Below are 104,349 nucleotides of genomic sequence, written 5' to 3' on the forward strand. Positions count from 1 at the left end.
TGGTTACTCAAGCCGTATTCTTCAAGTCACCTGCCTTACAGTATATGATGACAAATTTAATACTATTATAACCTTTCTACAGATAGAATAAAGGAAGACAATGCTTGGGTACTTATCATCCGACAACTCTGTTGTTTATCCCACTCTTTAGGTTGTGGTAGCTACGGACATCTATGTTCATGTCATTGTGGTTATTCCTTCAGAACTCGGACCCATCAAGAACCCAGTCTTGACTTAGGCCCACATCTCCATCTTAGTTGAATCCTTCATCATCATAATAACCAGTTTCGTTGTTCTTCCACCCTGAAACTCGTACAAATCAGATTAGTATAGTGCCAAACAGATTTTAAATTCTCAACTTCGTTTACTACACTCGCCTTCGTATATTGACGTGTTTAATTGGTTATTGAACCCTTTAAATCCTAGCGATCTTAAAACTCTTATAATCTCATCAATTCCTTTCAATACGCATCAGAGCCATTCTCAAATCAACCTTCCACAATGTGTTTTCCTCATACATTTTCATAAAACAAAATCCCATTTTAATAACATCACAATAATACTTTGTTTCGCATTTTATGATTCATACTAAAATTACTATACCGTAATCTCCGTTACATCTGTTTTTGACACTTGAGGAACATTTTGCCTAACACAGTCACTCTCTTCATTCATAGAAATGCACAAAGGAACACATTCTGCCATTCATTTATCTTCTCAATGCATACAATCCGTCACTCCGCATACGCCCTCTTGATTATTACATTTGCACTTCTCCAAACTGTTCCATGGCCTCCGCCGCGTGACGTTTCCGGACCTGAATGTTACATATGACGTTTCTCCTTCACAGCTGTTGATGCGATCTTTTATCTGCTGGTCTCCATTTGTATCCCAACTCATGTTCTTAGTTCAATCATCCGAATACCACGGGGTTCTGAGCTTGTGAATTTCCTGATTTCACTCTATTAAATTCCCTTTTAATGAGCGAGTTGTTTCCGTTTACGTACGTAGTTGGACGTTTAGATTGGACGTATTCCGGCTGGATGTGTACTTATGCGCTTCTGTTGATCTACTTTTATTTATAGTTTTCAATGACTCCTTTGTACTTGACCTCGAGACCATTGAAAGGTTATAGTAACTATTATAACTCAGAACATTCAAGGTGATGGAGTCATTGCTCCCATTATGATTCTTATTACATTAAACATCATCACAATTCAACTTCCGATATAACTTTTGTATAGCACCATGCACCATCTGTCAACATGGATACACATGACAATTTATCATACTGATTGAAAACTAGATTTCTTTAATATCATATCACCATTTAAATACCGTCATCGCTGTATAAACCCTGTGCACGGAGGTTTCAATCCGTCTTTAATTTTTATCCATCGGTCAACAGAACAGGCATCATTGACATTGATAAGTGACATGATTTGACCCTATCGTTTTATCTTATAAATTAAATTACAAATTTTCTGTTCAGCAACATGTTTACTGTTGTAGTTGTTCCTTGAGTGTCATCAATGAATCTCAGAAGTTGTTTACCTACTTTTACGTGAGCTGCCATCTTTCCTAACACTAAATGAGATACTATGGGCAACTCTCCCACTTGAAAACGAAACAAACTACATCACACTGAGAATCGCAGTCATACTTCTTCTACACTAGCTACTGAAAATACAAATAAATCACATCAGAAATAAAAGGATATCCTATTTCTAATGCTACGCTATCGTATTTACATACTGACCCACGCACTTGTCTGTACATAAATGCCGTAGTGCCGAATTGTTTATATACCTGATTCTACAACGCTTGTTAATTTCAGTGGCCATGGAGTTCCTACCACGAAAATTAACGCCTGCCATGAAAACAGGAATATCGTTTCATGGCTGTTCTCTGAGGTTGCATAAATGAGATCAAATGTTGCGTTCTTACTTTCAAATGAAATAGACTTACTTACAATACAAAAACCTGCGATGTCAATATAATTATATTTTATGAAATTATTTCAGATCGTAACATAAAACCAATGGCATGGTCATGATTATTATAAAACATCCCTTCTCAAAGTATCCCAGTAAACCCAATTGGGTGTTTGGAGTAACTCAACAATGTTATCGTGATTTTTAATATCTATAGTCCATCTAGGTGTGCGGTCACAATGGTATGTGATGTTGCTTTGCATCGGTTTTGTCTATAACCATATGGTCCTTATACTTATCAGTGATCACTTCCATTATTTTCTTACTTGTATCATTTCATCAGCTTATCCGCTGGCATAGAAATTCACCTTTCTTCTCTCATTTAATTCATTATTTCTATCAGCTTATCCGTTGGCATATAAATTAATCTTTATTCTCTTATTTAACACATTATTACCATCGAGAAGATTTAACTAGAAGGGTTTGTAAATCAACTTCTTTAGACCTCTTCCACATTCACACTAAATCTTCTGCCACTCACCTACCGCACCTATAAGTAAATTAAATGACTCCTCCAGTTCATAAGCGTAAATAAATCCCAACTGGTTTTCCTGCATTTTCCTCAAAGATAATCCCATGAAAATTTTACTAGAGATTCAGTCCTGTCATTATCATGGCTGCTACCGGCGATCCAATATTATTATAACCGTCACTTAGCTACGTTTGCCTACCTACATCGCTTAATTAATCTCCTTGAACACAATGATATGGCTAATTTTTCAATAATTAACTATTTTTTATTTTATATGATGCAGCTCACTTGGTTTAGCGCTCTACAACAAATTTATCATTTAGTTTTAAAGAAAACGTTATTCGTCTCTACAACAATGCCAGTTTAAACATTCACGGCGCATAATTCAGATGTAAATGCAGGCCTATAGATTAACTCCTAAATTTGTGTTATTATTATTATTATTATTATTATTATTATTATTATTATTATTATTATTATTATTATTATTATTATTATTGTGCGTAAGGAGGGAAACATTATTATAAGATGATATGGACTGCGATCCTAACTATGACACGAACAAAAGACTGATTAATCGTTACTACCAACAACTCACAAGGTCATGATGTACATTTAGTGTAAATTACATCTTAGATTTATATTTCTTATTCGTTGATTGCAATCTTGTTTCATCCTTGCTCTGCCGGCTTCTTATTTGGAACATGTTGATCTGGATGCAGGACATTTCAATAATCTTGCTATATCCACAAATGGCCTTCATTGAATTGATTATACACTCGCTACACCTGTCTTGAAGTCTTAATTATAAACACATTCTATGATACACGATACTAATACACATACATTCCCTAATATATTTAAATCTACACTCGGATATCCTTCCGATCCTAAGTTGTTAACTTGAACATGTTCTTTGTGAGCTACTGTTTTGTCAGCTGACGTACAACTATTTCCTCCCAGCGTTGTGAGTCAGAATGGTCTAATCAGCAGGCCCCCACAGCTAAGTCGACACGTAATGTGTGTGTTGGTTGTCTGGTCGTTAACCTCTCGCTTCTGGGAGTCCCTCTACCCGTTGCTAACTTCGGTTCCACTGAGAAATGTTAGAAACAGTTTGTACAATTGTTAGAACAACATTCCTTGCCTCGTTCTTTTCCAAATGAATGAATGAAAAGTCTGTACATACTACAGCCCGGCTAATACTGATCATGTGTCCGGTCTACCGAAAAATGTTTATGAGGCTAGATTATAACATATCTGAATACTGAAATAAGACTTGATGTGTCAATTCCTCCCATAAAATCTCCTATTCAGAATAACTTCGTTGCTAGAAATCTTCCCTTGGGTCCTTAAGATCGTTGGTTTAAAACTGGCAGGGCCGTACCAAAGTCGAAGTTACTTGACATTGCCCTGTGTCTAACCCCACAATATCTTCAAAGTATAAGACAACTCACTCACTGGTGGAGACCGATCACAATTGACGGCTTAACAGTATGACGACTCGGAGCACAAATGAAGTGTCAGGGCGCAGCACTGCTATGTATATTACTGTGGACTTTTGGCGGAAGGATATTACTGTACGTTATGGATTGAGTTTCTCAGAACATTCACTTGCCATACCATAAGTCGTATCACATCACATTTTGCGTTGCCTAACTCACAAAATCACTGCATTTTGATTGATGTATCAACCGGGCGAGTTATCCGTAGGTTTAGGGACGCGCAACTACGAGCTTGCATCCAGGAGATAGTGAGTTCGAACCCCACTATTGGCAGCCCTGAAGATGGTTTTTCGTGATTTCCCATTTTCACACCAGGCAAATGCTGGGGCTGTACCTTAATTAAGGTCACGGCCACTTCCTTTCCAGTTCTAGCATTTCCTATTCCGTCATCGCCATAAGACCTATCTATGTCGGTGCGACGCAAAGCAAATAGCAAAACAAAAATTGATATATATATATCGATTCAGAAATTGATCATCTATTTTTAGATGACTTTGATGGCTGGGGTGGATATAATTTTCTTGGCGCAGTTTTTGATTTCGGGTAACTCGCGCTATCCTCCAACCCATGTGTCGCTACTACATGCTTTCTAATTATTAATTACCTGTTACACAATTAAAGTTTCCACTTGCACATAAATTATCATATTTTAACCTGATGTTAGGACCACACAAATACTTCTTTAATTTCGGTCACATTTCACTGATCAACTGATTATTCCTGCCCGCTAGCTTTAAAACTGTAAAAATGGCGAACTTTCATTGTCTCAAAGGTTTTCGATGTTCCCCTGTCTGGATGATTCCAAGATGAATAAGGGGTGTTGGGTATGCTTGTTTGGACCTTCTTTTTCTGTCCAATTCCTGCGCCTTTGTCAACTGTCTACGGGACTGTTCCAGCGTTTGATTCCTTGTCGTAGCTTTCACCTGCAGGTGCACCGGAAGGGGAGCACTGTCTTTTCAAAGGTAATAATTTTATGATCAAAACAAGCGTGACATTTGGAGACTTGGCTAGCTTAAAAGCTCTACTAGGGAGGTCTTTGAAGTTTGACCGGCGAGTTTGGGCTGAAATCTGCTGTACTTGCTGCAATACCATTTACAATTCATTAAATCAAATGTTGTGTTTTAATCAGACTCGATCAGATGGGTGCAATACAATCAGAGGTTCCAGAAACCGACCGAATGTCACACGGCCAGTAGGGTTTCGAATGATAGCTTATGTCTTGAGTTAGATGTGGCTATCGGTCGTTGTCTTGAGGGGATCTCAAGCGAAGTACGTCCGTTGTTAGTTCCGCAGCCGGATATACGGCTTGATCTACTCCATGGATCCAAGGTTAACACGGATGCCTTTGTTCACCGGTTTCCAGGATTTCGTTCGTCAGTATCCAACCGCGCGACATGCCTTCGCGGATGGTTCGAAGTGCATGTTTATTGCGGAGCTTTTCGCAATATTAGAAGCACTGCAGTTTACACTGGGTGACGAAAGAAACTATTTTCTCGTATGTAGCGACTCAGTAAGTTCCCTCTGCAGTCTATTGGCATGTGTATCCCGCAACACGCACTAGTACAACAGATTCATGACCTTCTAACCAGGTTATATGATGCTGGCACTAGAATCACTTTCGCCCCCAAGCCACGTTGAGATTGCGGGAAATAAACTTGTGGACGAAGCAGAAAAAGAAGAGATACGTTTACTTCCTAGGCCTGTGAATGTACCAGCTGGGGATATTTATTCTCAGCCGCGTCGAGCTATCCTGGCAGCCTGGGAATCGGAGTGGCTAGCTACCGTGTGGCGGTCCACTTTTCGCCCTTCACGGGGAGAGGCCGTAGTTTTGTGGAGACTGAGGATAGGTCATGGCAGATCTACGCAATCTTACCTCCTAAAGAGGGAAAACCTCCCAGAATGTTTTTATGGTAACGACCAGGGGCGAAGCGTCAGGGGAGACAGGGTAGACAGCGTGTACCCTTAAAATTTTGTGAACGAGAAATTGTCTGGCAAATTCAATTATTTTTATAGAACATTAATCATTTCCAAATACAAGACATTATTGTATTCTGCGCTTTACTTATTTTCGACTCACTTCGGCAATGCTCGGGCTCGCGTCAGTTACATGAAGCACATAGACAAAAGTAGACGCTGTCCATTCTGTGTATTTTCCCCTTGATTTTCAAAGCTTTCAGATAGAGCAACACTAACGCTATCTATAGGTGCTGACAGTGGAACTATTACTTTCCTATAGCGAGATTGCTCCGCCCAGTAGACAGACTTACCAGCGTCTCTTCTTGCTCTCATTGGCCATTATTTGGACCTCAGTTATAAAGATGCTCTTTATTGGCTACCATCTCAGGCATGTTAAATATAATTAATTTGAATGTACTTTATTATAAGACACGTCTAAAAATAAAATAATGATATAATAATATTCAAATACGAAACATAGCAAACTTACACCTAATAAATGAATGATAGCACCAAAACCCTTCGTGTACATGCATTTCCTTGCCTGCCAATATTAGTTACGGTACGCCATTATGACGGAAACGAACAGTTACAGTTTCAAAGTTACGAATGTGGTGTGAGGCGTGAGAGCAAGTGGCTAATAGGGTATGCGTGTGCTAGTGTCTTAAAATAAAGTGATAGGCCTAAGTGTTTTTTCATTATAAAGGAATAGTGAATAGTTACTGATGATAAAATATAAAGTGCAATTCTTGTTTTCTCGTGTGGCAGTTTGTGTTTATTGATGATAGGCCTATCATGGCTTCTGAATTTAACAGTCCTGACTTCGATTCAGTTGTGTACTTACTTAACAATGGTATTTCCTCCTTGTCGTTAGAACAAAAGATAACGATATAAACTTTACAGAAACGGCCTGGCCTAACATTATCACACCAGGACGGAAAATTTGTTCGAAAATTTCAGAAAAGCTGGTATGATAAATATCAATGGTTGTGTGGAACTGGTAAAGGTCGTGAACAAAAGTTATTGTGTTTTTATTGCTTGATGTTTGGCGTTGACGGGGAAGATTCTTGGCGCAGAACGGGTGTAAACACCATAAACAATTTCGAGCAAAAAGCTAAAAAACACGCGGCATCTGAGGATCATATAAAGTGCGCCGAGAAATTTCACGTATTGGGTCGGTGCCGTATCGATCATGCCTTTTTAGAGGGGCAGAGACTAGGCCATTAAACACAATGAAATGGTTTCAAAAAATAGGAAAATTGTCAGCAGATTAGGAGACGTTGTTTGCCACTTACGTATGCAGGAATTGACGTTCAGGGGTCATCGATAAAGTCAATGTTCTTCTTTATGTTCATTTAATAAAGGGAATTACTTGGCTACTCTTGACTTACTGGCTTCGGAGGAATCTTTCAAGAAAGACCATTTAGAATCAGAAAATGTCTTCAAAGGTACTTCTAGTGACATACAAAATGATTTTATTAAAGCTGTAACTGTTGCCGTTCAGGAACGTATTCGAAAAGAGATAGAATTAGCTGAATTCGTTCCTGTCCAAGCTGACGAAACTACAGATGTTTCCGTTAAATCACAATTAAATATTATTGTGAGGTATTGTGTTAATGGTGAAGTCGAAGAGCGGTTTCTAGGCTTTTATGACGTGTCTGCTGATAAGACTGCTAGGGTTTTAGCTGATGTCACGATCTCAGTTCTGAAAGAATGAAACATTGATGATACCAGACTCGTATGTCAGACGTATGACGGAGCTACAGTAATATATGGTCATAAAGGAGGTGTCCAGGCAATTGTAAGGCAGTCTTATCCTCATGCCATCTTCGTACATTGTTACGCCCATCAACTCAATTTGGTTCTTCTTCATTCTGCGAAAACTATAAAAGAGGTGAAATTGTTCATATGCAGTTTATCTGTCTTCCACACATTCTTCTCTCGTTCTTCACGTCGTGCAGAATTGCTGAGAGACAGCAAGGTTTTCAGCTTCCTCATCCTTCTCCTACCCGATAGAATTATCATTCTCGGGCTGTTATGACCGTGAAAAAAAATAGTATTCCGAGTTGAAAAGAGCAGTGGATCATATCATAAATTCTGACAACTGGGATCCAGAATCAATCCAGACAGCAATAGGAATAGACAATATATTGAACAATCACAAATTTTTGTTCCTCCTCTGGCTCTTTTCTAGAATTTTTGCCTACACCGACTTCTTGGTTAGCATTCTACAGTCGAAAACGTCTTCTGATATAAATTTGTGTATTAAAGAGGTGAAGGTTGCTACTACTAACATCAGATCTCTCAGAAGTGATAAAGTAATTAAAGAAATTGAAGAAAAATGTTCTGCTTTGTGTTCAAATGTCGTGAATACTAACCAGGGTCAAAGAAGAGTTGCCTACGAGGTTCTTGATTCAGTGTTGCTTCAGTTAGAAACACGTTTCGGTAATTACGAAAGCCTTCGTTCCGTAGAACTACTTGATGAAACTAAATTTAATATTTATCATTCACAATTTCCCCAACAGCATTTAAACGATCTCATGGCCATGTACCCTAAGGTTTTCCACCTAGATCAACTTAAGAACGAACTTATCAACATTTAATCTGATCCCGATGAATATATTCGACCACAGCAACTATTGGCGTACATTCTTAATAATGAACTCCAGAGTGTGTATACGGAAACAACAAAATTCCTTAACTTGATGCTATCTATTCCGTTAACGTCAGTTTCTAGCGAACGTGCTATGAATGCCTTGAAACGAATTAAAACCTATTTAAGGAATTCGATGACCAACCAGAGACTGTCCAACTTGGGAACTCTAGCTATAGAGAAGGAACTGCTGTGACATCTTAGCAAGACACCTAACTTCAAGACGAGAGTAATAGACATACTTGCTGAAATGAAGGACAGGCGGATTGAACTCGTTTGCAGGAATATTGTTTAAAGTGAGTTGTACGAAAATCTGTGATTAACCTCTCATTAAATTTACATAACAATGAATTATATTGCTATTTTTAATTCTAAAAGTATGTTATTATTTGACAGTTCCCGCACCCTATTCATTTATTTATTTATTTATTTATTTATTTATTTATTTATTTATTTATTTATTTATTTATTTATTTATTTATTTATTTATTTATTTATTATCGTCTTGTTTTCTACGGCGTGGCTCAAGCTATAGAGCCTGCTATTATGCCCAACCATAATACACTATTTAATTCATGTTAAATTCTACAACATACCATAACTGTGCAACTTACAGATTAACTGGTAAAGCTCATGGCATAGATCCTACGGTTAATGTTTACAGGAAGAAAGTACATTATCTTAGATATGCTCTATGGATTATGTTCCGGTATATAAGTAATGTTTTGCAACACCTTTTTTAGAACAGCTGAGTACTAGGATTGTTTCTAATTTCAGCCGGCAGGGAATTCCACAGGTGGACAGTAGCGGGGATGAATGAATCACTGTTACCAAATACAGTATTGTATTTGCTGTTACTAGTAGTGCGATGGGTAGGGACACTTAGCAAGGAGTTAGTTAATGACCTTGTTTGGAGATTATTCCTGGATGATAGGTACTGAAGGTCATCTCTCAAGTAAATCGGTATTTTGCTCCGTAGAACACTATGAACAGAAATAAAAGGAGTGCACGCTGGGTTATACAGTAGGTTGTTATAGGACTTGTCTTAGTTTCAGAGTCATTAATATAATATTTATAATACGATTAAAATAACTTTAAAAATATCTGTCTACCCCCTCATTTAGCTCACGCTTCGCCACTGGTAACGACTTCACCGTGACCCACATCCTCACAGAGTACGCCGATCTCTTTGGCATAAGACGGAATCTCGGATGCAGGAGACACTCGAACTCATACCAGCAGATGACGCCATTACAGGCGATCTCGTAATTCGCATTATGTGTGAGAGTGGATTAATCAATGGGGCGTGTATTTCAAGTGTTCTGTTACTCAGGGAACCTACGTTCCCTTTTGATGCGTTTGTGACAGTTTCGGCTAAATACAATAATTTTTGTTTTTGTTTTTTAAATTAATTTTCAAATTCCTCTATACAATAAATATATTTAATTTAAACTTTTGTTTCTACTTAATTTGCTCAGAGAGGTTGATTACTTAGTTCTACTTCCTCTTAAAACAAAAGTTCCTACCACCACCACTACAGCTAAATGTCACAATGCCGGGCTGAGTGGCTCAGATGGTTAAAGCCCTGGCTTTCTGAGTCCAAGTTGGCTGGTTCGATCTAGGTTCTATCCGGTGGTATTTGAAGTTGCTCAAATACGTCAGCCCGGTGCAGGTAGATTTACAGGCACGTAAAAGGAACTCCTGTGGGACAAACTTCTCGCAGCTCGGCATCTCCGAAAATCGTAAAAGTAGTTAGGAGGACTTAAAACTACTGTTATTATTATTAACAAATGTCCAAATTATAAATTTAAAGCAAGGATGCAACCTCTCCCCACGGGGCCCCCGAAAAGAGTAAATTCTGTCATTCAACAACAAACACGGAAATGTCATCCTGACTATAAAGTCAACGGCATTTTCCGTCAATGATATTTTTCTTATCATCAACTGACTTGCTAACACACCTCCAGTATGATAAGGAGGAACATGAGTGTTTTTTCACACTCAAATGCTGAAACACAATGAGTCTTCAGATTATTCCAAAATACTGTAGGATGTGTCCTTTCTTTTCTTCTGATAGGTCAAAGTCAAGTTGATTGTTGTTTTGAACAATAGAATATCTAATCTACTTAACGAGTTCAACGAATGTGGTGGGTCAAGTCAGATGACGAAGCTCCGATTAGCGCCAAGGTAGAGGAACATAGGAACTAGTGATGTACGTTGCACACATCCCCAGCTTTAAAAAATTAAACTGTGATTCAGGATGGTCTGGACAGACAAATGTTCACTTGTAAAAGTGGTCTGCTCCCTTAAGATTGCCAGTTTCTAAAATTGAACATGAATAGCAAAATTTATGACCTGCTTCAAAAGTGAACAACAATCTGGTAATAACAAACATTTTATGTATTATTATTATTATTATTATTATTATTATTATTGGTTGGTAATAAAAATACCGAAAATAATAGTATATTAAAATATAAATACAGATATAATCTAAAAATGAATATAGGAGCCCGCAGCTGTGAGCACGCATACTGGAGATAGTGGGTTCGAAACACACTGTCAGCAGCCCTGAAGATGGTTTTCCGTGGTTTCCCATTTTCAAACCAGGCAAATACTGCGCTGTTCCTTAATTAAGGCCACGGCCGCTTCCTTCCCATTCCTAGGCCTTTCCTGTCCCATCGTCGCCATAAGACCTATCTGTGTCGGTGCGACGTAAAGCAACTAGCAAAAAATAAAAATTAATAAGTGGTTTCATAGAAGACACTTAGGATTTAAGAAAGTTTATTCCAATGAGGTCGATCCTGGGTTGAGAATTTTTAATTCATGAAAAGTGGGCTCAGTGAAATTTCCGCTCGAATGGAAGGTTGTGAATATTCCGCTCAAATGGAATGTTGCCTATAGCGCACCTGCATATGACTCACCGCTCTGGAAGTAAATTCTAAATTCTTCGTTATCAAATATTTGCTTTATTTCATTTCTGCTGTGAATTCTGTGTAGTGCGCTGTGGAGTTTCTTACAACGACCAAGGGTAAGCCTCGCATAAACTATGAAGGCTACGCAAGGGCATACCCAGGAAATGTTTTCTGAGGGGGTTAGGATATATCGTGGAGGGGGGATGGTTTCGTAAACAAAAACTGTAATAACAGATATTTTTACTTTCAAATATTTTTTAAATAAAGAAAAGTTTGAAACCGTTTTAGAGCAGCACATTGTACAGCTCAATAGGTTAAGTCGAAAGGTAAATTCATAGCGGTCTGTTGGGTGGCGCACGCTTTAACACGTGCTTGCAGCGCGAGACAATGATTTCTGTCGTTTTTTTTAAATGGAGATAACAATTTCTTTCACTATAAGTATTCAAATACTACAGGTTTGATACTTTTTTCTTAAATTCTAGCTCCATAACATGAAAATATGTCTATATACACCTTATTCTGGTTATACCAGTTATTTCTGGGGTCGCTGGAGTCATCCAGGCTCATTTTGATGATGGCCGGGGATTTAAAACCGGATCTCTAAGCCTAGGGTAGAGAAAGTGAAATATGTCTGCAAACGAATAAGGGTAGAAAATCTCCAGGACCAGGAAATTAGACAGAAGTACATGGATATGATCAGTGAGAAGTTTCAAACAGTAGACAGTAAGCAGGTTCAGGATATAGAAAGTGAATGGGTGGCATACAGGGATACTGTAGTAACAACAGCAAGGGAATGCCTAGGAACAACTGTGTGTAAAGATGGGAAAAGTCAAACATTTTGGTGGAATGATGAAGTGAGAACAGCTTGTAAACGTAAAAAGAAGGCTTATCAGAAATGGCTCCAAACAAGGGCCGAGGCAGACAGGGATTTGTATGTAGATGAAAGGAACAGAGCGAAACAAATAGTTGTTGAATCCAAAAAGAAGTCGTAGGAAGATTTTGGTAATAACCTGGAAAGGCTAGGTCAAGCAGCAGGGAAACCATTCTAGAATGTAATAAAGACTCTTAGGAAGGGAGGGAAAGAGGAAATGAACATTGCTTTGAGTAATTCAGGTGATCTCATATTAGATCCCAGGGAATCATTGGAGAGGTGGAGGGAATATTTTGAACATCTTCTCAATGTAAAAGGAAATCATCCTGGTGGTGTTGCGAACAGCCAAGCTCATGGGGAGGAGGAAAATGATGTTGGTGAAATTACGCTTGAGGAAGTGGTAAGGATGGTAAATAAACTCCATTGTCATAAAGCAGCAGGAATAGATGAAATTATACCTGAAATGGCGAAGTATAGTGGGAAGGCAGGGATGAAATTGCTTCGTAGAGTAGTAGAATTAGCATGGAGTGTTGGTAAGGTACCTTCAGATTGAACAAAAGCAGTAATTGCACCTATCTATAAGCAAGGGAACAGGAAGTATTGCAACAACTATCGAGGTATCTCATTGATTAGTATACCAGGCAAAGTATTCACTGGCATCTTGGAAGGGAGAGTGCGATCAGTCGTTGAGAGGAAGTTGGATGAAAACCAGTGTGGTTTCAGACCACAGAGAGGCTGTCAGGATCAGGTTTCCAGTATGCGCCAGGTAATTGAAAAATGCTATGAGAGGAATAGGCAGTTGTGTTTATGTTTCGTAGATCTAGAGAAAGCATATGACAGGGTACCGAGGGAAGAGATGTTCGCTATACTGGGGGACCACGAAATTAAAGGTAGATTATTAAAATCAATAAATGGCATTTATGTTGACAATTGGGCTTCAGTGAGAATTGATGGTAGAATGAGTTCTTGGTTCAGGGTACTTACAGGGGTTAGACAAGGCTGTAATCTTTCACCATTGCTGTTCGTAGTTTACATGGATCATCTGCTGAAAGGTATAAAATGGCAGGGAGGGATTCAGTTAGGTGGAAATATAGTAAGCAGTCTGGCCTATGCTGACGACATGGTCTTAATGGAAGATTGTGCCGAAAGCCTGCAGTCTAATATCTCGGAACTTGAAAATAGGTGCAATGAATATGGTATGAAAATTAGCCTCTCGAAGACTAAATTGATGTCAGTAGGTAAGAAATTCAACAGAATTGAATGTCAGATTGGTGATACAAAGCTAGAACAGGTCGATAATTTCAAGTTTTTAGGTTGTGTGTTCTCCCAGGATGGAAATATAGTAAGTGAGATTGAATCACTTACTATATTGGAAGGTAAGACTGCTAATGCAGTGAGCTCGCAGTTGCGATCAACAGCATTCTGTAAGAAGGAAGTCAGCTCAGAGACGAAACTATCTTTACATCGGTCTGTTTTCAGACCAACTTTGCTTTACGGGAGCGAAAGCTGGGTGGACTCAGGATATCGTATTCATAAGTTAGAAGTAACAGACATGAAAGTAGCAAGAATGATTTTTGGTACAAACAAGTGGGAACAATGGCAGAAGGGTACTCGGAATGAGGAGTTCAAGGCTAATTTAGGAATGAACTCGATGAAAGAAGCTGTACGCATAAACCGGCTTCGGTGGTGGGATCATGTGAGGCGAATGGAGGAGGATAGGTTACCTAGGAGAATAATGGACTCTGTTATGGAGGGTGAGAGAAGTAGAGGTAGACCAAGATGACGATGGTTAGACTCGGTTTCTAACGATTTAAAGAGGTATATGACTAAATGAGGCCACAACACTAGTTGCAAATCGAGGATTGTGGCGACGTTTAGTAAATTCACAGAGGCTTTCAGACCGAACGCTGAAAGGCATAACAGTCTATAATGAAAATGTATGCATGTATGCCCTTCCTGACACCACGTGATTCTTGGGATGAACATCTTGACACAGGATCGACCGCGATTCGAGCCTCAGTCTTTCAGGTCGGAAACCAGCAGCTCAACCACTGAGCTAACCACGCCCCACATTTCTATATGTTAACTTAAATTGATTTTTTAATATATCATCTGAGTGTCATATATAAAAGTTTGTACTCGTGTATATAAACGTAAGAAAATGGAAATTGCAACACCATGAAGGCATTGGTCGTTTGTGTTGATTTTCAAGTTATGGAACGATGCCATGTAGATACGTAAACGATCAAAGTTTCAGACCCATTGGATTGTTGCTACAGGTCTCTCCACGTGATTGGTCGCGGAGGAATCAACTCCAGTATACGGACTCTGGTGATGCGTAGTTGACTTGCAGTCTGTGCAGTGAAGTGTACCCCGTCTAACATGCCTCGACGACAGAGAAGAGTACGCTATCAACAACTGTCGCCGTTTGAGAGGGCTCGGATAATTGGGCTGTGTGAGACTGGATTATCGCTAAGGACTGTCGCTGCACGTGTTGGCCGACAGGCATCTACGGTACAACGTGTATGGCAGCAGTGGTCAAATGAAGGTACCCACACTCGTACACCTGGCACAGGCCCAGCGCGACAGACAACTGTGAGAGAGGATCGCCGCATCTTTCGGATGGGGCGGATGGAACCCCATGCAACAGCAGCGCAGTTTCGAGCAGCTGTGACACCCCACGTTTCACAAGAAACAGTTGGTAATCGCCTGAATGCAGCTGGCTTACGAGCCCGTGTCCCTGCAGAAGGTGTTCCATTGACCCCACAACACCGACGTGTAAGGCTGGCCTGGTGTCGAGAAAGATCGACGCGGGGTCGACGAATGGCATTGGGTCGTCTTTAGTGATTAATCGCGCTTCTGTCTTGCCCGCAGTGATCGCCGGAATCGTGTGCGCCGGCGTACTGGGGAGAGGGGCCGCCCAGATCTTATTGTCGAGAAGCACACAGGGCCATCACCAAGCATTATGGTCTGTGGAGCTATTGGCTTTAATGTGAAATCGCAATTAGTGCTTGCTGGGGGCACTATGACTGCTCGACAGTACGTTGATAGGGTACTCAATCAAGTGGTTTTCCCTATGATGGCGAACATTGCTAATGGGATGTTTCAGCAGGACACTGCCCGGGTTCACACTGCACGCATCTCCAGAGAAGCTCTCCACGACATCACAACCTTAGAATGGCCCACCAGATCCCCGGACCTCAGTACTATTGAGCATGTGTGGGACATGATGGGTCGACAACTGGCCAACCGTCCTCAGCCACCCAAAACTCTGGAACAACTGACCCGTGCAGTGCAGCAAGCATGGGCCACAATTCCTCAGAAAGCGATCTAGGGCCTTACTGACTCCATGCCTCGACGAATTCATCAATGTATTGCAGCTCGTGGTGGGCACATCCTGTATTGATTGTTGTCCAAACTTGCGGTCAGAGGGACCTGAAAGTGCAATCATCGAATCAAAACCGCACACTCGTCCTGCATGTTCAATTGCAGCGATGTAGCACCACTCCTTCTGGGTGTTGCAATTTCCTTTTTCTTCAATGTTTTATACGTGACTTTCAGTAATTTACAACTTACATTATTATAGACAAGTTAATTTTTTTAATTGCATAAAAGATCATCTTCTTTATTCATTCGAATAGACCTATGCCTAGCTACTTGGAACCACGCTTGTTCAATCATTCGGCTTTAATCTTCGCCAGTGGCGTATGCTGGGATTAAGACGTGGGCCACCACTAGACATGTTACCATTTTTCGATACTTGGTTTCGTGAACGTCAAAGCCTTAAGCGTTTTGAGCTGCAGCCGATAGCCACTGCAGTAGCTACCTGTGTTGTCAAGGATGTTTCACGAGCTATTGCCCCGGCCTCTGCTACCGTCAATACTCAACACCTCATCAGTGGAGATGATAGCCTACCGTTCAGCATTTTAAACTCCGGCTTGTAGCTTTGCTTTGGTCCGATGGCCCGGATCAATTCTCAGAATCAATCCCTCATACTATTAGTTCCCCTGGCTTGTGGAATGGGTGTTTATGACGTCTTCGCCATTCATTTTATCCTCATTAAGTCACCACCAAATCTATATAGGTGCCATTTATTATTGTTATTATTATTCCGGGGATTCTGTGGACGCAGAGGTCAAAGAAGGGGGGGGGGGGCATGAGTGAGTGGATATAGAAAATATTAAATAGTAATTTAAGGCTTTGAAATTCTGAATATTTTTCCTTCCTAGGATTTTTCTTTTCTTTTCAGTTTTCACACTTTGCTAAGCAACAACAAATATTCAGGTACAAAAGTTTAGCTCATGGTTCAAACGTCCCAGCTTTTATAGCCGAGGGGAAGGTTCCAGATTTCTCTGGGCCGAAGGCCTGACACACCCACAATTTCCATTGGGCAATCAAATAAATATCAAAAACCCTGATTGGTTACTAATAACAGTACAAATTTCCTATCGGCTACAATGTTAAGCTGGCGGGAAGAGGTAGAGGTGCTGATAACCTTAGAACACTAAAAACAAGGAGCTAGTAACGCGCGCTGCGCACATCCTCAGCTTTAACAAAATCTGTGGTTCATGATGGTCTGGACAGACAATTATTCAGTTGTAAGAGTGGTCTACTCTCTTACGATTGCCAGTTTCTAAAAATGAAAATAACTTATGACGTGCTTCATAGGTGAACGACAATCTGGTAATCAAAAACACTTTATGAATTATTATTATTATTATTATTATTATTATTATTATTATTATTATTATTATTATTATTATTATTATTATTATTATTATTATTATTATTTATGTACGTTCGTTGTCTCCACATTTTTACAAATGCACAAGAATTATGAACTGTTGGGTATATGGTGGAGTAAATCAATCGTTATACACTGACTGAGCAAATGTCATGGGATAGCGGAGCACTGATGCGCAGGTGTGTTGTCTGCGCACCACAAGCCCCCCGTGCCAGCGGCACGTGTATAGGAGACCTTGTGAGCAGTGGCTGTGCTTGTGACAGGTGTAACATGGAACGTCGTCGTGAGCTGACACCGTTCGAACGGGGTATGGTGGTCGATGCCCGACGGATGGGAAGTGCGATTTCGGAAGTGGTGCGGGAATTCGGCTTCACACGATCAACCGTGTCCAGGGTGTATCGTGAATGGTTGAATGCGGGTGTCACCGTTCACAACAGACGAACGACTGGCCGTCCAGCCACCCTCGATGACCGTGATCGGCGACAACTGAGACGGATTGTCAATAGTGACAGACGGTCAACCGTGCAACAAATCACGGCTCAATTCAACACAGGCCGTGCTAGACACGTCTCCCAGTGGACAATCCGTAGGAACATGGGTTCTATGGGGTATGGGAGCCAGCGCCGCACACGGCTGCCATTGTTAACCCAACGTCATCGGACACAACGACGCGCATTTGTCGCCAGTCACCAGGGATGGACACTGGAACAATGGCATAACGTGATATGGTTCGACAAATCACGATTTCAACTGCACCATGCCGATGGGAGGCACCGTGTATGGTGCAGACCACATGAAGCGATGGATCCCGCCTGCCTCGAGGGTGTGGTCCAGGGCGCTGGTATCTCTGTTATGGTCTGGGGTGCATTTTCCTGGTATGGAATGGGCCCCCTAGTTGTCCTGGAAGAGACTTTGAATGGTACGCGGTATGTTGAGCTGCTCGGAAACCATCTCCACCCAGTTTTGACCTTCCAGCGCCCAGACGGTTCTGCGGTGTTACAAGATGATAACGCGCCGCCACATCGCTCCCACGTCGCCGGGGAATGGCTCCAGGAACACGCAGCTGAGGTCCAACGACTGCCATGGCCCCCAGGAGCCCCGATATGAACCCATCCGATCATATCTGTGATGTCCCGGAACGCAGGCTCCGTGCCATTGATCCTGCACCCACGAACAGACCAGCATCGGCGGCCGCTCTGCAAACGATTTGGTGTCAGCTGCGTCCAGAGGACTACCAGGGACTTGTCGACTCACTTCCACGGCGTCTCACTGCAGTTCGCAGGGCCAGAGGAGGCCCCACACGCTATTAGGTGTGACTATCCCATGATATTTGCTAAGTCAGTGTACAGTGTAAAGATAAGCACGCAAAAAATCTACAATGAAATCCAGGAAAAGGAAAGAATGGAGATTATGATCATGGGCGTAAGTGAAATGCGGTGGCCAGTTTCACGTTCTTGTGACATCAACGAACACAGCGTTTACTTCTCAGGGACATCAAACAGACGGTTTCACTCTGGGGTAGTATTTATAGTATGCAAAACAATTGCAGAGTGTATCACAAATTTTGTACCTGAGTCGGAAAGAGGTTTGTTGCTTCAAATAAATGCTAGACCTGCACAACTGAACATTATCCAGATGTATGCCCCAAAGACAGATCTTAGTGATGAAGAAGTCACAGAGTTTTACTCAGAAATCGGGTATTTTGAAACAGTTATCAAAGAAGGATCTTACAATAAGCATGGGAGATTTTAACGCAAAAGGAGATATTATAGGTCACTATGGACTTGGTGAAAGGAAAGAGAGAGGCGAATAACTTAATGCATTAGCAGGAGAATGGAAAATTGTTATAATCAACACATTTTTCATACTGCGAATTAGACGTTTGTACACCTGGAAGTCCTCGAGAATTTTTTTTTTTTTTTTGCTAGTGGCTTTACGTCGCACCGACACAGATAGGTCTTACGTTGACGATGGGAGAGGAAAGAGCTAGGAGGGGGAAGGAAGCGACCGTGGCATTAATCAAGGTATATGCCCAGCATTTGTCTGGTGTGAAAATGGGAAACTACGGAAATCGTCTTCAGAGCTGCCGGCAGTCGGATTCGAACCCACAATCTCCTGAATGCAAACTCAAAGCTGTGCGACCCTAATCGTATTGCGAACTCGTTCTGTCACTCAGATCATGTTCCTCTATTTGGTGCTTTTAAAATCAGAATGAAAAAAGTAAGAGTCGTGCAGTATAATTGACGTACCGTAAATTAAAACAATCTTCGGCAAGAGAAAAGGTACATCACAGCAGTGAATTCAGGTCCCTGTGTGAGGCCTTATGCACTGAAGAAAAAAATGGGAAAACTAACTTCTGCCTTGGAATCAATTAAAGAGTAAAATTTGAAACAAGATTCCACCAAAAGGAGGCATGGATGACTGAAGAGGTCCTTGAAAATATGAACAAGGGGAAGAAAGCAACACAAAAAATATCACCCTGATGAATATAGGAGCATCTAGAAGGAGATCAGAAAAGAGATATGAGCAGGTAAGGAAAGAGAAATACACGAAAAATATAAACAAGTAGTGACTTTCCATTTGAAATGTGACAGTTTTCATGTTCATCAGAAAGTTAAGGAGGTAAATGAAATGTAATGGCGTATGGCTTTTAGTGCCGGAAGTGTCCGAGAACAAGTTCGGCTTGCCAGATGCAGGTCTTTTGATTTGACTCCCGTAGACGACCCACAGGTCATGATGAAGATGAAATAATGATGAAGACGACATATACACCCAAACCCAGTGCCAGTGATTTAAATTCCGACCCTCCCGGAAATCGAACCCGGGAGCCCTGTGACCGAAGATCAGCACGCTGACCATTTAGCCATGGAACCTGACAGTTAAGGAGATGACAGGGTTGTACAGAACTATGACAGGGTACAGGAAACATAATAATTGTTGGACAGGAAGAAATTAAATGTACATGAAAAATATATATATTTTTGCTAGTGGCTTTACGTCGAACTGACACAGACAGGTCTTATGGCGACGATGGGATAGGAAAGGGATAGCAGTGGGAAGGAAGTGGCCGTGGCCGTAATTAAGGTACAAGCCCAGCATTTTCCTGTTGTGAAAATGGGAAACCACGGAAAACCATCCTCAGGGCTGCCGACAGTGGGATTCGAACCCAGTATCTCCCGGATGCAAGCTTACAGTTGCGCGTCTCCAACTACACGGCCAACTCGCTCGATAAAAATATATATTGAACAGCTGTTTTATGATAATCGCCCAGAACCTTCTGTAACATTTGGCGAAACAGGACCAAGAATTCTGATGGAAGAAGTACAAGGTGTGATAACAGCAATGAAAGATGGTAAACCCCTGGCCCTGATAATGTGAACGAATTTTTAAAGCTTCTCAGTGAAGACAATGTGAAATGGTTGAGTGCAGTATTCAACGACATCTACAACTCTAGCAACATTCCTCGGGTATGGCTTAAAACCGAATTTATCACACTGTCCAAAAACGGCGGGACCGAGCTCGATAACTGCAGTCGCTTAAGTGCGGCCAGTATCCAGTATTTAAAACTACCTGCTCAAACAAATGGACACGTTTCAACCTCTGTAGATTTCACCCACTCAACTATGACCTGTGAGACCTTCACTTTCTCGCATTCCTTCTGGCTCTGGACGCTCCATTATTTCATTTCGCTGTATCTGCGATCACACGATATAACTGCACCCTGCAGTAATATGACTACTGTCTGCTCGCTCGAACATTTTTTTTCCATTTTATAAGCATTTCATAATAACTCTAATGAATTTCCTACATCTTGGCCTCAGCGTTTATCCTCTAACCCCACGTTCGATTCCAGGCCAGATAAATGAACCAACCAACCCTTCGTTTGTTTCAAAGATTCCCACTAAACAACGCTGGAATAATACGTCCCACTAATCTCCGCTTCAATCATCTATAACTTCAAGCATTACGGAAGTTAACAACTACAGTACATGCCTCGCCTCATTTTACTTTTACTTGAATGCCTTCTAAATCCTGAGTTCCCAGTTCAAGACTCTACATGGTTGCTATTGTCCCTTCACACAGATGACCATATGGCAAACAAAACTAAATATTTCTCACGGATATCTCAATATACACTGACTGACAGAGCAAATGCAACACCAAGGAGGAGTGGTTCGAAAGGGATGAAAGTTGGGGAAAAAACAGAGTCGGCACGGAAGAATAATTGATGTTTATTTCAAACCGATATGCAGGTTACACAATGCGCACGGCATCGACTCAGTAGGATGTAGGACCACCGCGAGCGGCGATGCACGCAGAAACACGTCGAGGTACAGGTCAATAAGAGTGCGGATGGTGTCCTGAGGGATGGTTCTCCATTCTCTGTCAACCATTTGCCACAGGTGGTCGTCCGTACGAGGCTGGGACAGAGTTTGCAAACGGCGTCCAATGAGATCCCACACGTGTTCGATTGGTGAGAGATCCGGAGAGTACGCTGGCCACGGAAGCATCTGTACACCTCGTAGAGCCTGTTGGGAGATGCGAGCAATGTGTGTGCGGGCATTATCCTGCTGAAACAGAGCATTGGGCAGCCCCTGAAGGTACGGGAGTGCCACCGGCCGCAGCACATGCTGCACTTAGCGGTGGGCATTTAGCGTGCCTTGAATACGCACTAGAGGTGACGTGGAATCATACGCAATAGCGCCCCAAACCATGATGCCGCGTTGTCTAGCGGTAGGGCGCTCCACAGTTACTGCCGGATTTGACCTTTCTCCACGCCGACGCCACACTCGTCTGCGGTGACTATCACTGACAGAACAGAAGCGTGACTCATCGGAGAACACGACGTTGCGCCATTCCCTCATCCAAGTCGCTCTAGCCCGGCACCATGCCAGGTGTGCACGTCTATGCTGTGGAGTCAATGGTAGTCTTCTGAGCGGACGCCGGGAGTGCAGGCCTCCTTCAACCAATCGACGGGAAATTGTTCTGGTCGATATTGGAACAGCCAGGGTGTCTTGCACATGCTGAAGAATGGCGGTTGACGTGGCGTGCGGGGCTGCCACCGCTTGGCGGCGGATGCGCCGATCCTCGCGTGCTGACGTCACTCGGGCTGCGCCTGGACCCCTCGCACGTGCCACATGTCCCTGCGCAACCATCTTCGCCACAGGCGCTGCACCGTGGACACATACCTATGGGTATAGGCTGCGATTTGACGAAGCGACCAACCTGCCCTTCTCAACCCGATCACCATACCCCTCGTAAAGTCGTCTGTCTGCTGGAAATGCCTCCGTTGACGGCGGCCTGGCATTCTTAGCTATACACGTGTCCTGTGGCACACGACAACACGTTTTACAATGACTATCGGCTGAGAAATCATGGTACGAAGTGGGCCATTCGCCAACGCCGTGTCCCATTTATCGTTCGTTACGTGCGCAGCACAGCGGCGCATTTCACATCATGAGCATACCTCAGTGACGTCAGTCTACCCTGCAATTGGCATAAAGTTCTGACCACTCCTTCTTGGTGTTGCATTTGCTCTGTCAGTCAGTGTATAATTAACACTAAAACAAGAATATTGTTATTCTAATCATATCAAAATATTATCAAATAATGTACAAATGTTAAAAATGTATAAACATCAAGAAAAGAACTTAACTGGCTTCCGGCGTAGCATATCTATCTCTTCATGTGCGTCAGATGCCCACTTAATAGCGTGAATTACTGCTTGAAAATCTTCACTCTTTCGAATAGTATCTAAAAAGACTTTCGAAGTATGCCATATTGTCCTGGATAACTTCCTGCAAATGCAAGATTATTCCAGGCTTAAAAACATCGAAATTACTTTTCCTTACGATAATCACCGACGAAGACAAAACCTGAAGAAATCCCAACAGTGATCTGGGGCACGTGGCAAATATTCTATACAATGATAGCTGGCCCTAAACAATGAAGGTACGCCTGCTCCAAAACCTCCGCACTCCCCTCGTAGGAGGACATCCCGCACCCCGAAAGCGTCGAAGTTCTGGGCACCAGTCTCACCGTCTGTCGACGACGGGACAGACGTCAAGCTGTCATCTACATCTATGGATGTAGATGTTGATATTGATAGTATTTAGGTTTAAGAGCATCTTGTCGCTCAAAACCTAACACTCTCTCGTTTAGCCCACACTATGGCAATTTTACCGTGGAATTGTAAAGGTTATGACAGGCATCTTGCTGAGATGCGCCAGCTCATTATTGAGTTCAATATAATCAATACAATACTAATCTGCATTTAGGGCAGTCGCTCAGGTGGCAGATTCCCTATCTGTTGTTTTCCTAGCTTCTTCTTAAATGATTTCAAAGAAATTGGAAATTTAGGGAACCTCTCCCTGGGTAAGTTATTCCAATTCCTAACTCCCCTTCCTATAAACGAATATTTTCCCCAATTTGTCCTCTTGAATTCCAACTTTATCTTCATATTGTGATCTTTCCTACTTTTAAAGACACCACTCAAACTTATTCGTCTACTAATGTCATTCCACGCCATCCCTCCGCTGACAACTCGGAACATACCACTTAGTCGAGCAGCTCGCCTTCTTTCTCCCAATTCTTCCAGCCTAAACTTCGCAACATTTTTGTAACGCTACTCTGTTGTCGGAAATCACCCAGAACAAATCGAGCTGATTTCTTTGGATTTTTTCCAGTTCTTGAATCAAGTAATCCTGGTGAGGGTCCCATACACTGGAACCATACTCTAGTTGGTGTCTTACCCTCTCCTTTACATCCTTACTACAACCCCTAAACACCCTCATAACCATGTGCAGAGATCTGTACCCCTCATGTACAATCCCATTTATGTTATTACTCCAATGAAGATCTTTCCTTATATTAACACCTATGTACTTACAATGATCCCCAAAAGGAGCTTTCACCCATCAACGCAGTAATTAAAACTGAGAGAACTTTTCCTATTTGTGAAACTCACAACCTGACTTCTAACCCCGTTTATCATCATATCATTGCATACTGTCCATCTCACAGTATTATCGAGGTCTTTTTGCAGTTGCTCACAATCTTTTAACTTATTTATTACTCTATACAGCATATTCCACAAAAAACCTTACCTCTGCTTCCACTTCTTTACTCATATCATTATATATATATATCTAATAAAACATAAAGGTCCAATAATACTGCCTTCAGGAATTCCCCTCTTAATTATTACAGGGTCAGATAAAGCTTCCCCTACTCTACTTTCTGAGATCTATTTTCTAGAAATATAGGAACCCATTCAGTCAATCGTTTGTCTAGTCCAATCGTTCTAAGTTTTGCCAGTAGTCTACCATGATCCACCCTATCAAATGCTTTAGACAGGTCAATCACGATACAGTCCATTTGACCTCCTGAATCCAAGATATCTGCTATATCTTGCTGGAATCCTACAAGTTGAGCTTCAAAGGAATAACCTTTCCTAGAACCGAACTGCCTTCTATCAAACCAGTTATTAATTTCGCAAACATGTCTAATATAATCAGAAAGAATGCCTTTCCAAAGCTTACATGTCAAACTTACTGGCCTGTAATTTTCATCTTTATGTCTATCACTCTTTCCTTGTCCGACTCGTTGGCTGAATGGTCAGCGTACTGGCCTTCGGTTCAGAGGGTCCCGGATTCGATTCCCAACTGGGTCGGGGACTTTAAGCTTCATTGGTTAATTCCAATGGCCCGGGGGCTGGGTCTTTGTGCTGTCCTCAACATCCCTGCAACTCACACAACACACACAACACCATCCTCCACCACAATAACACGCAGTTACCTACAAATGGCAGATGCCGCCCACCCTCATTGGAAGGTCCGCCTTACAAGGGCTGCACTCGGCTAGAAACAGCCACACAAAATTTATTTTCAGGGGCTACTATCGCAACTCTCCATTAATTTGGTATAGATCCTTTATGGAAACAATAATCAAGTAAGTATTTCAGTTTCGGTACTATATCCCAACCCATTGTCTTACGAATCTCCACAGAAATCTTATCAATTCCAACCGCTTTTCTAGATTTCAAATATTGTATCTTATTGTAAATGTCATTGTTATCGTAGGTAAATGTTAATACTTCTTTAGCATTAGTCACCTCCTCTACCTGGACATTATCCTTGTAACCAACAATCTCTACATACTGGTGAAGAAATACTTCTGCCTTTTGAAGATCCTCACATACACACTCCCCTTGTCCATTAATGATTCCTGCAGTGTCCTCCTTGGAACCTCTTTTTGCCTTAAAGTACCTATACATACCCTTCCATTTTTCACTAAATATTGTATGACTGTCAATTATGCTTGCCATCACGTTAACCTTAGCTGTCTTCTTTGCTAGATTCAATTTCCCAGTAAGTTCCTTCAATTTCTCCTTACTTCCACAGCCATTTCTAACTCTGTTTCCTCCAATCTGCACCTCCTTCTTAGTCTCTTTATTTTTCTATTATAATAAGTTGGGTCTATACCATTCCTTACCAACTTTAAAGGTACAAACCTGTTTTCAAATTCCTCAACAATTGCTTTAAACCCATCCCAAAGTCTGTTCGCGGCGAGTATAGTCTGTATTCAGGAGACAAACCTCAGACCAGGTCATCATACGGTCTTTAGAAATTTCAGACTATACTCGACAGAACGATATTATGCTCACCGGGCGTCCGGTGGCGTGGTTTTTTTTTTTTTTTTTTTCGTTCTGATACCTATACCGAAGAGATTCCTCTAAGAACCTCATTGGAAGCAGTTGCAGTGCGGGTACCGCTGCCTGTCATAGCAACAGTGTGTAATGTTTATTTTCCACCAGGCCAGCCTCTTAATATAAATTATTTCACTGATCTTATCGATCTGTTTCCACCTCCCTTCCTCTTATTGGGCGATTTTAACGCCCATCACCCCATATGGGGCTCTGAAACGCCTTTCCCTAGGGGAAGGGACTTAGAAACATTAGTAACAGCTGGATTTATGTACTTTGAACACATGTGAACCAACTCATTTCAGTGTACGTTACGGCACATACTCTCGCATAGACGTAAGTCTATGCAGCCTAACGTTGGTTCTTAAGGCGCTGGCTTTATGACCCCAACTTAGCAGGTTCGGTCCTGGCTCAGTCCGGTGCTATTTGAAGGTGCTCAAATACGTCAGCCTCGTGTCGGTAGATTTACTGGCACGTAAAAGAACTCCTGCGGGACTAAATTCCGACACCTCGGCGTCTCCGAAAACCGTGAAGGAGTAGTTAGTGGGACGTAAATCAAATAAAATTATTATTATCGTACGTTGGTTCCACTGTTTCGGTGGAATTTACGCGATGATCTCTGTGACAGTGACCATTTTCCCATTGGTCTTACTTTGTTGAAACAAAAATACGTCGAGGTTCTTTCTCGATGGATTCTTAAACTTGCTGGTTGGCCAGAGTTCACATCACTAGCTGTATTTAGCGACGTGACCAGGCGGACCATAGACGGCGATATAACTTACATAACACAAGTTATTCTTGCTGCTGCTGAAGAGTCCATTCCATCATTTTCAGGGACTCCTCGCAGAAAACTCATTCCTTGGTCGAACGAAGAAATTGCAGCAGCTATCAAAGAACACCGTCGCACTCATAAACGCTATCGTAGGCAGCCTAATGTGGCCAACTTGGTAACATTTAAAAAACTCCGCGCTAAGGTCCGAGTTCTTATTCGACAGAGTAAGAAAGCTTCGTGGGAGATATATGTGTAGTCTATGACGTCACATACTCCGTCATCTCAAGTGTGGATTAAACTTCGACGTATTTCGCGTATCCAAGGATCATCTTCTGTCCGGGAATTTCCATTGCAGGCAGTATCGTCACTGAACAGCTCTCGATTGCTAACCATCTAACCAGTCTTTCGCGGATGTGTCTGACTCCTAGAATTACCATCGTGTTTTCCTATCTCTGAAGCGGGAGACAGAACGTTATCACCTTAGTTTTGCCACTCAAGCTTCAGAGGACTAAAACGTGCCCTTTATGCAGCGGGAACTCCACAGCGCCTTGACGCTTTGTAAGGACACGTCTCCTGGATCAGAAAATGTCCATAACCAGATGTTGGAACACCTTAGTGACGATAGTCTGTTATATCTCCTTCGTGTGTTCAGCCGAATCTGGATAGAATGTGAGTTTCATTCTCAGTGGCGACAGGGCATAGTCATTCCCGTCCTCGGGCCTGACAAAAATCCTAAGTACAATGTCGGCACAACAGTGACAATTTGTGTTGGGATCGTAGCGAGCGAAATAATACCGCCGGCGAATTGTTGAGTCTCGCGATAAGGAAGCTTCTTAGAAGAAGATGGAAGCTGAATAACGATGGAGCAGATGCCCAGAATGCTCTGGAAGTGGAAACTACGAGGATCTTCCGCGGGCCTCATATAAAAAGCGCGGAGTCTTGAGTGAGTCAATCGCGACTCGATGGGGAGTGAGCAAGTAACAAGGGCGGTGATTTTTGAAGTGAACTGCTCTATGAACAAGACTGCGCTATCAGAGGCCTGTTGGAGAGCAGGGACTTGAAGCGCCGGAGTGCTGTGTGTTCGTTTCCGTCAGTGATATCTTGACGAATGGAGAACTTAATCGTGGAGTATACTTAAAAATACCAGTAAATAGTATTTTAACAAATCTAGTCGATAGTAAAAATATGCTACAATAGTTTTAAGGTATCCGATAACCCAAAACAATATCAGCATTGTCATTGAAAGTTCCTACACACATCCACAGTATTCCGCGCCTGTTGTAAAAGGTTATTAAAAGCAGGGGCCTCACGACTTGGGATGGTACAGGTGGGTTGGTGATCAGGAGGCCCCTAACTTTTGACGTTGCCTCCATGTACTTGTGCCAGACTGCACTCTTTCACGTCTCCAGTCCAACTTCCCTTGGGTAACGCGTATTCCTTTCGGATTCCGATGGTTTTAGGTGTACGAAGACTAGGGAGTCCATCATTCGCTTCCTTTTGCTGATACTTTCATTCCTTAAAGGGTCAGAAGTCTTCAGTATTTTATTCTAGTAATTTTAAGAGGGGATAGTTGGCCCTTCTCTTCACACATTAATTAGCACCACTAGAATGTAAGGAAGTCGAGGATTCATAATTATAATGAGTGGTAAATAGGGATGTACTACCACAAACAAGGATCTTTAACAAATAAAATGTTTATTTTAATGTACATATGTACAAGAAATCATGTACAATGCATAGAGAAAACATCGTCTTTAAATGTAGACGTCCACCAGCTAGTCCTGTGGTATTTCACGAGTCTGGATGATCTCCTTTAGAAATTGAGATGATGCCTTGGGAATCCTGGGTCGCGCAGGATCGGTGAAGTTCACGTAATACACACCGAACTTCTCCCTGAAAAAAATTAGATTCACATGAATGACTTCCAATTTTAATCCAATAACACTGGTATGAATAACAGATATAAGACAATTAAAATGAAGACTGGAAGAAAACTGTTTGAGGTTTGAACCGAAGTCTAAACTGAGAGTAAGTACCATGAGAGTCCGGCCGCGCGGTGTAGGGGGCAACGCGTCCGCCTGTCACCCGGCGGCCCCGGTTTCGATTCCCGTCCAGGTCAGGGTCTTTTAATTGTAATGGTTAATATCCCTGGCATGGGGACTGGGTGTTTTGTGACGTCCTTAATCTTCCTTTCCTCACACACAACATTCCACACTACCGCCATTCCAATTACACGCAGGTTCATACAATATGGTCCCAGTAGGGGCAAAAGATCCACATGGGTCGACGCCCCTGTCAAATAGCATTTTTTTTTAAATGTACAATGAGATGTTTGAACAGTTTATCATTCCTTTTCTTCCAAATCAATAGGGTAGAAATGTTCCCGACAATAGATAAAAACCGGTATTTTATGATATGTCTAAAATTGTCTAGTATCTTAAAAACAAGGAGAATGTACGAAATGCAAATTATTTCACATTCTTCCTAAGCATTTTATAAGAATCAACAAATCAAAGCAGGTAAAGTGCAAACACTATGCCTGAGGATCTTTCTGCTATAGCTGGTATCGTACTGGCCCGTCTCGCTACAAAGAAGATCAGTCCACCATATTCCTCACTGTTGTTCAAGATGACAAAAAGAATTGATCAGACGTGAGTCGGAAACTCCATAAAATCTTATTTATTCAATTAAGTATTGCCTTCGTGATGAACTCTCTTGGATTAGAAGTAACTCTGGTAAAATTTAAGTTTTCCCCATAAAACAAGGTTATCAAAAGTTGGTGTGTTAAAGGCTACAGCGACCACGAAGAAGGAACCTCGAGACTATTTGTTGCTGAAGAGGCGTGAGGTTTCTCGAGAATGAAAGTAAATGAATTTATCCAATTCAGGATGGAACTAGTAATTTTAAGTTCTATGTTAAAAGCCCTGACCTATCTCACGTTGTTCATGAGTTTCATTTGGCAATAGCTATGTGTTACGAGGTGTTGTAATGGAGTCATGACGAGGCTTGATATCCCACTCAGTATCACACGAAGAAAACCTCCGATGCAAAGATGGTGCAGACATTCAGAACTCCTCGACCATCAGCGTCATGTGTACATCAGGAAAACCTCGACCCACAGTCGACATTATTATTATTATTATTATTATTATTATTATTATTATTATTATTATTATTATTATTATTATTATGCCGTGTATTTACTTCTCCCCCTGATTATCTCACGCCTCTTGTAGCGGTCTGTTGATATCCATGTTTTGGTGCCATATTCGGCACCAGCAATTACCCGCGGCTTCGCTCGCATAGATTTCGTAATTTGATCAAAGTAATCGTTCCTCGGCATTGTACTAAGACATTATTTGAAAAATTATCTGAACATTTCTAAAGTATAAAAACTCACCCAAAAACTGATTTTCATTTACCCCAGAAATTCTTTGTAAGCCATGTTTGTGGTATTACCTTTTGGGGCTAAGACGATCATGCGACATAGAACTGTACATGTGAGAAACAGTCTTCTCTCAAGTCGAAAAAATAAATACATCTCTCTTTATTTTAAAAGGAGATTTCAAATACCTATTAACACATCTGTAACATCTTCAGTTTTTGAGATATATATGAGTATCCCCATAAAAAGAAATCAACCCCTTGATCAGTCCTTCCCTCACCTTCACCCCCATCTAAGTGTATTTTCCGAAAACAAAAATACATGTTTCTTTATTTTTAAAGGAGTTTCCGAATACCAATTTTCACGTCTGTAACATCATCAGTTTCTAAGATATATGTATCCTCATAAAAAATAATTCAACTATTTTTCACTTCCTTTCACCCCCTGTTAAGTGTCTTCTCCGAAAACAAAAAGGTAGGCCTACAGGTTCCTGTATTTTTAAAGGACTTTCCAAATACCAAGTTTCTTGTCTCTAACATGTTAAGTTTTTGACAAATAATGTAGATATACCGGTACTCATTTTAAAATTTCACCCGCTTTTCCAATTCTTTTCAGCCCCTTAACTGGATTATCCGAAAACGAAAAAAATACGTATGTCATTATTCTTAAAGGAAATTCCAAATACCAGTTTTCTTGCCTGTACGTCTGTAACACCTTCAGTTTTTGAGATAAATATAAACTCATAAGAATAATTCAACTTCTTCTTCTTCTTCACTTCTTTCCACCCCTCTCCCGCCTTAAGTGGATTTTCCAAAAACAAAAAATACGTGTTTCTTTATTTTGAAAGGAAAATCAAAACACCAACTTTCACGTCTGTAAGAGCTTCAGTTTTTAAGATTATTCCTATAAACAAATTTCAACTCTTTATTTATTTACTTTCAACCCCACACCCCTTACGTCGATTTTTCGAAAAAAAAAACAAATGCGTGTTTCTTCATTTTTAAAGGAAATTCCAAATATTAATTTTCACGTCTGTAACATTTTCAGTTTTCGAGATATAAGTATACTCAAAAAAGTAATTCAACTCCTTTTTCACCCCCGCCCTACCCGTTAAGTTGATCCCCCTCCTCAAAAGTGCGTGTTTCTTTATTTTGTTAAGGTGATTCCAAATACAAATTTTTACGTATGTAACCTTAAGTTTCTGAGATATAAGTTTCTCCATAACAATAATGAAATTTTTCACTTCCTTCCCCCCCCCCCCCCCCTTAAGTGAATTTTCCGTAAACCAAAAAAACTTGTTTCTTTATTTATACAGGAGCTTCCAAATGCCAAATATCACTACTGTAACATCTTCAGTTTTGAGATATATGTATCCTCATAAAAAGGAATTAAACTCATTTTTCACTGCCCCTGCCTCCACCCTCAAGTTGATTCCTCCCCGCCCAAAATGCGTGTTTCTTTATTTTTAAAGGATATTCCAAATACTAATTTTCACGTCTGTAACATCTTTAGTTTTTGAGATATAAGTATCCTCATACAAAGTGTTCAATTAAATTTTTCAATTAATTCACCCCCCTTAAGTGGATTTTCCAGAGACAAAAAATTACGTGTTTCTTTACTTTGAAAGAAAATTCCGAATACAAATTTCCATATCTGTAACATCTTCAGTTTTTGAGATATAAGTATCCTCATGAAAATAATTCAACTCCTTTTTCACTCCACCCCCGCCCGTTAAGTTGGTTTCCCCACCCAAAAAATGCGAGAATCTTTATTTTTAAAGGAGATTCCAAATACCAATTTCCATGTCTATAACCTTCAGTTTTGAGATACAGAAAAATAATTCAACATTTTTTTACATTCTTTCACACTCCCCACACAAGTGAATTTTCCAACAGCAAACAGTACCCGATTCTTTAAAAGAGCTTCCAAATACCAATTAACACGACTGTAACATCTTCAGTTTTCGGGATATCACGTAAGCTCGTAAAAGGAATTCATCTCCGGTTTCATCACCTCTCCCCCCCCCCCTAGGGAGTTTATTCCCCCACCAAATGCGTGTTTCTTTATTTTTAAAGGAGATTCCAAATACCAGTTTTTACGTTTGTAACATCTTTAGATTTTTTGGTATATATATATATATATATATATATATATATATATATACACACATTCTCATACAAATAATTCAACTAATTTTTCAATTCTTTCACACACACACCCACCGCACCGTTAAGGGTTTTTTCTGGAAACCAAAGAATACGTGTTTCCTTATTTTTAAAAGAGATTACAAATACCAATTTTCACGTCTACAACACGTTAAGTTTTTGAGATATACTGTAGATACGCTAATTTTAAAAATTCACACCCTTTTTCAGTTCCCCTTCAGTGGATTTTCCGAAAAAATATTTACATTTACAGGAAATTCCAAGTACCAGTTTTCAAATCTGTAATATGTTACGTGTCTGAGATATTTAGCAGATATAGTCTTGTTTTAAATTCACCCCGTTTGTCACACTTATTTACCCCCTATGCAACGGATTATCCAAAAACGCAAAAATACGTGTTTCTTTATTTTCAAAGGAGATTCATAATTTCAATTTTCATGTCTGTAACATCTTCAGTTTTTGAGATATAAGTATCCTCATAAAAGGTGTTCAACATCTTTTCCCCATTTTCACACCTCTTAATGAGATTTTCCGAAAACAAAAAATGACGTGTTTCTTTATTTTTAAAGGAGATTCCAAATACCAATCTTAACATCCGTAATTTAAGTTTTTGAGGTATAGATATCCTCATTTAAAATTTCACCCCCCTTTTCATCCCCTTAGCGAAGGGATATCCAAAAATCCTCCCTTAGCGAGCACCTACATGTTAATATGAATGTATCTCCAAAATTTCATTTCTTTATGTCCAGTAGTTTTGGCTCGGCGATGATGAATCAGTCAGTCAGTCAGTCAGTCAGGACAAGTTATTTTATATATGTATATAGATAGATATTTAAGACGGCCAGTATCCAGTAATCGGGAGATCGTGGGTTCGAGCCCCACTGTCGGCAGCCCTGAAGATGGTTTTCCGTGGTTTCCTATTTTCACACCAGGCAAATGCCGGGGCTGTACCTTAATTAAGGCCACGGCCGCTTCCTTCCACTTCCTAGGCCTTTTCCATCCCATCGTCGCCATAAGACATCTGTGTCGGTGCGACGTAAAGCAAATAGCAAAAAAAAAAAAGATATTTAAGACATGTAATTTAGCTGTGTTTATTAATATATTGCTTGTTAATTATGCGGAAAATAAATTCTGCCACATCCCCTATGAAAGCGATTTCAACGAGATATTTGTTTTAAACTGCGGCCTTCTGCTGCGCTTGTTTATTCTCCTTGCCTCCATGGTAACGTGCCTGCCCCTTTTCTTGGCCTATTGTCAGCTGTTTCCCCCTCCCTTGACGCCCGGTTCCCCTCGCCTTGCGGAGCGCTAGTCGTGATGGGAGCTTTGACTTGGCTTGGGACGTGGCTGGGTATACCGCTCCCAAGAGAAGCCCATTAAATAACCAAGACAAGACAAGACAAGACAAGACTTGGCTTGGGAACAGCGAGCTGGCTGGTTACTAGCGTTTTGTACGAGCGGGCCGGATCTGCTCGGGTCTCAAACTTTCCGAACGCCCATGGAAATAAGGTGTTCAAAGGGATGACTTTTCACTTACCTAGGGGATGACGGGAGGACTTTAAATATTTCCTGGTGAAGTGGATTGTACTATGTTTCAAATTACTTCAGATTAGTCGTTACTTTTGATAGGTAAATGGGAAAATGTAATTGTAATACGGTCCTCTTACTGTTGATCTGGCCTTTCGCCAAGTGGATATTATGTACTCTGTAATCTTATATGGTCGCAGTTTCGCGACATCTGGGTGTTATAAATTATACGCAAGTAAGGATATCTTTATGACTTGAATTGTAACCTTGTCCAGAATCATGTTATTGAAATGTTAGAGGCGCGTCTTATGAAATACAAATTATTATTATTATTAACTTCAATGTAAAGTTTTATGCTGGTTTCGCTTGGGCACAACCCCTTAGTTTATGTGACCTTTTTCTTACTGCTGAAGGCTGTTAAAGGTTTTGTAGAACGTTCTCTCCACCAAAATTGTATATCCTATAAAGAGAAAGAAAACCCAAGAAGGGATTCAAAGTTTCAATAAATATGTTATATATCTTTGAATATGTGCTCTCATTGACCAGGTCCGGGGCCGTACGCTTTTCTTTCTCGTCCAATTGGCTAGCGGGGCATAACTTGGTACCTAGTGGTGTAATTATTATTATTATTATTATTATTATTATTATTATTATTATTATTATTATTATTATTATTATTATTATTATTATTATTATTATTATTATTATTATTATTATACAATTTTGCTTTACGTTACACTGACACAGATAGGTCGTATGGCAACGCTGGGATACGTGGGATAGGAAAGGGCTAGGAGTGGAAAGGAAGGGACCGTGGCCTTAATTAAGGCACAGCCCCAGCATTTGCCTGGTGTGAAAATCAGGAATTACGGAAAAACCATCTTCAGGGCTGCCAACTGTGGGGTTCGAACCACTTTAATAATAATAATAATAATAATAATAATAATAATAATAATAATCATCATCATCATCATCATCGAAGCTATAATAATTTTTCACACAGAATTTCACTGACTTCACTACTCATTCCTAACAACAGCATGTCGTCTCAATATATTTTTTTGACCGGGCGAGTTGGCCGTGCGCTTAGGAGCACGCAACTGTGAGCTCGCATCCGGGAGATAGTGGGTTCGAACCCCACTGTCGGCAGCCCTGAAAATGGTTTTCCGTGGTTTCCCATTTTCACACCAGTCAAATGCTGGGGCTGTACCTTAATTAAGGCCACGGCCGCTTCCTTCCCATTCCTAGGCCTTTCTTATCCCATTGTCGCCATAAGACCTATCTGTGTCGGTGCGACGTAAAGCAAATAGCAAAAATATATATAAATACTGAAAAAAATGGCGTTCATTTTTAAATTATCATGCACAGTGTTGTCTCCAATTTGCTATGGACAAAATTATATAATACAAAATTTGTTTACAAAACTCACTTGAATTAAACTCTGGGAAATTTGTACAGTATTACTTACGTGTAACCACTAGTCCATTCCATATTGTCAATTACACTCCAGGCTGTGTGACCAATGACATTAGCTCCATCCTCATACACTGCCTTCAACAACTCCGTGAAGTGACTCTGTAAAGGAAAGACATTTGCAATTCAGTGATAAATCAGCTTGTTGTACATTTCAGGATGAAGTGATTTTCCGTAGCCATATAATTAGAGCTGCAAAATTTATGTATAGAGAATCTGGAGCTCCAGCTTATTTTGACTTTGTAGCGAACTGCTACTAAATTAAATAATGAAAATAAAAATGCATAAATAAACAACAAATCAATGGTACATAGGTATTCTAAGCCTGTGCAGAGAACAAAACTACCGTTAGATTATTGCTATTAAACTCTTTGGACTGCACTCCCCCAGTATGTCGACTATCAGCTCCATCAGAATAACACACTTACCACTTACATCGTGTTTATTGTGTGGCCCGTGGTCAAATGTTTTAGTGAAGATGCTTCGATGCGGTATAATGATGAATTTATATGAACACAAGTGAACGTAGGTGTGACAAACTGAATGTGGTAACTAGACATCGGATTTTGAGCAAAAACCTATTTTGTTCCTGAAAAGATGAAGTTGTATTTACAAGTTTCACTGATTTATAAGGTTAAAAATGCACAGTTTTAGTCCTTCGGGCAAGCTACTCATTGCTGAAAACATATATGAGCTACGAATTTGAGGTAAATAAACTATACTAAAGTATGAGAATATATTCTTTATTTATTCCTAAAAATTACAATACTTTTCTTTCTCATCGTTATCCGGTCGATTAGATTATCAGTTAGCCTTTTTCTACCACTACGAGCGCTAATGTGAGTCAATGCCGAGTTTCACTTAAGCCTTTATAACTACATTCGGTGCGGCCATTTTTCAAAAAATCAAGAAATGCCTGAGGGTGTTGAACCAAGAAACACATTACAAAAAGAATTATGGAAATAATTTAATTTGGCTAGGATCTGAATCAAAAATAATACGAGTAATGAAACACACGATTTTAGGCAGGTTTTTTGGAACTGCATTCAGGCCGGAAGTGATTTTCGAAATTTCTTTTTTTTTTTAGATTGATAGACCTATCCTTTCTTTTCTTCCTTTCTTAATCAGCGTACCCTCCAGGGTTGGTTTTTCCCTCGGACTCAGTGAGGGATTCCACCTCTACCAGCTCAAGGGCAGTGTCCTGGAGTTTCAGACTCTGGGTCGGGGGATACAACTGGGTAGGATGACCAGTACCTCACCCAGGCGGCCTCACCTGCTATGCTGAACAGGGGCCTTCTGGGAGGATGGGAAGTTTGGATGGGATAGACAAGGAAGAGGGAAGGAAGCGGCCGTGGCCTTACGTTAGGTACTATCCCGGCATTTGCCTGGAGGAGAAGTGGAAAATCACGGAAAACCACTTCCAGGATGGCTGAGGAGGGAATCGAATCCACCTCTACTCAGTTGACCTCCCGAGGCTGAGTGGACCACATTCCAGTCCTCATAACACTTTTCAATTTTTTGTGACAGAGCCGGGAATCGAACCTGGGCCTCCGGGGGTGGCAGCTAATCACGCTAACCACTACACCACAGAGGCGGTGCGTACCCATTTCGACATTCCCATTGTGCTGCTATCTGGCAACGAATTCTACTGGAAGAGATACTGAAGCTGAATTAATTTAAGGTTGTCAGGTGACACTGACTACCGCATTTACCAACAAGAATAACATGGTGTGCTAAATATGTTTGACCCTCCTTCAAAAATCGACTACCTCAACCGGTATCGAACCCGCAAACTTAGGATCCCGAGTCGGACACTCTACCACTCATCCACCAAGGCTAAGCAATGTCGGTAAGGAAGAAACCTAAGAGGAATTAATGTCAGGTCGGGAATACAAACCTGAAGCAGGCGAATAATTTCAAGGGATGGGTATTTTCCCCAGGGTCCGCCTCTGTGGTGTAGTGGTTAGCGTGATTAGCTGCCACCCCCAGACGCCTAGGTTCGATTCCCGGTTCTGCCGCGAAATTTGAAAAGTGGTACGTGAGCTGGAACGGGATCCACTCAGCCTCGGGAGGTCAACTAAGTAGAGGGGGTTCGATTCCCACCTCAGCCAACCTCGAAGGGGTTTTCCGTGGTTTCCCGCTTCTTCTGCAGGTAAATGCCGGGATGGTACCTAACTTAAGGCCACGGCCGCTTCCTCCCCTCTTCCTTACCTATCCCTTTCAATCTTCCCATCCCCCACAAGGGCCCTGTTCAGCATAGCAGGTGAGGCCGCCTGCGCAAGGTACTGGTCGTACTTCCCAGTTGTATCCCCCCACATAAAGTCTCACGCTCTAGGACACTACCCTTGAGGCAGTAGAGGTGAGATCTCTCGCTGAGCCCGAGGGAAAAACCAACCCTGGAGGGTAAAGGGATGAAGAAAGAAAGAAGAAATGAAATTAATCAAGGTGCAGCTAACGTAATGCAGCGAGATCTATGTATTATGTAAGAGTACAGATCTGTTCTCAGACGGAACTGAATGCTCGGTGGACTCAGGATGTAAGTTAAAAGTAATAGACATGAAAGTTGCAATATTTAATACTGATATAAACAGGTTTACATCTAGACCTCTTATCTTTAAATCATTACAGATTGAGTCTAACCACCGTTGTCTTGTTCTCTCTATATTACCAAGCGAGGTGCTGTGGAGTTTGCGTCTCGTAGCTGTCAGCTTGCATTCGGGGTAGTTAGTTGAGACCCCACTCTCGGCAGCCCTAAAGATGGTATTCCATGTTTTCCCACATTCACATGAGGCAAATTCTGGGGCTGTACCTTAACTGTCTGATGTTTGGAACTATTTACTAATCATATCCATGTACTTCTGTCTAATTTTCTCGTCCTGGAGATTTTCTAGCCTCATTCGTCTGCAGACAGATTTCACTTAATCTCTGTCCTAGACCGAGAGATTCTTAAGTTCACTACATATCAGACAGTGAACTGTTTCGTCGAACAATCCCCGGAATACCAAATCATACTTAACAAATTTCCTGAATTCATAGACGGTAATTATACAGGCTATTATGGATCTGGTGCCCCTTCCCTCCCATATATAGCAGTGTATAGCCTTATTCTTGAAGAATGTATTCCTAATTGGTAATCCCATACATGCACAGAAGTCCAGTAAACGCTGCTTCCCATTCCTATTAGCTTCCATATCTTCCCCACATTTACCCATCAATTTCTCACAACCCACAGTTCTATTTCTAATTCTCGCATTTAAATCGCCCTATCCTTGCTTTTGACTCTGAATATGATAAGGACGAGCTGACAGTCGTAGTGAAAGGGCGTACGTTCTTCTCGCTGCGCTTTCTCTCTCCTTGCCAGGCGCTCTGTACTTTTCAAGTATCAGCCAGGCACTTGTACTTATTAGTACATCTTCGAAGGAGCATTGTCTGAGCTGTAGCACTTTTCAGTGCTCGCTCTTTCTCTTCTACTGTTTCAGGAGGACCAGGATGGCGGCGATAACCGTCAACATGAGACCGGCCGACTTCGACTGCAAGGAAGCCTACCGAGAACTTCAAGCTAGGCTGAGCTTGGCGCCCGCTCCCGACTCCAGGCTCCCGTCGCTGCTGGTGTACAACCTGCGGGGGAAGGACGTGTACCGGGAGACGATTTTTATAGTCGATCTCCTAACAGCGATTGTGGAGCTCGACGGAGAGGATCCAATCGAACATCTCATCGGCGCGGTAATCCCCGGCTGGGCAGTCGTGATCTACGCCAAGGACGCAAGCCGCCTCCGACACTACGAGAAGATGATGACCCAGCACTTCCAGGTCACCCGGCTACCAGGACTCAGGGAGCACCCGGACGTCTCAGGCTACCACGAGGCAGCCACGCAGACGGAGTCCGGGACCGAGGACGACGGCGGCGCTCACGAGCGCCGCGAGGGCGCGACCCCAGTTGGAAAGCGGTACTTTACAAAGTACACCCAGACCAACAAGGCAGCCAACCAGGAACGACGACCACCTACCATGGCGAAGTGGTCGCAGACGCAGGCCTACCAGGAAGGGCCTGTTACCCGGGCGCAAACCAGGAAAGCGCCCGTGATGTTGGAGAGCAGCACAGCAGTGGAGAAGGACGCCCCCTGCCGTTCTGAGGCTGCTGCACAGGCCCAGCCTGCCTGCAAGTCTGTCGAGCTGCAGACCTCGATGTGCGCCCCACAAGACCGGGAACGCAGTCGAGAGCTAGCACCGACCGACGACGCCGCCGCCGCAAGCCAGGAGAAGGAAGAAGACGGCGACGCAGCGGAGCCACCAGCTACCCCGGGGTCACCAGGCCGGGAGGAGGGCCACCAGGACGAGGCCTCTTCCCCTGCCAAGAAGAAACCCCCGGGAAGAAGAAGACGACGCCGGACCAGGAAGCAGAACGCGACGCCGGCCCATCAGGAGAGGGCCGCCCAGCCGCAACCCAAGACTGCTCCCAGGACAGCAGTCAACCGATGAGCCAATCAGGAGAGGACCTCAGCGGGTAGCGGCAGTCAGGTGAGAGTAAAACGTCCCCCTCAGCAGCTCTTGCAGTGTTTCCGCTGTCTGAGGTGGGACCACCGTCAGGTCAGCTGTGGGCTCGAGGTGAGGTGCATCCGCTGTGGTGGTGATCACCACTACACGGCCAGCGCAGCACTTAGGGAGGCGCCGGTGTGCGCCAACTGCTCGGGGGGCCACCCGGCCTCCCATCGCAGTTGCCCTGTCTACCGGGCCATGGCGCGGGCAGAGAGGAAAGAGGCCCGGCGTCATGACCCACCCCCTTCCAGGAGGCCCCCGCCTCGGCGGGCTTGGCCTCATTCTCTGGGATCGGAGACTGGGTACGAGGTACCCCAAGGAGGTGGAGCCGTGCGGCAGGCCCTAGTGGTACTCGACGCATGGCTCCGCAGCCGGCAAGGACCGCGCTAGTCACAGCAGTGCCCAGACGGACTGATCCCCAGGCGATGGAATGGCGAGGAATGGGTTTATGTTTTGTGCATGTTATCTGTTTCTAACTAACACAACCTCTGGTCTTTTTCCAGCCCACATCCTTGCATGTGCTATCCATAATATGTCAGGTTTTACATGTAGGCTCTTTCTTCTTTCTGCCTATGTGGTTTTTCCCTGACCCTTCAATACCATACTTCAACACCATATACCTAACACAATCTCGCCTGGTAACGTGTTTGACATGTAAACAGGCAGATACTCCTTGTATCACTTCCCACTCTACCCAGCTATCTCTTTTCTTCTTAGAAATTAATAGCATGTCGGAGGCCATGCAGATTGAGTCGATGGTCACGGCGGGGGAGCGGGCTACGGGGGCCACCCGTATTAAAAAAAACCTGAATATGATGTCACTCAGTGCTTCACGAAGCTTGTCAACTTCATCCTCATCTGCACCCTCCCATGGTCAAGAGAATGAGGCAATTATCTTCCTAATATCTCCAACTGCTAAATCTATCCACATCATTCGCGTATTTATGTGCGTAACATAAACTGTGTTGCATGAAATAGTATTCCTGATGAACAGACCTACCCCACACTCTGCCCTTACTTTTTATCACCTGTTATGTTCACTTTACAATATCTTCTTCGTTATCTCCCCTTAACCGAATATCTTTAACTCCTAACGCATCCAGACGCATCCTCTTTCTTTCTTTCTTTCCTTCTATCCTTCTTTCTTTCTTTCTTTCTTTCTCTCTTTCATAAGTCCCATTAATATTGATAGCTCCCCATTCAATTCAATTTCGTTCGCCAACTTGTTTCCAAAGAGTTCCCCGCCTTTCAAAAGGTGGGTCTCCCTTACTTCTATAGGTCCAAGACTTGCTTTAAACGTTCTGAGCGGGTTCGGTCAAACTTCTATGAAGCAGGAATGGCCCCCTACTCAGACTTAGTTCCAGTGAGTATCTCTCCTGTAATGGGTGGTTTGTATAGTCCTAGCCACCTGAACACAAGTAGGCTATGATTCAGAATATGTCTGAGATGCCTACTCTAATCCCACAGTAACCGATTTCAGGACCACTTATTAGTCCACTCTGCTGTTGCCCATGGTTCACGAACGAGGACGTGAATACAGTAACCCATACCACAAACAACCACTGTCACCGAGCGAGTTGGCCGTGCGGTTAGGAGCGCGCAGCTGTGAGCTCGCATCCGGGAGATAGTGGGTTCGAACCCCACTGTCGGCAGCCCTGAAGATGGTTTTCCGTGGTTTCCCATTTTCACACCAGGCAAATGCTGGGGATGTACCTTCATTAATTCCACGGCCGATTCCTTCCCATTCCTGGGCCTTTCCTCTCCCATCGTCGCCATAAGACCAATCTGTGTCGGTGCGAAGTAAAGCAAATAGCAAAAAAAAAAAAACCACTGTCCCTTTTGTACAACAAAAATAATGCAATTAACCTTACCTTGAAGTAGTTAATTCGGTCTGTATCTTCAAGACTTCCATCGTCTGAATAGCCATTTTCTGTGATGAGGATAGCAGGAGCGTTGTAATTCTCATGGACCCAAGTGATCAACTTGCGGAACCCCCAGGGCACAACCTGAAAACAGAAATAGAACGTCTACACTTAACTTCGAAACGTCTCAGTATCTATTATAAAGTTCACTTGGGGAGATTACATTCAGAATTATCGATTGCGACCACAAGGAGCATCGTAGCTTCACTGAGTGAAAGGTTCCAAACAACAGAAATCGATAACAAAATTTTGGCGAGACACACTTCGTCTTGCACGAAACATCACAATTACTGGGCGAGTTGGCCGTGCGTGTAGAGGCACGCGGCTGTGAGCTTGCATCCGGGAGATAGTGGGTTCGAATCCCACTGTCGGCAGCCCTGCAGATGGTTTTCCGTGGTTTCCCATTTCACACCAGGCAAATGCTGGAGCTGCACCCTAATTAAGGCCACGGCCGCTTCCTTCCAACTCCTACGCCTTTCCTATCCCATCGTCGCCATAAGACCTATCTGCGTCGGTGCGACCTAAAGCCCCTAGCAAAAAACACATCACAATCCTATCTTTTTAATCATGTGGTATAATTCACTTTTGATGTGAACGATAGTTTCTGAACTGCATTGCAAAGCTCTATCCCTCTGATCTCGTTATAATTGGGTTTTCTGTAATGCCCAAGTATAAGAGAAAATTTAAATATGTATTCACTTCAAAATAGATCATTTTGTCAGAATATTCCTAGGAGAACAATGGACTTGGCCATGAAGGGTAAAAGAAGCAGAAGATAGTGAGCACATGCAAAAAGACCTCGGCAATGCTGTGAGATGAAGAGCAGGCAATGGTATGATGATAAGCGTGGTTTAAAAGTAAGGTTGTGAGTTTCACTAATAGGAAAAGTCCTCTCACTTTTCATTACTGCGTTGATGGGCTGAAAGTTCCTTATGGGGATCACTGTAAGTACCTAGGTGTCAATGGGATAATCACATAAACGGTTTTGTAAATAAAGGTTACAGATCTCTGCATACGGTTATAACTAGAGCCCGGATTTCCATGCAAATGCATGTTTTTCAATAAGCTAGCTACATTTCTCAAACTTTGCAAATATTCGTTTTACGACTTAACAATTCGAAATAACCGTCCTTTTTCCGTGCATGTTTGCATGTTTTGGCCATTTTAGGAGAAAATTCACGCATAATGCATATTTGGAAGATTTTGGATTTAATAACGAATATTTGGACGTTTAATATTGCGTAATATGACTTTTATTCTGACTTTGACGCATATAAATTGTTAACATGATGATAGTGCCATTTCTAAATGTTAGTGTGCAGAATTTAGGACAATTTTTCCACGTTATAGGCTATAGTATGCCTATTACTGAGAGACGGAGAGAATGTATTCCTGGCATCCTATGTGACAATAAAAGTTTTTAGCCTACATACGGTACAAGTCCTATAATCCAATTAACCAAACACTTTCTTATCTGTTGCATGAGTAAATAATGACGTATTTCAGAAGTCCCTACGTCGATATCTAATGCTTACGAATAAGGTGTCCCAGTTTTACAGTTGTACATTGCTATAAATTGAACCGTAAATTGCGCATTAATCATTGACAGCTCATTTTTCGTCTGTTAGACGAACAAAAGAAAACTTGTATCGCACTTCTGTGGCGCCGCGTTACTGGGATAGCAGCTTACAAACTCTGGTTTTTCATTGAATCATCTTCCGTTGTTATCCTGGAATGTCCTACCCGGAACTCGCGCACGTCACACGTCTTTGTTATCGCAGCAGGCAATCGTTGCCAGTTATTGAGGACATTCAAATGTGTCCGCAATCATCGCATGGAGAAGTAGCTGCCGCAGCTAGAGATAAGTTGAACAAATCAATTAATTCAAATCCTGATTTTGAATTCGTCAAGCTTACAGAACACGTATTGTGGTGAAAATGCAAAAGTTGTACAATTTGACCTCATTTTGTCAAATGTCTTCATTGAAGTATGCATCTCTCACTTCCTGTGATGCAAAAAGATCATTTCCTGTACTTAAGAATGTGCTGACAGATAAACGGATGGGCTTAAATCAAGACAATTTGGAGAAATTTAGGGTAGTTTCTGTACAATGTTTCCAAAGGAACTGAATTTTGATGGTGCATATTTTCCAGTTTATTGTGCATGTTTTTCCATATGATAGTGCATGAATGCATGCATATTTTGAGATTTGATAGTGCATGGAAATCCGGGCTCTAGTTATAACAGTATTTGGGAGGTTGTAGTAATAAAGTAAAGGAGAAGGCATGTAAGTCTCTGGTAAGACTCCAACTGGAGTATGGTTCCAGTGTATGGGACCTGGATTACTTGATCTGAGAACTGAAAAAAATCCATAGAAAAGCAGCTCGATTTGTTCTGGGTGATTTCCGACAAAACAGTAGCGCTATAAAAAATAGTTCAACGTTTGGGCTGGAAAGACTTGGGAGAAAGGAGACGAGCTGTTCGACTATTAAGTGGTGTGTTCCGAGCTATTAGTGGAGAAATGGCGCAGAATGACATTAGTAGAGGAATAAGTTTGAGTGGTGTTTTTTAAAAAGGAAATATTACAATATGAAGTTGGAATTCAAGAGGACAAATTGGGGCAAATATTCGTTGATAGGAAGAGGAGTTAGGGATTGAAATAATTTACCGATGGAGTTTTTCAATAAATTTCCAAATTTTGTGCCATTATTTAAGAAAAGACAAGGTAAACAACATACGTGGAATCCGCCACCTGGGCAACTACCCTAAATGCAAATCAGTGGTGATTAATATGAATGTTATTAGAGAATTAAATGAGGGACAGGAATATCGTTAAAAAATTGAAGATTTTCCTGATAAGGATACCTGCAGCCAGGATGTAACAGGTGAGGAGGGCCAGGACGGATCGATAGAGATCACCACCTCAGCATCCCTTTCCCTGGATGGATTTTCACCAGTCACTCCGGAGGTGACGAGTTTACTGGAGTAGTAGTTCAGACCAAAGTAGTCGTAAGTGCCTGAAAAATATAGAAGTCACTCATCAGATATACGTGAAACTAAATAACTATGGAATGCTTCCAACATGAAAATTTTAGAGATTTACTCCATGTCAAAATTGATCAAACTGAATCACAGAAATCACTGCGATTTATTTATATTGTATTTGTATTTATCGCATTGAAAGGATCACAGTGATGCATAGATATTGAACAAAAAATACGGCAATTTACAGAAACAAATAATATAGAACAGAGGTCAGATACAAGTCTTGAGATATGGTAATTTATAGAAAAAATGGCTTAAGTAAAATATTTACAAAAAATAAAGAAAACACAACAATTAAGACAACCTTCAGCAAATTCACACTTTATAATTGCATATCTTGTGAACCCATCCATATTAGACCCCATGACCAAGTTACACCGCATAATATGTTCGGAGTGTATTCACAAGGGCGCAAACAATAGGTCAGAGCTTAGACAAGCTCGGATCCAAGTAAGCAACTCCCAGATTGTGAGACAAAGCGGAGGACGGAAGATATTTCAAATTTTCCAGCAAGAGAAGTTCGTTAGAGGAATCCCAGGGCTTGCCAGTGCGAGCAATATAAAAACACACATTCCTGGGCCAGAAACTGTTGTAAATTAAATTACAGATAACTGGCAATTCGCCATAAATAAAGAGGAATAAAAGGGCAGTACGGACAGGTGTTAATTAATTAAGATATACCGGACCATAATGTGTGCTAATTGACAATAAGCTCACTCGATCCATTGGACTTATCTAGGTCCGGCTCCACGGCTAAATGCTTAGCGTGCTGGCCTTTGGTAACAGGGGGCCCGGATTCGATTCCCGGCCGGGTAGGGAATTTTAACCATAATTGGTTAATTTCAATGGCACGGGGGCTGGGTGTATGTGTCCTCTTCATCATCATTTCATCCTCATCACGATGCGCAGGTCGCCTACGGGAGTCAAATCAAAAGACCTGCACCTGGCGAGCCGAACTTGTCCTCGGATACTCCCGGCACTAAAAGCCATACGCCATTTCATTTCATCTAGGTCATGGAGGACAAAGCAGTTTCAGTGGTTACCAGTCAATCCCCGCTGGTATGTTTATAGTTTCTGGCAATAAAAGTCAGACCTACCCCAGACAAGTCAACTTGTCGTTTGTACTGGAGAGCTAAGATGACATGTCGCAGGTGTGAACATAACCCGCAGTTACGGACTATAGATTCCTTATTAGACTTTATTTAAACATGGGACGTTGTAACACAGCATTTTTTTAAAATAAATATTTGGAAACTTAAGACATGGGAACAGTAGATCGTTCTACAAACTGTTTTACATTAACAGTATCGAATTACTTTGGACACTATACATTTAAATAATACGTGCCAGTAGTTTCAGCCACAATTGAACGGACTAATGTTTTGAGAAGTTCGTGGGCAGAATATCAATTTCATCCGTGTGTAACGAGTTGGGAATTCTATGATCGAGAACTGTTGTCGATGTTTTACTTGGTGCGGGATACACAGAGTTGTATGGGTAGAATAACCGTGGGTAATCAAGTTCCCCTGTGCAGCAGAAACTGTGTAGTAGCGCTGGGTGAGGAAAGAAATCATGTATCACAGGAAGAGAAAGTTTGGAAGGGAATTCCACAGGGTAGTATAATCGGCCCCTTACTATTCTTAATATATGCAAATGATTTAGGGAACAATATACATCAAAAATAAGGTGGTATGCAGATGCCATAATTGTTTATAGGGAAATAAATAACGTAGAGGATTGTACAGAATTACAAAGGGACCTTGACAGTCTCCAACAATGGCCTGAAGAGAATAATATAAATATTAACGGATTCAAATAAGTTGTCACAACATGTACAAAAAGGAGCTTAAAATTTAATTTAAATATACTTTGGATGGGGTAATAGTCCCAAAAGATGGCAAGTGCAAATACTTAGGTGAGATATTTGAAAGTAATTTGCACTGGAAGGGTCATGTTGATGACATAGTTGGGAAAGCATACAGATCGTTACATGTCATAATCAGGCTACAAGGATGCAACAAAGAATTAAAAGATAAATATTACTTAAGTACGGTTCGTCCATTATTGGAACATGCAAACAGTGTTTGGGATCCTCATCAGGAATATCTAATAAAAGAAATAGATGGTGTGCAGAGGAATGCAGCAAGATTTGTAACAGGGGATTTCAGGAGAAAAAGTAGTGTATCGTAAATGTTAGAGAAACTTGGGTGGGAAGCTTTAAGTAAGAGAAGGGAGAAAAGTAGACTTGCAAGATTATATAGAGCCTATACAGGATAGGAAGCATGGGGGGAAATCCGTGAGAGGCTTCAGTTGGAAAATTATTATATCGGCAGGGATTTTAGCAGAAATTATTGGGGTAAATTTTTGTTCATTGGGAACGGTGTGAAGGAGTCCAACAGTTTACCTGGGGAAGTGTTAGATCCTTTTCCAAAATCTGAACAGATATTCAAGGAAAGAATAAACAGCAACAGAGAAAAGAAATGTTAGAGGGCATTCGAGCTGTTTAGTTATTGTAAATAAAGATTTTTTGTGAATTAATTAATTCCATCCCATTTTCTATGAAGACTGGGCATTTCCCGTTCGTGACTTCACTTGGACTTAAATGACACGCGCGTTCCGGACGAGAGACTTCCTTGGCACGCCAGCGAGAATGAGCGATAGAGAAAAAGAGGAAGGTTGCACTGCTGTAGTACGTAGCCTGATTTTACAGACGTTGCCACTTCAAAAATAAAATATCTATGGCATTCATAGCAATTCACACATTTCTCACCTCTGATGTACTCGACCATCTCCTTGCTGAAGACAGGCAGACGGGAGCGAGTCCTTCCTTCAGCCTTGCTCTTCTTGTCCACAAGCTCCCGAACTATAGCTGGATAGTCACCCTCGGTACTGAAGATGGGATGTGCGAACATTCCAAACTGTGACGATAAGAAAAAAATGCCTATTATAGGAACAGTAATACCGAAAAGAATTTATTGGTGCATGAGTAAATGTCGGAATGCATGACTAGAAAGTGTTGTCTTACTTCGACAATAAAACGGGGTATCTTACAGAGCATAGAAAATACAGTAATAATTCGTGGTTGTTTTGCAATATCTTCATATTGTTCGTTTTCTAGACTTAGTTATTTAACTGATACACCACAATTATTTCACAGTTTATGCATTCTAAAAATAAGAACTAGGAATGCTACGATGAAGAATGCTTTCAGGGTAATGAAGTCTGCTTACAAACTACAAAATCAGCTTAGCATTACGAAATTGACTGGCTGACGTATGGAGCATCCTATTTTAGGGATCTGAACCTGGATCACCAGCAAGAGTAGCAAGTTTTAAGAAGCTTTTGACACGTGAATACAAGGAAAACTGTTAAAAGCAAAATATTACAAATGTGGAAGTTCTAGCTTGGGTAGGAGAAGGCAGACCTTTAATTAAACCAGTGATCGGAAAGAAGATGCCCTGAATTGGATGTCTATTAAAAAGAGACAGTTTTCAGAAGGACGATCTGAAAGGAGCAGTTGAAGGAGGAAATAATAGAGTACGAAAATGTATAAAATTTATAGACGACAGAAAGAATAGAAGCTAGTAGTAGTAGTAGTAGTAGTAGTAGTAGTAATTTTCTGCTCAGTACATAATATTTTCCACTTAACTTTACAGTATTTACTTCAGTTATTTCACATTTTATTGATCAAACGTTATGTTAATTGATGGATGGCACAGAGCTGGATTCGAGACTTACTCCAGGTACAATACTTTTCTGACTGTGTGATAACATGATCAAATTAATTCTAAAAAGCTATAATCCTAGACGCGTTTTAATTTGCCGCTTTCTCTTTTTTCCCGTTTAGTGATCTTTTTTCTAGGGTTGTTTTGGGGCAGTAATCTTACAGCAAATGCCAGAGACTGCACTCCAGCAATGGCCTATCCACCGACATTCGAAATCCGATAGCGGCATTTCTCTTTCCAAAATGTAGTTTAGAAAATGACTTATCGTCATAAATGTAGAATACGTCCGTAACATGGTTATGTTTTTGGGCTGGGGGTCTGTCTGTAATTAGGGCCATCAATTTCCCAACACGTTAACTATGGCAACCAGTGTTTGGCCTTGTGCAGTAGATGGTGGCGTCATATTCCCACTGTGTTCTTTCTTCTTGAAACTAAGAGCTTGAGGAAATATTGTATAAAGTGAACCCTATTCTAGTCCTCAGTCCAGAATAAATATATTTGAACTTGCCGGAAAACACAAACTTCTATAACACAAGGCGGGCTTCAGCGAGCACAAAACTCATGCATACGATATGCCTTCCAACTGCGACATGCCGCTCATGTTACACCATATTTCAAAACATTGGGATGGCTACGCATAAATAAACGAAGGAATTTTCACCTAATGACACTTGTTTACCAAGTGCTCTCGACGAACACTACTTACCTCTCTTCTAATTTTCGTTTCCTTTCCTCATTCCATGAAATTAGTAGCCGTTTTGGTTCCCTACTTGAAATTCCACTAAGTTGAATGAATTCCTACAATCATCCCTTTTTAGTTACTGCATCGAGACTCTGGAACACACGTTCGGCACCTTACTTCCTCTCATAAATGCAAATCTGCCTGCAGAAAGTTTTTCCTGGTAACAAAAAACTGAGTTGTGTGAGTCATTGTGTGTATGTTGTGTGAATGGGTTTTCTTCATTTTTATTATTATTATTATTATTATTATTATTATTATTATTATTATTATTATTATTATTATTATTATTATGTCACATTAATTGCTGTACTGATATGTAGACCTAACTTACCGGTAGTCTTAGAATTATCTGTCTGTAGTATTATTTCTTTTTAGAAATTCTATGTCTTACTTTTATGTTTACATTTTTAAATTCTGTTTATAGTGGTTAAGTGTAAGACAGGGCCGTGAGCCCTAACTTTGCCACAAATGTAAGTCAGGAATAAATAAATAAATAAATAAATAAATAAATAAATAAATAAATAAATAAATAAATAAATAAATAAATAAATAAATAAATAAATTATAATTATAAGGGGAAGAAGAAGAATTAGATTAGTATTTTATTTACGAATTCTAGCATGTCCCATTTTCTCACAATGCATGAGCCTTTGTGGATACACTCATCTTTCTTTCGTATATCGGAACTCCTTATCTCCCCTGCGATTGGAGTCAAAGGATGCATTATCTGTACACCATGCATGTCGAAAGAGGCTACTAAGAGGGGAGCTACCAACGAATAGCACTCGATCTCTCGTCTTCTAACCCCAAGATCATACCCATGATTCTCTACTTTTCCGTGTAGCGGTAAAAATGCACGAGTGCGAATGTTATAAGATTATTATTATTATTATTATTATTATTATTATTATTATTATTATTATTATTATTATTATTATTATTATTATTATTATTATTATTATTATTATTATTATTATTATTATTATTATTATTATTATTATTATTCCTCCCCTGCGAACCATGTGACCTTGCCGCGGTGGGGAGGCTTGCGTGTCCCAATGAAGCAGATAGCCGAGCCGCAGGTGCAACCATATCGGATGGGTATCTGTTGAGAGGCCAGACTAAGGAATGGTTCATCGAAAGGAGGGTAGCAGCCTTTCGGAAGTTGGAAGGGCGGCAGTCTGGATGATTGACTGATATGGCCTTGTAATAATACTCAACATGGCTTAGCTGTGTTGATACTGCTACACGGCTGAAAGCAACGGGAAACTACAGCCGTAACTAACTCCCGAGGACATGCAGCTCTCGCTGTATGAATGATGTACTGATGATGGCTTCCTACCGGGTAAAATATTCCGGAGGAAAACTAGTCCCCCTTTCGGATCTCCGGGTGGGGACTACACGAGAGGGGGCGATCATCAGGAAGATGGATACTGACATTCTGCGAGTCGAAGCGTGGAATGTTAGAAGTTTGAATCGTTGTGGTAGGTTAGAGAATCTGAAAAGGGTAATGGATAGACTAAAGTTAGGTGTAGTTGGTATAAGTGAAGTACTTTGGCAGGAAGAACAGGATTTTTGGTCAGGCTACTACCGAATTATCAACACAAAATCAAACAGAGGAAATGCAGGAGTTGGTTAATAATGAATAAGAAAATAGGGCAGCGGGTAAGCTACTACGACCAGCATAGTGAAAGAATTATTGTCGTCAAGATAGACACCAAACCAATGCCTACCACAATAGTGCAGGTCTATATGCCTACTAGCTCAGCAGATGATGAGGAAATCGAAAGAACATATGAAGAGATAGAAGATTTAATACAATATGTAAAAGGTGACGAGAATTTAATTGCGATGGAGACTGGAATGCAGTGGTAGGCCAAGGAAGAGAAGGTAATACAGTAGGAGAATTTGTATTGGAACAAAGGAACGAAAGAGGAAGTCGGCTGGTTGAATTCTGCACTGATCATAATTTAGTCCTTGCCAATACTTGGTTCAAACACCACAAACGACGGCTTTATACGTGGACGAGACCTGGAGACACTGTAAGGTATCAAATAGACTTGATTATGATTAGGCAGAGATTCAGAAACCAGGTGTTGGATTGCGAAACCTTCCCAGGAGCAGACGTGGACTCTGACCACAACTTGCTGTTCATGAAATGCCACCTGAAGCTAAAGAAATTGAAGAAAGGAAAAAATGCAAAAAGATGGCATATAGACAAGTTGAGCGTGGGGGATTGTTTCAAGGAACATGTTGCAAAAGGACTAAATTAAAAGGCTGAAGGAAACACAATAGAGAAAGAGTGGATAGTCATGAAAAATGAAGTCAGTAGGGCTGCTAAAGAAAAGTTAGGAAGGAATAAAAGATCAACTAAGAATCAGTGAATAACTCAGGAAATACTAGACCTGATTGATGAACGACGAAAATACAAGAATGCTAGAAATGACGAGGGCATAAAAGAATACAGGCGATTAAAGAATGAAGTGGATAGAAAGTGCAAGGTAGCTAAGGAAGACTGGCTGAAGGAGAAGTGCAAGGATGTCGAAGGTTGTAGGAAAGGTAGATGCTGCATACAGGAAAATCATGGAAACCTTTGGAGAAAGGAAATCTAGGTGTATGAATATTAAGAGCTCAGATGGAAAGCCACTTCTAGAGAAAGAAGACAAAGCAGAAAGATGGCAGGAGCATATCCAACAGTTGTATCAAGGTGAAGATGTAGATAATTTGGTTCTGGAACAAGAAAAGGCTGTTGATACTGATGACATGGGAGACAAAATTTTGAGGTCAGAGTTTGACAGAGCTGTGAGAATTCTAAATAGGTGCAAGGCACCTGGAATTGACGACATTCCCTCTGAATTACTGACTGCCTTACGAGAAACCAGCATGGCATGGTTATTCCATTTAGCGTCTAAGATGTATGAAACAGGGTAAGTCCCATCCGATTTTCGACAGAATGTTGTTATACCTATTTCCAAGAAAGTCGGTGTTGCACCATGAGTTTAGTATCTCATGCCTGCAAAATTTTAACATGTATTATTTACAGAAAAATGGACAAACAAGTTGAAGCTGAGTTGAGAGAATATCAGTTTGGCTTCAGAAGAAATGTAGGAACACGTGAAGCAATCCTGACTTTACGTCTGATCTTAGAGGATCGAATCAAGAAGGACAAGCCCACGTACATGGCATTCGTAGATGTAGAAAATGCATTCGATAATGTTGATTGGCCCACGCTATTTACAATTCTGCAGCTGATTGGGATCAGATACCGAGAACGAAGTTTTATCTACAATCTGTATAAAAATCAGTCTGCAGTGATAAGAATCGAGGGCTTTGAAAAAAGGGCAGCAATCCAGAAAGGAGTGAGGCAAGGCTGCAGTTTGCCCCCCTCCTTTTCACTGTTTACATAGAACAGACATTAAAGGAAATCAAAGAGGAATTTGGAAAGGGAATCACAATACAAGGAGAGGAAATCAAAACCTTGAGATTTTCCGATGATATTGTTATTTTATCTGAGACTGCTGAAGATCTGGAGAAGCTGCTGAATGGTATGGACGAAGTCTTGGGTAAGGAGTACAAGATGAAAATAAATAAGTCCAAAACAAAAGTAATGGAGTGCAGTGAATGAAGGCAGGTAATGCAGGAAATATTAAATTAGGAAATGAAGTCTCAAAAGAATTAGATGAATATTATTACTTGGGTAGTAATATAACTAACGATGGCAGAAGTAAGGAGGACATAAAATGCAGATTAGCACAAGCAAGGAAGAGCTTTCTTAAGAAAAGAAATTTGCTCACTTCAAACATTGATATAGGAATTAGAAAGATGTTTTTGAAGACTTTCTTGTGGAGCGTGGCATTGTATGGAAGTGAAACATGGACGATAACTAGCTCAGAAAGAAAGAGAATAGAGATACTGAATCGAATTGGTGAGAGAAGATCCATTTGGCTAAATTTGACGAGAAGAAGAGATAGAATAATAGGACACATCTTAAAACACCCAGAACTTGTTCAGTTGGTTTTTGAAGGAAGTGTAGGTGGTAAGAACAGTAGGGGTAGACCACGGTATGAATATGACAAGCAGATTAGAGCAGATGTAGGACGCAGTAGTTACGTAGAAATGAAAAGGTTAGCTCAGAATAGGGTGGCATGGAGAGCTGCTCAAACAAAAAATCTTTATTATTATTATTATTATTATTATTATTATTATTATTATTATTATTATTATTATTATTATTATTATTGGTGTACCGAGGGTACACCTTCTCCGTTCTCGTAATCTGCGCGCCTCCTATAAGGCCATCTGCGTTATGGAAATGGAACTAATGTTAGGCAAGGCACTTGGAGTTTCAACATTTAAATGTCTATACCATCGGCCTAAGTGCCCCCTCTGGCGGGATTAAAGACAAATAATGCTTAAAAAAGAACCAAACCAAACCCCATGGCACTACAGCGCTTGAAGGGCATTGGCCTACCAAGCGACCGCTGCTCAGCCCGAAGGCCTGCAGATTACGAGGTGTCGTGTGGTCAGCACGACGATTCTTCTCGGCCGTTATTCTTAGCTTTCTAGACCGGGGCCGCCATCTCACCGTCAGATAGCTCCTCAATTCTAATCAAGTAGGCTGAGTGGACCTCGAACCAGCCCTCAGGTCCAGGTAAAAATCCCTGACCTGGCCGGGAATCGAACCCGGGGCCTCCGGGTAAGAAGCAGGCACGCTACCCCGTACACCACGGGGCCAGCAATAATGCTTAAAGGAATTTCAACTTTCAAAGTTTGTTAACCTTAGGTTTTGAAGTATGTTTCGTTCATGTATCAAAGTTGTCAACACTCCTACTGCTTCCTTCTTCCTTGGTTATTAACCAATCAGGAATTTTTGGAATATATTCTCTAGCCAGTTAAAATTGGGACTGTGTACAGGCATCCAAAAACCAAACCAAACCCCATGGCGCAACAGCCCCGAAAGGCCATGGCCTACTATGCTCAGACCGAAGGCCTGCAGGTTACAAGGTGTCGTGTGGTCAGCACGACGGATCCTCTCGTCCGTTATTCTTGGCTTTCTAGACCGGGGCCGCCATCTCACCGTCAGACAGCTCCTCGGTTGTAATCACGTAGGATGAGTGTACTTTGAACCAGCCCTCAGATGCAGGTAAAGTGGCTGACCTGGCCGGGAATCGAACCCCGGGCCTCCGGGTAAGAGGCAAGCACGCTACCCCTACACCACGGGGCCGGCGTTGTACAGGCATCCAGCCTATCTGTAAAGAGTTCTGGAAACTTCCCCCCGGGAATGCTATAAAAGCTCGGCGCTTTTAGGCCGTATTGCCAACTTCATCGCTCCAGTTGATCAAGTGCGGCGTATTATTCGGAGACAGGGGCCGTAGATCGGCGGTCCGAAGGCCTAACAACTCAAGTCAATTTCAGGATTTACTTAATATATGATAGCTCCGGCAGATAGCATGAGGGGAAGGTTTCAAAGTACTTTTATTTTATGTAAAGTCCTAATTTAGGGTTTAAATGTAGATTTTCGGCAAGTCTAAGGACTCTGTTCAAATCCCTGCTGGGAAACTTGTAAACTAAGGGAACAAAGAGTGATCTCATTCCCATTCAACTTGGCATGGGGTGACTAAAATTTTCTAAACCTCTAGATTCTTAACACACCTTTAGCAGTTAATATTTCTCATTGAGTCACTCCTCTGTAGAATAGGCTTAGCCCCTGCGACTTCGGGCCATAAGCCCACTTTAAGAGTTTTTCTAAAAGGAGTGCAAGTGTTTCCCCTCCTAGCATTTTGTTCATGGCCAATCATGTTAAAACCTTTCTTTTTACATTAAGGTCATTTAGAATAAGCACTCATTGCCCCTGTTTATTTTGCAATGGTTTATAGACCAGTCGGTAACGAACCGTTGAGAAGAAGTGACTGCAAATATATTATTTGAATTTGTCAAGCATGACCTTATAGAAAACTTGTGCCTCTGAGATGCTGGACTATATTAAACTTTTGTAGCTCAGACTCCTAAGCTATTCTCATTTAGTGGAGCAAACATGCTCTTATAAACAGTGTACCTGTTCAGAGCTATAATGCTCATCCCTTGTTGATAATTCTCTGTAATTTTGTACAAGATTTCGGACTTTAATTCATTGTTGCTGTGGGAGCTGAAGAGCACATTTGTTGTTGTTGATTCAGATTTTCTATCCATCAAATTTTAAAAGAAAAAAGAGAGGAAAGAAATAAAATTTCTAAATTTAGTGCTTTGACTTATGCTCTGGTCATTTCCTTGTCCGCCCAGTCACCCCGGCACCTTCTTACAGTGAATTAAAACTTATTTAAAACATGATATTTTATAATGATTGTAACTCAATGTTATAAGAAGATTGAAACGAACATCTAAATGAAAGATCGTACTTATAATATTTTATCATCCGGCTTTACACCTTTTAGAGGAGGTTTAACTTATCCCTTGAATCACCTACCAAGGGATTAAGCTCGAATCCTATTGTTTTATTAGTATTGCAACTTAAATATTTTTCAGTCTTTCGGACGCTAATTATAACACCTACAACACTATTAAATAAAGAGTGGCATGTTTCATTCTTGAAAGAACATCATCAGATTCTATAAAATCATTTTCTATTAATTTGATGAGTGGCATGTTTGGTTCTTGAAAGAACATCATCAGATTCTATAAAATCATTTTCTATTAATTTGATAAATTGAAGAGTGGCATGTTTCGTTCTTGAAAGAACATCATCAGATTCTATAAAATCAATTTTTTCTATTATTATGATAAATTGAAGAGTGGCATGTTTCGTTCTTCAAAGAACATCATCAGATTCTATAAAATTATTTTTTTCTATTGTTATGATAATTTGAAGAGTGGCATGTTTCGTTCTTCAAAGAACATCATCAGATTCTATAAAATTATTTTTTTCTATTGTTATGATAATTTGAAGAGTGGCATGTTTCGTTCTTGAAAGAACATCATCAGATTCTATAAAATCAGTTTTTTTTCTATTATTATGATAAATTGAAGAGAACTGTTTATAAATTTAGAAACATTTATGTTTAAATTCTGAGTATACCCCTTAAAAGTTGTGAGTAATAACTTATCTCAGTGGTGTGCCCTCTCTCCTTGCCCATCTAACAAGGAGTGCCTTTTGTCCAGTATTGTGTTGCACCATTCGGTTGTTGAATGGAATTTTCATGTCTATTTTTAGGGCTTCGTTGGTGGCTACCATTTTTATTATTTCTCTTTGTGGTGTCGGTGTCTTTTGGCAGGCAATTTCTACGTCAGTGATTAGTTGTTTACTTCTTCCTGCCGGTTGAACCGTGTTGTTGTTTTCTGTAAGCCGGCCCCGTGGTGTAGGGGTAGCGTGCCTGCCTCTAACCCAGAGGCCCCGGGTTCGATTCGCGGCCAGGTCAGGGTTTTTTACCTGGACCTGAGGGCTGGTTCGAGGTCCACTCAGCCTACGTGATTAGAATTGAGGAACCATCTGACGGTGAGATAGCGGCCCCGGTATAGAAAGCCAAGAATAACGGCCGAGAGGGTTCGTCGTGCTGACCACACGACACTTCGTAATCTGCGGGCTTTGAGGCTGAGAAAGTGGTCGCTTGTTAGGCCAAGGCCCTTCAAGGTCTGTAGTGCCATGGGGTTTGGTTTGGTTTGTTGTTTTCTGTACACTGCGTACAGTTTGTCGACGTTTCGAATATATTGCAGTATTCTTTGTCAAGGCGACTAAAATACCCTTCCACTACTACCAAACACTTTTTCCTTCCTCCCCTGAAGGGAGAGGCGGGCCTCTTAGACGGTAACGCTCCTAGACCGGGAGATTTGTTACGGTAAAGGAGATGCACTGAGAAGGTGAGGGGGTTGGCGGCCGTGGCCTATACTAGGAACGGTCCCGGCATTCGACCTGGTGCAGGAGAATGGAAAACCACGGAAAACCATTCTCTGGGCAACCGACAGTTGGAGACAACCGCGAGGTCAAGCCCTGTCCCGTCTCCCGAATACAGAGGCGTAGAGCCACTGTAGAGCCTTGGCCACCCCTCCTTTGCTCGGTTGGCCGGTCGAAGTGCAGAGCTGTTGGAGCACGGACCCCCGCTTGTGGGCCGAGACCCACTCTGCATCCACCGACCTGAAATACCATACTCGATCCGAGGTAATCAGTCTCCCAGACGCTAATCGACTACGAGTTAGTTATTGTGCTGGCCTTTAAATAGCCTTCTCTCTCTGATTGACGTAAGTCCCGTGCGCCGTCTTGAGAATTCGTTCTTGAAAGAACATCATCATATTCTATAAAATCAATTTTTTCTATTATTATTATAAATTGAAGAATGGCATGTTTCGTTCTTGAAAGAACATCATCAGATTCAGAACATCAGCCAGGTAGCTGGGAATTGCTGGCGCTATTACTTAACTTGAGGTTCGCCCTGTATGTTCAGTTGTGATCTGCATATATTTATTATATAAAGCCGGGATTTTTATGCAGTAACAGGTTAGACTGCAAACGTATTAGGTTAGTAGGAAGTGTCGGCCACCCGCCCTTCCTTAATGTAGCAAGAGTAACGTAATTTATAGGGGTTTTGATGGGTCGTACCCCTAATGTTTATGCAAACCCCATAGTATAGTCGTTGTGAAGGTAGACTATACTTGCTACTCGCTTCAGTAAGTTTGCATTCTTACCTATTACCAAACCCCATGGCACTACAGCCCTTGAAGGGCCTTGGCCTACCAAGCGACCGCTGCTCAGCCCGAAGGCCTGCAGATTACGAGGTGTCGTGTGGTCAACACGACAAATCCTCTTGGCCGTTACCCTTGGTTTTCTAGACCGGGGCCTCCATCTCCCCGTCAAATAGCTCCTCAATTCTAATCACGTAGGCTGAATGGACCTCGAACCAGCCCTCAGGTCCAGGTAAAAATCCCTGACCTGGCCGGGAATCGAACCCGGGGCCTCCGGGTAAGAGGCAGGCACGCTACCCCTACACCACGGGGCTGGCATTCTTACCTATTAATGCATAAAAATCCGGGTTATGTATAATAGCCATCCAATTTATTTTATTATTAGTTGCTTTACGTCCCACCGACAGAGATAGGTCTTATGGCGACTATGGAATAGGAAAGGTCTAGGAGGGGGAAGTAAGGAGTCGTGGCCTTAATTAAGGTACATCCCCAGCATTTGTCTGGTGTAAAAATGGGAAACCAGGGAAAACCTTCTTCAGGGCTGCTGACAGTGGGGTTCGAACCCACTATCTCCCAGATGCAAGCTCAAATCTGCGCGTCCCTAACCGTACGGCGAACTCGCTCCGTAACTTTAAGAAGAGGTACAAACCATATCTACTAACTATGGATGTGTTATCTAACAATTAGGTCAACCAGTATACACTAGTCTTAGTCTTTTGTGGCCATCACGCATTCTTGACGATCCTGTTCTCGTGGCCTCCACCTTACACGTGTAAAACCAACGGGGTTCAGGATATTATATCATAAAAGGATACACGTCATGTGATTGTGTTGCACATGGACGTCATCATATCACTGAAGCAGTAAGGGCGTCTTGACTTCTACAGTGAATAGAACATTCCTGGAAGCTTCAAATTAGAAAAAGTGCCTTCTGTGGATACAGGTGGTAATGTGCCGCTGCCGTTTTTGCCAGTTCATACACGATGGGGATCGTGGCTCTATTATGCCGATAATTTTTAATTAGTAAAAAGGGTAATTGTCCGCCTCTGTGGTGTAGTGGTTAGCGTGATTAGCTGCCACCCCCCGGAGGCCCGGGTTCGATTCCCGACTCTGCCACGAAATTTGAAAAGTGGTACGAGGGCTGGAACGGGGTCCACTCAGCCTCGGGAGGTCAACTGAGTAGAGGTGGGTTCGATTCCCACCTCAGCCATCGTGGAAGTGGTTTTCCGTGGTTTCCCACTTCTCCTCCAGGCGAATGTCGGGGTGGTACCTAACTTAAGGCCACGGCCGCTTCCTTCCCTCTTCCTTGTCCCTTCCAATCTTCCCATCCCTCCACTAGGCCCCTGTTCAGCATAGCAGGTGAGGCCGCCTGGGCGAGGTACTGGTGATACTCCCCAGTTGTATCCCCCGACCAAGAGTCTGAAGCTCCAGGACACTGCCCTTGAGGCGGTAGAGGTGGGATCCCTCGCTAAGTCCGAGGGAAAAACCAAACCTGGAGGGTAAACAGATGATGATGATGATGAAAAAGGGTAATTCAAGACCTCGATAAAGTGTCTGCTTCAATTAAAGAGGCACAAGTGTTGAGCAAAAATAATATTGGAAAACAACTTATACTCGTTCCAATTTGATGCGTTCGGGGGAGAGGGGGTTCGGACTTCACAGTCGGCAGCCCTGAAAACAGTTTTCCTCCCATCTCCAGACCTCTTCCGTCCCATCGTTGCCGTAACACCTGTCTGTATCGGTGCGGAGTAAAGAGATTGCAAACATGAAATTTTGATGCACATACCTTCAGCCATCAATGAATTTCAAGAGAGAGGATTGCCCCTTCACGTTAGTTCGGGAATTGTTGAAGAAGTCGTACAAACCCTAAGGAATGTAATCTTTCCTCGAAGAAGTGCAGAGTGTAGTGTTAAAATATTCCAGTCTTTGCAACCTTTACAATCATTTCCGGTGATCACTAAGGCGCGTCGATACCAGAAGTCTATGATTTCGTTAAGGTGAAGTATGCGGCAATTGTGGCATGTGAAATAAAAATACCGTTTTCAGAGTACAAAAATATTTTAAGTGAAATTAGGAGCTAGTAAGCGTTTGATCACATGTTGCATCATGCTGTAATTAAATATAATCAAGACGTAAATTTCTTTGAGAATCTAGTTTATTTCATTGTGGTACGGTATGGTATACTTTTGTTGTAAATGTTCAAGGTGTACAGTTTATTTTTTCATGGTATTCATTGCCAAGTGGCATCAGATTGATGTTTGTTTCCAATGCATATTTCAACATTCTTAGTGCACATTTTCGCATTTCTAAGTGCATAATTATGCGATTACATGTTCAATTCTCAAGCTTCAGGTAAAACCGAGCAAGTGGCTGCGCGGTTTGGATCATGTAGCTATCAGCTTGCATTCGGAAGGTAGTGGTATCGAAGCCCACTGTCGGCAGTCCTGAAGATATAGTTTCCCGTGGTTTCCCGTGGTTTCCCATTTTCACACCAAGTAAATGCTGGGGCTGTACCTTACTTAAGGCCACGGTCGCTTCCTTCCCACTCCTAGCCCTTTCCTTTTCCATCATCGCCATATGACCTATCTGTGTTGGTGCGACGTAAAGCAGATTGTATAAAAAAAACTCACGTAAATTTGCATGGACCGAGTACGTTCGCTACGCACACAGGAGCCCTAAAAATGGTTTTCCGTTATTTTCCATTTTCACACCAGATAAACGCCGGGGCTAAACGGTTACAGCCACTCCCTGCCATTTCTAGCCCTGCCCCATCATCTCCATAAGACCTGTGTGTGTCGGTGTGACGTAAAACAAGTATCCGTGGCTAGAATATAGAACAAGAAAAGAAACTATCTTATGAAAGTTCCCTGATAATGGTAAATGCGCTACAGAATTTAAGTGCCGCATTGCGCAAGCCATAACTGTATTTATGCAGAAATGCACCTTACTCTATACCAGTAAATTAAGTTCCCACGCACGAATAAGGCAGTTTGGAGTGTTGCATCGTACAACTTTAACACTGCACAAGAGAGTAATCAACCGCCTGAAAGCATTTGGAATGTGGTGCTTCCGTTGGAAGATGAAAATCTGATGGAAGGATAAGATCTCTAATCCCAAGGCCTTCAGATGGTAGGTAAACGAAAGGAGATCCTTAGCACACTTCATACGCAAGCGGTGTTTTCCATTCAAAATTTGCACAGACAGAAACAGAAGGTTACTATGAATGCAAGATATCATGTCGACAATCGAGATACAGCTTCATCAAATAAATACAGTATGATATGGGAGCAGACAGCTATGTGCCAAAAGAAAACCTTGCAAAGGACCATCAAACGTAGAGGCATGGCAAATAATCAGCCCTAGGATTAATTACTTACGACAGTTACGATAAGTGAGCGACAAAACATTTTTACAGTAAAGCAAAGCAAAACCAAGCTATCCTCGTACAAGTCATCATGGTCCCTGTGAGTTATACAACAAGGGAGGCGAGGTGGCATCTTCGTGATTTCAGATGAAGATCTTACCTTATCATCAAATTACACACCAAATCACGTGAAGTTCCCGTGATTAGTATCTGCATTTTCACCACTCTATGGTCAGATGAGTGACAAGCTGGTTTTGTCTGCATTTTGGTGAAGCCAGAGAGTATTGAAAAATACTTACAGAAAACTGTCTGGCACGGTCAGCAGCAGCGATGTCCTCGGTAGAGTTGGTCAGGGGTTCGTGCCAATCTGTGTTGAGAGTGATGGTCACCTTTCCTGGAAGACAGTAACAAGAACACTTGAAAAAGGCAATATTCTATACCTTTTACTACATTCCACAATGATATCTATTCATTGTCAATAAATAGGAAGAAGATAGAAGCGCCGGAAAATGTGGTTATACCATCGAATCTCGCGTATATCTTGGACTGAACACCGGGGCAACACTTTGAGTATTGAGGAGATCAGAGCGTGAAACAGGCTCATGGAGAAGATCAACCGAGAACTTTTAAGACACTTCCGCTGTACGTAGCAGAGTCCTTAAGTTCGTGGGCTGGTCGCCTAGTGTCGCTGTGGTGCACTACAGCGGAGAGTTTGCACCATAGGATGTTGCCGTGACAGTTCTTCTCTAGCCCCAGCAAGAGGCACTTCCGTGCATACTGTATTATCAGAACTACGGCCTCTCTTATGAAGGATAGTTGAATGTCAGCGGCGGAACTTGAGAATGTCGTAGTTTGAGCAACGGGCAAACTTCAAGTTCTGCCAAAAATCAGGCAAATCCGCTAGCGAAACGTTTGAAATGATTAAGTCGAAATCGCCCGGACCACCACGACGAGAAAAAGACGTGAAAAGGCAGGTCAAAAGACTATGTGATCCTTGAACTGTTAGCGCCAGTCCCCGAACATGTTGATTGTAGTACGTACATAGGTGTACACTGTGTTGCCTACACTGTAGGCGCCAGTCCACGAATTTATTCACTGTAGTAGTACTGTATTTCAAGTAGGGTGGAAGCCACGGAGAAACATGGTGGTAGAGAGAAAGTATCACGAGTAACACTTAAATGTTGAGCACCTAAGATATGGTTTAATGTTTCTAGGACACCTGTAGGAAAGTCCTTATCCGTGGCTTCGCAGCTATCTTAAGATCTTTCAACATGGCGAAAACTCTGCCACTACACTTGACACGTCACCAAAACCCGTCAAGTGTAAAAATAGGAAAGAGGGAGGAAAGTTAGTTATTCGTTAATTTATGACTAATATGTATCATCATGATAGCCGAGTGGAATAGTCAAATAGCTTCTCGATAAGGTGGATGCAATTTAAATCCCGGCCAATGCATGTACAATGAACGGTTACACCCTGTTGGTGAGGAGTGCATGTAAAACACAAGGTCCAGCGACTATGAAGGTGATATCAAAAAACATGGAAAACTGCAAAAGAACCCCATGGTGCTGCAGTCCAGATGACCTGTTACCTATAAAACGACCACTGCGCAGCCAGATGGCCTGAAGAGTACGAGGTGTCGCATGGTTGGTGTGACGATTCCTCTCAGTCTTTTTTTCTGGGATTTCTAGGCTGGGGCTATTATCTCACCGTCAGATTGCTTCTCAATTGTTTTCATTTCCTTGGTATTTCCTTATTCCAGACAAGGTTTCATACACTGTGGTAGAATGCATTGACCTGTTGCACACTCTTACTCATCTCCATATCCAGTCTTGTATTATCGTGCATTAATTCACTCCCTAGGAATTTGAAACTGTCAACAATGTCAAGACTTTGACCAGCAATTTTTACAACACTTTTCCCTTGCCTTTCTCCTCCTCATATCACCATGGTCTTGCTTTCCTCTGTATTGATTTTCATACTATACTTTTCAATGTTCTATTTCAGTGCATTCGAGTTGTTCTTGTACTTCTTTGTTGTGTCCTAATACAAATGCATCTACGTCAGTACACGTATGATGTACTACCCTACCCTGTATAGTTATTCCTATGTTAGATGGATATAATTCACTATGTTTGACCCTTAGGAAAACAGCCCAGGAACTGCTTAGATCCTCACATAGAGAAAACACAAATACAAATAGAAAAAGCCAAAGTTAGGCACACTAGGCAGAATGAGGAGTAAGGTAGTTCGCCTTTGCTTTCCCCACTGGGCCAGAAAGTGCAATTGTAGCACGACTGACCCTAGGAACAACATATCTCACAACACTCTGATGCAATAGTCATGCTCCGAATGGCATTATTACTACGCTGAGGATTTTGCTAGTTGCCCTTTTTCCTTTTGGCCAAAACGATACAAAGTATATATATATTTTAGGTAATTTAGAGTCAATACAACATGTTTTCATATTTCCTATATTTGCCTATTTTGATCATATAAGCTTATTTCATGTTTTCCCGGCCTTTTTCTCACATTTTGGCAAATACAGGATCGTAAATATAGGCCTAAATCAAAAGAAAATAAAAATAAACAAAATGTAAATGAATATTGAGCGCCAGTTCAGGATCATTCTCCTTTGTGACTGAAGGATTTAGAATAAACTGTAAGATAGCTTAGCATATGAACTATAGGATATAAAATGCTGACTAGCAATCCAAGGGAGGTCTTTCTTAAGAAAATAAATCAATAAATAAATTAGTTAGCTTAGCATTAGTTATTTAAGCACAATATCAACAAGACCATTACGTCGATAACGCACTCTGGTGGCTTTTCAAGTAACCAGTAGCAAAACGGCTGACAAAAGATTGTCGAGGTGCAACAAGAGAACAGTAAAATATTTTTAGTAATTTATCCTAAAGAAGAGTTCGCCATGCCAAAATAAAGGGCTGCAAACCTACAGCAGTGGATTAACAACGACCCTTCTTTAACACGGATGGGTTGCATGTTGCAAATAATTAAGTTGTGACTTTTGACATAAATATGTCTATAGCTGGAGGTTATCCAAAATTTGTGTAAGAAAATAGCGTCAGGTAGTAAAATGTGTGACGGAAATATAACTTAGCGATCGTACAGACTATGGTGGTCATCTGAAATTAGCAACTATTGATGGATGGTCATGACCGAGACACATAATTAACACATGTTTATTATCATTTGATTTTTTCCCGTAACAAAATATGACACCATTTTTTGTGGCTATGTCCATTCATACGACCTGAATACAATACAAATTATTACACTTTTTGTTTTAGGTTAAATATGAAAAAACATATTATATCAACCAGCATAAACAAGCAAGCACCTGCCCAAGGGCAAAATATCTACTCCAAAAATGATGCAGCAGTTCTATTCTCCATTTCTCAGAATTAATTTCAAGAAGATATTAGCAGAGCCATAATACATACCATGGAGGAAGCTGGATAATAAGTCCTTTCAAGATTTTATTAAAAAGTACTAGGCGAACTCCTGACCAGTCCTCTATGAGGAAGAATTATGTGGGTTGTATTTATGACAGGATAAGTAGTATTTGTTTATTAATATTGTATTAGATGAGGGTTGATATTAGGCAAATGCATTTAAATAACTCCTCTGAGTGGCCACTAACGCGAACAGTTACTGTATTTGAATACCAACAAACAAAGGAGTAGGAAAATGTGAGAAATGCCTACGTATTTTACATTCATCCGTTTAATGCATCCTAAAGGTTCAGATACAAGCCTTTTTTTTTTTTTGTTATTTTTCTTGACAATGAATCGAATAAGACAAGACTTGGGTGATTCTCCATTTTGGTTATCTATAGACGAAACAACAGTTGCTTGTAGCAGAATGATGGCAAATGTGGTGTGGATGAGAGAGAGGGAACCCTCATTTAGCAATTCGTAAAGCCCTTGAAGCCACGAATCACTCTACTACAGCTATAACAGTCCAGTAAGCAATGATTAAGTACTACTACTGTCACATAAATTAATCACGGAAACAGAAAGCCACTGAGAGTATATAAACAGTACGCCATCTCAGGGAGTGTTTGTGAGTGTAAGTTAAGCATTTCTATGCATAACATTTACTTAATGATGTTTCTGCTACGTGAGTGCATATTTGAATCGGTTAATTTTAAGTTTTTAGTTTTAAAATCCCGTAAGTCAAATTTGTTTACAATTTCGTTTTATGTGACAAAATGAAAGTTCAAGGGTACAATAGATACATAATTGTTTGTAGAACTCCCGTAAGTCTGTTGTATACAATGGCCGTGAAGAAATCGCCAATATTTGGTTTGGTTTTAAAACTCCGTAAGTCACTGATTTGAGGGGTTTCTCAACGTAACAGTGTTTTACCGCTAGAGTGTGCTGTCAGCATCAGCTGTCGGTAACACGAATTTTACTAATTGCGGGAAACACACTGTTTTGAGTTTGTTACAGAAGCGTTTGCTATTGTTGTGCAAGCATGTCTTTTTCAGGTGATAATGATGTTAGTGTCAAAAAGAAAAAAGGAATTAGAAACACACCTGTATGTAAATGTAACAAAATACAAACAGCAAAAGTGAAACAAACTTCGTATGTAGGCTACAATGACAAAGAAGTGTATCCACGAAATCCTAATCTACCTTGCAAGTAGTTTGATATTTAATCTAATATTTGCTTAGTAATGATGCATAATTTTATCGAAAATAACGCCTCAAAGCGTTCTAATTTGTCTTCTGGAATACTGTATATATAGCTGGAGCACCATTAACAAGGAGGGAATGGGGAATTTTCATTTTCATTTAAGAAGCATGTTTCATGTACCATTATGTAATAAAATATTTATAATATTATATATTTCCTTGTACAATTTGGGTGCAATTTATTGGTATTGTAAATGTTTATGGATTTTTATGCATGAATAAAGCAGATATACACATCAATAAATCATATGAGTATGAATTTTGGTTCTTCTGTAAGTCAATAATACAGTGTTGTTCATTTGGTTTCTAAATCCCGTGAGTCACAGAGTTTTAAACTGATCTATAGGCAAAGTTAACAAAGAATAAAACTTGATATCCTACTTCCATGATGTCTTTCTGTAAGTGTGAAAGCTCAGACACAAAATATAGTTTACAAATAGTTTCTGGTTTATTCACCAGTCAGTTTACAGTTCATGACTTGCGGGGTTTCGAAAATAACCGACTCATTTCTTTTCAGGAACAGTGTGGCCAAATGAAAGCAAAGACGGAATGTTGCTGGTGTTGTTAATGGTGAGTTGAAAGACGGAATGTTGCTGGTGTTGGTAATGGTCAGTCGAAAGGCGGAATATTACTGGTGTTGTTAATGGTCAGTTGAAGGGCGGAATGTTGCTGGTGTTGGTAATGGTCAGTTGAAAGCTGGTCGAACATAGAAGGTCTTCCAACCAAAAATCATGCATGTTACATGCATTACACATAGCATTCACAAACTAGCAAAGGAAGTAAGATCCAAATCCCCTTCTGTGAAAAGCCTGATTTCGAATGACAAAGAAGCTTTTTTTTGTGAAGGCACCTTTAAGAGTTGCTGCATTCAAAGAGGCTCATCCTTCACTCTCTCTGCCTCCTCAACCTAAGGTGACACGTTGGAGCACATGGCTAGATGCAGCTCTTGGCTATGCGGACAAAATTAATGCAGTCAAAGAAGTACGTATTTCTTAATATCAATAAGTCTACTTTTATGTTGAGTGGATCTTGTACTAGTGCCAACGGCCGTAGCCATGTTGAAACACCGGATCCCGTGAGATCTCAGAAGTTAAGCAACATTGGGCGTGGTCAGGAGTTGGATGGGTTGCCACGCGCTGTTGGTTGGGGTAAGGGAATGGAGGAGTGGAAAGGAACTGGCCACCCTACCGCACGTAAACTCCGGCTCAGGAACACCTCTGCGGAGGTTCGGACCTGCCTTCAGACAGAATAACCCTTACCTTCCTGTCAGTAAGTTCAGTTTCTGCAGGCCTTCGGGCTGAGCAGCGGTGGCTTGGTAGGCCAAGGCCCTTCAAGGGCTGTAGTGCCATGGGGTTTGGTTTGGTTTTTTGGATCTTGTACTACATTACTTCAAAAAATGATTTTTTGTATTTAAAAAATGATATGTCTGTTAATTATGTTTAATGTTGTGGTTAAGTGTAAGAGAGGGACTTGAGCCCTAACTTCGACACGAATAAAGACGACTTGCTTGCTTGCTTGCTTGCTTGCTTATCGCCTAAATGTGGCAATACCTGTTGAATTCACTATCATGAATTAGGCCTACAAAATTTACTTTGTGCCTTCTTGCCTTTGCTGGCGAGATGTAGTGTTTACAGTGCACTATGTCTTCTGGTATGGGCTAGAATAAATTTGTTACTTTCGTTGACCTGGCTCAGTCTTATCCTTGGCTTTGGCAATATTAAGGTGATCGTGGTATGAGATGCTAGGAATACCATTCCTAATGCACCCAGTCCCTGTTATGAATGGTGTGAAAATATCACTCATAGGGTCGGTTGGTGTATGCACTTCTTATTGATAGTGGCTTTAGGTCGCTCCGACACAGATATTGTATGTCTTATGGCGACGATGGGAGAAGAAACACCTAGGAGTTGGAAGGAAGCGACCGTGGCCTTAATTAAGGTACAGCCCCAGCATTTGCCTGGTGTGAAAATGGGAAACCATTGAAAACCATCTTCAGGGCTGCCGACAGTGGGATTCGAACCCTCTATCTCCCGGATGCAAGCTCACAGCCGCGCGCCCCTGACCGCACGGCCAACTCGCCCGGTGAGTGTGCATTTCAGTGGGCTTGGTAGACTGATATGTAATAGCAACTTCTGGACCGGTGAGAAAAGCAATGGGAAACTACCTCACTTCTCATGCCTCTTCAGTGACGCCTAGGCTATCTATGACAGCTGATGCCGGAACTGTGGAGGATCAAACCAGCCTTCGGGCTGAATACCCAACATACGCTTTTGTTGTGGACAATGATGATTCCGCATGTATTCCTAATGCAAAAGCATCCTCGGATGATTCCAAAGTGACTGCGGAACTTGTCCTTATAAGGGCACATTTTGGAACGATCTCCTAAGAAACAACAGAAATTCCTCGTTACAGCCGGTGGTTTAGTAGAGAAGATGGAGTCTGGGCTTTAAAAAACGTCTCGAGCATAGGGGTAGGCATTTCAGGGGACCGAGCGAGATGGCCGCGCAGTTAGGGTCGCGGAGCTCTGAGATTGCATTCGGAAGATAGTGGGTTCAAACCCCACTGCCGGCCGCCCTGAAGATCGTTTTCCGTCGTTACCCATTTTCACACCAGGCAAATGCTGGGGCTTTGCCTTAATTAAGGCCACGGCCGCTTTTTTCCCACTCCAAGCCCTTTCCTACCACATCGTCGCCATAAGACCTATCTGGGTTGGTGCGACGTAAAACAAATTGTAAAATTAAATATTATGGAAAGGAATCCACATTAGAAGCAGATGCATGAAGTTACAAAACTTCTCTCAGGCTATTCTGCTGCTACATTGCCTTCAAGTCTATCGACAGTAGAGATGGCATCATTGAAATAGTGCTCTCTCACAACATGCGAAGTGGAGTGAACATTCTCCCAGTACAAGAGCCTTTTTATCGGAAATAGTGTATCCATTCACGCTGGAAAATTAATAGAAGTACACACTAGCGGCGATTAGGGGGGGCGATGTGGTGGGTCGCCTCCCCCCCCCCCCCCACCACCACCAGCACATTGTGCAGAAGACATTATATTTCTGTTTCATTTTAGCAGGCTGAAACTAGAAACTATAAGAATTACTAAAAAATGCAATTTGTACAAGCCCTCTTGTCTTATCAGCTAGTTCTTTACTTTATTTTCTTTAATTATTAACACAATTATTAGCACAACTATACATCAAATGTCAGTCGTCGTGGCTAACCGATTTGCATAGCGCCACAGCAATTAGTGGAGACTTTGCATATGCTCTGAGAAAGGGTAGCAGAGGTACATTTTTTGCCAAGAGTTGCCGAGTGCATTCGTCTGTCTGGTAGTCTCTTTAGTGTCTGTTAGTTTCTTAGTGTGTAGTCAAATACTAAAGGTTTTTAATTGCATAATCACTCTGTACTTCTGTTTAATTGTAATACATGTGTATATTATAACTTTGGTGAAAGTTTTATTCTATAGTCAAGTAGCAACAAAGAAAAGCAAAATAATCTCAGTACAGGCCATGAGGGCCCTTGGAGGGGTGGAAGGTAAAGGCTTCCACTATCCGTAACCTCGGCACTTCAGTGGTAGAATGGTTAACTCTACGCCTGGCCGCCTTTGCCCCCAGGAATTAACCTGGTACTCATTTTTGGTGTAGGCTGAGTGAACAGTAGGCAGTGGGACAGTAGGCAATGGTATGATGATAAACGGGGATAAAAGTCAGGTTGTGAGTTTCACAAATAAGAAAAGTCCTCTCAGTTTTAATTACTGCGTTGATAGGGTGAAAGTTGCCTTTGGGGATCATTGTAAATACCTTCATTGGGGTAATCACATAAATATGGTTGGAAATAAAGGGTATAGATCTCTGCACATGGTTATGAGGGTATTTAGGGGTTGTGGTAAAGATGTAAAGGAGAGAGAATATTTGTCTCTGGTGAGACCCCAACTAGAGTATGGTTCCAATGTATGGGACCCTCACCAGGATTACTTGATTCAGGAACTGGAAAAAATCCAAAGAAAAGCAGCTCGATTTGTTGTGGGCGATTTCCGACAAAAGAGTAGCATTACAAAAATGTTGCAATGTTTAGGCTGGGAAGACTTGGGAGAAAGGAGACGAGCTGCTCGACTAAGTGGTATGTTCCGAGCTGTCTGTGGAGAGATGGCGTGTGAGGACATCGGTAGACGAATAAGTTTGAGTAGTGTCTTTAAAAGTAGGAAAGATCACAATATGAAGGTAAAGTAGGCATTGAAGAGGACGAATTGGGGCAAATATTCGTTTATAGGAAGGGGAGTAAGGGATTGGAATAACTAACCAAGGAAGATGTTCAATAAATTTCTAATTTCTTTGCAATCATTTAAGAAAAGGCTAGTAAACAACAGATGGGGAATCTGCCACCTGGGCGACTACCCTAAATGCAGATCAGTATTGATAGATTGAACAATGATTACCTCAGGGTCATGTGCACCTCCGGAAGTGGAAACCTCGTTTCTTAAATGTTTCGGCTTCCTGACGGGGAATCGTGCCCACGTCCTTCCGGGTAAACCGAGCACGCCTCGGACATGCAGCCCCTCTCTATAGTCTAGATGCTATGGGCTTTACGTCGCACCGACACAGATAGGTCTTATGGCGACGATGGGATAGGAAAGGCCTAGGAGTTGGAAGGAAGCGGCCGTGGCCTTAATTAAGGTACAGCCCCAGCATTTGCCTGGTGTGAAAATGGGAAACCACGGAAAACCATTTTCAGGGCTGCCGATAGTGGGATTCGAACCTACTATCTCCCGGATGCAAGCTCACAGCCGCGCGCCTCTACGCGCACGGCCATCTCGCCCGGTTCTCTATAGTCTAGTATTGAATCAAAATCTCAAAAACTATTATTACCGCACTACAGTTGGTAAAACCTTTAGCTCTCTGTGGAAATTCGCTCAGAGAGCATAAAAAAACTTACCACTTTGTAGCTTTTCCTTCTTCCAGTTTTCATCCATATACCCCGCCGTGCCCCCCTCCCCCTTTCCCCAACCGCACGCTATATGGCACTAACCGGAGTACTTTTCGTTTTTTCCCCCTCACTTTTAATTCTCAGTTGCCGCTACTGGAAGTTCATTTCCATTCATTGCAACATAAGTGCACAAGATTAGGACAGAAAACAGAAAAAAATGACAACTTTTCATTATAGTGAAGAAAACATTTTCTGATCCTCAATTTAGTTATCCCTGATGTTAAGTAATCCTGGGTTTACTGGAGAATGCGATCCCGATGGTACAGAACGGGTCTACTGATGATGTCAGTTATGACGTGTTTGGTTAGACGACGATTGTTAGGCAAGACATTGTTTACTTACGTATTATTTTTTATCTACTTGACATGAACTGTAAGAATGGCGAGAGCGTTGAGTACTTGAAGGTGCAGCTCCCACCAATTCAACCAGCCGAAATTCCAGCTGCATTTGGTCACTTCCATTCAAACTCTGCTAGTCATTATCGGCAACAGTTTTTACAATTCGTGAGTGGCGTGAATAAACGTTAGTTGTGGCCGTAGCCTGAAGAGTAGAACAGTACTAAGGACTCACCTTGCTGCTTGGTGCGGTACTGCTCGTCATAGAGATGGTAAGCTCTAGCATGAGCGATAAGCAGGTGATGAGTGGCGAGGTAGTCCCCGACACCGGGCTTACTGATCGCTGGAGCTTGAGTGAACGGTCCTGCATGTGCGTATCCAGACACGAATGATAAAGGTTCATTGAATGTGATCCACCATTTCACCTGAAACCAACAAAATGTGGAAGTTATGAATGTGCTATAAAACCTTTGCTCTAATCCCACAATATGTCTTTTCTTTGTGTTCGTTCCTTGTTCGTGGCACATGTAAACTGAACTTTCGTTTACCTGTGCCTATCGCAAATTGAACCCACCTCCCATCTGAGCGAGAGAATGAGATCTGTTTCGAATTATTTGAAAACGAGTCATGTCTAATTCCCTCTGATGGCTTTCAAGTGACTACCTCCTAAGCATTTTATTTCTCTGAATATAAAATGTATGACACGATTCCTTCTCAGTCTACAGCTAAACAGATGGACTCACCCGATCACCAAAGTTCTCGTACAAGACTCTAGCGTAGTCCTCGAAGTAGTCAGCCATGATGGGGTTGGTCCATCCTCCTAGGTCCTGAAGCCACTGAGGGAGATCCCAGTGATACATTGTGACCTGTGAATAAAGATAATATTAACAATACAGAAATTTCTTTCCAGTACTCATTTTGAATGTACAAATATCATCTTCGTACTGAGCACAAACGTAGTTGCTAGGATAAAAACAAGACTTGAAATGAGGCAATGGCTTATTCCAAAATTTCCTTACGGAACTTGTAATATCAATCAATCACTACTAATCTACATTTATAGCAGTCGCCCAGGTGGTGGTAGACTCTCTATTTGTTTTCCAAGCCTTTCCTTAAATGATTGCAAAGAAACTGGAAGTTTATTGAACATCTCCCTTGGTAATTTATTCCAGTCCCTAACTCCCCTTCCTATAAACAAATATATGCCCAAATTTGTCCTCTTGAATTCCAACTTTAACTTCATATTGCGATCTTTCCTACTTTTTTGTTGCTTTACGTCGCACCGACACGGACACGTCTTATGGCGACGGTGAGACAGGAAAGGCCTAGGAATGGGAAAGAAGCGGCCGTGGCCATAATTAAGGTACAGCCCTAGAATTTTCCTGGTGTGAAAATTGGAAACCACGGAAAACCATTTCAGGGCTGCCGACAGTGGGGTTCGAACCCACTATCTCCCGGATGCGAGCTCACACTGTGCGCTCCTAACCGCACTGCCAACTCGGCCGGTCTTTCCTACTTTTAAAGAAAACACTCAAACTTATTCTTCTACTAATGTCATTCCACGCCATCTCTCCACTGACAGCTCGGAACACACCACTTAGTCGAGCAGCTCGTCTCCTTTCTCCAAAGTCTTCCCAGCCCAAACTTTGCAACAATTTTGTAATGCTACTCTTTTGTTGGAAAACACCCAGAACAAATCGAGCAGCTTTTCTTTGGATTTCTTCCATTCCTTGAATCAAGTATTCTTGATGAGGGTCCCATACAATGGAACTATACTCTAGTTGGGATTTCGCCAGAGATTTACATGCTCTCTCCTTTACATCCTTACTACAATCCCTAAATACCCTCATAACCATGTGCAGAGTTCTGTACCCTTTATTTACAATCCATTTATGTGGTTACCCCAATGAAGATCTTTCCTTATATTAACACCTAGGTACTTACAATGATCCCCATAAGGAACATTCACCCCATCAATGCAGAGGACTTTTCCAATTCGTTAAATTCACAACCTGACTTTAACCCCGTTTATCATCATACCACTGCGTACTATCCATCTCACAACATTATCGAGATCATTATGCAGTTGCTCACAATCTTGTAACTTATTTATTACTCTGTAAATAACATCATCCGCAAAAAGCCTTATCTCTGATTCCACATTTTTACTCATATCATTCATGTATAAGAAAATATAAAGGTCCAATAATACTGCCTTGAGGAAATGAAAATGAAATGTCGTATGGCTTTTACTGCCGGGAGTGTCCGAGGACATGTTCGGCTCGCCAGATGCAGGTCTTTTGATTTGACACCCGTAGGTGACCTGCGCGTCGTGATGAGGATGAAATGATGATGAAGACGACACATACACCCAGCCCCCGTGCCAGCGAAATTAACCAATTAAGGTTAAAATTCCCAACCCTGCCGGGAATCGAACCCGGGACCCCTGTAACCAAAGGCCAGCACGCTAACCATTTAGCCATGGAGCCGGACACTGTCTTGAGGAATTCCGCTCTTAATTATTACAGGGTCAGATAAAGCTTCGCCTAATCTAATTCTCTGAGTTCTGTTTTCTAGGGATATAGCCACCCATTCAGTCACTCTTTTGTCTAGTCCAATTGCCCTCATTTTTGACAGCAATCTCCCATGATCTACCCTATCAAATGCCTTAGACAGGTCAATCGCGATACAGTCCATTTGACCTCCTGAATTCAAGACATCTGCTATATCTTGCTGGAATCCTACAAGTTGAGATTCAGTGGAATAACCTTTCCTAAATCCGAACTGCCTTCTATCGAACCAGTATTCCTGCTGAAATATGCCGTCTGGGGCGTCGTGCAGAAAGGGTATGGCTACGGGTCGCAGGATGTCATTCACGTAGGTCAAACTGGTCACATCGTCCTGAACACGCACCAACTGTGATTTGTGATTGTACCCAATAGCACCCCACACAATAAGGCCTTGAGTTGGCGCTGTATATCGTGTGCGAATGTAGTCAATGTGATGCCTCTCCTCCTGTCGGCGGCAAACCAAAATGCGGCCGTCATTTTCAAACAAACAGAACCTAGATTCGTCCGAAAATACTATCTGATCTCATTCCTGCCCCCAGTGACGTCGTTCCGTACACCATTACATCCTAGCATGTTTGTGCCCATTAGTCAAATGTAGGTGAAGAAGTGGACGACGCGCCGCTAACTCAGGCCGTAATAACCGGGGACGGACTGTCACTCCTGATGGTGTACGATGTGTGACACTGTTCCACTGTTGCGCCAGAGCTGATGAGGATGCAGATCTGTCCTGCAATGGCATTCAGATGAGGTGTCGATCTTCGCAAGGGGTGATCTTCGTGGTGCGACCAGACCCATCTCGTCGTGTTCTACGGCCTTCTGTGAACCATTCCGTAAACACCTGATGCACTGCCGACACACTTCTTCCCACACGAGCAGCAATTTCCCGGATGGATGCATGACGTTCTCTCATGTGAATAATGCGCCCTTTTCAAACTCACTCATTGACGGTACGGTTCTCGCATACGTCTGCGAGGCATCCTGCACATCTGCTCAAGTCACACAGATCCATTACCTTCGGTTTATAGCGACAACGAGAGCCGCAGGCACATTTTACCAGTCGGTGGTGGTTTTGCGAGGAGATAACGATGTGGACCTTGAACCTGATGGCCGATATGGTTCAAATGCTAATCATTTCTCATACCATATTAATGCATATGTCCTGTGAATATGAACTTCCTATCTCTAATCTTCCAAGGTGTTCTGGTTTTTATGAACATGAATGTATATAAGTTCTCTTTCCTTTTTTTTCACTTAAGAGGTTGTGGTCACACGTCAGCAGTAATTGGACAGTTTTCACCATGCTGATCGATCTTTGTTCAGCTGCCAAGCCTCTAATAAGGACTTTCCAATAAGCACCCTTATTCATTCAACCCATCTGGTAGGTGTTCGTCCATGAGGTCTCCATGCTGGCACCTTCTCTTCTACCACCATCTTCTCCATGGTTTCCTTTCTTCCTTCCTTTCCTTCCTTCCTTCCTTCCTTCTTGAAATATCTCTGAAATATTCCTAGAATGATCGGTTGATTTCCATGAGCCTGTTTCTGACCGCGATCTCCTCAAGAACCGAAGCGTTGGACCGGTATTTCAGCCCCGGATATGGCCAAAACTCGACGGCAATCTCTCATTTCCAGCGCTTCTATCGTCTTCCTATCAACTGTTCCTACAGTCCATGTATCAGCGGCGTATGTGGATATCAGAAATATCAGCTCATTTACCAGTTTCACTTCTGTAATGTTTGTGATAGTTGTGTCCCTCCATATTTTGCTGAGTTTGGTAGTCGCCAGGCGTGCCAAAGCAAAGCTCTCCTTGCCTCACCCGAGCAGCCTCTGTAGATGAATCTCCCCATTACCTCAAACCCAGCTCCATGTGTGTCAGGTTGTTGTACGCTCTCTCCAAGATGACTTTCGTACTGCTCTTGTTTATCACGATTCCATTCTTCCTGCTCGTTCTTCTTAGTCGGTCCATGATTACCAACTCTCTGGCACCATTACACAGGGCGGTCGGAAACAACATGGACCGAGTATATGAGCGTTTGAGCTTGATAAGTACCTTGAAAAAATTACGTCGATATCTCACACCGTTGTCATTTTATCAGCTGCTGAAGTTAGCCAGTCAAATCGTTCCGCGGTCGAATTCAAATGGGTTTTACGAGGCGGTATTGCTAAATCTGCACGTGGCTTGGTCGGTCTTGAGAGGCATGACAAGGAATGAGCATCAAACACTAACACACAGTGGGCTTCAGCCAATGCCACCGCAGCGTGCTTGCTATGGGGGTGAGTCTATCAGCAGGGAGGTGCTTGTTCAAGTCCCACCCCTGGAGAAGTTGATTTCTTCTATTGGCGCGCTCAAGCCGGTTATAAGCCAAGTGCAGATTTACCAACACCGCCCCACAAAGCCCATCTGAAGTCAACCTCGAAGCGATCTGATTGGCTAACTGCAGCAGCTGATAGAATAATAACGGCGCGAGATATCTACTTACAATTTTCATGCAGATATATTATTGGAAAAAGTAAGTAGATATCTCGCGCCGTTTTAGTTTCCGACCCTTTGTATATGATTCCAAAAAACAAGTAAATAAATCTCACAGAGTAGAACATTTAACAGGGGCGGTGTAAGGTGGTTTTTTATCATTTTATAAATATGTAAATTTCCTCCTGTTTACTAGAGATTCTGCACTTAAATTGCCTCCCATTTACCTAGGACACCGAAGCCTCAAACGGGGCTATGCGTCATGTATCGAGGAGAAGGAGGGAAGTTAATTTTTTTGCCTTCTTTTCTGCAGCCCCAAAATATTCATAAATTCCTCGTAGGTACAGTGGTATTACACTCGAATGATGAAGGAATAACGGAATTCACCGACAATATTCTGGACACTTGGCATCAGAAGTCACCATATTCCCTCCTATGATGTGGACATAATAATCATCATCTATTAGACGCATCATCAATAACTACGAATAATATCATTGAAAATTATGTCAACGCCAGCTATATAAATATATAATTTAATTGAAGTTCTTAAACAAATACAGCACGACACCGATGTTTCGCTAAGAAACCTACGCCAAAAGGAAAGAATCGCTTATTCCTAAGATTTTAAAAAAATAATCGATTCGATGAGTTCAGAAACCAGTCATCTCCATTCGTTTTTACAAAATTTAGATGCTCTAACTTTTCAGCTCTATTGATATGGACATACCATTTAGGAAGAAAACAAGTAATCTCCTCTTGTATAGAGGAGATATTAAGTAGTAAATTCTCTACTTAGTTTCATATTTTCACATGCCATATCCTGGAGATGACCTGTACTCTAACTAAACTGAGAAATATTCCACCAGATGGTAGTTGTGGCGCCATTATATTTTATGAAGTTGTGATATAACCTAACAGTTATTTATTTTTGTGTTCGCTGATTTTTACCACAAAATGAGTGATAGAGAGGGTAGTACTTCAGACGGTAAATCCAACAAAAATGAAGAGGGATAAAAGAAACTATGAGCCGTATAAAATGAAAATGGTGAGGGTAAAGGTGTTCACAATTTATCACAAAGAAAGGCAAATATAGGCCTATACCTAAAATGTCTACAGGTGAAATTTGCCGGTAAGAAATGAGAAAGCATTATTATTATTATTATTATTATTATTATTATTATTATTATTATTATTATTATTATTATTATTATTATTATTATTATTATTATTATTATTATTATTATTATTATTATTATACGTGAATGGTCCCTTTTGGAACACACGAAGCTTTATTTATGATTTCGTTTGCGGAGGATCCAGGATGCTTTCATCTGTTCACTAAAGATCCTTTTCCGTTCTTCCATTCACTTGGTACCTGCTCTTTTTAGTACTTCATTCTCTGGAGTAACTTCCCACTTGTCAATTTTCTTTCTATATATATTTCGATTCAAAATGTCTTCAGGTTGTGCGTTCTTCATGTCCACTTTTGTTTGTTGTATCCAAGGGAAATTCTTCTGTTTATCAACTCTTTCAAGAACTTGGTGGGTTAATCTATTTTCTGGAAGCCTCTTAACATGTCCATAAAATTTCAGCCTTCTTTTCCTGAGGTCTGCCGCAATATTAGATAATTTTTCTATGGATTTCCGGGTTTGGAGGCGGTACCCTTCTCCCGTGTGTCTTGGTTCTTAAATTTTCCTTATGATGTTTCGCTCTTCTTTTAGGATATTTTCCAGCTCGCCCTTTCTATGAAGCGTTAGAGTTTCCCCTGCATATAAAGCATTATTATTATTACTATTATTATTATTATTATTATTATTATTATTATTATTATTATTATTAGGTTTTAAATCAGATTTCATTTTTTATCTTCAGGTTCAGGATGAAATTGTTTGAGTAAATTTACCCCGGAATAGAGATCTGATATTCTTTTTCATATGAACGGTTTTTATTAGAAAATTCTCAGGGTGGTTTCTTATATTGAAATAATAATAATAATAATAATAATAATAATAATAATAATAATAATAATAATAATAATAATAATAATAATAATAATAAACACAAGTGGTGGACTGCCGATTGCGATAGGGCTCTGGAATCCCGCATGCAAGCCTGAAAGAATTGGCATAGCACCAAACACCAGAAAATTGGAGTAACTTCATAGAAATACAGAAGCAAACAGCCAAAACTATTAGACGAGTTAAACGTACCTACCACCTCAATAGAGTGTCGGAAATCGATTACGATTTCAAAAGGAACAACACTCGAAATTTCTATAGAACTTTTAGAGAAGAACTGACTAACTACAAACCCCCTAGTATTTGTTTTCGTCGCCTCGATGGAACACTTGAGCCGAATACAAAAGCCAACTGTGACATCTTAAAGCAGAACTTTGAGGCGTTACATAATTGAGAAACCTCCTTCCGAAAAACTGCAATTCAGCATATCCACCCCAAACCATGACTCACTTCCACCAACACATGACGAGATACAGAATATTGTATTAAATCTGAAAAACAACAAAGCACCAGGGGAAGATGGTGCAACTGCCGAGATGCTCAGGATCGGAGGTGAAGTCATTATTGACCGATTACAAGCCATCATTGCGGATATATGGGAGAGCGAAATCATACCTGCAGAGTGGACAGCTGCTTTGATTCATCCTCTACAGAAAAAGGGTGACAAGACAGATCCGAACAATTACCGAGATATCTCTCTCCTCTCAATTGCTTACAAAGTATTCTCTCGTGCTCTCCGTACCAGATTAGAACAACAGATAGAATGGAAGATTGGAGAATACCAGGCGGGCTTCAGACCTCACCGATCGTGTGCAGAACAGATCTGGAACCTCAAGATGATTCTCCAACATCACCAATCAATTCGAACAGTGGTCACTTTTGTTGACTTTAAAAAAGCTTACGACTCGATCGACCGTGCCACCCTATTAGATGTACTTCATGAGGATGGTGTTGACAACAAAACAACGAAGTTAATCCAACAGACTTTAACTAACACAACTTCTAAAGTGAAATTCATGGGCGAAATCTCCGAATCATTTGAGATAAGAACAGGCGTGAGGCAGGGTGATGGATTATCTCCACTGCTGTTCAATCTTGTACTAGATAAGATCGTTAGAACATAGGAGAAAGAAGTACACGGGATAAATATGGGAATGAGAGATAAGCGAATCAATATTAAGTGTCTTGCCTTTGCTGACGACTTAGCAATAATCACCCGCACTCCCGAGGAAGCCAGAACCGCTCTTGAGAATCTGCATGAGATTGCTATTAAGACCGGCCTCCAAATATCATACGAGAAAACACAATACATGGACTCCAAGAACACCGGTGTGGAATCACTTGGGACCAAATATGGCAATATAACACGAGTTAAACATTTCAAGTACTTACGTGAAATTATCGGAAGCACTGGTAACGACAGGATAGCCAACAAAACCCGTGCCGAAAAATTACGTAAAGCCTACACAGTCACCTGGAATATCTACAATAAGAAATCCCTTTCCATCCAAGCCAAGCTGCGTCACTACCATACAGTAGTTCTACCTGAAGCACTCTACGCGATTGAGACATCAACACTGACCATCAATATCAATGACATCGAGAAAATGGAACGGCAAATACTTAGGAAAATATTTGGACCAAAGTTCCAAGATGGAATATGGATGCGAAAAAGCTCGGAAGAACTCTACCCGCTGACCGAAAGATTCACTTCAATCGCCCGGAAAAGACGTATGCAATTCTACGGATATCTAGCACGAATGGACGACTCGCGAATGACCAAGAAAGTCTTCCTCATTATCAGCGGAACTCGACAAAATAAAGCACGATGGCTTGCTGACACCCAAAAACATCTCGCAGAAGTCGGCGTTGACCCATTGACACCTACACGGGCTACATTTGGACACAAAATTAACTCGCACAGCTTTGCAGCCAGACAATGTACAAGAAACTTGAAACTCCGGGAGGCATGGACTCAAGAAAGACGACAGACTCACAGTGCGAGGATGAAGGAATTTTGGGAGGATAAGAGAAACAAGAAGAAGAATGCTAACTAATGGTTCTACGTGCTCCTTAGAGGGCCTAACGCATATATATAAAATAATAATAATAATGTGGCCTCAGCTACCGTGTGCAAGCATTTTAATTTGACGCCATCTGGCTGCTTGCTCGTCACTTTCGAAGTTCCTTTGGGTGTCACCAGAGATTTTTTTACTCGTACATGCCGACATCGTGCGACATGGAGTGTCGAATGGACTGTTCTTCGCCCTTCAAAACTCCGACTACCTCTGCCGGGTTTCAACATGCTATCTTGGGATTCGAAGGCCGACACTCTACCATTGATCCACAGAGGGAGCTATTCACTTACTGAATGCGAAAATATCCTGAGAATACGCAGATCTTAAAGTGAAGAGAGAAAATCTGAGCCTAAAGAAAAGATTTATAGTTATCGTTATCACTAACGCCCAGATGTTGATGACATAAAGGATGGTAAAAATGAACTTAAGATGACTTTATTAAATGACCTAAAATTAATAAAATATATTTTAAAAATTATGTTAAAAATTAATGTTTTTAAACTCTTCAGAAAATAGTAGGTTGGACAAAAACTTACAAAGTACATAATATAGAGGCAGCTCGAAGGCAGACTACACAATACAATGAATCTTGGTTGAAAAAGAAACAGTCTGAAAAGAACTCTAAATAATAAATGACGATTTGTGAAATTAAAGTCTACAAAAACATTTAAAAAATTATAAGAGACGACCTGAGAAATTCACGTCTACAAAATTTAAAATATAAATATGATTCAGAAAGTAAAGACTCGAAAGAACACAAGAATAACACTACTTAATATTTATGAAAAAGAAAACCTACAACCGGTTTTCCAGTCAATGATCGGCTCAGGGATGGGATGAATGAAGCCCTAAACTTGCGGCGAGGATAAGAATTGTGCCGGCTGCCGAGGCCTGTCGCACTCCTCTGGGGCAATGATTAATGACTGGCACATGAAATGAAATGATAGTGGAGAGTGTTGCTGGAATGAAAGATCACAAGGAAAATCGGAGTACCCTGAGAAATACCTGTCCCGCCTCCGCTTTGTCCAGCACAAATCTCACATGGAATGGCCGCAATCTGAACGGTATCCAGAGGTGAGAGGACGGCGCGCTGCCGCCTGAGCCACGTAGGCTCTAGTACTTAATATGTATATAACTATTAGTTGAGGCTTTCAGACGTAACTTCATAAAATAATATGGTAACGTGACAAAAGGAACAAAATGACCTAAAGAGACAAAAAATATCCAAAATATCAGATAAAAATTCTCCAAATCAAAGAAAATATACAAAACCAAAAAAAAAATCAAGAAATTCAAATAATAAAAATTCAATATTTGTAATCGAGGTTCCATGAACAGAGTTCGTATATATTGGAGGATTGCATCTGACCACTCCATAAAAAGGTGACATGTCATCAATATCCAGGCCCTAGTTACCACATACTCTGCAAGGGAGTCAGCACAAACTTATGTAAACAGGCATTTATTGCTTTACATGGCATAAACAAATGTGTTGAACGCCTTTAGCGACATGCTATAATAGGTAAATCACTAGTTGATATTAGACGTCTCAGTACTGGATCCAGGCATAATGCAATGTCTGGTGATATTTGTTCAAATATTCATGAATTCATTAGCTCTTTGGACATTAAGGAAGTGCATTACTCAATTTAGTCAAGAAGAAACATCTCTATAGTCGATTGAACATAAAAATGTTTCACAAAACTTTGTGTGAAAAATATCCTGAAGCTGGAGTCAGCTTCTGGAAGACTACAAGTAAATGTGTGTAGTTGTTCATGCAAATTACCGTAATATATGCTCTCTACAAACAAATACCCTAAAAGTGGTTCCACTACCAGTAAAGGAAGCATATTCTGAAAAAGTTTCCATAAACCAAAAGAAAATTGCAAATATCAAAAAAGTGTTAAAATACGTTACCTCCTAAATGAGTTTCTGTCTTTCTACAAAGAAATTTTATGTGGCCCAGCACAGATTGTCCTGATCCAGAAGAAGATCTCTGACTCTACAGACTAAGTTTACTACCATCGTTTGTAACCACGATCCGGAATATTTCTGAACATAAAGACTTAGTTTAGCTCATCCATTACTTTGTTAACTGTTGATACTATTTCAATGACAGAAATATCCGTACATTTTAGAAGCACGTTAATATTGTCTATTGAATGTCGATGTAGGAAATAATTTATTATAAAGCTGATTACTGTATAAATAAAAACATTATTGCTATCGTTTTTAATCTGAGCCGTATATAATTTCTGAGTCAATAATTATTCATATTTCCAATTTTAAAACATAATGTGAAGTGCATTTTAATATGCTGTCCGAAAACAAGTCATATCCAAATTCTATTTATTTATGTTTATAATAAAGTAAGTATTATTGTCACAAAATAGCGATGGAATCTTCAGTAGTCAAGCATAATCTAATGTCAAAACGTTAAAAAGCCATCTATGCTACATGAGTATACAAAAATTTAATTTTTTGTCTCTCCTGTAAAATTAGTTTTTGTGGAGATGACTGGTTTTCGAACTCATCAATTCAGCTGTACTTCGGCAAGAACAGGTTACGAGATTTGTATTCTTACGGGTGTTTGTTTTAAATTCCTGTCTGTTTAAATGCCACTGTTTAATGCTTTAAACATTTTAAGGTTTACGACGAAGTTTTACTAAACGCTGGCCATCTTTAACCATACCAGTAACGTGTGCGAATTATGCACATAAGCCTATATTACTGACAGTCCTGGGTCTGGAAATGGGTTTGAAATGTTATTACTTTGGCGTATGTTATGTATCGCAGTTTATGCGAATAGGAGGCAATTTATATTATTTTTTGGGTCAAGCGAAACAGTTGACCAACTCAAATTCAACCTTAATAGTAGCTCAAGATCCACTCACCACTGGCAGTATCCCGTTATCCAGAAGCTCGTTAATCAGGTTATTGTAGTAGTCTATTCCTGCTTGATTAATGTTGTTTGCTTCTCCTGTTGGCATTATACGAGCCCATGAAATGGAAAATCGGTAATGATTCATCTGAAACGACACCAAAGATGAGTAGTAAGTAGCAGAACAACAGAATACATCACATTCATAAATTAAGGCAAGAAAGACAACTCACCCCCATTTCTTTTAGGATCCTTACATCCTCCTTGTAGCGATGATATGAGTCATCTGCTACGTCTCCATTTTGGTGGTCCTTTGAGTAGTCTGGGTGTTCGTGCAGCATGTGATCCCATATATTCTCGCCCTTGCCTGCAACAAGGATTACTTTCTCATTAGCTGTCCAAAGGTGGTATTGCACTAGAATGCCAACGGGACGCCATGGTTCTGGAATCTCGGTCTTACTGGATAATGTACTAGTCATACCCCACACCTGGCATCACTTCTAAGTTAGCATCACTTCTAACCAAGATGCCAAGTGCTAATGCTAATTGCATCGATGCCACGAAGACTAAATCAGCATTACAGCTAACGACAAGCCATTGTCGTCCGCAGTCCGTCAATGTCGCAGACTACTGAAATTATGTTGTGCCATAACCATATATTTGAAGCGTGAGGATTGGTGGGAAAAGAGCGTAAAGAAATGGAGAATTTAATACATATCTCTAAATCATGTATGATGTGTTTCAATAATACAAAATCCTGGTTCATTAAAAATTGTTGATCATGTGCTCAATGCGAATCTTGTAGAATTAAATCTGAAAAGCAATATTTGACTGAACCTCCTTCAAAAACCCGACCAAGTCCGACAACAACAAGTTCCTGAAGGCAACCCCACATCACCCATAAGATAAGAACCACAACCAGAGGACAACCTACATTTATTTTGCATCGACTGCCTCCCTGCCTCCTTCGGAATCCCTCCTAAATTATATTACCTCTCAGTCCAACAGTTCAGCAACATTACACATGGATGGTGACCGTGCTCGCCATGCCACATCAAAATAAAAGATATTCTAAATTGACTATATGTAAGCTATTTGCTTTACGTCGCACCGACACAGATAGGTCTTATGGCGACGGTGGAAGAGGAAAGGTCTAGGAATGGGAAGGAAGCGCCCGTGGCCTTAATTAAGGTACAGCCTCAGCATTTTTCTGGTGTGAAAATGGGAAACCATGGAAAACCATCTTCAGGGCTGCCGACAGTGTGGTTTGAACCCACTATCTTCCGATTACTGGATACTGGCCGCACTTAAGCGACTGCAGCTGTCGAGCTCGGTACTATATGTAAGACACCCATTCAAAACTAACACTCATTCCAAAATAAAATAGTTCACAGAAGCTTTAAATATTCACTTATCGAAAATGTTATGGAGATAAGCAACGTTGGGTAGATCGTCTCATTCAGAAAAACTCAATTACATACTGCTAAAATAAATAGCAGATTTGGACTCACACTTCGAGAATAAGAACTAATGTCTAGTACCACCCACACTTCCACGCAACCAACACTTACACCCTCGACCGCCCACCTAGAATCTGGGCTCCCTCTTCCTCAATTCCCAACACTCACCCCCCCCCCCCCCCCCGTGTGGGTGGGACCGGTAGAATATAACCCCACAGTATGCCCTACCTGTCATAAGAGCTGACTAAAAAGGCACCAGGGGTTCTTAACTTGGGAGCGTGGGCTGGCGACCAAAGGGCCCTTAGCTAAGTCCTGGCATTGCTTCCAATTACTTATTCCAGGCTCCTCACTTTCGCCTATCCTCTCCGACCTCCGTTGGTCAATTCTTGTTCTTTTCCGACCCCAACGGTATTAGAACATTCGATGCCTAAGGAGTCTTCGTAACTCTTATATTTCTTTGGCCGATACCTTCAGTTTTTGAAGTATGGGATTCCTTCCATTTTTCCCATGAGTAGTGTTAATAGAGGATGATTACCCAAGAAACTATATTGTAAACAGTAATCACCACCAACACCACCTTTATTGGTTTTAATAGAAATTATGATCATTGATATTGACATTGAGTTTTCCTGACTAGTTGAACATATGGCCAGCATGGAGCAAGGCTGTGGTTTGGAGATTTTAACCTCAAATAAAGACACTGTAGTTTTGACGTACTGCAGAAGTAACAGCAGGAAGGAAATTAGAAACGAGTATTTATTTCTTATTAATGAACACATAATGCACACCATTAGATCTTTTTAATACCATAACTGCCATTTTAGATTGTCCGCTTTCGAAGCTTGAGGATTGCTCCGCGTACGATATTAATCGATATCGGAGAAGGTTAGTTGGAATAACAAGAGTACTTTAATAAATGCCAGTAATTTATGTTATTTTTAGTCTGCAGTATGTAATTAAGTTATGATTGGGTTACATATAATTAGTCTGGTCGAACAAGCTTTATCTTACCATCCTCGTTCCAGCCTCCCTCCACCTGATAAGCCGCGGTAGCAGCACCGAAGAGGAAGTCATCAGGGAATCGGTTGTTGGCCGCGCGTGACCTCGCCGCGCCATGAACCAACACTACTAGAGCCAGCAGCAGGAGACATGGTCGTATTGAAGAGCCCATCTTGACAGCGGTCATCCGTCACACCCAACACCTTTTTTTATATACCAGGTTCTCCCATGATAAGGAGATAAGCCTAATTGAGAATTTGTCATCAAATGATATAAATATGTGTTTGTGTGATGACAAATTAACGACAGTATTTGGAATAAACACCTACTGCCTCCTATCAGCCGAGCACAGATCAAGGACTGTCTACGATAAGCTATTACAAGTGCATTTGTATTAGCAACAGCAATAAAGTGGCAGTGTATTGCCGGATGATTAATGATAAATATGGCCTTGTATAAATATTGTAACTCTTGTTGTTAGTGTTATTTTATACAAGGGCTATGTCCATTCGTTCTGTCTTTTGGCGGCACTTCCCCGAAATATTTTCTGGGGTTTCTTCAAAACTCCGATTTTTTACAATAGAGACTTGCAGTGTGTTTTAGGCCACGAGATGTTTTGTTTTGGATTTTGCAGGCAGCGTAGTTTCTAATCCATTGTACTAGCATTAACCACCGCAGTTTCTCCCGCGATTGCTTTAATTGTAAATTTAATAACGACTTACTCGTTAATGCCAAGAATTATCTATAGTTTAATGTCGTATAAATAAAAATCAGTTTGGTATTCAAACATTGTACAAATGTACTATTCAAACGCACACACCCACACATGCAGAGGATACACACACTCTCTGCTACCGGGGACATTCACGCGCACACGCACACACACAGACTCTGGGATGGGTTTAAAGAAATTATTGAAGAATGCCAAAACAGGTTTGTACCATTAAGGGTGGTAAGGAATGGTAAAGATCCACCTTATTATAATAGAGAAATAAAGAGACAAAGAAGGAGGTGCAGAGTGGAAAGAAATAGAGTTAGAAATGGCTGTGGAAGTAAGGAGAAATTGAAGGAACTTAATAGAAAATTGAATCTAGCAAAGAAGTCAGCTAAGGATAACATGATGGCAAGCATAATTGGCAGTCATACGAATTTTAATGAAAAATGGAAGGGTATGTATAGGTATTTTAAGGCAGAAACAGGTTCCAAGAAGGACATTCCCGGAATAATTAATGAACAAGGGGAGTGTGTAAGTGAGGATCTTCAAAAGGCAGAAGTATTCAGTCAGCAGTATGTAAAGATTGTTGGTTACAAGCATAATGTCGAGATAGAGGAGGAGACTAAGGCTAAAGAAGAATTAAAATTTGCATATGATAAAAGTGACATTTACAATAAGATACAAAAGTTGAAAACTAGAAAAGTGGCTGGAATCGATCAGATTTCTGGGGATATACTAAATACAATGGGTTGGGATATAGTACCATATCTGAAGTACTTGTTTGATTATTGTTTGGTCGGAGGAGATGTACCAGATGAATGGAGAGTTGCTATAGTAGCCGCTGTGTATAAAGGAAAGGGTGATAGACACAAAGCTGAAAATTACAGGCCAGTAAGTTTGACATGCATTGTATGTAAGCTTTGGGAAAGCATTCTTTCTGATTATATCACACATGTTTGTGAAATTAATAACTGGTTCGATAGAAGGCAATTCGGTTTTAGGAAAGGTTATTCCACTGGAGCTCAACTTGTAGGATTCCAGCATAGCATATATCTTGGATTCTGGAGGTCAAATGGACTGTATCGCGATTGACCTGTCTAAAGCATTTGATAGAGTTGATCATGGGAGACTACTGGCAAAAATGAGTGCAATTGGACTAGACAAAAGAGTGACTGAATGGGTTGCTATATTTCTAGAAAATAGATCTCAGAGAATTAGAGTAGGTGAAGCTTTATCTGACCCTGTAATAATTAAGGGGGGAATTCCTCAAGGCAGTATTATCGGACCTTTATGTTTTCTTATATATATAAATGATATGAGTAAAGGAGTGGAATCGGAGGTAAGGCTTTTTGCGGATGATGTTATTCTCTTTTGAGTGATAAATAAGTTACAAGATTGTGAGCAACTGCAACGTGACCTCGAAAATGTTGTGAGATGGACAGCAGGCAATGGTATGTTGATAAACGGGGTTAAAAGTCAGGTTGTGAGTTTCACAAATAGGAAAAGTCCTCTCAGTTTTAATTACTGCGTTGATGGGGTGAAAGTTCCTTTTGGGGATCATTGTAAGTATCTAGGTGTTAATATAAGGAAGATCTTCACTGGGGTAATCACATAAATGGGATTGTAAATCAAGTTACAGATCTCTGCACATGGTTATGAGGCTTTTTAGGGGTTGTAGTAAAGATGTAAAGGAGAGGGCATATAAGTCTCTGGTAAGACCCCAACTAGAGTATGGTTCCAGTGTATGGGACCCTCACCAGGATTACCTGATTCAAGAACTGGAAAAAATCCAAAGAAAAGCAGCTCGATTTGTTCTGGGTGATTTCCGACAAAAGAGTAGCGTTACAAAAATGTTGCAATGTTTGGGTTGGGAAGAATTGAGAGAAAGAAGAAGAGCTGCTCGACTAAGTGGTATGTTCCGAGCTGTCAGCGGAGAGATGGCGTGGAATGACATTAGTAGACGAATAAGTTTGAATGGCGTTTATAAAAGTAGGAAAGATCACAATATGAAGATAAAGTTGGAATTCAAGGGGACAAACTGGGACAAATATTCATTTATAGGAAGGGGAGTTAGGGATTGGAATAACTTACCAAGGGAGATGTTCAATAAATTTCCAATTTCTTTGAAATCATTTAGGAAAAGGCAACAGCAAAAGCAACAGATAGGGAATCTGCCACCTGGGCGACTGCCCTAAATGTAGATCAGTATTGATTGATTGATTGATTGATTCTAAGTAGGAAGGGAGAGGGTGAAACCCGGTGACGGCACATAGCCTACTCCTGTCGAATAGCAGAAAGAGGTCTGCTCAAGGCCTTACGTATCCATCCGACGGACGGACCATCAACAGTGTCATATGCCCTCACTCCATATGAGCACTGCGCAGAGATTTGGAATTTAATCCAGGCATTTGACACGCAATCTAGTGATTAGAAATTGTATACACCACCTCCGCTATCCTGCCAGCCATCATTCTGATGGTGAAAATTTTTATACCAACGGGACTCGAACCGGCTAACCTTGGTGTCAGCTGGCGGGCTGAGGTAGTTCTTCATCCAGAATTTTATTTTGATAGGTTTCCACAATTCCAGAGTTTAGGTGGTGTAGAATACCTAAAAAGGAAACTAGTGTCCTTGGATCCAAGTAAGAGTGGTGGATTCGTGCGGATTCCGGAAACTAAAACATTATAAAAAATGAAATGGCGTATGGTTTTAGTGCAGAATGTCCGAGGACATGTTCGGCTCGCCAGGTGCAGGTCTTTTGATTTAACTCCCGTAGGCGACCTGCGCGTCGTGATGAGGATGAAATGGTGATGAAGACGACACATACACCCAGCCCTCAAGCCGACGAAATTAACCAATGATGGTTAAAATTCCCGACCCTACCGGGAATCGTTATCGTACCCGTGACCCCTCTGACCAAAGGCCAGCATGCTAACCATATAGCCAATAAAAGTACATTCCTTAAAACTCCTGGGGTGTCTGGACTCCTTGGGCGACAACCGCCCGCCCTCCCCCCCCCCCCTCTCAACCTCTGTTATTCCTATTCCAACATAACTGCAGCATTTCATATACTCAGAGTACAAGTGAAATGAATGCAATAATATATAGTTTGAGTAAAGATGCAATATACTGGTTTAGAATAAATACGGAAATTTTATTATAATAATGGTCATGTGATAAGCTATAAAGCTGGGGCTGTACCTTAATTATGGCCACGGACGCTTCCTTCCCAGTCCTAGCCCTTTCCTGTCCCATCGTCGCCATAAGACTTATCTGTGTCGGTGCGACGTAAAGCCAATAGCCAAAAAAAGCTATAAAGTGGCATTCTATACGAATAATGCGTCAAAGAAATACACACAACATATATATAGAATGTAAGGGGTATGTGTATAGATATTTTATTAGTTAGTAAAAAAACAATACAACGCACACGTACCGACAGGTCCGTGGATACTTACCTACTTACCTCTTTAATAGGCCGTGGACGGGCTGGAACAGACTACAGCAGCCTGGAGCTGAACTCGTGCCAAATTAGAGTAAGGGGGGGTAACGGGAATGGAAAGAACCCGGAATCCCATCCCAGTAAAAGAAAGAACGGGATCAAAAATACGGGGGTTTATTGATAAGCATAAGGCAAAACAAGATAGATGAAAAGAAAATGAATAGGAACAAATATTACTCACTGAGGTTCACGTCAGGTGTCTATCTCATACATCCAACTGATACCAAGAGGCTCATCAAACACAAATCAAACGTGACCACATTCGCCTCTTACAATGCCAGACATCTCCCAACGTACGGTTGGATTGCCCCCACCTTATTTCGTATGCGTGACATATGACGCGTCGCTCCCCACAGTGAAATAATAAAACGCACATACTCTAAAGGAACTTCACACACATCAAAAACATTAGATACATCCAGATCACGACTCAAATATATCCGCGTATAAGAACGAGCATCACCAGAGACGCGATTCATCCCAACAATCCCCCATCTCGAATACGCAGCGTCTCAAAGAACAAAAGAAAGATAAAAGATGGTTGCCATAGTTACGAGGCGAGTAAACAAATATAACAATGAAAGAAGACACATTCAAAGGAACACAACAAACGTTACTAAAAAATTAGGCCAGCAAATAGCCCAAAGAATGAAAATAAAGAAAATGTAAATAGAAATAAAAATAACACTGTGAGAAACGGAGAATACTATTAATCAGGCAGACAGACAGCACAACCACACTTACACACGCACCATAGAGACCCAAGAGAAGAGTACGTAAATCAGAATAATCAGTATGTCCAGACACATAACGAATATGCAGTAATCGGCATAGCAAGACATGTGCTTTCATGGACTCATGAGCTCAATACAAGATGCGTAAGAATGATAAAGGGTCGCCGCTTCGAGGCAAGGCATATCCCAACATAGATCACCGCAACATCATCATAACCAACACGCCCTCAACGAATCCATATCGCCTCGCCTTGGACGAACATGAATACCAGTCCTAGCGTCAAAACACAGCATCACACATCCAGAGCTCGACCATGAAAGAAATCGACGAGTGATAAAAAGTAGTAGGTCTCAAGCATCATATCACATGCACGCAAAACAATCACACAACAGACCAATATCATCCTCCATCCTCACAGGTTTATATGACACGAAAAATAGAGCACACAAAAAAAATCAATGGAAACCTACAGTAAAACGAAACTTGAAATTAGCAGAAAAATATATAACTAATATGCCCACGCAACCATAGCAAGCCAAGAAATTGAAATTACCTGAATAATCGGGCAGAGTGCAGTGCCTTTAGGTAGTCACAAAATAGCGACTCAAAGGAAGAGTCGGGCAATTGAGTGGAAAAATCCACGGCAGGAAAAGTAAACGGCACAAGTAAAATATTTCACATCTCAAGATGCCCATTGTTTTATAGACCGCCATGTTGGCTTCACCGTCTAACGATCTTCTTTCCAAAGAAGGCGAGCACAAGACTCTTGGGAGACACTTCGGCTGATGGCCGGAAACGCTCTCTGTCAAGGAGAAAACAAGTCATACGTCACGTCCAGGGAATAGATCGACAAAAATGTCGATAGCGGTCAAAGAATGCTGTATGTTCTAAGAAGTGCGTCACCAAGGCAAACTTGGTTCGGCACACTATCGAGAACAATAAATTATAATAAAAATCTACTTTGCTCAACCCTTGTAAGTCTAATTTCAAGATGTTCAGAAATTGTATTTTAAGGATTTATATGAAGAAATTGTTAGTGCAAAAATGAAGTTGTATTTTATTTTGCAGCCTAGAAAATCGAAAAATAATGTAAATTTCGAATATAGCGTTATCCAATCCTTTGCACCCATTTTAAGTCCATTTTTTTTCCTTTTGGTAATTTATATGAAGAAAGTTTTGGTTCATGAACGAAGTTTAAATTTATTCCGCGGCCAAGGATATCAAAAACGTTGAGCCCTTTCCTCTCTACCAATTCCCGACAGTCAGGTGTAATCTCAGGGTATCTCATCAATTAATAAAAATATTTAATTTTTAATACGTAGACTTTCACGACCACTAAATGACATTATGATAATTATTTGGGGATATAAGGTCGTGCAATAATAAATAAATACCAGCTGACGCGTTTCAATCCTGCTACCAGGATCGTCTTCAGAGCAACAACAAAGCAAAATGGCTACGGTCTCTCCATAGTAACCAGACTCAAGATAGAGAGACCCTGTTAGAAATATAGTTCATTCCAGGGCCTCCAGAGTCACTGAGAAAGATGTTGACGAATTAACTAAGGAGGGTAGCCATGATCTACTCAGTATATAGCCGTCACCTTTGTTAAAATTATTTGGGCGTTTAGCAATTTCTATCGCCTCACGAATGATTCTGGGAATAAAATGTTTCTCTTTACAAATGACAGAAGTTGCACAAAAAAATATTTGATGGTCATTATGTATGGCATGTTCTGCCACAGCAGACTTCTCTGGCTGGCAAAGACGTAAGTGCCTGCGATGTTCTTTAACCCTTGTTGCTACTTTCCTACATGTTTCGCCGACATAAACCGATCCACAGGAGCAAGGAATCATACATATTCCAGCGTAGTTTAAACCAATAGGATCTTTGACAGATCGCAAAAAATTGCCTATGGATGCATTGTCAGAAATAAGAAATTTAGGGAGACCAGTAATTGGAAATCGAATTGGAAAAATATGGTTAGACAAAAGATTTGAGAAGAAATATTTCGCAAAGGGCGAACAATGAGAAATTTGGAAAAACCATCTAATAAAGTAAAAATATAAGAATTTGATTTAGACGATTTGACAATAGGTCCGACAATGTCAACATAAAATTTCTCACAGGTGTAGGTAGCGGGAGAGGCGGCAAAGGTGCCATAAGGAAGGTGATTCAATGGCTTATGGCGTTGACAAGAGGCACAAGAACGCACCCATGAAAAAATATCCTTGCGCATTTGGGGCCGATAGAATTGGGAGGCAAGGCGTGCATAAGTCTTAGCTCTCCCAAAATGTCCCCCTACAGGAGAGTCATGAAAGTATTGATAAACCATGGACCGTAAACTGGAAGGAAGAACAAGGCGAGGAGTGGCCTTGGGAGTAGGCTTAAAAATGAGAAGTTGCTGCTGATGACGAAACGGGCCAGAATAATTAGGGGAAACCAGGTCACGAGAAATTTGTTGGCAGTAAGGGTCAAGCTGTTGATGTTGTAAACACGATTGAAAAGAAAGCGGAAAATTAGTTAACGAGGAAACAGAAGAAACAGAATTAACAGGAAGTGAATCGAGCTCAGAGGGTTGGAAATGAGGTTCTTCAAATAAACGAGATAAAGCATCGGCAACGGAGTTGTTATATCCAGAGACGAATTTAAGAGAAAACTTGAATCGTGAGAGGCGGAGTAACCAACGACCCGTACGACCAATTTTCGGGGCATTATGGAGGAGCCAAGAAAGAGCCTGATTGTCGGTACTAACAATGAATGGGAGGTGGTCAAGATAATCAGCGAAGTGTTCAATATAGAGGATGAGGGCAAGAGCCTCTTTTTCGTAGGTAGAATATTTACGTTCTGCAGGGGATAATAGACGGCTAAAATATGCAATAGGGAGTGTGCAATCATTAATAGTTTGTTGGAGAACGGCGCCTATAGCAATATCAGAAGCATCGGTGGACAATTCAAAGGTGGCGTTAAAATCAGAAATCTGGAGAAGAGGTGCATGAGATAATTTAGTTTTTAAAAGGTCAAAGGCAATTTGTTGTTGAGAAGACCAATGGAATTTAACACCTTTACGTTTAAGAGCATTCAAAGGTTCAGAAATAGTAGAAAAAATTGGGATGTATTTGGCATAGAAACCGACCATTCCCAAAAAAGATCGTAAATGTTTTAAATTAGAGGGAGGCGGAATTCTAGTAATAGCAGAAACTCGTTCAGGGTCAACAGCAATACCATCAGAACTTAAAATATGACCCAGAAATTTAATGGAGGTTTGAGCAATCAAAACCTTAGACGGATTGACGGTTAAGCCGACGTTGCGGAGACGTGTAAGGACTTCACGAACGTGCGACAGATGAGATTCAAAATCGGGAGAAAAAAATTAAAATATCATCAATAAAAGGGAAAAGATATTTGTACTTAATATCAGAGAATAAGGAGTCGACGAAGCGTTGCATAATTTGGGAACCTAAATTCAAACCGAAAGGGACTTTTTTAAATTGGTAAAGGCCATTAGGGGTAATAAAAGCAGTATACCGGGAGCTAACGTCATCCAACGGGAGCTGGTTGTAGGCCGAATTAAGATCGAAAATCGAAAAAAGTTTGAACCGGAAAAATGTTGAAATGCAGAGTTTAATTTGGGCATAGGGTACGCATCATAGACAATTTTCTCATTCAACTTACGAAAATCGACAATGAACCTCGTGAAGCCATCAGGCTTATCAACCACAAAGGCGGGAGAGGCATAATCGGAAGATGATGGAATAATAGTATCATCATTCAACATTTTCTGTATTAGCTGATTTAAAACCTTCATCCGAGGAGGACTAAGGAAATATGGAGAGGAGCGAACAGGGGTGGAATCATTAAGATCAATATGGCCAAAAAATCCTTGACAGTGACGAGCTTAGGGGTGATGACGTCCGAAAATTCAGTGAGCAAAGCTTGAACTTGATCGGAATGAATAGAATTAATTATAGGAAGGGGAGAATAGAAACGAGAAGGGTAGACAAGAGTATGGATTAAGGGAACAGATTTATCAGAAAAGGGAAAAGAAACTTTAGAATGCGCGGAATCGAGAAGAAGACCAGTATAAGCAAAAAAGTCATACCCCAAAATGATAGGGAGAGATAAAGATTCAGCGATAAGGAAGATAAACGGCCAGGAAAAATGCTGCATTTTAATATGCAAAGAAACCGTACCAATAATATTCAAAGGCTGATTAGAGACAGAAATACAACGTGTAGAGGTAGAACGATAATGTAAATGGGGATCTAGTTCGGTTAACAATTTATAGAATTCATAGCTGATAAGAGAAACAGCGGCACCTGAATCGAGAAGGGCGACAGAAGGAGAGTTATTGGCAGTAACTAAGACATAACAAGTGGGAGGTAAAAATGAAGCCAAATTTGAAGTGGATTGGGAAGATGCCGTTAACAAAGGAGGCAGATTTTCCCCATCTAAGCGTCTACTGCCTAGCGACGCGGGTGGAATGCGTTTCCCGAAAATGGAGTAGTACACTGACGCGCAAGGTGGCCGGGCAGTTTGCACCGATAACAAGTGATAGGAGGGCGGACAGGAGGAAGGGAAGGTGCGGGTAAAGCAGAATATGAAGAAGTAGAAGGAATAGTCGGAGGAGGAACAGATGAATAGAACGAACGATCTCCTAAAGAATTTATAGTGTGCTGGTGGGCTAAATTATAAAGTTGCAGAAGGGAAACAGGAGGAGCTAGAACGTTACATAGCATGCGAAATGAGGGAGCCGCGTAAAACTGTATAATGGAAATTAATTCCTGGGTATTATGTGATATATTCAAAACATCGGTATAAGTTATGATAGAGTCAAGATAATCATGAGCAGGTTCATTAGGTAACTGATGTCGTCTGATAAATTCATTACTCAATTTATAACTTACTTCCAGGAGTAGAAAATAATTATGAACAGCGTGCCTCAATTCGTACCAGTTGGAGAAGTTGGACATATTATCAAACCAAATTTTGGAGAAAAACCTGTGGTTTTCGTGGAGAGAAGACCAATCAGTTGAGGAAAGGAAGCTACTTTAATATTTAAAAATTTACGGGCTGAAAATAACCAAATTGTAAGACTACGAGGATCTGTTGCTGATAACTTGGCGACTTGAAGTAAAGATTGTTTAATAATCTGAATATTGAGAGAACTATCCACCGAAGTGGTAGGAAGAACAGGAGAGGGAGGGTATGGAGGGGGGAGGGGCCATAGGGTATCGAAAGGGAGGAGGTTTACTCTCATCAGATGTTGCATCAGGCGCATGATCAGTAGAAGACGGATAGACTGAGGAAGAAGAAGAAAACGAGATTAAATTGGGAACAGAAGAATTTGGAAGTGAAAAATTTTGAGGAATTGGTATTTATTTATTTCGTGTCAGAGTGTTGAGAAACTTAAAAATATAAATTAGGTATTATATACAAATAAAACAGAATACATTTTATGTCACAAAACATGTTTCACACAATGTCTGCCCAGAAATGGGCAACAGAAATTCCCTCTTCAGTGGCTTGAATCAAGTCTTGAAGTGTACAACGAACAGGGCAGGACTGACAGTCATACAGGTGTTGGGTAGTTTGTTGCTCCCCACAATCGCAGAAGTCTGACTGATCTTTCAGATAACCCCATTTTTTAAGGTTATCCTTGGATTTACCTACTCCACTCCTCAAACGATTAAGTGCCTTCCAGGTTGTCCATTCCAAATGATGACCAGGGGGTGGAGATTCAGAAGGCACCATCCAATCAGAAAGATGCTCCATTTTTGCTCGCCACATATCACAACGTGCTGTTCTTGCTTGTTTATCCTGAGCCTTGGAGACAATGAGGAAACTTTTCCTGGACTTCAGTCTTCTGGGTGGAGGTCGATGTCCAAATAACGGGTGGTTGCTTGTGAGATCCACCTTCGACCTCTCTTGCCTTGCAAACACTTCTCGCCGAATGTCTGGAGGAGAAATACCAGCCAAGCAGTAGAGTTTGTCAGTGGGAGTAGGTTTCAGACACCCAGTTACTATTCTACATGTTTCATTAAGAGCTGCATCCACCCGCTTCGTATGGGCTGACCTAAACCATACAGGACACGCATACTCAGCTGCAGAAAAACTCAGAGCAAGAGCTGAGGTTCTTAACAAAGTTGGATGGGCTCCCCATTTGCTTGAGCCAAGTTTACGGAGGATGTTATTTCGGGCTGAGACTTTCTGTCCAGAATTAACACAGTGTTTCTTGTATGTTAAGGTCCGGTCTAAAGTGACACCCAAGTACCTAGGTGTAAAACAATGCTCCAGTTGCTTACCCTCCCACGTCACACACAGCTGTCTAGTAGCTTCTCGATTTCGAAGATGAAATGCACACACCTGGGTCTTAGTCGGGTTTTGTAGTAGCCGGTTCTTCTGATAGTACACTGAAAGTTCCTTAAGTGCATTTGAGAGCTGCATTTCAGTGGTTTGAAAGTCGTCGCACTGGACAGCTAAAGCCAGGTCGTCGGCATAAATGAAGCTTCTTGTATAGGAAGGCCTTGGCTGGTCATTTGTGTAGATGTTAAAGAGGATTGGCGAGAGGACACTGCCCTGAGGAAGTCCGTTCCGTTGGTCCCTCCACCTACTGCACTTTCCTTGAAACTCAATAAAGAACCGGCGATTCTGCAGGAGAGTTTCAACAATCTTCGTGAAACCATAGTCTCTGGTGAAGTTATAGAGCTTGGTGATCAAAGTTCTATGGTGCACTGTGTCGTATGCTGCCGTAAGGTCCACAAATACCACACCTGTTATTTTACGTCTTTCAAACCCATCCTCTATGTGCTGAGTTAAATTGAGCACCTGTGAAGTACAATTCCTTCCAGATCTAAAGCCCGCCTGTTCTGGAATAAGAAGGTGATCTACTTTAGATGTGAGGCGCTCAAGTAGGATCCTCTCAAATATCTTATACAGGTGACAAAGTAATGATATTTGCCTGTAGCTCTTAGGATCTAATGGATCCTTACCTGGCTTCAAAATAGCTATCACTCTAGACTTCCTCCATACCTTAGGTATCTGTTTACTCTGCAGGCAATTGTTTAGAAAATCAACAACCCACTTCCTTGCTCTGGAACCAAAATGTTTTATTTGTTCCACTCTCATATCATCTAGACCTGTAGCCTTGCCATTTTTGGATTTGTTTATGGCTTTCTCTAATTCCTCTAGGGTGATATTATTAGTGAGGTCGCTAGACTCCTTATCTATTTGGCGTTCTATTTTAACTCTATTCATATAACCCCCTATTTTTCCATTGAGCAAAAGTTGATGAGCAATGGCATCTGGGGACAAATTGACGTGTACAGGGGCTTTTGTGAAGTCATTATTAAGCCTCTTTAAAAGTCGCCAGGCTTTCTGACTACTTTTAGACATGTCCAGATCCTCAAGGGTAGATATCAAACGATTTCGTTTATCTTCCGCTAACATTGTTGTCAACTCTAGACCTTTCTGCACAGTCTCTTCGCCAAAGGGATTCGTCTCAAATAGATCAATGTATTCAGCCATCAGAGCTGAGGAATGTTGATTGAGTCCAGGAACATAATTCATTCGACAACCTCTGGGAATTGACTGTCTGGAGCTCTTGTTCACTGCATCTACAAACAGATCGTAGTCAGTCATAGGAATTGGTGAAGATAGTATAGAAAGGTCGTCCCCTAAAGGGAAATTATCTGAAAAACAAACCATGCTCTGCTACCATATGTAACACTCTTTGTACTTGATAGTGTCTTTGCTTTACTATCAACTTGCTAGAAATAGCGTTGTAATTGAGATTTTTTTAGGAGAGTGCCCTTGATCGGGATACTAGACAACAAGATATCAAAGTACTCAGAACTGACAGTACACAAGCGCGCAGAGTGCCGAGAAGCGTGCAACATGAGAATATAACAGTTCAATACATCGTGTCAACATTATCGTAAACAGTGCAATTCAGATCTCCATACATGTGCATAAAGAAGTTAAAGGGCCGCTACCCAAGAGAATTGCCTTGGTATGTACACGTGAAAACAGAAGTAATAAGGGAAAGGAACTCGTGAAAGAGAATTTTGGAAAACAAGTTTGAAAATAACAAATATATTATACCAATCTCAAAGGGGTAACAAATTATCTTTACATCAGAACAAATAGTATGAACCAGCATATGGCGTAATAAAAGCATTAAGTTTGATTTTAAAACACGTAGGTGATACAAAATTTTATTACATCGTCATAATCGAATTCCTAAGCACCAATCACTACAATCTTTGGACATATGTTCCGACACTTCAATTAGGGGAAAGAGAAAAAGGGGGAGGGAACCCATAGATTCTGAAATCAGTTTCTTTACATTATATTACACAATACGCTAGAAGGGAGGTACATCAAATAAAGTTTCAGGCTCGTGCCAGTAGAATACAAAGTTGGTAGTGTCATACACTTGCTAGATAACCTCTCAAATTGATACAATGTTTACAATAGGACATCAAAAAATGTAACCTCATGCCAAACAATTCTAGAGATTCAGAATAGAAATAAACCAATCTCCAAATCCAGGGAGTGATCCTTTTGGTAGATTAGAGAAAAATATAGGAATTCTAACAAGTGATCCCAAAAGGGATTAAAACACACATGCATGCGCAGAGGCGATAATAAAATTGAAGCTAACCGATGAACATACAAATTAAATTAGCAGACCACATCTTTTGAGCAAGCACCATTTTTACGCAAAGTTAACAGATAGATGGGATAAGAAAAGAAAACAAGGAAATAAGAAACGGAGGAATGGGATAGGATAAGGATCAAGCCGCCAAGTCCCCAGCACTAACAGACGCGATGCAAAAGTTCATCTCAGAAGGTAGAAATGTGTATGGGCTAGAATTTTAGATCAGCTGTCCAGTACACCATTTACACCGCATTTTAGGAATATAAATGTCCAAGAGGCAGAACATTTGCGCTGCACGAATACTCAGATGTGTCCTGAAGGGACCAAAGTTCAATTTTCGTTACTACGGCGAAGCCGAAGTACAGCAAGGCAGGGCACGTTAAATGATAGAAAGAAACAGTGTCTGCTCACCCTTGACAGAAGTTCAGCACGAAGTTTACAAGTAAAATGGACACGGTCCAGCCGTGTACAGAGTTCCAGCTCCCACTGTCTTTAACAAGGTTATACCACAACTGACCTGCCGAATGAACGACACAAGGCCATATATATGTGCCAGCGGGGTAGATCTAGAACATACTATAGGCGTGACGTCAGAGTGGATGCGCCTTGCAGGCGAGCAGTGACAGCAGTAGTACAAGCAGCCGGGAAGCCGACAGTTCGTAACAACAGACGGAGAAAAGAGCACCAATTCGAAGGGGAGAATTTTTTTGTAAGGTAAGCACAAACAGCTCGCAACAGGTGATATTAGGCTTAAAAATGGTCTTGATATTGTGCTTTCTGAGAATATTGCCAATCCTATCCGTGACAGATTGCACGTATGGCAAGAAGGCCAGACTCAAAGGACGAGAATCACGTGACAATCTGTCTTTTGGCTTAGGATGTAGCACTTCGTCAATCTGTTTCCCTGAATAGCCATTGCTCAGAAATATTCTGGTTAGGAACTCAAGTTCACCGTTTAATTTATCCTCCTCACAAACCTCCCTTGCTTGGCTGATAAGAGTGTTAAGCATAGCACGCTTTTTGCAAGGATGGTGATGAGAGGACCCATGAAGGTATCTATTAGTATGGGAAGGTTTACGGTAAACCGAATGACCTAAAGATCCATCTGATTTCTTAGAAACCAAAACATCCAAGAACGGCAAACATCCTCCACGTTCAGTCTCCATGGTAAATTCAATGTTTGGATGTATGCTGTTCAAGTGATCCAAAAATATGGATAATTCGTGTTCACCATGGGGCCAGATAACAAATGTGTCATCGATATATCTCAACCAGATGGACGGCTTGAGCGTGCAAGATTGAAGACAACGCTCTTCAAAATCTTGCGTATAGAAATTAGCGCTGACTTGTGCCAATGGCGATCCCATGGCAACACCATCCATTTGTTCGCATATATTATACCATGAAAACTGAAATATGTGGTAGTGAGGACAAGGTGAAACAGATTAACAATGTCAGGCGTTGGTGGTAGCCGACCCAGCAGGTATTGGTGAGACGATGCCCTTCTCACCTTGTTTTTCTTTGTTTCCGCTATGGCGGTGTGCGTGGGCGGTGGCTTACTCAGCGCAGGCGTTGGTAAAACGAATACTAGTTTTACGCCTGGATGCCCTTCCCACTTTGATTTTTATAGTTTCCGCTATAACGGTGTGCGTTGTCGGTCGCTTACCTGTTTTACATACGGATAGCTTTTTCTTCTGTTTTAATGTCTGGAAATTATGGTAAAGGATTATTGTATTATATTTTATTCTATTTTATATTCTGTTGTCGTGGAAAACATTAGAAGTGTATTCTTTAGCACCTATTGGTACTGAGTTAGTACAGTGTGCAACGATTAGCATAAACTAAGGTTATTCTTTATCTGCTTTTTCCTGGTTATGCACGTGTCTGATAGCTGCTTGGCCTTAATTTTCTTATCACCTGCTGTCACGTACAGGAAAAGTAAATGACTAGAGTTCAGACTTTTATGCATTGATAGGCTAGATTAGAATGCAAAGTTACTGAAGCGAGCAGCAAGTATAATCTACCTTCGCAACGATTGTGCTATGGGGATTGCAAAACATTAGGGGTACGGCCCATCAGAACCCCTATAGTTTATGTTACCCTTGCTACATTATGAAAGAGCAGGTGGCCGACACTTTCTACTAACCAAATTATTTTGCAATCTAACCTCTTACTGCATAAAAATCCGGGCTTTATAAATGACTAACGCCAAACAATACTTAGATTACTACCTGCTCTGTATACATTTTTACATTGTTCTGAATAGTAATGCCAGGATAAGAAACAGTACTTTGTTTGTATCCCTGACGCAATATAACATGCTGAATGTGAAATAGTACTGAGTTGGCAGAGAGAGTGGAAGCGACATGTTTGCTAAAATAAGGTAAGTCTTAAATTTAACATAAAATATAAGATGTGAGACGTTTTAAATGGTAAGCAGCTTGGGATGTAACTGCTTATAGTAGGAGGAGTATAACAAAACATTAACCCACTAATGCCCACCGTATGATATATCATACGCAAAATGTGCTTTCCAAATTGCGTTATATCTCCGTCACCGTAACTGTTTTGATATTTTTAAGGCATCATTTGGCGCATCAGGGACGCAAATAATGTTTCCTAGCTAATGGCATTTTTGTTTTTCTCCTGTTACGACGATAGTTGGCAAGAAACAGCGGGTAGCGCAGCGGGCTGACAAAAATGACGTGCCGATGGGTATTTATAATTAATGTGGAATAGAGCTATGGAAAATTAATCATATTTCGGTATATTTGTTACGAGAATAGTATGAGGATTTGACCTCGTATGATAGTTACTATCTTCACTGATCGAGATGGCATTCAAACACAAATATCTTTTAACGTATGAAATATCATACGCTGGGCATTCGCAAGATGAAATACAATAGCAGATGGGGAGACCAATCTGAACATTCTAGATAGCTTATAAAATGATTATTTTGATGATGACCCGTTTTCAGAAACAGATGAAATAGGATTAGTGCTTACGGGAGCTGTTGATGGCAATGACAGTGATCACGACGATGGGTCTAGTGATGATGATGATGATTGTGCTACAGCTTGGGACGTAGGGAAGGGTGTACTTAAACAGGAAATCGAGGTCAGAGGTGTAAAGAAATCTCCGTGTTGCTTAGAAGAGTGACTCGATATATGCATTTCTGAAAATTCAGAGAGAGTATTTTCTGCAGCTGATGAAAATCAAATGCCATTACAGAAGGCTCCTACAACTACAGAATCCATTGATGTGTCTTCCCAATGGAATAAATCCATGAATCCACAAAAGAAAGAAAGAAAAGTAAGAAATTATGTAAGTAAGGAACTGAGGAAGTCAGTCAAGTTTACAAAGAGTGATGTGCCAGAACTATAATGCGTTCAGGAGTGGAGTGTCAGTAAGTTCACTCGAGTGCTTTGTTCTGTTCCGTATGTTGAAGTGATTACTAAATGGTGATGGAGAGAATCCTGCAAACAAACAATAAAATGTTTTCTATGGTTACTGTTAATAATAAGTTTCTGTTGTATTACAAAAACAACAGTAGGCTTCAAAATTCGTTTCAGATCATGCTATCACATCATATGATAGGTGGAAAGTAGGGACTTTCCCCACGAGTATTCCTTGCCCCAGAGGGTTCTGAATTATTTAAATTCCATCTATAAGATCAATATTCTGTTTTTAGTTTTAATTTATGTTGCAGTAAATTATTTTTGTTCTTAGTAAATCATAACTATGTTTGGTGTAATATGTTACTCCCTACTGCCCAGCGTATGATATATCATACGCCAGAAAAATGGTCCTTAAAATTGAAATATTCAGATTTTTTAAGTATCCTTGCTTCAAGGATCGGTTATAGATGTAATGTTGAAAAAAGTACAAGGAAACTCGAAACAAATATTTTCTGGGCATTAATGGGTTAAGCCTGGTAGATCATTCAATGCAGTTGTTTATTAAAACATATCTATAGATATACACAACATGAATGGATTACATTATCGTAAAGTACATTCTAAACAGACTTTAATCATAGGGTTTGGTCCGTCCCAGTCATCAGAGTCGTCTTTACCTCTCTAATTGTAATGTCGCTTACAGTACCGGCAAGCGGCAACTTTTGGTGCCATTTTAAGGTGAAGTGGTAGCAGGTTCCATGAATATTCTACATCTTTAGAGGCATACTTTGCCACAAAACTAGATGGTAGATAGGGTATTAAATGTTTTGGCATATACCACAAAAACTTGTGTTTATTATAGGCATCTATAGCCTCACTCACTAATGTGTTGTTTGCTTGTTCAAAGACGCAGGCCTCACACTTACATGTGGAAGACGGGTCGGTAGGTAGACTTGCGGTGTTACTAAAACTTTGAATGTCTTCTTCCATGGCCATACAATCGGTGCAGTTCATGTCTTTTGAAAGACTGATTTCTGCATGGTGTATACCTATGTATTTACAGCCGTGTTACAATATTCGATAGAGGATAATAGGTGATAGCCGTTTCGTGAATAATAAGAGAGTAGGCGGTTGTATTTGCAGGAATGTTTTCAACTGTTTCAAATTCAAGACGAATGTCGACCTGTGACTCCTTCATAGCTTCTTCTAAGTAGGAACAGTATATGACAACTAAAGGCGCTCCGTTTTTAAATTCCTCTGGAGAAAACAAAGGACGATTTTCTTTCTGATAATACGAAAACTGAAAATTGCAGAACATGGCGTATAGGGGTCCAAATTTTTTTTAAATTTAGTTCCATGTTTTCGTAAGGATAGATAATTCCATTCAGATAGAGCCGAAAGGTTCTTAATTGACAATGATCAAATAATTTGCGAAACATCAGCACTGTGTACAAATTTACGATTGGTTTGAAAACCGAACAGGATGTAAAGAGGTCTTTCTGTGAAGCGAGATGTTTTACAGACCAAATGTGTGTATCTGTAGTTGTTAGTACCAGATACTCATGTATTTCCCAGCTTCGGAAGCGAATCGGTATTGCCATGTCAGTCTCTACCATCTTAAGAATACGTAATTTTGCTCTGTCGGATAAGGTAACATGGGGCACTCGCCATAGAATACGTTGTA

General features: G+C 41.2%; 1 protein-coding gene across 1 annotated transcript; it reads right to left on the reverse strand.

The window, feature by feature from the left end:
- Positions 1-28,261: 28,261 nt before the first annotated feature.
- On the reverse strand, positions 28,262-85,849 carry LOC136858636 (myrosinase 1). The gene is made up of 11 exons (XM_067138339.2): positions 85,663-85,849; positions 83,425-83,558; positions 83,205-83,339; positions 71,918-72,040; positions 71,410-71,599; positions 61,434-61,528; positions 47,404-47,551; positions 44,454-44,605; positions 41,538-41,672; positions 35,126-35,232; positions 28,262-28,476 (listed from the first exon to the last, which is right to left on the reverse strand). Exons 1-11 carry the CDS (start codon positions 85,835-85,837, stop codon positions 28,359-28,361), a joined length of 1,512 nt encoding a protein of 503 aa, XP_066994440.2. The 5' UTR covers positions 85,838-85,849; the 3' UTR covers positions 28,262-28,358.
- Between the last annotated feature and the right edge of the window lie 18,500 nt (positions 85,850-104,349).

Source organism: Anabrus simplex, chromosome 1, assembly GCF_040414725.1.
Source record: "Anabrus simplex isolate iqAnaSimp1 chromosome 1, ASM4041472v1, whole genome shotgun sequence".
Taxonomy (NCBI): Eukaryota; Metazoa; Arthropoda; class Insecta; order Orthoptera; family Tettigoniidae; genus Anabrus; species Anabrus simplex.

Excerpts from the sequence above, each read along its gene's own strand:
- LOC136858636 (XM_067138339.2), bottom strand. The coding sequence starts at position 85,837 with ATGACCGCTGTCAAGATGGGCTCTTCAATACGACCATGTCTCCTGCTG. Across the intron at positions 47,552-61,433 it reads ACCGTGCCAGACAGTTTTCT|TTTGGAATGTTCGCACATCC; the intron begins GTAAGTATTTTT and ends TTATCGTCACAG. Across the intron at positions 44,606-47,403 it reads GATGGTCGAGTACATCAGAG|GCACTTACGACTACTTTGGT; the intron begins GTGAGAAATGTG and ends TATATTTTTCAG.